Below are 144,179 nucleotides of genomic sequence, written 5' to 3' on the forward strand. Positions count from 1 at the left end.
TTAAAAAGCATAGATATATTTTAGAATCTAGTTTTTTTTCTTAGTTTTACGTTTTACGTTTGTGATGGAATTTAAAATAATGCAATGCGATCTATTGCGATGCATCACAGATCACGCACAGTTTCTGAAGCACAAGTTAGATTTTTTAACCGGGAGAGCTTCTGGTAATATCCCTTTAGAGTAAGTACTTTGGCGGCAAAGTAGGTAACTACTCGCTACGTTTAACGTATGTCACTTCGCCTTAAATCTCTTCTCCTAAATACACCAAAAATATTAAAAAAAAACACTACTTACTACGTAAAGGACCGTACTATAGAGCTGACCAAGCCTTATAGTTTATTAACACATCTACTTTATAATGGCAAGTTTTAATTTGTTGTCGACAAAACTTTGACATTATCCAGATTAGATTTTCGTGTGGCCCATCAGAACCGGAGCGGGTCCGTGTCCTACCTATGCATAACATTGAAGAACTTTCGATTTAGTAGTATACCCACTAGTTGTGGACTTCCCGCTTCTAACAAGAATTAGACATTTAACTTTTAATTGGCCGCTTGTACGGTCTTCAGAAACTTTGTTCGCCGTAAGTGTTTAACTATGTTATAGGTACTCCAAGCTTTTAATAATGACCAAAGTTGCTTTCTGTTCTGAAATAGTTAGGTTTCGGGCCCGAACATTAATGAAATTATTAATATTTAGATAGTGAATTTTGTTTTTACCCGACTGCCAAGAAGGCTTATGTTTTTACAGATTTAAAATGAATTTTATTGTTTGAACAATAATACTAGCATATTCTTAGGCCACACTACCTAGCCCGTTTATTTATTTACTAGCAGTTTCCCGCGGTTTCACCCGTGTCCCGTGGGATCTACTTCCCGTGCCCGGATAAAATATAGTCCACATTTCTCAAGTGTAGTGTAGCTTTCTAACAGTGAAATAATTTTTATAATGGTTTCAATAGTGTCGGTGCCTTTACAAAGTAACAAAAATGTTTCCTCTTTGATATATTAGTGTAGATTGTTTGAATATATTATAGATGTAGAGTTTAGTTGTAGTTAAATTGTAAGTCAGCGAGCAGATTTGAATAAAGGTAGTGTAGGTTTTCAGGGATAGAAAGTACACTTAAATCCTCTCAAGGACATAAAACTAGGTAGGTACCATCACGGCACTAATATTAATGCTTTTTTTACTGTCATGTTGCAAGTTATTTTCAATGCGAGTTCAAATTGCTATGCAACGGCAGTACCGAGGCTATGTGGAAACGATGCAGGCCAAGTCACATGAAATCGGTAAGTATCGCAAACCAGTGTTGCAAGGGACTGCATCTCTGTATTGTATAAGAAGATGCTTTCTCGTAATCTGTCTGTCGAGACACATTTTGAATGCCTGGTTATTGCCATAAAAGTATTGATAAAAAATACTTTCTGTAGAGAATAACTACTATCATCTATGTTTAACACAATTTGAACGAGAACGAAAAATACCTGCAGATATTATTCGATCTTTTGTTATGCAGTGAAAATAACAACGTAATTGCGGTGCGTCACCAGTAAAGTTGTGGCGGGACTGCGGTGAGCTTCTCATTTGTGTATTTGTTAACCGAATGTTTTGTGGCACCAGAGTAAAGCAGAGCGGTTTGGCGGCATTGTGCACAGGAAGCCTTAGATTGCATTACCATTTTTTTATACAGAAATATGCAGTAGTTAGAATTGTTTGTATTTCGTTTGTTGTGCCAATAATATTCAGCTTTTAATAGGAGGAGAAGTTTGTACCTATTCAATAGGTACTTAGGTACCTAATCATGACTCCAGGTACCTACTAATTTAGACTTTATGCGGATTAATTCTATTACAATCCTTAATAGGGTAGGTTTTATAAGAGTTTATTATACACATCATCACCAGCCATTCCATCATCCCACTGATAGGCCTCCTCTAACACACTATTTTGCACAACTGGGAAATAAATAAACAAACAATACGAAACTTATTCGGCCACGATAAAATCCCTGAAAGTTTCTGAAAATATGTCTGTAAAGTTTGTTACTTCTTCAGGGAATTTGAAATGGAATGTTTATTGAAACTTTTGATCAGTTTTAGTGATGAATTGTTGGCCGAAGTGGATGCTGTTGATGTTCAACGCTGGTAAGCAAAGGTCTGCAGAGAAGTACGGCCATGTTGTGGCCGCGGACGGACGGCGAGAAATCGCGGCCGCCCATGGGAGGCGTGCGGCGCCGGGCCAGGTGAGCGGGACGGCTAAATTGTTGCGGAGGAGGCGCGAGTGAGAGGAGTGCGAGGCGGCGCGACGCAGAGGGCGTACGAAGTCGCGGACCGCCACGCACTCCTGTTCCGGTCGCGTCGACGGGCGGCCGGGAACCCGCGCCTCGCCACACTGACTCCGCACACGCTGCTAACACTGACTTTTCTCCTAGTACGTTTTTTGAATGCGCGCCGGTAACAGCGGGCACGTGATACGCCCGCGGCCACAGCTGTTTTTTTCTCTTTCGCTCGACTTTGTGACAGCTGAGTGTCGCGTGCGATCTCGCCCATTTCCCGCCACTTCCAGTAGCTCACGGAAAAGTAAAAAGTAAAACTGAGAAGTTTTTGGCGCGAAATGTGCGATTCGATGTCGCGCTCCGAGGGAAAGCTGGATAATTGTGGTAATCGCTAAGACGACTGCTCTGTTAGTTTGTGAAGATTTTTGAGCTGTGATATCGGTTCGCGTTTTAATATAACTGTTCAGGAGAAGTTTCATAATAATGGATGACTGGGAGCGGCACGTAACCCCGCTCCTGCAAGACATGGGGTGTGCGAATGAAGATGCCCAAGATGACTTCTTTAACCAACAAGACGTAAGTGATGAATGTAAAAAAATACCTAATTAGATGAAAACTAGAATTTTAACGTTATTTGGTCTGCCATGTGACTGGTACTTGGGTAGATAGGTACTTTCTAAGTTAAATTTTACTATTATTTTTTGTCAATGAATAGGTAACCGACCTAAGTTATCAGGTACAATAAGTGTAACAACTTCAGTCTGTGTCAAAAATAGACGTAAAACATCGCCATAGAAGAATGATCACTCCAGGGTTTCACCACATTAATTCAGAAGGCTACGTATCCACCTAGAAAACCTATGTTTCTGTGATATTTGCTCTGGAAAGAAATACTACCTTTCAAACTTGAACATTTTCATGGCCTAGGTACTTACATGGAGATGCCTGTTATTAGATAAATAGGTAATTAAATGTCATTTTCTATTTAAACTGCTTACCTAGGTTGTTGTTTACGTCTTTTATAAACGACAAAATAAAAAGGCTGTGCGTTCGACTCGATTTTGTTATCTATGCAAGAAAATGTTACATTAATACAACAATCAATAGGTCTGTACACTATAAGATAGATGATAGAGGTTTTAATATTACCTAAGCACCTGAATTCACTAAAAACCTGCATGGAGCCTAGGAAACATATGTTAAAAATCAATCTAGCGTAAAAGAAGAAAGCTTTTTTTATCCCATAGGTATATCAATATAAAAACTCTATTGCCCGTTTTCACCAACAATCTCTTAACGTTTCCCTAACTAAGTGTCACCTAGAAGAAGGGTTTCCTCAACATTTAAAAGTTATAAGGGACACTTAAGTTTTGTTCAAAACGAAATTTGTATTAAGTGTTCCCTAAATGCTCTTAGGAGATCCCTAAGGTTAGATATTTGTTGATGAAAATGGGCATAAGATAAATACTTAGGTAACCGTTGTTATCTTATATCACATAATTTGCAAGGGCATAAATCAAGATATTACATCTTTTGTTAAAGAATACAAATACAGGGATTTCTTGGCATTTGGAAACTTTGAACAGTAACAAAATACATATGTCAGGACTCCAAACGAGTCACGCCATATTAAGAAGTACTTAGGTACTCTATCTTGACACATATATACCAATTGCTCTGTTATGTAGGTGCATGCCTCTATTTCTTTTAAATCCCATTAAATACTTTGCCCAGGGCCCGCGATCTTTACACACCTTGGGAGTCCGTTTTTTATCGCAAAGGCAAAGACATTCATAGATTTAAAAAAAAGACCGATTGCTCCTCTCGTCGAGCATTACGGTGTAAGTATCATAAACTTATCAAATTATCAGGCTTATGAAAAGTCGAGTACATCCCATCATTCTAATTCAGAATTCAGTGAAACACTATCAACAATTCTAAATTTAGAGAAGAACGACAAAAAATAACTTCACCCGACCATAATTAAATTATGAATATCTTTAAAAGTTCAAATTCGAAATTAGCTTTAAAGTATTTCTAAAACGTATTTCCTACCACAATTTTTACATATCCATTTAAAATCTGAGAAGGTACTACAAATATAATGACTATATCAACTTGCTGATTATCCAATATCTACAAACCATTAATCGTTCTCGTACTAATATAGGAGTAGCGTATTTCTCCCAACTACCGGAGCTACGCTAGAGATATGTCTAACATCGCGGGTTAGACCAGTTTCAATATAAAACGAGATTGGAGTCTGCTGCCATGTGGCAAGGTGCCCGGGGCCTGGTACTGCTGTTATGCTTAATTGCCCGAGTAAGAGCGCCATTCACCGCAACATTCGCGTCTCTACAGCGATGTCTTCGCTGAAACATGGAACTGTTATTGGTGTTTGAATCGGTTATTGGCCTTGTATTAGAATAAATATTGATGATACCGGAAAATCCCGGTACTTTATGATATGGCTACACTATCAAGAAATTTATACTCCGCTTTAAACTTGTTTTTGGATTTTTAACATTTTTTTTTTTCATTTTCATTTTTGGTGAAGATACGTTAAGTACGTGTAGGTATGTTATGTTATTACGGTATACCTACAAAATACAACAAGCATGGTATCAAAATTCGACTAGATTAATAACTGAAGTGTTAGAAAAAAAAAAACAAAGCAGGTAGGTATCGTAATAATCGTAAAAATGTCGTGTCTTACCAAGATCCATGACCTGTCTATCAAAAATCAAGAGCAACTAGATAGCCTACTAAAATACTCTTTTTCGCGACGTCGCAACGCTGCAACACAAACTATGTTTCAGCCCTAAAGGTGCTGTCGTTAACAAACCTTACCTTATGGATTAAATGATATTAATTAACGATAGATACCTGATAAGTAAATACACTAAAGTTCAAGAAAGCGGTCGTTGTTCGCGATTCCGTAGCCAATCATTTTTTAAAGCAAAAATATCCGAAGTGAAAAACCTCAATCAGTACCTATTATTCACCATGTTAAGCCTTCTATTTTACTTGCTATGGCATACAATATCAAGAGCGGAATGCTCTATTGTTTACAAAAACTGAACAGAGTATAATTTACATTGTATCAATTTTGTATAAAATAAAATACTTATGTAAAATTCACTCGCCTCGTGTTCACACGAGTTTCTGTCACGCAATATTGTCGAGGTGGTTTCACTCTCCCTAACGGACGCGTGATTCAAGGTGATACACTCTAAGTGAAACGCAAGACTTCGACGTGCCTCCGGCTGCTCTGATGCTCCTCTCCGTTTAGCGCCTCATCTACTAAAATATGATCGGTACCGCACAAAATGTGGAAACTGATTTCATTCTTCTATTGTTTTCAAAATGGACGAACACAAAAGGATTTTAAAACCTTGACATGTCAACTTTACATTCTATTTCAAACTGATGGAACCAAAGATAAGTTCTACCCCCCTACAAAGGTAATTATTGAACGTAACTTGTCATTTCAGACCTCGTTAATGATAGGCTGTGTCGTGGCGTTCACATAGTCAACCCTTATTTCAAAGGGATCGTGATTGCTGACTAGAACAACCGATGTAAATATACTTCAGGTGTTTTCAGTATAAATAAATTCTTTGTTTCTTTGATTCATATTTTTATTTTCCACGTAGTTTTAACAATATTTCACATTATTGTCATATTCAATCATTATAATCAGAATTCTTTTCAACGACTATCTATTCTATACCATGAAAGTGTCATTTGACAGCAATTTGAAACTTATTTTCTATCCTAGATCTAGGCTATTGTAGATACACTACAATTGCCTAGATGTAACATAAAGTAAATTCAATATTCTCATTACCATTGTTTCAAATCATCGTGGTCTTAATTCAAATCACAAAAAAAAATTACAAAAGTACAAACACCCATTTTCAGCACTAATATACTAATCTACTTAGTAAGTTTTAGCACAAAACCTTAATTTGTTTCCAACACCTCAAGTCCCATAGGTCAGTCAAATTCAGACAACGGGTAGGGATGCTACTGTTTTTTTTTTCTAAAACTTAAACTAACGATAAACTTGATTTACCTCGAAGTAAGCATCAAAATAGAACTACGACAATGGACGATAATTACATCCCATTATTAGTCTCAATCTTAACAAAAATATCCTGCCTAACATATCGGGTACGTACGTCGTACCTAATCACATTAAATCCTATCATATATACTTTATGAAATTCTATGGCGAATTGTAAAATAATTACCTAATCCATTCAGTGGTGTACCCACAAGAGTCATTTTTCGTTTTCCTAAGTTACATCATCAGTTAAAGCAGGGATAAAGTTAGGAGTATCAAATGTTTTGACCAGTTAACAGCTGTCAGTTTTCAAGTAAGAATTTCCGTTGACTTTTAGGTGTTCTTATTCTAACACATTTATATTGTATTTACCTAGACACTTTGTTTGAAAAAAATCATTTGTTTAATTTTACGTATTTAATTTTTTCTTTGTACTAATCGACATATATTAACCAGTATATTAACGTATTTAATTTAAAGTGATTAGGTACGACACACTTTGTATAGGTACCTACCTAATGCCTGCGAACAAACAAATTGCAAAATTACAACACGCCTATTGAAGAGACAATACCTAATTGTCGCCTTGATGCATAAGTATTACCTAAGTATTTGATTTTCCGATTATAATAGTATAAAATAGATTAAAAAAATACAAGAAACTGATTACAGGACAAATTCGAGAAGTGGTTACTCGAGTCCTGATTGACGGCCGCCCATTTGCTGAATGATATGATTTATATCTTGACATTGTTTTCAAAAACGTAGGCTACAAAACAATCACTTAACCAGATCGTTTTTATTTTACAGCGTTTTCACACTAGTGAAGTTCCGAGCGGAAAAACCGACCGCGAATCAGTTCGACCGTTTCGTCGGTACGTCATCTGTATTCTTATTATAGCATGTCGTAAAAAAACTGCGCGACAGATTTTTCCCGCCCGTTTCTGCTACGCGCAGGAAACCCACCAGTGTAAAAGCACTGTTCATTCAAATTGTAGCTGACTAATTTTTCAAAGGAACTTTTCTGAAAAACAAATTATCATAATTTACCAAAATATCAGGCGCTAAAAAAAACGTTTTTTTATTAGGTATATCGGCATTTTTACTTTTTAGATTTTTTGCATCTTATAACCCTTATAAATATGTACACGTATTTTGAGTAGTTTTTTTGTAAATCATACTTATCTTCGATAATCGAAGCCTCTGTACCTACCGAAGCGAATGAAAATATTCCACTACCAATGTCAAAAATGGGAAGTAGATTCGAGTACCTATAATTTATGTCTTCCATCAAATAAACAGCCCGCCCTCTTTGCTGTCTTTCCGATTATAATGAAGAAACTTACTTGATTTATAAACTGTAGGTGGACAATCCTGTGAACGGTTAACCCTCCCATTTGTGTAGAATTAATTGCATTTCTGTATAAATTAAACGTTGGTAACATTACCGAGTAATTTGAAGTTTCAACAAAGATATTTATATTCACTTGTAGATAGTTTAAGTATTGGAATGATCAAGTAAATTATTATTTATTGCTTAAGCTTCCGTCATTAAGAAGCTCCACGATATGTTATTCAGGACCATTAATTAATGAAATAATTATTATTCAATGCATTATAATATCCCGTAGAATTCCTGTTTGTATATGAGTGCAGTAGTCTATACATGATGTATGTGAAATAAAATTAATTTGATCGATAAATTAATTTATTTTTTATGACATCAGTGATCAAAAAAATACTGTATCGAAAATATATAGGTATTATACCTACTTAGTTTTTTTTAAATATTTTTGATTACAAACTTCTCTAAAATCTCAAACACCTACATAAAAATAAAGCACATACCAGTTATACCTAAATCGTTTAAACCGGGCCTAAAAGTTAGCGTGACTTAAAAATGTCAGTTAATGTTTGTGAACACACTGGCCGCATAATAAGCACATTCAAAAAAACTCGAAGAAAGCAAATTAACGAATGTATTACCACTGGTGTTCCGATATAAATCATTAAACACTAAATTGAAAGTAAAACGTGCAAGAAACACTTGTAGGTACAATGTTCGCAGTAAAATCTCTCCGTAAGATCTTTACATTAATAATGTAAGATATGAAGTGACGTCAAAAATACATGCAATCATTATTTTATTCAATCAAACATTTGAGTACACGAGAGTCCCGCCTTATAGTAATAGCAAGCTCCAGGCTGCATTTAGAGCAAATTTTCGCCAGTAAGGCCATAAAACTTGTGACAAATTCTTTAGTGATCGGGTAATCCCATTCATGTAAATTATAAAATACCTACGCCAATTATTGTGGTGATGCAAAGTTCGTGAATCTAAGGTATTTGTGATCTTTTAAAGTCGTCTAGCTAGTGCTTTCAAATTACCATGTTGTATTTTAAAATCGTAAAGAATAGAGTTAGAAAAAAATCAGAGTTATTTTAAAAAAGCAATTTAAGGACTAGATAAAATAGGAAATTAGACAACGACGACGCTTTCCACAAAATTGCATAAAACAGACACCGAAATATCATAACCGATTTTCAAGGTGCAACTGGATCCAGGTGAAATGATTAAAACACATTTTCCTAACTTATGGCAGTTAATGTCTAGTCTAGATCTTATATTTTGAAAATAATTTATAATTAGTACCACCAAGCTTTTTTTTTGTAATATAATTATTCTTTATAATTATGGTGCATAGGAGGTTATAAGTAAAATGACCACACGATATAACAACTTTGCTATGTCTTTCATGTTCATTAATGCCACGACAACTAGATATGCATGTTTTCCTCGATATCGTGATGGTTTACGTTGAAGTTATACCAGAGAATATTTATTGGTCAGTTTCCTCATGTTTTTTTTCGAATTTTCGCTTTGGTTTTCATTCTTTCTGGCTCAATTTTTCTTAGTTTACCATCAGTTGTAGCCATTAAGTGAAATCATAATATTAATTACTGAATTTGTCCACTGTTTCTCAACAGTCGAAACTTGACACGGGTCACTTGGCCATGTCCAGCTAAGTGCTGTTACTAGTTTTTTCCCATTGTTTTTTAATGCGTTATACCCTTTTACTGCTACACCGTGAGAATATCCACTAGTATTGCGTTCAGGTGGGCTTAGGTAGTACTTCCTTGGACACGTGTGTCCGCCATTTGCCAACGGACCATCTACCCGCATTATTTTACTTAAGAACCGGTAATTTTAATGAAATTCTATACTATAGTGCAGCTGTGCCACACTCGGCTGGACTGTGCAAGCCCGAATAAATTTCATATACGCCAAAACGCATATTGAATTTTAAAATACCTGCAATGTAATGGTATCTGCAAGGTATTTTTTTTAATTATAGGATTTTTATTAATCAATGAAACATACATACCTACTTATATTGTCTCCGGTGAAAACTTTAATCTTGATCTTGATTGTTACGTATTTCATTGATTAGTGCTTCGATTAAAGTGATGAAACAATGTTTGATATTCACGAAACAGAAACATTCAATAACATTCGATATCGAAATGAGATCGTCAAGTTCGACAAACGAGTACAAATTGTAAAAGAATTTATTCGTCGCGTGTAATAATATAAACAACAAGTTGCCGAGTACGGAATTAGCATTCGAGTGCAAGTGCGTCGATCGGTATAAACGAAACACTCATTAAACGCTGACAGTGGACGTTATCTCCTTATCAAAAAATATAACCTTTCTGTGTGAGCGTTATTATAACATTTAATATAATAACCTAAATGATAATAAGGCAGGCCGCTGGTGTATAATAATTACAATATTAAAAGTATAAATAATTCAATGGGCTATCGGCGATGGAAGCACGCGACGGACTTCCGGAGAGTCTAATGAATGCGTGCCTCATTCTCGAGGCGCTTGACGAACTACGAAAATTATATAATTATCGTGTAGTTGAGTGTACACGAGTGGACATGAACTTAGTGATAATGGTCTTTTGAGCTCGTTAGGTCTTCAGGGATCTGTGTGCTAACGGTCTGCTCACATAAGTACCCCGAAGATATATTGGGAGGGAGGGAATTGATTGGGGCACTACGGTGTCTCCAGATTTTGATTGTCTTTATTGGAAATTTTAATCCTTCCCCAGTACGCGAGTATTTGATAAAACTATAGGCATTAGGTATAATTATCATAGTTAAAAATTATGCATAACATATTTTCACATATCTCGTAGTCGGTCATTACGGTACCTATATTTTTCCTGTAGTACAGACGTAGTAAGTTTAGCGATATTAGAAAACCATGCATAAGAGATTATTTAGGAAAACAGGTGGTAATCCTATCTCACTGTGACACCAAACGCGAGTGCTTGTCACCTCGTCGGGAAACCGAGCGTAACCTTTTTAACTTTTTCGTAATGATAAATGAAGTATCTATTGTATTTTACAAAAAAAAAAAAATATATATAAAGAAGATTAAACGAGACGATAAATAAACCAAAAAGCTTAAATAATACAGATCCAGAACATTTAACTATTTTGTGAGGATAACTTTCCGAACTACAGTTTTTTTTTGACAATTGATCCAAGAATGAAAAAGTGCTTAATAATTGTTAGGACACTACGTTTCCTGTTGAATGCGCAAACAACGCATATTACGCCTCGCGCAGAAACTATGGGATCATAAGGGCTAAGCGATCGCCTTTAAACATTAAATAATGACCCGCATAATTTTATCCCCATGGGGCTTGCTTGTAACATTTTTTGTTATTATTATCAAACTGTCATCTCATCACCCTTCTTTTAAGGTAGTATTTATTCACTCATATTCTACTACCCATTTAATACTGTGCGAAATTATGGTCTTCTCAACGACGCCCTTCCTTTTTGATCGCTCTTGCTTTTGGCTCGCTTTTGGTACCCTCGTCATCTTTGGTGTCCTCGGAACCCGATTCCACATGCCTCCTTTTGGTTATAGGACACAAGAGAGAAGCCAATTTCCTCTTGGCTTCTTCAAAAAGCTCTCCCAATTCCGCGTCAGCGAAAGACAGCACGGCATGACTTGACATAATTATGTGCTTATGGCACCCGAAAGTTTTCGCCAAATAATTTTTGACTGTTGACAAAAGCTTTTTTTTTCTTCATCGTAGTTGTGCACTCTTGACGATGTGGTCGTGGTCATAACTCGGTCGAGTCTTGCGAAAACGCTTCTCCCGTGAGGCATGTCATGTAGGTACTTACGTAGTTCTGTTTTTGGAGGCGTAGAAGTTGTCATTGATTACAATATAATACAAATTAGATAGGATCTGCCCATGGTGTTAATAATGAATCACAGGAACATCTTTCCCCGGACTGACCATTACCATGAGTTCTCATCCTGAACTTGAGGATTCGTATTTGCTTAGTATCATATTATTTTAACTAGCCATATGTTATTATCAAGTCGGCATTAAACACTAATGGTTTATCTAACGATTATCCCTTAATAGCGGTCATTCCGTTTAGTTTTTTGTTTTTAAACTAATATCAAAATGCCACAATGAAGTTATAATTAAATGCAAACGTTGGTGTGAATCGTCGGCTAACAAAATTCATATTTTGTTTCGAAGTATCGGGTGCGATAGTTGAGGCGAGATAACGTCCAATTAAAACAATTCCATCAAAACATTTTGTGTCAGGTCATTCCACCTGCCGCCAAGTAATAATTTATTCATAAGAAGCCGCGCGCCATCGTCGGCCTGGCCAGCGCGTATTTTATCATTCTACCAAGTTGCGTTTTTAGAAAAATACTTAATATGTTTTAGTACTCATTAATGTCAGATACCTACTTACTTGATTCTTTTCATAAGTGATTTCTATTATAATTTTTTCTTGATGGTGCACTGATACACACACGTACAAGTATACACAGTTACACCATTTAAATCGATTCAGTTGTATGAGCGTGACAGACAGACAAACAGAGTTAGGTACTTACGCAATTATAATATTAGTACGGATGCAAAATAATGAGAGCAACAGAAGGTTTCTTGGAGGAAATGATTTACTAGTTTTTCGTTCAGATCATACAGTTGTCGAAACACAATTTGTTCAACAAGCATAAAGATATTTTGTTACGTGACTGATCCGTCCGATTCTACCTCTTAAGGGGTTGCATTCAGTAGATTATTTATTCATACATGAACTTGGCCTTTTTTGATTAGGTAAATCGGAAATCATATTCATTTTAGAGATTAAGTGAATAATGAATCTAAAACGTTTTCAGGACATATACCTATGTAGTATTATATTTTGACGGTTTCATTTATGGTTTGGCACTTACAAACAGAGGAGTTAAGATTAGTAAAAACCTCTCTTGAGTGACTGAAAGGTTTATTATAGCTCGGCAAGATCGTTGCTAACACTTCCATGGTCCACCTGTGTAGCTATTACTTCCCGATACCTTCAAAAATAATTTGCAATGTAACCGATGACAAAAATATTATAATTGGTACATAATAAAAATTTTACCATTCTGCTATACGACAACTTTGGTACTATTCTTCTATACCTACGACGAAAACTGTTTGCAAATATTGAATTTCAAAACAAGATTTATGCATAAATATCTTCTTCAAAGAACAAGTTGCACTTTCATTCGGGCCACTACGTGACTTCGTCATACTTATTTTCAAAGTTGCAAGATACCTACATAACCTAATCTTCAATGTGAATGGAATAGGAAATCTAAACTGCCACCAGAATTTGTGCTAACTGCTAATCCTATCAACTGGGCTTTTACCCACTATGTAGTGGCTACCTATGTATGAATCGGTTGGTTGCTAACATTTTATTTTAGATTGTTGTTTGCGCATATATTTAGGACACATAACAAACGTTTGTAAGTGTTTGTTTAGCACATTACCACAAAACACGCGATTCAACAACAAATATCAAGTAAAAAAAACAATAACGCATTACATGACATTGAAAGACAAATAGCGCAATTATGTAGCGCAACAATACTGCTCACCAGTGCAAAAAGCGACAGTAAAAAATGAAAACGAAACTGCTGTATTTTTTAATTTTATTTGCAAACCGCTATTGAATGTTGATTTATTGCTAAAACGTAACAGTTGATAAATTGAAAATTCTAGTGTATCTTGCTACTAAGTATAATTTTTCATTTGTCTTCAAACGCCGTAAAATAAACAAAATGTGGTGATATCTTAGATGTTGTCACATTGAGTAAAGTTTTGGATGAATCATTGTCAAAATGAAACATTTGGGTTTAACTACAATCACATTTGATTATGTTCATCATCCTCTTAGCAGTCGATTATGTTGATCTTCAATACAAAATAAGAACGTTTTGTAGTTTATTACACACTTTGACGTAACACACTTATTTAATCTTATTGGAGCTAATCTAGCTTGCTCAGGTTCAGCGCTTGCTCGAACATAAAGGAACGACTACATTTCCAGGAACAATGCAAGACCCACGTCCGACATCAGTCGGGCGATACTAAACGCCTTTCCTACTCTCAGGAACATTTCCCTGTACAAATCACTCGCTTGCAATTTATTTGCCTCGTAAATGTCACTGTATTATGGCCAATTAATATTGTTAATACTTGGAAAGTTTTAGAAGGCTTAAGTTGATACATTTTTGGATTAGTGTAGATCAATAGTGTCTGTATCATTCCGATTGTCAAATGTTTTTGGAATGTAATAAACTAGGTCGCCGCGATGTTTAATTAGAATAACATCGATAATATTAAAAAAAAATATAGGACCACATTTTAACCCAAGTCACGATCGAATTTGCTTTTATACTCAATAGCCACAGTAACAACAGCTTATTCTTCAAAGGCTTTAGGTGCTGTTTCATTGCATTAGAAGTAGGGTAGTTCGTGTACTAACAGGAATAAATTCCAAATATAGACTATTAAGTATCTGAAATAAGAAAACAGAGAGATCATGCATGGATTTGTCAGAAACAGATAAGCAGAAAATTAGATCCAAGTTTTATTAATTTCATCTTTTTAATTTTCATCAATCAGTCAAGTACCTACTACGCATGCTTTGTCAAAACTCCAAGTAGGTTACTTGTTTTGTCCAGGTTCGGGAAGTGCTCTTTTAGTAAAAGCTTCTTATTAACAGTAAAACATTTATATTAATAAAATCGGGTGTTCACGTGCAACAAGTTCGATTTTTCAGCACGGAAGCTGGACTTATGTCTCCGAGTTGACCCTTACAATAACCGCATACTGCAAAATTTTAGTCGGCCGACAGTTGGTTTGGGCTCATAAATCAGTATAAAGTAACCAGTCGTTATCAGACCGACTAAAAACTTTGATTGAAATTTTGATTTCACATCGGGTCAATTATTGGCCTTCTGGTTATATTGCAGCATGTAGGTACTCTAAAAATCCATGTACTTTATCAATAGATATCAAAGCCTTAGATTTTTTCCTGCTGTCATGCTATTTTTTCCTATTAACTTTTTACTTGGAAACTATTTTTCCATTGGCCATCTCTCTTGTAACTCTAATGTCTAACGGTTTTACCCCATAAGTAGATTGACTTTATTGAAGCCTCCGGCTTCCGTACAGAATAGACTTTTTATTGTGTCTGGGCTTTTCTTAGCACTCGTTTTAGCACGCTGTTTTAACACGCTGTCGGATATAATTTAAGTTTACTTGGTAACGCTTTTCTCCTGTATAAAAATTAGTGTTTGTCACTTGCTCAATACAGCAACCTAACAAGGCAAATTCGTGGAGCGAATGCGGGAAATCACAATATTTCTACTTACCTAGACTTTATACTAGTTCAAATGTTCAATATAGTCAAATTAGGAATTTGTAACTCTTTTTCTCAATGCTTTGAAAATTTAAAATTTTCGAAACACAGATTTAGTGAAGCCAGTTCAAATACGTAGACATCTCAATTAAGTATGTGCCCTAATTCTTGTAGTACCTAATAATGTCTGATTACTGTGATGACAACAGATTAAATCTTCAAAAAACTACCTAAGTATATCTTTTATCGACACTCAGAGAACCCGGGACACAAAGACTCTGAAATACTTTTTTCAGTTTGGCCGTATTTATAATGTGATCTTATTGTGCAACCATAAATAATTGAAGAATTTAAGGAAGTACCTATTGATGACATTTAAATAGAACGCAGAATTGCAAACGGCTAGGTTTGATAAGGTATGCATAACGCTCAATTTTATTTCCGTCTCTTCGACAGAACTCGAAATTTAAATCATTTGCTAATTTTACTCTAGGCTGACTGACTGCGAACATTCTGGATCGAAATACTTATGGAACTAAATAGACACTCAATAGATAGATTAAAATATTCATTTGATCGAATGCAACAATATTTATTTTAAACTTAAGCTAGACACTAACGTTATTAGTTTAATCAGCGTCGATCCCATTAAATATTCAACTCAATAGACGGTGACTTCAATCAGTTACCTTTTAGTATTTATTCGTAGAGCAAATATTTAGTTAAATTATTGTAAAACTAAATCAAACCTCATTGTAAAACCCTCTGTAAATAGACCGATTAATATACTGATCAATTAGGACGGCCGCCTTTAAATGGTGTCTCAATTACCTTAATATATCGGACTAGCTGTTTTAAGCGGTTTCACCCGTGTCCTTTGTGAATTTCTTCCTTTACTCGGATAAAATATGGCATATGACAGTCATTAATAACGTGGCTTTTTATTGATAAGACAATTTTCTAGATACGTTTTGTAGATCCAGATATTTCTCCTTGCAGAGAAAAAAACTAATAAGCTTTACCACTTTATAATATACTAGCTTCCGCCAGCGGCTTCGCCCCCGTGGTGTATCAATGAAAAGTAGCTTATATGTTATTCCAGGATATCACCTGTCTACATACCAAATTTCAACCAAATCCGTTTAGCCGTTTTTGCATGAAAGAATAACAAACACACATCCATAAATAAATTAAATAAAATAAAAAATAAAAATAAAAAAATGGCTGCCTACCTACTGGTTCATCCCAGGATGTCTTAGGCTCATCAGGTTGATTGGGTTGATCAGTTCCTACCAAAAAATCATCATCATCCTCCGAGCCTTTTTCCCAACTATGTTGGGGTCGGCTTCCAGTCTAACCGGATGTAGCTGAATAACAGTGCTTTACAAGCAGCGACTGCCCTATCTGACCCCCTCAACCCAGTTACCCGGGCAACCCAATACCCCTTGGTTAGACTGGTCTCAGACTTACTGGCTTCTGACTACCCGTAACGACACGTAACGACGATCATTGACAGCCAGGACCTATAGTTTACAAACATAGAAAAGTTGCATTGGTACTTGCCTGACCTGGAATCGAACACGCGCCCTCACACTCGAGAGGTTAGTTCCGACCAAAAAATTATGAAATGTTTTTTTTTTGTTGAAACGATATTCAAATACTTCCGCAGATAGTTACAGACTTAGAACAACCTCACGCTCAACATGATGAACTAGCACGACGTGAAAGCATTGATAGCCTGGTATTACTATCACTTAAACTGTAGTACTTATGTCTACCTATTTCAAGTAAAAGGTGCGCTAATACTTTAGTTACACCAGATAAAAAATAACACTACATCTACTAGTGTAATCGTAATACGCAAATAATTTGGCCACGAACTTGCAGAGAAAATATAATCAGTGAAAGAAGAGATGTAAAAAAATTCTTCACTTTGAAACTATTACTGAAAAAGAAAGTACATAAGATTTTTTTATTGCATACTTTTAATAATTGATTGTGGGTAAAAAAATATAGACTACCTACCTACATGATGCACTGACATTTAAGTAATTTGGTAGAAAGCTTTTACCGCCGAAATAGGTGTAAACGACGTTGCATAAATTATTGTTGTCTAAAGAACTACAATAAGTTACCAGTGCATTTTAGAGTTGAAAACAATACAAATATGAAAAATAAATGAGATACTGCGACCTCGTTACCATTGCAGATCTTTCTGTTACACCGATTTATAAATCAGACATGGAAGTTTATAATATAAAACAACAGAGTGCACAAAAATTAGGTTGTGTTGCATAAAGGGTTAACAAGGTCAATTTATTGTTGCGAGGTGTCGATGCTGAAGGCCCGAGAGGCCGGCGACGTGGCTGTCAAGATAAACATCGCAGCCCGGGCCCCGATAACGTGGTAACGAGCCTAACGTCCGTAGTAGCCTCGCGCACAAACCTCTACTCACTTTATTGTTAGATACACTGTTTTGATGTAGGGGGTACAGCTATCGAGTTTTTTTTTTTGTTATTTTATTCCTATTTTGTTTATATAACATACAACTTGTAGGTATGTACACAATCTTAAATGTATGTACGCCGAAAATGTGACATGATATAATTTTCCTAAGGCTTTTTATTGCCCCATCAGGTCTAGTGTATAACTCAAATAATTCAAACATTGTTCACTCACGAAGTGCGTTATAGTGCTCTCAAAATAGATCTTAACGTTCATCTTGATGTACTAAAGCGATATTTTTATAAAATTAATGTATTTCTAATTGAAGTCAATTCCGTGCAATTCAAAACAAAACCTTCAAAAAAAAACAAGTAGGTAACATGATTACACCCTTAATCTCTTTAGCAGTAGGATGTTTAAAAAAAACCTACTAAAGTAAAGGGTGAACAATTTAATGAACTAATACCTACAAAAAATGCAATAGTTCCTAAGATAGTGTCGACAATTCAATATAAAAGGCTTATGTCGGCGTCTGTACCTCCACTTACGGTTGATTGTAAACAGCTTTTAAAAAACTCCGTTGTCCCTCCTTTATCTTTGTAGCAGGTAGATACTAATTATATGTTATTATTTAATACGATGTTATTACCTAGTGTATGCCAGTGTGTTCCCTTTTAAAGTGAGTAAGACACTGATAAACTGTAAAACAGCTTAAATACGTACGTAGTGAAATGATATAATTTAACAAGTGTATCATTTGAAGTCGTTACGAAATTTTTGACGCAAACTGATATTTAAGTTTTCACTGTGGTTTGATTGTTGCGCTGAGAATGCTGTATTCATTATTCATGTATTCTAATTACAAGTATCCAACTGGCGACGGTATAATTATAATTAACTCACCTATTTAAGTATACAATGAAAAAAAAACACGTTTCATTGTTATTCAGATGTGGTATGATATCGTTCGGTTTATTGATCGTTTTCTTGTATTTCTACTTTTATTGTTTAATTAATTTATAGCCAGCGATCCATGTGGCGGTAAAACATCAAGAGGTCTAGACTGAGCTCCATCTATAGGTTTGTTAGTTTAAGGAGAGAGCAATAATTAAACAAGAGCACACGATAGGATACATAAACATTAAATATGAAACCTAATCATAATTTCTATTTATGTTCAGTTTTACTGGTAGTCAATTACTACCCTTGTAAATATTATTCATAGATACTTGTCACTACGTACTAAGAGCAATATGAAAGCTTAACATCTGAAATAAGTATTTGATGCCGTTTCATTTAATGGTCGTTCTGTACGTAACGAGCACTAAGAAAATCATTAAAACGATGCATTCAATTACTGTTATTAAAGTTATCGGCAATACAGAAGCCAATCGAAATAGCGGAGGTATTTCCATTATAGTGTGCCTGAGGCACCGAGCGGTCAAAGACAATCCTTTACTCGAGACCTGGCGGTCGCTGCTGGCAGTTTTTATTTGAGAATATTTTCCTAACTAATTAAAAGCGTTAAAATAAGAAGATAAAAACTGGCTTCGTTATCGAAGGCATCGACCCGCTTTTGTGTAGCGGCCACCAGCGCGGCCGCGGAGGAGCGCCCGGCGCTTAGTCGCACTCTGTAATTAACTAAAACCGAGCGAATCGAGCCCGCCGATGTATCCGACGCACAACAAAGGATGCACAACTCTCGAAAAATGCACGTCCACGCATAAATTGCGCCCGACTTTAGCTTCTGTTACTTACTGTTATTCCTATTTCTTTATTTTTCAGCTAATTTTAGCCTGCCATGCTATCTCGATAGCTTGTTAGCAATCCTTAAACCTTAATTTTGAGATTTTAAGAGATCTGCATTGAATGTGCATAAAATCTTTAAAGTTGATACCTACTTACATAAGTAAGTTGCTTATCACCTGCTATTAAAACACAAGAATCAAGGAGGTACCTTAATTGCTGATTGATTGAAGTATTCACTTCGCTCATTTCGCTCACTGTTATGAACTAACCCATTTCACCGATATCATAATCGCCGGTTTTTTTAAAACATCTTTTTACTTTGACAATTGAACGTGAAAATTCATACTAAACAGTTGCTTTGAGAAAACCAACGCTTATTTTGTCCGTGAACTGGGATCTAAATCTTTCAGTTTAGTCTTATCACGGATGGCAGGATGTCTGATCATCTACTTTGTAGAGATTGTCGAAATAGGTGTATTGATCTCCTTGTTTTTGCATAAATGTATTTATCTATTCAACATTATCGTTATCAACAGGAATTGTAATTAAGTATGATCATAACTGATACAACTTCTATACTTCGTTGTTGCTGAAATTATTCAACCTAGATTATTGATCCGATGGGATGTTTAGGTTGCTATCATGCCCATTTTATAAAAAAAAAAAACACGCATAACTTATTACAAACTTAAATCACCCAGGAATAGTATTGTTATCGGAACCCTTAGAACAATTAAGAAAAAAAAAGGTTTTTTCTAAACTATTCAATAATCACGATGAAGAGTTAATAGATTACAAACTTACATTAGGTATGCGGTACACCGCAGAACATTCGTCCATTCTTTTGTTCTGCAGCTCTGTTGTTTAAATAATATCTATTACATACATGAAACAACACGTGGTCCCCGAGCTCATGTATGATGTATCAAGGCGCTCATTGTCCTGTCAGTCTGCCCGACAATGATATCAATATTATGTACCTATAAGTATTCAAAATAATGAAGCCAATAGTAATTTATCAAATAACTGCTTTCGCACCAACAAATTAACCTAGAACTCTATTGTTGTGTACGGCCTATTGTCTTTATCTAATGTATTTATATAGCACCAACTTTTATATGGTGGGTACAGTTCGTACAACATTCTAGAATTATTTAGTAAAGACGGATATCTTAATGTCGGTCTAATCGAAATAACTGTTCTCAAGCATGCTGTTATGTAAATGTCAATAGACAAAAATTTAGAAACTTATCTAGCTAAGGTAATAAACCTTATCGTTATCTGTTTAACTTAAATTGTGCTACTAAAATAAGACTGCCTCTTTTGAAAGCTTTGTAAGCTCTCCTAACTACTAAGAATGTTCAGAACTCCAATACTTCATATTTGTTACAAATTGTGCTCTAAGGGATATGTAATACTACAAAATGAAATATCCATTTATGTATTTTTTTCAGAAATATTTATTTTATCTCGATACGTCGATGCATCGATTTTATCATGATATAAATCTAGATAATTAAGTGGTGTGACAAAAAATGGAGGCGTGATATGTTTTCGGGCCGTCGACTCTTATAAAACTAGATGGTAATGAATGAACACAGATAAGGCAAGATGAAGAGGATGGGTTCAGAGGACAGGGGACACGTTAGCCCTTTGTGAATGAACATTTTCGATGTCCCTGCGTGCGTGTGTGAGTGAGAGGTACTTGTTTTGCGTGTAGTCAGGCGTGTGTGACAAAGGTCGTTGGAGTAGAATAGGTTTAAGTTTTTTTGCTCCTTGACACTTTAAAAAAAGCCTTTTAAAGCGCTCACATGGGTGTTTAAATTTAAAACCTCTTTAAATTAGTGATCTGTTTTGAACAAGTTTTTTTTTATTCTTTTTGGCTTGCCAGAAGAAATTGTTAGTTAAATAAAGCAAGCAATGAATTCAATAGGAAAATTCAGTTGGTGTAAGAAACTTAGCTTTTTAGATTTGCCAGTGTGATCTTGCAAAACAGCTAGTTTTTTTTTTAATTCTAATTATTCTGAAACAAAAAATCCTTGCACAGAATTAAAGAGGAAATCCAATCTCACGAGTAGTTTGTAAATATGTGAAAGTAACCCTTCTTTCAATATTGTAATTACTTACGTATATGCGAACAAAACAGCAACACAAACTATTTTTCACTTTCGTAATGAGCGGTACTTAGTTAAATTGCATGAAATTGTATGCAACGAGCCATTAAACAAGTTGTATTAGCCTCAAATTAAACATAAAACTCGAACGTCGCTAATTAGTGGACTTTTGCTACATTGTTAAGCCATACGTAATATCCCTTCTATTGCTTGGCGATAATAATTGGCTTCTCGTTATTTTAACTGCAATTTAATAGGTGTATCATCACCTCGTTTGGAAATTAATACGTATTAGCCATTATTAAAAGTAATTGCTAGATACATTTGCAATTGTTGCTTTGTTTGTGAGAAAGTGATGTGTGCTACGATTGAAAAAAAAGGTATCTTTTGTTTAAAAATACTTTTAGGTATACCGTTATATATAACCACAAAGTGGATCCCGGAGGATGGAAGGCGACCGAGAGGGAGACCAAGGAAACGCTGGAGGGAAGACTTGGACAGCTTCCTCTCGGACTGGCCTCAAGCAGCGAGGGATAGAGAAAAGTGGAAGGCTTTGGGGGAGGCCTTTGCCCAGCAGTGGGACTGCATAGGCTAATAAAAAAAAATACCGTTAATAGATAAAAAAAGGCCAACGTTTTTTTTCGTATGTGCTACAGGTTAGGTACAGCTAGGTAGGATAATTTTGCCATAAATGTATTTTTTTGCTTTATAAAGTTTTTCTAGCTTTCGTGTCAAATTTCAAAGTTGTGTTTCACACCTGCTATTGCTGTCATGACTCTCATCAACATCATACTTCACGAGCCATAAACGGCTAAAGAGTTCACTTGGCTGTTCCTACTCTTCTGGACGTCTCCATTACTGGACCTGTGATAGCAAACCAAACTTATTTTGATGTAAAGTTATCATCAATACCTACTACTTTTAGTAAAATAAACCCAACACGATGTAGTAGGTACATACCGTTGAAGAGTCTCCTCGAATCTCTGTTATTTCCATCACCGAAATAGCTTTAAACCATCCATATTTTGAAGTCATTAACCTATTTACACCTGAATTTCAAGTCTTCAACTAATGATGTTTGTCTACAATTCTCAATCGTAGGTAATAAAAATAATGTAGGTAAGTAAAGGTACCAAAATTACGGAGATATTCGCGAGTACCTAAGCATAAAAATACAAATTGAAAACAGTCTTCTTTTTTCGAAAATGGTTAAAAATACAAAACTCGTAGTATTTTTTTGAGTTCCGGACTTGTAAAAGACAGCCCCGGATCTTCAATTTTTATTAGGCGGGGCAAAATCTGAAAAATGCCGCCCCGCCTTCCTACTTATGTTTATTTTCACCTTTATCATCCATATAATATTAGATATCAATATGTAGGCAGGCAGGGCCGTCTCTAGCTCATGTAGCGCCTGGGTGCAACCATGACCCAAGCGTCAACTATGTATTGAAGTACTTACAGTAGTTACAAGGAATATAAATAAGAAGGTTCAAATGAAGTGCACTTTTTTGGTTAAAAAATGTGTCCAATTCATTGTAGGCTCAAACTGTTCGCCAGGTTTAAGTTATGAAACTGGAGACAGACCAAGGCAATTGTAAAAAGTAGCGCGAGCGAAGCGAGCGCGCAAATTTTTCAATTTTGGGACACAAAAAGTTAATACCTATGTTTTAAAAAGCGCTGTAAAGTAACAAGCAGTCGGAAGCGCAAACTTTTTTTGTTTTTGAGGATTCCATAAAAAAATGTTTTCTTCATTTTACTTATAAAAGGTAAGACAGCGTGGACTTGACTTATGAAGTTATAAAGGACGCTGGATGCAGGTCGCCTCCAACAGGTATCTGTGGAGATCTAAGGGGGAGGCCTATGTTCAGCAGTGGACGTCCTAAGGCTGACATGATGTATAATATTTCGCGAAATTTTTTGAGCCTAGGACACAAAATTATCTGATCAAGTACACTGTAAAGCGAACTTTTTAAAATTATTTGTATGAAGACTCACAAATTAAACTGTGAATTATGTACAAAAAACGTGATCCGTGACCGAATCAATGACCCACCACGACCGAGTCCATAAAAATTATAAACAATCAGAAAAACAGTACATACATTGTCATTTAACCGCGAGCGTAGCGAGCGAGAATTTTTTCACTTAGTTGGAGGAGGTTAAAGGTAAAAAATAATGAAAATTATCAATCAAACAAAGCGAAGGCGACTTTTTTAGGAACTTTGCTTGTCAGTATCGTGATACAATGTGGAACTTCCTTATCAAACGGGTGTAATTTCATCGAAATACCTGGTGGAGGGGCGTCCCGCGGCGCCCCTGAGACCGAGGCGCCTGGGTTATTCGCACATCTTGCATGGTTATAGGTTAAGATGGCGCTGTTCAGTGCCGGCTTTAATTCTACTAGCGCCCTGGGTGAGATTTCTAGGGAGACATAAGAAATGTAGTTACCTATTGCGCGAGCGAAGCGAGCGGGATTTTTTTTTTCATAGTTCACAAGTCCAAGCAAAAATTACCTAAAATGTAGCCCAATCGTACATAAGTTATTGCTGGCTGGCTGGAATGCAAAAACACGGAAACACAGGTTCTTATTGCGCGAGCGAAGCGAGCGCGAAATTTTTTGTTATATTTTAGAAAATGACTTAAAATGTTGCCCAAACGTAGATAACTCTTTGTTGGTGTTGGCGCCTATGAATTAAAATTTTGGGACTTAAAGTAGTACCATAAATAGAAACTAGAAGTATACTTTCTAATTAATAAAAGGACTTAAAAACGACGCTACCTTTTTGAGATTTGGATCACTAAAAGTCCTTAACATATACAATGTGTCCCGGGGATAAGAGACCGCCCGAAATTTTTTGAATATTTGTACAAAATTAAGGATAATTTCATTTATATTTTTGAAAAAAATCATTAAAAAAATTTTATTGTCAGGCCTGTTAATAACAGGCTTTGCTCTTTTTTTTCAAATTTCAACTGACTGTATTTTTGCATTTGTTTGAAATAGCAGCAAACATTGCTGTGAGCTATTGTAGGAAATATCATGTAGTTTATTAATAAATTAAAAGAAAGTGATATTAAGGGGGCATTTATTGGACTTATTTTGAAAAAACTGAAAAAAAGGCGTTATTTTCTTTGAATTTTTTTTTTTTTTTCTAATAAATGTTTTATTACATTTTTGTTATGTTTGATAATTTTAATTGATAAACTATGATGTCGGCTAGTCAATAAAGAAAAAAGAATTTAAAAAGATGTAAAAACTTAGGAAATATCTTAAAAAAACTGCAGCACGTCACAGTATTTACTAAAAATCATTAAAAAAAAACCAAAGGTGGTAAGTCCGAAATATAATAAAAGGCGACTGTGAAGTGAAGAAGCCACGAGCGAAGGGAGCGCGAATTTTTTTGAGTATTGGGACATTAAATTCAAAGTAGCTATAATTATGTGACAAAAACGTAAGTGTAAAGAAATCGCGAGCGAAGTGAGCGCGAAAATTTTTGAGTTTTGTGACATAAAAGTAGTGTATCTAACGCGCCCGGCATTGTATGACAATCCATACATTTGGATACAGTTCTTCTAAGCTGCGATCTTTGATGAAAATTAAAACAAAAATAGGAGTAAAATTCTGATCAAGGATTGGTCCGTCCTTACGTCCGGCGCTCTGGGCCGTCGCCCAACCGCGCCCTACCCTAAAGCCGCTACTGGCGCTGTTGGTAACTATTACAGTAATCTGTAATGTAGGATTTAAAATAAAAATAAATATGCGATATTCCTGGCTCATAGATGATCGCAAATAATTTTTAATCAATTTTAGTTTGCTAAAACATCGCCTCGTGAATAATAAATGTTCGTGCAGTCATGCAGCTTGTGTTACTCCGCGCTCAGGGTATCGGTCAAGTTGATATGGCCATGAAATTGCTGTAGGTACTTGTGCTATTTTTATTTAGGCATTCCGTGGTCAAATAAATGATGAGTTATCCATTGGTCTGTGAATTTGGCAGCTGCCTGATTTTGCCGCCCCCTGAATTTGCCGCCCGGGGCACAGGCCCCGGCTTGCCCCCCCCTAGATCCGGGGCTGGTAAAAGAATGAGAAACCTTTATTTATGGGATCAATTTGTTGGCCATCTACGTGTCTCTCAATACTTTTTTTCTTAGGAATGCATAGAGTTATAAAGTTGAAATTGATACTCTTCTTACCTACCTACGGCATGTCCGTGGCGCCTTCGATCTGTAAAAAAAGAAACTTAAGTCTACCCAGTCTAAAATTCCTAAATATTGGCAAAAAGAATCATTTGCTCGTTGACCTAAAATTGTGAAACTTGGTAAGAAGTATTATTAAGTAGTTAATGACTTTCATGATTCTAAACTCTATCTAGTTAAAGTTAGTAAGCTAACCGCTGCCTACATCAATGTACCCCATACATCGACATTTGCAAAGGTTTGAAAAAAGATGTCGTATGTACATTTCTCAGTAGAATTAATATTTTGTACTCATCGTACGTAAAATTCTAAAATTGTCCAACTTGCAGGCGACCTGTAAAAAATCATACATATTATTTAATTTAATTAAATTCGCGGAAGCCTCCAAATTTTCGGCATGCTCTACTTACTTATCAGTTCGTCAATATACGTTCGCTCCTAACGACCGATTAGCTATTTGTAAACACACTTTTGGAGATAGGCGTGGTACAAATCCGATATATGTAGGTACACAATAGTCATTGCGATATTGACGTTATTTTTAGAAAAGGAACGCCAAACGTCAAAACGTCACAGATTTTTTTCCAACGTGGGATGGACATTTTTTATAACCTACGTAGGTACCCGTTTTGTTTTAACGTATGTGGGCAGTAATACGTGATATCTCCAAAATGGGATCTTTGGTTATCTTTAAAATCTGTTCTTTTTTTTAGAATAAAGGTAAGGTTAAGCATTACTCGAGCTGGTTGTCGATACATTTTTTTTTTTCGTTGTTTATGTTGAAAGTAATTCGTAATTTATTTTCTGTACATACTTAACTTTTCTATATTTAATAGCATCGAATTGTAAGTACTACATTTTAATAAAGTAACAGTTTATGTAGCCTATAATTACGAAGCAAACTCTGTTCAATTAGTTAAAGTTTAGGTAGCAACTTGTCGGCACATTGTCGACCTGTTCGTGTTCAACTAAGCTATGTCGGTACATTATCTATATCTGCTAATCTCCAATTATAATTCGTCAGTGTACAGTAACCACGGACGTTTCCACAAATTCCCCGGTCCAAAACTGTGAAACGACGCTGTCTGCCCTCCTTAATATTATAATCTTATTCTAAACACAGAATATATTAAGAAGGAGTCAGCCCGAGTTGTTACTTAGATAACTCAGACCGACTTGAGATGAAATATATTCTGTTACATTTTTAGAAAGATCTCTATATTCAAACGGCGTTTATAGAATTATTGCATAAAGTTACTGTAAAGTTTTATTTACAAACCTACAAATATTTACAATGGTAATAGAAACCATTCTAGTGAAAATCCTACTTATGAGAATGTATGGATGTATGTTTGTTATTCAATCACGCAAAAACGGCTGGACCGATTTGATTGAAATTTGGTATGTAGATAGGTGATACCCTGGATTCACAACGCTATTTTTTATCAACACACCAGGCGGGCGAAGCAGCTGGCGGAAGCTAGTAAAAAATAAAATTAAAAAGCGTCAAAAATAACATACAGTTAACATTTGTGTCTGTTATAGTTGAACCCTATCTGCTTCTAGACATATATAAAAAAATACACATTTTGAATTCTCCCTTTTGAAAAACATGTGTTGTACTAGTGTTATTAATTGAATACAATTAATATTTTTTTAATTTCATATAAGCTATGTAAAATGTTAAATAGAAACACATGTATACAGGTAGGTGACCCTCTTTCTATTAATGATAATAAAATTGCATAAAAGGTCAGTCTCCACTAGGTGACGGTAACTATAAAAATTCTGGATCGAATTGAGTACGGTTTTAATCTATAAAGTTGATAATAAAACAGCTATAAACATTTACAGACCCTTACAAACAGATAAAAAGTTCAACACAGGATGCAATCAAACCATCCGTATTACATACTTCATTATACAGTTAATTATTAGTTGCGTCTCTTGATCTAATCGCATAATGTAATCCTGATTGTTTTAATTTATTTTTATAGAGATTTTTGTGTTGGATATTGCATTCATTAATCTCTGAAGAGTTTTGCTGAGCAATGTCTACAATCACAAAATGTTTACATAACTTGTACCATCAAATAAAAAAAGCTAACAGGAACACGTTCACATATTTTCTTTCTTTTGATTAACCGCAGTTCAGTTAAGTTAGTTGCCAAAATTGTATGACTGGGTGCCAATCAGTTCTGACATATTTATTCTGTCACGGTACAGAAACTAGCTTTATTACAAAGACCACCAACGTTTTAAAAAGTTTTCCCTACATGATAGTTTGAAGTCTCGCATGTTATGTACGCGCAAATGTCTAGCACAATCCAGGATCGCATGGTTTCGATGCTGTGCTCACAATAAACCAGGGAGAGCTTGATAATAAATCGATCCATGCAAACTATGCCCAAAGGCTATGTGCGAGTTGAACTGCGCTCCGACAGTGGGAACTGTACCACCCCTGCCCTGTGGACTCCATCTCTAACATTTACGCTCCCTGTTTGCAATATACTCATGAGTTTATAGTCAAAATTGATGTATCTCGCAAATATACCTAATATTTTGTCGGTTGGCTTTTACAGTTTACACGCTTTTATATGTTCTATAGATTAATTATTAACCTACGACCTATATGCGACATGTTAACATTGAATATTCGTCAAGTCATTAATTTATCCAATAGCAGTTACCTGAGAAGAACCTATGTAAACAGTGACTAGATTGCTTCCGAAATCTGTTACTTCCAAAATCTGTTTGCTTATCCACACCCCGCCAGTGCGAGGAGACTTCGTATTAAACAAATACAAGGCTAATAAACCTCAGCTCATTGGGTGTTGTATCAAACGGGGCCTTTGTTTAGCGGCTTTGTTGATTACTAATGAATCGCAAATCGCGTTTGTAAAGGACAGAAGCTTTGTCATACGAAGATTTGTTACTGTGGAATATAACTCTACCCAGACATAACGTTTCAAAATAACCTACAGTTATTACTTCTTATCTTTTTGTGATATTTTGGACATTACTAGTTGTTCCTCGTGGTTCTACCGGCGTTACGACGTATCTCGTAAAACCATTAATATTTTTATTTGGTCCCAGATAAATAATAAAACAAATAAAGAGCATGGCTCACTTACCCCCTATAGGTGCTGGGTTAGTTTTTACCCACAATGTTAATGGCGTATCGCAATAAATCACCCCCTTCTTAGCCACGCACACAACCGATGTGTAATTGTACATAATACTAAGTATCAACGAGCTAATAACGCGATATCTACTAGGTACATGAGAACAGGGCAGGTACAAGCATACAATCAACGCCACGTGCAGATTTTCCCATAGGATCTCGTGACATGTAAATGCATTTCTGGGGAGTTCGTCTTGGAAAGCTCTTAGTGTTTCCCTAACCTATCTAAGAGTATATGGTGCCTCCGTACACGCAAATCGGGAAACTTGCATTCTCAGTTCTATTTCAGTTTAAAATTCCATTTTAACCCGTTCAATTCGACCCGTTATATTTTTCGCAAGAGGGACCAATTTTTTTAGTGTTTGTTGGGCCAAATCCACTTTGTGTTTTTGTTTCCGTAATATAATGCTGAAAGTTTTGTACAAGGATTATTCTTTAACTCTCAGTATATATATGTAAAATTAGGTTTTATTAAAATCGAAGGATTACTTAAGCTATAAAAGAGTTTTTTTAAGACGAGATAATGTTATATTGGAGCAAATATCTCAAAAAGATTATGCGTGTTGAATTTTGTCCAAAGCTAGACACTCACTGTTCTGGTGTGGAAGACACACACTAGTTTTAGAAAAAATATACAACATAATAAGTTACATAAAAGGTTTTTATCCTAATTTTAAATAAGTCTGACTAAACATGTTAGTGTGTGTAGAATATTGCAGAAGACACAGTTGCGAGTTCAGACGCTGTTGATCTCATTACTGTGAATACTCTCTGCATCCTATTTTAAGATTTATAGAATTTGTTTCGAGTGCTATCGAACCCCAAATTACAGAAGATAGTATGTACTAGGTATATGTTAATATCTGATAAATGCTAAACAGACATATGAAATAACAAATAATTGAGAATTACAAAAGAATATGTGACAAGCAGCGATCTTCTTAAATAATGAAACAGAAATTGTATTAAGGGCTTATTACACTTGACTAAATTCAGTCGTCTAAATGATTCAGTCAAATGTAATCGCATTTAGGAAGGTAGGTTTCATTAAATCATTTAGAAATCTAATAAGACAAACCTAATTAGGCTACTGAATTTAGTCAAGTGTAATAAGCCCTTTAGTATTGTATAGATAAAACTATTTCAAGATAAATCTAGGTACTATATTCTAAAGTTGTCATCTACATACTTTATTGCTGTTAGTCAATCTCTAATTACTTTTACTTGTGATCACCCATACTATCACGATTTAGTTACTTAAAAAAGGGGAAGATTAACCAACGAAAACATCTGTAAGCCTATTTGACGCGTGTATTACAGATACAGGCACAAGTGCGTTGATAACATGTTTCCGCTATATCCGGACCCATTTAAGCAGTTTTTCATTCATACTTAGGGCTCCTTACGCATGTAGTAAAACGGGCCCTATCGCTAGGACATTACTGTCCGCCCCATCTGTCACCGCACCTTACATCATGAACCGTGATAGTTCATCGTCATCATTTCAGCCATAGGACGTCCACTGCTGAACATAGGCCTCCCCCTTAGATCTCCACAGATACCGTGATAGTTAAATACCTAGTTGAAATTCCTGATGATGTATTTTTGCCACTATTTCAGAAATCCATACTTGCAACGTGATCATTATTGGCGATTTAGCAGACATAGGTACGGAACCGAAGTCGTGGTGGCCCAGTGGGCAAAGAACCAACCTGTCGAGTATGAGGGTGTGGGTTTGATCGGCAACTTTTCTAAGTTTGTATGTACTTTCTAAGTATATCTTAGACACCAATGACTGTATTTCGGATGGCACGTTAAACTGTAGGTCCCGGCTGTCATTGAACACTCTTGGCAGTCGTTACGGGTACTCAGAAGCCAGTAAGTCTGACACCAGTCTAACCAAGGGGTATGGAGTTGCCCGGGTAACTGGGTTGAGGGGGTCAGATAGGGCAGTCGCTCCTTGTAAAGCAGTGGTACCTAGCTACATCCGGTTAGACTGGAAGCCGACCCCAACATAGTTGGGAAAAAGGCTCGGAGGATGATGAGGTACGGAACCGATCGCGCTCGCATCCGATTCGCACATGGCCGGTTTTTTACTGATTAGCTTTCAAGTTTTGAGGTGAAACTAGCAGCTTGCAGATGTGTTTTTATTTGTTTACTAGTAACTTATCACGTGATAGGCAAAAAACCTTTTAAGTGATCTTATGTTGTTGTCCCAAAGTGGAACGTGAAAGTTTTTGCCACTCTATCCTTGCCCTCTTACCGCCACTATTAGGTACATACATAAATTTAATTTTAAGAAGGTTTGCATCTTGGTTGCAAAATTAGTTTAACCATTTTATTAATTGATTTGAACACACGGAGTAATAGTGTACCTACAGAATTTGTAACACAAATAAATAAAACCAACAAAGCAAAACTTATACCTTTTAGCGCTGCAATCATGCTATGTTAACTATTAAAAGTACCTAAATGTAAAATTGTAAACTAAAATAATTTAAAGTAAAACTAATGAGCTAATGAAAACTTGTGTACAGCGTTAAGCTGCGTCTACGCTAGGAGAGTCGTGCCCGAGCGAAGCACGAGCCGAATACAATTGGTCTAGTGTGGACCGACTTACGAACCTCGAACGAGCGTGCTGCGAGCATTTGGTTCGTGCTCGGCTGCGTTCCGCCTGTTGTGGATTTTTTAACGAACACAATTTTTTATTGAATTCGAAGATAATCATCGTTATAAGTTCGTTGTACTTACGTCCAAACTTGACGCCGCAAATGACGAAGCCGAGAGCGGCTTTGTGATTCGCTCGTGCAAGGTTCGTCTAGTGTAGCCTTAAAATTATTCTGAATGTAATCAAATATTACGACTAATATAATAATAGCTGAATACAAGAATAATTTAAAAAACGATGGAGATGAACTGATTATATTATTAAAACAAATGTAGGTCGACTGGAGTGCTAAACGTAGTGTGCACCGTGATTAATGACCACAAGGTTTTTAACGACGAAAAAATTGTGTTTTGTTTTAAGATAATGAGCGTTAAGCTGATAAATAATTAATGGACTCCGGTTCAAGTTGTAACAGCCAGCACACTGTTTTTGATAAATTAATAAGAACAGCTTTTATAATTTCGTTAAAACTTAATAGAAGATGCACGCGGCTACGCACGGGATATTGTATAGTAACAAGGTGTAGGGTACAGTTTCATTGATATTAATTAATCATTTGTCTTTTTGGATGATACAACAGATCAGGTAGTGCAAATTGCAGAGAAAAAAAAAACCTTTTGTTCGGTATGCAATGCAGGATCTTACAAAAAATATCCGTTATAGTTCACCTAGACTCATCAGTTTTTTTCGTCTTCAATTTTGATGATAAGTAAAGGGTTACTTTCTACTAGAACTTCTTATTCGTAGTAAAAATATATGACTAACTATTGCCCGCGGTTTTTTGTTGCTGTGTGGGAAACAACAGGAACAAACGTCCACACAATAAGTAACATTGGGATGACTTTTCTATGCAAACTATTACAATTCCAGAAGAATATATTTTTATTTATCACAAGCAAAAACTTGATAAACGCAAATGAGTCTTAAATCAGTCCAAATCTAATATTACTGACAAACGACAAGGTTCATTATCAACGAAAAAATAGCGTCGGTTTGCGTCGGACCACGCACTGGGAAGACACGATAAACGGTCGGCGGGCAATTCAGCTCGTGCCTATTCTACAGGCGAATTCAATTAACTGTACAAGGCACGGGAGTAATAAATTCTCTAAACAATCAGAATTCGAGCCCTGGTAATATGTCCGTCCGGTTGCATACGCATTGCGGCCGTGGATATGTTTAATCAACGAATAAACACGATGTACCAGCGACGGTTCCGAACAGACACATGTATCTATGTGCGCGCACCCTTTTTTTCTGACCGCCCGTAAAAAGGTTTATGTGCCCATTGTTGCTGGAAAGATTACTTTTTGGCATTTATTCAGGGAGAGTTAATTAATGCGAATTACAAATGACTGGGTATAGCTTTTTTTACGAATTACCTATTCCCTGTTGTAGATACGTAGTGGATAGGGGTCGTTATTGATATTTACGGCTTTTTTGTTTCATTGTTTTTTTTTTGTTACTTTGCACACTTTTTAACGTGTATATTGAAGGATCCAATAATTTTATGAAACTTTATTTATTCTATAATGGATACGACACCGACTGTACAGCATGGCAAGCGTATATTAATTAAACTAATAAATACATTATTCTCAATCCTAATAAGTTGGTAAGCACCCGCCTTGTAGGGGAGCCGTGTTTATTTCGAGGGTGGGACTCGAGAGAACATCTTCACAAAAACGGAATATATCTCTGCAACGTTACGAGCAATATCTACATTACCACTACATACAGCCCTTTATCTATATCTCCGTGAATACATTGCATCAAATTGTTACAAAAGGATTATTCACGTAAGCGGATTAAAGCCGCTCTCCTAATTTATATCTGTGACTACGGAACACCAACAAAGCGAGTTTCCTTGTTTTTCTAAGGAAACTAATCCATTTTTAAGTGCTTTCTATGGAAATAAGCATTGTGAAGGATGTTACGAGTGCGGTCGCGGCGGACGTGTAGCGAGCCATTGTTCGTGCGTTGCGGGGTCGCGAACCGCAGCTTCTCGTCACCTCCATTATTTAACGAATCGATCCGCGGAAAAACCTCCTTAGCTGCTAATTCAAGCTTAATTAACCTTTAAACGAGTCGCAGCCGAGACGCCGCCGCCGCGACAAGCGTATCGCTCCACCGATTCCGTTATCTGATCCATCGTAAAAATTAATTACGTACACATGTTCATAAATATCTAAACTGTTAGCATTTACGGCCAACGTTCGCCTCGACGGTTCACGCGAACGCTCACGCACCTACTGTTGCGCCCGCGTAATTAGTGAGCTGGGGCAAAAACTGAACATGTCAACCACTACATTATTATTTAGTGTTACTTTTTGTATTACTTCCTGCCGTGAGAGCGAGACGCCTGGGCGCTCTCCGATATTCTAAAAATGCAAAATTGGCTCAAATTGCTTGTTATTAACGATGACAGATGTCTTGGCGCCAGCCCCCGCTGCGTTTTGATTTGAATTGCAACCTTGTCCTTTAGCTTTAAGGACCTGTTTGGAACACAGCGAGCTCAAAAATCTCGAACGGACTGATCGGATGTGTTGATACTAGAGCTATGGATATGCAATTAGTGACACAAACTTTAGTTTTTTTTTGTTGAAAGCGAGGAAAGTAAGATGTTTAAATGTTTAACGTATTATAATGCAGGACGTTTATGACGCAACATTTCGTGGTAAGATACAAAAAAGTAAAATTAATTCTTATGTTTGCTTTTATTATAACGTGTGATCTTATTATTATTTTGTTAAACACCTAGCTAACTACCTACTTATTATTTATGAGTTTAGTGAGTTCTTTTACATTTCCAGAATATGCCTTTGTATCTACTTAATAATTATTTCGGTCACGCTTCGTTGAATTTAAGATTGATACGTTGTTGAAATGTGTTTTAGTTGTTTGTATCATTTGCACAGTTAGTTTACGTTAAATATAATTACTTAACTTGGTACTTAAACTGCAACATTTTTTCCATTTGTAAATAAGTAGGTATAGGTAGGTAATACTTCATCGTAGGCTTACCTTCTGCGTTTTGCATATAAAGGTGGCTATGCATATTAGGTACCTAGGATGCTTAAAATTCCTGCCACTGGGGCTTATTTTTTGTGATCCTTAAAATACCTGTTAGATAACGTCTCATTAACCACTCCTATGACGATAATTACAAATCGAATTATAACTAAAACTTAGCTTAAGGTTGATATTTTAGCCAATAAAGGCCCAAACAACCATAAAAGAAAGTAGAAAGGTGGTCAAATCTGTTACGCTGCGATAGGACGAGCAAAATGGTCGGAATTCGGGGAAAGTGCTAGAAAATGAATTGTGAAATGCTTACCTGCAAAACATGGGATTGATTGCCCTTTCAGAGTAACTTGGCCATTTGGCCATTTTACCGGATGTTTAAATATCTCCGCCAGATAGAGATTCGAAGTTCCAGAATAGAGAGAGGAAGGGTGGACAATATTATTCCAATGTTGATTTTGAATCAATTAACTCTGAACACAATTCACTAAGTAAAACATTACCAAATGTCTTCGTTTTTACATTCCTAGGTTTTTTTTTATTAAGTAGGTAATAATGATAGAAACTTCTCGAGATAGGGTTGCGGTGCGATAAATACGAGAAGGAACCCATCATATTATGAATGTATTTGCAACTTTGGTTTTGGTTGATCTTACCCAGTTTTAACTTTTAGAATTGTACTTATCCTAAGTTTTTTTCACATTTTACTAAGTGCTAGGTACTCTAGACAAACTTGCTATCCGTCAACCCTCCAAGTTGTTGTAAAATGTTATCAAAACAACAAAATGACAGAATGTAGTGGAAATATTTGTGATTTCCCACACAAACTGATAGAGTAATCGGACAAATCATTTATTTTAACTTGTTTTTCTATGTTCTCGGAAACTGTTTTCGTATTCATTGTGAAAATATAAACATTCAATAAATATATCCATTAAATATATCGGGTGTGTCGTTCACAATCACATTACATAAAATGCGTTAATATACCTACTGGTAAATATAATATGTCGATTAACACAAAGAAAAAAGAAAAATACGTAAAAATTAAAAATCAATTTTTCAAACAAAGTAAATAGAATAAAGATGTGCGAACATTAGAACAATATATAAAAGTCAGTCATTACAAACAACTGAAATTCTCCCTTGAAAACTGACAGCTGTCAACTGATCAAATCATTTGATACTCCTAACTTTATCTCTGCTTTACACATGATGTTGTAAATTATAAAAACGTAAAATGACTCCTGTGGTTAAACCACTGATTGGATTAGGTTATTTTTTTTACAATTCGCCATAGAATATTGTAAAGTATATGCGATAGGATTTAATGCGATTGTGAACGACACACCCTGTATAAAAGGGTTAGGTCCATCGGTAACTGAGTGAATTCTATTTCATACCTCCCTTGGTTACATAGAACTTAGACACTAATAGATAATATATCGTGATCATCCATTTACAATTTCTAAAGATCTTAGGGACCTACCTGTACAGATATAGCATCTGATGTTTTAAAAAACAAAGGGTACATAAATAAAGTCTATGAACAATAGAATAATTATAAACAGTTCTGTCTGAAGGCTAAATCTTAGTATTATAATCTTATTTGAATTCATTTTGCATGTAGTCTCAATCTCTGGCACTATGTCGACATTAATCTTCAAATATTTAACATTAGTTTTCTAAACTTAGGTACTTATTAGTGTATAATATGGACATATTTTTAGAAAGAATAAGAAAAATATACGTTATATTTGAATGCGAGCATATTTCTTAATTTGCAAACATGCAACCGAGCTGTGCCTGCAGCTACTTTATTTTTAAGCTAAACCTCAAAACAAACACTGCTCAAAACCACTGGTGAATTTCTGCGTTTAAAAAACAACGGCGCTATTCAAAGAAAACCCTTTATACTAAACCTTAGAACCTTACCTAGAGAAGCATAATATATGTAGTGTATTTGAAGTCATTAGGGCAAAGCCAGAAAGTGTTTTTTTTTCTAAAGAATAAGACAAAGTATGGTGGTCAGGCTGAAGTTTCCCCGATAGTACAAAGGTACATGTCCTGAGTAAAACGTCTTACTCTAACAGCCATTTGTCTGAACAATTACTGCTTTTTATCCGCTCATGGGAAAGAAAGGGAAAAGACAGTGCAAATAAATTCAGCTACTGATTGGCGTGAATGATCGGGAATTTACCACATGGATGTAAAAACTTTGAAAAGGTCTTTTTGAATGCAACTGGACCCTCAAGACACAGGCTGTAGACTAGTTTGAGGGTCATTGCCAAACTTTTATTGTAATTTTTTTTTATGAATAAATAATTTTGATTATTTTTCCGACCCAAATATCGACCAATAGAATTGCACCATTCGACGTCACGTGGTACAACCTACATGGTATTATACTGAAAATTTTTTGAATATTTTCTCTGGTCGTTGCTACGTCAAACTGACAGGTTGTGGCCGACATTTGGGACGGAAAAATAATCCCGAATACACACGAGCTTCATAATTATCTGGCATTTCCTCAAGGTTCCTGCAAACAAATAAAGTCGTCAAGTTTTCAAATCACTCGCGCTTCGCGCTCGTGATTTTTTAACCTGAAAAACTTGACTCCTTCATTTGTTTGCAACGAACCTATCGGGAAATACCCGATAATTTTGAAGCTCTTGTGGTATTATAAGTGAATATTTGAATGTTTGTTCCATAAATAAGTACATGTGTTAGGATAACTTCCAGCTCGTTGAAACTTAGTACCTACCAGTACACATGTAGGTAGGTACCTACTGCTTTTACTTTAGGAGTAATACAGCGTGAATCTTTTTCTCCCCATAATTTAGTTTCATCGTGATTTAAAAGTTTGGTTTAAATGTTGCACACTGGTATCAAACCTTTTTTTTAATATTTGCTGAAACAAGAACTTGATCTGAGTTTGCAGCTAACTCTTTCAGTACGCAACTTTGCGGCTCATTCGCTCGGCCGCTAAAAGTTCGCCCACTGTGGATACAGTTTAATATTGACGATTGACGTATCGATTGCGTGTGATCCTTAAATAAATCTTGAATAATAGAAAAGTTATTTATGGTTACTAAAAACTTTACTGTGATTATTTTTAATTGAAACCTTATTAGAAATCAACGAATGCACAAAGGGGCTAATTGAAACATAAATGAATCTCACAAAATAAATTGATCAGCAAGTACCTATAACTTACAAGCGAAATTATTTTATTGCAGTTTTTATGGCTTTTCCCGGATATTAATTAAATATTTAATAGTTCTGCGGTTGCTCTTATACCAATAACATATTTCATCGTCTAACTATGTACCTAGCTATTATTTTATAGATGCCTTAAGTGGTTTACAGGGCATCGTTTGTAACTCTTCCTTATATGAATGCAAGCGAGTTTTTTCAACATCTGGAATTAACGCTGCGCTATAATTTATATTATTTATAAAGGTCATAAAAGCGATTGCACACGTAATAAATAGATAACATAGCTGAGCACTAAAAAACTTCCTTATGATATAGGAATGATATCTATCTTAAAGCATGAAAAACGACTATCTATAAATGCAATTATCAGTTATCATTAATAATGTTGTAATTTGTTTGGTAATTAAAGAGGCATTGTATCTAGGTATAGGTAATAAGGCATTGTAGGTTCTCAATACGGATGTTTGTTTTTTGTAATTTTTTTGAAAATCGAGGGAATTCAAGGTTTGGGCTTACTTCATTCGTATAGACGAAATCTAGACACCAAAATATGTTGTGACTTATGGTTTAACTACAGGCAAGTTTCAGACTGGACAATAGACAAAGTGCAATTTAAGGAACCCCTTAGCGGTTGATAGCGGCTTGAGTTTGGGCATATTTTATTCATGTAGATAAGGTATTTCTATCATTAAGTGTTACGACTGCCAATGTGGGTATCACTAGACACTGAAATTGACAAAATAAAACTTTTGTCAATATTTAGATGATGTTAAAATACACTGATTTTTTACCTACAGACACTTATGTCTAAAGCCATGCTAAAAGTAGGTAGTTTTAAGTAAATCTGGAGATTCATAAACATTACTTACCTAATTAACCTTCTACGTACCTATATTGGTGTCATGTGCAAAACGTAGGTACCTATTTGTAAGTCTTACCACATCTCTAAAAATATCTCAAGTAAAAGAATCAGAACTAAAACTATGACTTGCACAATTAATTACCTACACTTTCTTTCTGCATGATTAGGTAATTCTAAAAGAACTGTCGTTTCGTGAAAAAGAAAAATATTAGCTAAGTATGTATTTTTATTTAAGGGGAAGATCGAGCAATTCAGTTTACTAACTTCAGCTTCTACTACAACTAGGTACTTAGGTAACCTATAATTTAAACTTGCTTTATTCAACCATTTCGTATACAGTAAGAACTTACGTATTATTTTCCAAAATTCGGAAACCAACGCAGAATTGTTGACGTCCCTCGTTTCGAAGCATGAATAGCGCCACCTATGTAGCGACCTCTAAATCACTTCTGCAATGTCTCCGCGAAACCTCCCCTATTTCAGTTAGTACCGCAGCCTTCCGAACGAAGGTACAGTCGCTAAATCACGTAGGCAGTTGACGAACCTGTCACTTGATGCGCTCTCGACGTACCTACCTATTGTATGATAAGTGCCTTTTAGTGTTGCTCTACTTAGCTATTAGTTTTATCGATATAGGTACGTAGGTAGGTGTAGTCGGTAGTACAATTTAGGTCAACACAAAATATGTAGCCTAATGTTTCACTATTTTATTCATGTAATTAGGTATTTCAAAAGGTAGGCCTTGGTGCTGGAAATAATAACAGACTCTTAATTGAAAGTCTCTGAATTGGCTTTTTATAATTCTATAGGTACCCACCATGTACATAGGTGCGTATTGAAGTTACATCTTATGTCAAGGCATGGATTATTTTTTCATATTGTACCTCGGTCTCCCAGATTTAATTCCTTGAACATTTATTTAAATCATTACCCTTAACCGTGTCCAGATTATAGGTATTAAGGGTAAGATAAATTGATCAGAGTTAACCTAACTACCTAATCTATTAATACCTTGGTAACTAAAGTTCAGATTCGTATGAAGATTCAACAAAATTATTATTTATGTAACTACTTACCCAGGTTCTTTTAGTTGCGTATGTACCTACCTAATTATCAATTGCTCGAAAATGATGAGACATCGAATGTTGGTTGAATTTTTGATGATGATGACATACCTACGTACCTACCTGTCAATCTTACTTTACGAGAGCATCCAAGTAAACATAAAGCTTTACCCAATATCGACGCAGGTGGTAGTCTATAAAGTCGATTCTTAACTTCGCGTCGCCTTGTTCGTAAATCTGACGAGGTGAAACAACTTGTCCTCGGCCGAGCCATTTTTTGCCACTAGAGATTTGTTTGCCCGCAGTACAGGGCTGGCGGACTGTCTCGACGGAAACCCATAAACATGATCAAGTCAGGCCGACTCTGCCGCTTTTTTCCAGCGCCCCACCCGGACGTGGGCGGCAAAGAACGAGTGGGCGGATTCATGCGTTGGAGGGGATAGCAAACGCCAATGAAAAGCCTCGTTTACGTCCGGTGTTTTGAAAAGGACAGAAAATTGAAGACGTGGTTGGCGGTCGATACGGAGAACCGCCTTCAAGGCGGGGCTTAATTGGCCGTCTCCTACAGCGGAGGGGCGTCAGGCGTCGTACGCGCGCCAGTCGGTGTTTAACCTCGATCGCGTACAGAAGGTATAGGCCGGTCGCACACGAACACGAGGGCCCCGGCATGCGAAGCGCGCGCGCACCGGCCCGCTGACGCGCAGGAATGGCAGCGCGCCGTGCAGTCGCCGCGCACATAACCAACTGTGATACAATTAATTAACTTAATTTCATACTAGCAGTAGTAGAAATATTTATAAGCAACTAATACGTCCGTGCTAAAGACTTCGAGAGACAGTGTTTAGTGTGAAGCCGCCCATATGATCGTCCCGATGGCAGCGTATGCGCAATTTGGCTATTCATACCCGCCCGCCTCGCAGGTTAGTACTAACTGTCACTTTGGTACTGCAACATATTACCATCATGCTCTAGTCCTGTTGAGCCTACCGCCCTTTGCACATATGTCGGGTGTTATTGAAGGTCCATGGTTATTTCTTAAGTGTAAACAATCTAACCTAACCTACCCCGAGTTTATTGAAATATTTATGTCCAGTCAATATAACTACTTCATGAATTAGATTAGCGACAAAAAAATAAGCAGAATAAATTAATGTTAACTCTGGTGCATCCGTCACTTTTTAATAATGTGAACTACAATTATTAAAAGCATTAGTTTACCTGTTTTACCCTGTAAAGTTTAGTAATATAATTAGGGTGTTATTTTAACAAGTACTTATTTACTTATCAAAAGTATATACCTATAGGTATACCTTAACAAATAACTTTTTAATTTTTTGTCTCCGTTAACTGTTATTCCCACTGCGTTATGCCCCTTAAGTGGCGCCTAAGCAGCATGAGTAGATACTTGAAAAAATAATTGGTTTAATTTAACTTTAATAAAGAAAATTAGCAATTCACAAATGCGGAAATCGTTCTGATTCAGTATAATGAAGACTAACATTTTTTAGATTATTTGTATGACGAGCCTTGTTGATGATTGATAAAATATTGTAATCTACTGAGCATGGATAAGATTATTGCTAGGTTAACCTAACTGAAACGACGATTGAAAAATATCAAATTAGAAATACCTACTTATTTAAATAATTTAATTACATATTTTTACATTTCATGTAAGAATCTAACTAATGCGAATCTGTCCGTACCATTAATTTTTTAATAAGGTAGGTTAGATTAGGTTTTTAAAAATAAGGATAAAAAATCTGGTCATCTAAAATACTTGGGTAACATACCTGTTTATTTACTTACCTAATAAGGTATAGGCACAATGTGTTTGCCTCATACAGTGCAGTTATAGTTTAGGCCTACCTATAAACCTAAGAATTAAGTATTACACCACAATTCAGTTTCAAAACTTGCAATTAAGATTGATCTTTTGCTTAAAAGAATAAACCTAGGTACACACAAATTATTTTGTGTACCTAAGTACCTAGGTATCTGTAATGAGTTATACAGCGTGAAACTTCAAATCTGCAAAACCTCAGACACCCCAAAGGATTTTTAATTCAATTGCCCAATTCGGAGAAAAAAAATTAATTTAAGGTTTTTTTAAAGGTTTTATGAACTGTTAGTTCAACTGACAGTTCTGATCATTTCTTGCATCTGTGACGAGTTGAAGCGACGCTTTATGTTCCTTCGCGCTTGACCTATTAATAAATAGACAGGGCAATATTTTTAAAGATTTTTTTTAACCTGTATCTGTATAATTGGTCGAGCTATCCTTAGGTTTTACCGTTACCTACCCATTTACAAGTACTATTGAGGTGCTGATTTTTTGATTGCATTGATATGATTGACAATTTTGAATTTTTTGATGCAATGTATTAGTTTTAAGTTGTACATATAAGTTTATTTTTAATTTTTAAAATTAATTTAAATTTTATGTAAATATTATCCTAACCTATATAAAAACCTGTACAGTAATAAAAAAAAAAATTGAATTACAATATCATTGCAGAACTGGCAAACCAATACTTTTGTTACAAGAACGTACTGAGGTAAGTATGTATAGAAGAAATATTCAAAAAGTTTGCGCATTTTGGTTGTCAGTCCTTACCGACATCTTATCATATCACTTCTCTTTTTAACAACAATAAAACAATAGGTAATACAAACTAGAAATGCTGCATTAGCCCTACCACAATCAACGAAATAGTTAATGTAGGACATACTTAGTTATAAGTAGATAATCAGTGTAATAACTTATAAGGAAAATAAACAATAAAAACGTTTAGTCTAACATCATGTTTACAGAAAACTATTTATTGATCTGATAGCTACCTACACAAAGTAATTTGAGACAACTTACTTAATTCCAACTTAACTAAATGAAACTTTAACCACTTACGTAATCTTGCTTACTTAAAAGAAATTAATGGCCGATTACTTTGTGGACTCCAGTTTTTACCTGTTATTTGTTTTATTGATGATCTATTTCTATGTTAATCTTTACTCGTTCGTCTAGCTCTGTAATCAATATTGTTTGACATATATCTTTACGATTATTTAATTAGAAAAGTACCTATATGCATAAGTGCAGCGGTGTTTTTAATCAATGAAACTTTTTTTTACCAATAGGTTCGGCTTACTTACTTACGTTCTCATTAAAAAAAAATGCCTTGAACTTATTCTTTTGCTATCATCGCATAAACCTATAATGCGTAAATATTCTACAAAGACGTAATTAATCTATATTATCTATTAAAATCACAGTCACCTCATTCATCGACGTCATTGGCGTCATTGGAGCATAATATTAAAAAAAAAGATAAACAAATCAGTATTATTTTAAAACCCACAATGTATAATATTTTGTTAATTCGAGATAATCTCTTGCATCAGGGATATAAACGATGAGCCGCGGTATCAAAACAAAGGCGCGTTGCAAAGGCTTCTATGCTATGTAAAAATAGATACAGCCTTGACCAACTAGGGTTTGACGGGGTCGCTGATGTAAAAAACGCGCTTAACTTGTAAGTAATTTGATATTTATCGAATGTTTTTAAGATCATTTGATTATATCAACGACTGAATAATCATTAGAGCCTTTACGCTCCAATTTGTCATGACGAATGGATGTGGTGAAGAAGAAAGAAAGTTTCCTAATTTAAATGTTTCAATACACTCGTCCATAGATTCCGGCATAATGTTTATCTTGTAAAATACTTATGAAATATAAGTAGGTACCTATGTGCGTTTGGTGCAAAGCGCTCAAAATTTCATGAAAGGCATAAAAAAGTATTTTGCTTAGAAAGAAACTAACCAATAAAAGAGAATATCCACACAAAAAACAATTATCTTGAACAAAAGGAGAAAAAGTTAAATCTAATTCTATAACGGCCAGTTTCTTCATCAAAAGTTAAAGTTAAAGTGATGTCTAAAGTAAAAGTAACGGTCAAATTCGTTTTTTCAAGGCTAAAGTGACATCAAAACTAATAGAAAAATTGAATTTGACCGTTACTTTTACTTTAGACATTACTTTAGCCATAACTTTAACTTTAACTTTTGATGAAGAAACTGGCCGTAAGTGTGCATTTCTTTTTCTTTGAACATCAGGTGGGCAGTGGTTTTTAGTACTGTAAATTAATTTATGGACAATAAACAAATATGTTGCAACTTCATAAAAAACATGCTGCATGAGCACCTACAAGTTATAAAAATAATCACATGCAAATAGTTCGTTTAGTTGTCATTTATGAACGCAGATAGACTATTTCAAAGTCTCCTACATTTTTAAAAGTACCTATAGCCATGCTTTTTCATAGGTATAAAATATTATCGAAACTAAAATGATTAAACAGGTAATTAGTTGTCCTATTAAATGGGGCTTCTTTAATAATATTCCCAGTCAATAAATAACACACGTTCCGTTATTATCTCCTGACATTTTCATCACCTGTTGACGTTGTAAGCCGACGGACGGTAGTACTCGAGTACTTAGCCCGAGTAGGCTCAATTAAAACTATACTTAAAAAGAATATTATCTCTCGAATTAAACAGAGTACGTGTTGATAGTGCTTAAATTTTTGAAGTCAACTTAATGAAAACCGATTATGTTAGGACGTGGTCGCGTAATGTACTTACTTACTATGTAATGTAAGAATATGCCTAGTCAGCCGGTTTGAAGCGCAGAAATATAGTGCAATGCGATCACCATCGAAACTTACAGGCTTACAGCGAGTCATGTTTCATTCAGTATTGGTAAACAAATTCTTTACTTCACCATTGATATTTTTTCAGTTGATATTGTGTACACATTTGTTTTTCACAGAAAAGTACCTACCTATTTGGTATATTATTGATTGATTATATTGCTGTTGAAAGTGTATGCAATTAAAAGAAGTGACATACTTAGTGAAATTGTAGTTGTTAGAGTTATATCGTTTCAAATAGTTATTTTAAAGAGATAAGGATAGATTGAATTCAAAATCATTTTGACATTGGTATGTTGAGTAGGTACTTACTTATTTGTTTAACATTTTAGAGTTGACAATTAGAAATGAATGTTGGTAATGAATAGTGATTTTACAAAAAGGTAACACTTATTAGCATGTACCAATTTGCTATGTGTTTCATAAATAAGTATTTTAATGAAATCTCAATCAATTAATGTATACAATTTTCATGAATGTCACAATCCCACACTTGTAGATACCTAATCTTTTGGTTACATAGAAGTTACATATTTAAATAAATTAAAATATTTATGTTTAAGTACCTACTAGCTGTTTTCCCGCGGTTATACCCGCGTCCCGCGTCTCTTTTCGTACCACCTAGTTAAAAATAGCCTTCCTATTAAATAGCCTAGTTACTCGGGGTTCGTGTAGCTTACCAATAATGTAATATTTTTTCAACTAGGTTCAGTACTTCAGAGCCTTTAGGGTACAAACAGAAATATGTTTCCTCTTGTATAGAAGCATGGCGACGTTCTGTTAACGGACTAGCTGTTTGATTGAATACCTATTTTAACAAATTGGCCAAAACATGCACAATGCGGCACACAATAAAGAGAAAATATTACTTATCTTATTTCTTTATCTCGTAAAATTACCTATCTTAATAAATATGTACCAAATAAATAATTATCAATTTAAGTAGATAAAGCTATCAGTTTTCTGAAAGTTTTAATCGTTTCAGTTGGCATTAAACATTTCCGTCTTAATGCAAGTAAGGCTGAAATGCAGAAAGAATACAATCATGTTGTAAACTGAAAGGAAGAAAAAACTAAACGGGCAACTTCAGATGTAAGAAGTATAAAATATTCTGCGATTAAAGCATAGGGAATGATGAGGGATTTATTTCCTAGCAATTTCCACAGTTTCCACCACGTCCTGAAGGAACGATTTAGGTTGAAATGCAAATTAATAGCCTATATCTTACATAACTCTCATCAGATTTCAGTTTTTTCATAACGGTGCGTGCAAAATTACTATGACACTACAAAAAAAAACTTTCATTTAAGTACAAGGCATTTTTTGTATAAATTGTATCTCATTAAAAAAGTAGCTGTCCTTAAAACAACATAACAAGATAATAATCTTATGCTGTTGGCTCGACAGACATATTGACGTTAATAGAAAATGGTAAATATTAAACTAATAATTAATTACAACAATCCCAAAAAGGTGGTGACTTCGATCGCCTAGATAGATAGGATTAAAAGCTATTAACATCTGGTTCTTTGTGCAAACCAGTCTCGCCTTTAATTCTAAAGCAACACGGCGCACATTGACGTGCACTTCCAACCCTTATATTATTTATAAGATTAGAGAGCAAATGTTTTGCTACGTTCAAGTAATGAAACGTTATATTTGACACCCTACTTATGCACTGATAGAAAAATGGTCAACAAAAGTAGTTCCGACAGGACAGGGTTCTGTATTAATTTATTATAACAGCGTGCCACGGGATGCCTTTCATTTTATCATCCATTTCCCGTCCTCCCGTTTTTATAATGAATATACATAAAACAAGACACTGCTCTCCTTGCTTGACTGCCTCGTTGGTCTAGTTGGCGCAAGCGCGGTTGCTGTGCCCTAGGTCTCGGGTTCGATTCCCGGGTCAGGCCGAAATCGCTTTATGTGTTTTCTTAAACTTTCACAAAGCAACCCGTAGTCTGGAATTTGGTGATTGATTCACCCGTGCATCGGAGAGCACGTTGACGTTACGGTACGTTGTCGGTCCTGCACCTGATCTCTCTCCGGTCGTGTCGGATTGCCGTCCCATCGGGCTATGAGAGTGAAGGAATAGTGAGTGCGGTTGTGTCTACGCAAAATCCTCGTGCACTATATGTCCTGCGTAACTGGCTGATCTCGTTATATGAGAACAGCCGCCGTGGTCGAAATCGGCCGTGGACACCATTAGAATAAAACAAGTTCCCAGTGTTTGAATTATTAGGTATCTATGTAGGCTTATAAAAAGTAGTTTATTAATCATTATCGTTACCAAAATTCACCTTTACCTACTTCGGCTCTGAAGAACTTAGGAATAGGAAATCACAAGTCTGCATATCTTGATAGTTATTAAACTTAACCGTAAAAAACTAAACTAAAAAATAGGCTCAGCAATAAAAAACGTTCCAACCAATTGTAAATAGATGACTCGGTGACAGATGAATGGCCGGACGGGTTGATAAACGAGTAATCCCATACGAGGTTCCGTTGTTACCTTTACGGACTCCAAATAATATCAAGATGGCGCCTCTGTGAACAAATAAGATCTGATAATGTTAAGGTGCAGGTAAAATTGACCATCGGGTTATATTTAGGGTTTTTATTCCTCACACATGTAGAAAAAATTACCCTAATAAAACTTAAATTTTAAGTGCTACGCGTTTAGCGCTTTGGCAACAATTTACATGTACTGGGCACGAAGCAGATCTAAACTCTCGGCGATGGATTAAAAAAGTACTTAATCCGTTTATCTTTGAGGGCGATCGCTGTGCCAGTCAGCTGTTCCGCGCGCTGCCCATCCAGATTTTACGGTAGCCTTTTTGATTTCATTAAACGTCAAAGTATATTTTCATTTTTTTTTCCCCGGATAATCTGGTGAACAGCGACAGAATAGAGAAACAGTCAAAATGTAGAACCATAATTTACCATAACATTCATGGTTAGCTGTTCTATTTTTACAAAATCATAATATAAGCAGACTAAGGTTGGCACTGGAAGCCATATAAGTTAACAAAACAGCAACAAGGTAATACCTATGTAAATCGGAGTCAACACTTCTTATGACTATGCAGTAAGTATTTTTTATTAGCTTTTAGGTAAGGTACACTTTTGCGGTCTAAAGGCTCAGGACTCTTATGTAAAAAAACCATTGTGGTGCTATTAGTACCTACTGTTGTATCGATCTGAAACACCTTATCAAATAAAAATATATCTGGAAAAATATACCTACCTGCATAATTAATGTACAGTTTATTGACTATTCGTGAATTAAAAGCGAATTTGTTCGCAGGTAGAAAGCACCAAGGACCTGTTTGTGTCGCTCGTCACGAGAACAGAAACGCACTACATGTGCATTCCCCACAACAATTTTCCGTCTAATTGACCGAATGCAATTGAGCATTCAAGTTGATTCGATAGCAGTTAATAGTTAATAGCCTCCTGATACGGGTCCCTTACTAGAAAATCAAACAAACCTGAAAGAAAATTGCATTGGGTAACCTGCCGTTTGTAAACACTTTAGCTTTTTAAAAAACGCACGGGTTCTACTTTAGTTTTTTACTTTTTAAGATCCCTTCCTTTTAATTAAAATTGAGTCGTTTCATTTGTTTTAAATCAAAATGTACTGTAGAGAAACGTTTGTTTGTGCCTGCAAGTTATTTAACTTGGAGAGGTTTTTTTTAAAACAATGTATTAGTGAGATAGACATATATTTGCAGCTTTTTGTTGTTTGTAATAAACACAATTCAGACATTTAATTCGTATTATTTCATTGTTTTTCAGTAATGGGTACTCCAATGCTTATCCTTTTAGTAAAACAATTTGCCACTGTTTACTACGGTTTCAGTCACGTTCAGAGGAAACTACTTCCCGTGTGTCTATAAAAAGCCTATAAACGTTTTCAAGCCAAATAACCATCTCAAGTGGTTCAACAATTTTACAGATTAACGAAAAAATTATGTAACTTTTGCATTTGTAATGGAACAATACATCTGAACCAATTTATAAAGCTTAAGAGTTGTTACTTTAAAAGCTAATATCAAAACTATACTTGACTGATTTGAAAAATGATTTCAGTTTTACATTACTCCATTTATTCAGGAAGATTTATAACGCTTTTCACCTAGGTACGCGGAGTAGTTCCCACGGGATGCGGTGAAACTGCTGGCACAAGCTAAGTACCTATTGATATAAAAACCAACTTTGTGTAGTTTGAAACGCACACAGCTCTGTAGATATAATATTATTTTATTTGGAAAAGTCCTGGCCGGAGTGATAGTGATAGCGCGCGATAGAACTCTACGCTAAAATGTTTGCACTAAAACAATGATTGGCTTATTCACTGGACTGCATGGTATTGACAAACTGTGAGTGATCGGCTTTGGCAGTGCAGGTGTGCCCACTGCTGTTAGTTATACAGATGGATGTCACGCCGATAACAAAGACATCATGCGATTTATCAATCGGGAGAATCTGTGACATACGTATAGGTACGCTAAACACACAAAATGTGTGAAAGTATTAAGTTATTTTTTGTTTTAATGTTTTTAATGAAGTACTTGAATACATCTCTCATAAGCAGGTTCTTTAAACTCTTCAAGTTTACTAACCAACCATTCGTCTTTTTTCATACGTTTCTTACACCATCTTAAAGTATAAATAAAACAAATATATGGTAGTCTACTTTGCAATTACACATAGGTGCAAGTCTCCTAGTTTGTTGTGGCCATTATAATGCATGAAAATTTCCATTTTAATAGTTCTCTTAATAAGCATTTTGTCCCATACAGTTACGCAAAATAGCTCTCTACACTTTTTTACTGACTGTGAACGCGGTATTGAATTATTTATGTGTAATTACTGCACACTTCATACATGGAATATACAACATGAGCTACATATTTTTTATTATTTATACTTTAAATACAGATGGAACAAATTGCTAATTGTTTAAGACAGTCCTTGTATACATTCATCTTCATGTGCTAGCAATTAATCATGATACGGGTTCTAATTTATGGAGTTTACTAACAATGGGTTGTTATGGTTCAATAACTAATGTAAACCTGTATAAAATTAACGTTCACATGGTACCTCTCCGTTGATTATCTTCTTGGAAAGTACGATGATGTTAATCTTATGAAATAGATGTGTAGGTTACTAGACTACCTCTCTGTTAGACTACCTCATAGATAGGAAAGTGAATCAAAATCCAGTGCAAGTGTAGAAATATGATGACCTCGGTAACAATACAATCACCAAACAGCATAATATCTACCTATTAAGGGTCACATGCGGGCCGCTTGGTGGTGAAATCATAATCATTAATTCACCGGAATTTTGTGCGAACGCCAACGTTGTGCGTAAAGTGGATCCATTTATTTGGAAATCCGGTGGGAGGTCACTGCAAAAGTCCACAATAAAAGCCGGGTCCGGTAGCACAGTTTAATTGAGTCCTCCGACCTCATAATCCGCGCCTCTCGCCCCACCCGCTAAATGTTATTTATAAGCGAAACTCCAAACAGCCGCCGGCCGCCGCACCTACGCCGTGTATAAATTTTAGCCTATTGCACCCCATACTGGCCGGCAGCCATTGGCGTTTCAGCAACGCGTCATTACTTTTACTGTTTTTCTTCGCGCTCGCTCTAAGCTGGTAATTAATTTGCAGCGATTATTGCTATTGCCTTTACGCTTGTTATTAAACTTGTCGATAATTTAAGATGGAACACGAATCTCAAATTGCTGCGTCGCGGCCGATTGCCCTTTCGCATACGCTTAGATTGTGTTTTGTCGGGAATAATTACTCGAAGCGTTTCCATTCGATTTGTTAGCGATGTACAGTGCGCACAACGAGCACCCGCGCCTCCATATCCGTGTAAGTTGCTCACTTTAAATAAAAACAAAAATGTTAACATTAACTGCTAACGATTTTCCCGATTTGGTAATTAGGTTATTCATTCCATATTTTTATGGTTGACTTCCAAATTACACTAAACATTATTTACTTATAAATAAATGTTCCTACGTTTTTACTATATTCTTATTATAATAATGCTCGCCAGTTACGTTATAAGCCTACCGGTTTGAAGTTATTTCGTAAAGGTTAATTTGTGTAAAATTATTTTGTTCAGTAATTGCTGCCGGCTATAAAATATCTAATAGCAGACCTGATGTTATTATTTATTTTTGTAACAAATTATCTAGGCCTTTTTGTTATTTGGCTATTAATCGTAGTGTTATCGCAATTTCATCAAGTGGACGGGCAATTAAACGAAATACCTACCTAGCAGATGACATTTTTATCCGTTACTTCAAGTTGTAAAATAACATTAACATACTTTTACGCTCTGTCGGCTTCGAACGTTGCAGAATTAATGCCCAATGGACGCCGATTGAACATGTGGCGAGTCCATTGCTCGCATGGCAAGAGCCATAAATGAAGTACCCGCCGAGTATTAACTACTGGGAATTTGGCCATCGGAATTATCGGCGCAATCCGCTTGACGATAATTGAATGGAAGCGCGTTAAATAACCATTAATTGTTGTCGCGAGCGCGATTGATATTTATCGGCGGTGCGATCTGTGGGCCCCAAGGTGCGGCCGGTGCATCTCTAATGGCGGCGCGCACACGTCGCGCGTGTGTCACAGCGACGCGTCATTTCGTCGTGTTCCGATAGCCACGCATGCCGCGAACCCGTTTTTCGTGACAACGTGCGTCACGCACGCACCTCATTTCAATTTTACTACAAGAATCGAGCCATTTTATCGCGCCCTACTCCTATCGTTGTTTTCGCGAGAACGCTCATATTCCAGCTTAGTGTACTTCGCTCGACATTCCGACGCCTAGTGTGACACTAGACATTAATACCCACATGACATATTGTATATTACAATGTAGACACATTATACGACGCTATGCTCCGCACAGCGCACCGAGCTCTAGTACATAATATTATTATGTCAGTGCAGTGTAATGTACTCTCGACGACACATTATCGTGATGTAGAAAGGTGTTTGTGCCTTAAAATAAAGGGGCATTTCTGTGCAACTATTACTTTTAGAGTTTGCTCGGCTTGTAGGTGCTCCATTCTAGCAGAAATACAGCATGAATTTGTGGGTATCATCTCTATTTTGAAAAGAAAGTGAATTTCGTGCTTCAGTACTATAAGGCATACGGACGCTCAGTGTGAGACAATTTTTCCAACGCACCGCTGCAAAGCGCCACATAATATTATTTCCAAGGAATGGTGCTTGAAGATTTATGTTTATGATACGAATAATAGTGGCGTCAATTGAAAGCTGGCGGCGAAGGAGACGACCCCTTTTGTGTTCCGTCTCGATGTGTGGATGTTTTGTGATGTCTCCACCCATTACTGTGATATTTAAATAGCGCTTAAGGGCCATTATGACTGACCGTTTGGAAAAAATATGTTACGAAACGTTATGGTTAAAAGATGCTACTGCGTTTACGCTTTACGAGCGGGATGGGCTTAGGATATTACGGTATCATGTAAGCATATTTAATTATGATGTTAGAAACGTACGAAAGAGAGAAAGCAATTTCTACGAGTAGCGAATGTTGAAGTAAGATTTTTTTGTTATTTAATGGTTCGACCTCGCCGAGTGGTCAGGTGGAGTGAACACGCATGGAGCTTGCGCCCGCGCATCCCGCAGACGCCCCTCGCGCGCCCTCTCCTCTCAAATTAAAATACGACTCCCGTTCGTCAAGCGTCTCAAAAGAAACAAGAGTGGCGTTTACAGCGCAATCATTATAATGATCGGTTATCGATTTGCTGTATGGCGTGTTTTTCTAAAGGACCAAAATTTAGTGCGTCCGATTACGCGCCGCTGCGCCGCCCGCCGGCTATTCCGTAATCTATTCCTACCGTCGTCACGATATCGTCGACTTATCTTCGTCGTTCACTCTTATAATTTTGGAAAATTCATATAATAACATCTGATAACAATCTAATTATTATAATGTCCTCTTTAACATATCCCGTTGGTCGGGCGAAATTGGAACGAGAGACGGACCTTCGGGACGAGATAATGCCTTCGCTAATGTAATGGAAATTATGAGATCATCTTTATGCCTTTCAACTGTGCTTTTAAAATAAACACATTACTTCGACTTAAGCGTCGCTTCGGCGAGTTTATAGCGGGTGATTCCGTGTGAACCACGCTTTATGTTCAAATGCTGAAGTAGCTAAGATATTCAATTAAATTACCCTAATTTGATAAAGGTGTATCGGTAGAGTAAAATCTGCCAGTAGGTGAGAGATACTAGCTGTAGAAAAACTAATGAATTCATGGATACCTACCAACAAACCTAAACATGAATAATTGAACTTTGGGTTGTGTTTGACTGTAACGTACCTATTTTATTTTTATATAGTGTTTGTTTTCGGAGCACTATGCTTCCCTTACGATCTGACATCTAACACTATTTTGTTACGACAGCTCAGAAGTTAGTGCTCCATTAGCCATACATTTCTCTGTTGTATTATTGAATGCTTTTACGTTCACTGGACTTCAATGACCACAGCTCTGAGATTTTTATAGGTAGTTAGGTTCAGTAGACTCGCCTTTTTTATTCTAAGTGTACCTAATCTTTAGTTACGTGTTTAAAAATATATGCACAGAAGCCCTCTGTTTTAAGAAACAGATATTTTTGATTGAATTTTGTTGCTATTTTAGGCTAAAGGCCTTTTGGACTTCGATAAATTTTGGGGACGTGAAATAAAAAGGGAACCGACGAAAATTAGTTACGTCAAAGCAGTAATTAGTTATGTTAAAGTTTCTTTTTCCTGGATAATGTAGACAATGTTGTTGTTGTGCCTTACCCGGAGGGGGGCTAACAAAATATTTACAGAAATAAGAAATTATGCGTATTCGGAATTATCTCCTCCGACCATCATCAATATGTATGAAGGCTGACAGCGAATCTCTATGAAGGACAAGCGGTCGGCACGGACACTGTCGAATTCTCCCTCGTCCGAATCTCATCAAATATTGACGGGAGACTGAAAGCTTCCCATCGGTTGTACCTATGCCTGCCTACTGCTTACGCATAACTATGTACATAGTATCTCCATCTCTATTTCTGTGTATGTACCTACATAACGAGACGCATACAAAATGAGACCACGCCTCATGCCAATTATATTTGTGTATAGGTATCTACCAAAATGTAATCAATATACAAAGTCTGGTCGTAGTGACCGTTTCTATTCGGGGTCAAATGTTGCTAATTTAACCAAACAACTAAATGAAAGGGTCAATTAGCCCATGAATTAACAAAATTTCGAATAGATTTTCCCTCGTCGTAGAGTTTAATTTATTCCAATAGTTGAACTTAGTAAGCCATATTTTGTCTCTTTAGACGGAGATTGAAGTGAAGGGATACCTATGTGTAGACAAGACATGCTACAAAGTTAGTGTCGGTGTGTCGACTGGTCACGCTTTAGCTTTTATGGATAGAGCCAAACTTAGAGCAGCTTTAAGTTACAAACAAATAAAAGGTGCTAACTCACAGCCTTCAATCAAAAAGTAAGATTACCTACCTCATTTCAATTTGCATGGATAGTTTCAATAAAATTGGCAATAACGAAAATGAATATAAAGTCTAAATTGACATTAATGGACGACAAGCGCTATATTCTCTCTAGCGTTTCAAAAAACGATAAAAGTAAATTTAAACATTAAAGTCATATTAATCCGGAAAATCAATAATTTTTCACAACATTAGCGTGCCTACGCATGAAGCCACGTTTCAGTAAATTATATAAGTCTAACGTGCATTAAATCCTAATCACGAACTTCAATTGCTAGAATGCCTAACCAGTTTTATTTTAATAATATGAGATATGAGCCCTTAGAAATTCAATGCTGTGCTTATTAGGCTTATAAAAATTCTTAAGGTATAATTCTCGAAGTTTCCGACAGGCACGCGATGGCTGACGAGTTTGCAATGGGAACTTTAGACTAGTTAGCTATGTCCCAGTGATGCACGCAATCGGTGAGCAGCCTCGACTGTCGTTCCCTTAGACCTCACTCAGCATTTCAAAGACTACGGTTCTCATAAAAATATTGTATCCTCAATTAGTTCAAAATATAAAATCACGAGAACATTTTTGTTTGCTATTCAGTCAACTCCATATATTAGACGACGCTTGTTGCGGTCGGTTCATGAATACCATTCATGTCATAACGATTTCCTACGTGGTTCCTGGCTGTCACTTGCTTATATTCATCTTCCATGGTAACTAGATTGAGGAGGTCAGATGAAATTCTGGCACTTAGCTGCATCCTGTTGAGATTGAAAGCCGAAAACGCCAACAGTTTGCCAAAAACGCATGGCAGATGTATTAATTGAAAACCATTAAGTATGTGTGATTTTTTTATTTAAATGTTAAACCACTGCTTAACTATATATTCAGAGTAAATTATTCCTTTAAGTTATATTTTAATTTAATGAGTTAGTTGACACAGCAACTGTAATAAAAAATTTTGTTAAGCACGACAAGTAGGTATATCATCCTTATAACAAACTTCACACTTGTTATATTAATGTTAAGTGTGAATGTTTTTTTTATACTAAGGTATAAATAAGTACTTGATATTCTGATAGAATAATTTATTCTACTAAGAGCCTACATCACAAGCTAATAAGAATTTTAAAAGTTCGGCAGTCGGCAGAAAAAATGTTTTATTTACATTGCTCTAGCCTATTTGCTACAAATGTTGAGGAGATCTCTGAACTATATTTCACCATACTTACCCATTCCAGTGTAAATTTCTCGATAGGATGAATAAAATAGGTCTAAACACGAGGTAGCTGCACTGGTACTAGCTTTTGCCCGCGACTTCGTTCGCATGGAATAGTGACTTCCGGCATATTTTTGGTTTGACCAATAGATGGCGCTATATGTCTGGAATAAATTTTATTTTTATATTTTTTTTTGAAATAAAAACTATCCTATGTCCTTTCTCAAGTTCCAAACTATGTCTGTACCAAATTTCACACAAATCGGTTCAGTAGTTTAGGCGTGAAGAAAAGACAGACAGACAGACAGAGTTACTTTCACATTTATAATATTAGTTAGGATATGCCATAGCCAAACCTCTTTATCTTTATCTCCATTCAGATTCTGTCTTGGTGGCAATGAAACCACTTCAGATCATGAATTTTATTTTCAATGTGCATAACATTAAAAAGAAAAAAGGGGGAAATCGATTGATATGTACAAAATATATAAGGTATGCCTATTCGCCGACCATAAACCCCTTATTTTTTTGGAAACCGGTTAAAAAGGAGCTTTTTACACTAAGTATCGTGGTAAACGAAAATGTTACTTAGTGAAGCTAGTGTTACACAAAACAACAAATTGATCAGTATTTCATGTTAAATCATGAAATTCAACAAATTATACTCCAAATTAATTTCAATAACAATCTATTAAAATAATAATAATCCAAACAGTCAATACCATTACAGTGTATCATAACGTCACTTTGCTTATAAAGCCCCTTAATTGTTTTTCAGCATGTAACTAGTAGTGTAAAGAGTATAAGATAACCGATGTCAAGCCGGGCCATATTAACAACTGGCTGCGTTACTTTCACCCCCCTCTTCAAAACATCTGATATCGCCCACATAAAACATTAATCCGAAACCCTCTCTTTGCTCAACACTCTTCATTTGACAGATTGGACTAAATTACCAAAGCTTTTTTTATTTAATTTAAGGGTAACAGCAATCGCAGGAGTATTTCTACTTGAAAGCTTGTTTGTTCTGTCTCGCTGAGATCGCTCTCCGTCCAAGTAGTTTTTATTGGAACTTCTGTTGACCGAAGCAGTCAAGCGTCGGCGGAGCTTCGCCCTCTTTGTACACAGTGACATAATATTGCTTATATTTGATTTGATCAGCCCTCCTGACGGCTCAGGAAGCCCTGTTATTACTCTTGCCCTCGCGGTTTTATTAGCTTATAAACGCTCGTTACTTTTCGTAACAAGCGTCTAATTTATTGCTGGATTTAATTAGTGATGCATTGCTCAATGATTTTTGAAAGTTTCCATGTTTCGTTAGTTTTAAAAGAGTGTTTATTGAAAGTCTTAATATACTGAATCCTGAAACAATTTTTTTTGTGAGATTTCATGTTATGTAAATACGAGATTTTTGAAAAAATAAAAGTAATTGCACAAAAACACGTGAAAAATCGTACTATTAACATTGACAGGACATGTACATAATGTAAATTGTACATACAGACAAACTCTCACATACTAATGTTTAATTATGCGCGCTTGTTCCCTGTATCACACCAATAGTTGCATGACTAATAGCTTTGTAATTTATAAAACAACACGGTAAATAACTACAAACAATATACCTACATTTGAATAGTTTATTTCATATTCCATGTACTTACCTATGTATAGTTAATAAATAGAATATGTGTGTACAGCTTAATCGTCCACAGACAATTATGGTAGGTAGGTACAACACCCTGCGATTATTGAGCGGCGCGCGATTGATATCGAAATCACAATTTCATACCTAAATATCGTCGTTATCCATAATGACATAGTGTGTACGTGTGTTATCTTGAACTATTACTAATTACACGTATGCACGCAAGCAGTGATAGCGCTGTTTGTACAAATATGGCGGCCCAATGAGCGGCAGGCTCTTTGTAATTCTGGCTCAGATTAATCGCGACGCGTTCCACCTAACAACTGCTTATTCTAATTTACCTTGTTCATGCAAATGCTCACAAAGTATACTAATATCGAAAAAACAATGAGTGCTACAAAACAAGGCCTGACTATCGACTACGTTTGACTAGACTGAAAACTGTAGAACTGAATAAAGATTATCTGCATAAAGAGATCGTTGATAGGTTTTCAGATTCTTGGATTCACTATTGCGTTACAGCTCGTTTTAAAGACTTCCTCGTTGCCGGGTGTGTTTTAAGCTAAGTTATTGGTTTTTACACGGAATCATAACTGTATACAAAGTCCGGTTAGGTTTTTCAGGATTAGGTAATTAAATAGTAGGGTATCTTTTAAAAGTACAACACTTGTCAGAAAATGATAAAGTCAAAATTTTAGTGAGGAGGAAACAACATTTGGTACTGTACTAAAAATACGTACGTTTTTCAGATGTACTGAAACGTCATCATCATTTATCAGGCATTGCACGTGTCTGTATCTGAGCATATCTTTATTCAAACAACTTTAAACGATAGTTAACAGTTTACACGCATGAGTCAGAGCTTTCAGCTTGCAGTCCACAATTCTCATGTAAAATTAAAGGCCAACAAAGGTACAAGGCTTGTCTCTTTGAAGACCTCGCTCTGTTTAAAGAAAACAAGTTGGTGCACTCAAACGGAGCGTCATAGGTGAAGTGGGGTCCAGTGTGTGCACAGTATCTTATGCTATTATTTCTAAGTCAACCAGACCCCAATGTTTAACCAAATCTGTTTACGTCTCTTTTCCCTTTAGTCTCATACCGCCTAAACTACACTTTTATTTATTAAATAAAGAAATTTTTATTTGTTATATCAAGAAGGTTGAAGTGTGTTGTCTGAACCCACTCTTTCATCTCTATTCAATGGGCCTACGTTGTGTTTGCTCTTTATGTAGGAGGGTCTACACGGCTTGCTTTTGCGTATGGTTCAATCGTAGGGTCCGAACGGTCGAGTCTAATGAAGTCATCATCATCACCATAGCTGAACGTGCCAACGTTCTTTTTATATTTTATTCGGAATGAAAGTTTTTTTTTAAGAATGTACAATTATCTTCATAGGCATTCATACATTTTGATAATACTTTGGTAATTCCAGTGATTAAAAAGTTAGTTAACATACATAAAATCAAATGTAATTTAATAGCCAGAATGAGCGCAGACGAAATGACCGCGACTCGTCTATTCATAATATCAACACAAAATGATGACGAGTTAAACAAGACGTTACGATTAACAAATTGTGCCGATCACGTCGTTACTTTGATCAACGGAGCGTTAACTTGACTCTTCATAATATGTTTACTAATTATTTCCACGAAGTAATTCGAGAGTATCTCCAGTCGGACGGGACGATGGGCGCGTCACAGAGATGCTTAGATTAAGCGGATGCCCCTGATATTATCTTACCGCTCTGCCCTAGAAATGGAATTAATTTGCATTCGTTTAAAAATAAACGCACAAGAGAACACTGCACTTGTTAGGTGTGCTCTTAAATCGGCCGAGTAAATATCTTTTTAACTGGTAATTATTTTGTGGTTGTATTCAGTTCTCATAAATCGAGAGGTTTTCAAGATTTAATATAAGAAATAATATTAATAACCTATTTGGATGGCTTATTAATGTGACGAATATTTTTTTTTAAGAAAATCTGTTATCCAAGGTTCTCGCCAAACTTTTTGTCGTCATAGTATTTTGAAGGTGTTCAGTGCGTTACGAAAGTTCAGTGCCTACTTGTGCTCGAAATTTGTTTTCGAAGTGTCATTGAGTTTGGCGATGAGTAAATGAGGCTATGTTGTTGCAGTTGCTCGTGGGCAGCAGCGGGGCGGGCACCGGCGGCGCAGCCACCTCGCCGGACGGGGGCTCGAGCTCGGCGCCGCCGCTGTCGCCGGGCGGCTCGGCCGTGGCGGGCGGCGCGCTGTCGCCGGGCGCCGGCAGCCACGCCAGCACCCCCGCCGCCTCCTGCTGCGACACGCCGCGCCCCATCATCACAGACCCCGTCTCCGGCCAGACCGTCTGCTCGTGCCAGTACGACGGCGCAAGACTCGCCCTCACCTCCTACCCGCGCCTCTCCAGCGCTGCTGTCGGCGTCTACGGAACACCCTACCCATCGACAGATCAGAACCCCTACCCCAGCATCGGTGTCGACAGCTCAGCGTTCTACTCACCATTGGTAAGTATTTGCACAGACTTCATGAAAACAACTAAGACTTCATAAAGAACCTTGTTATAAAATAAATTTATGACTGACACAGAACATAACGTTCTAGGATGTTATAGATGATCGTAGGTAATTGAATCTTAAGTCTTGTCACGCACAGAACAGCAAGTATTAAGATTCAATATTTGATGTTATTTTATCTAACGAACAAATTGCCGTCGATGTTTATCTTAACTAATTGAGAAATATAAGGCGCTGTCCCTCTTGGTACAGCCGCTTGAAACGTCGCAAAGGGGTATATCAGTAATTATGATACAGTTTATTTCATAGTCGCTATTAGCCCAGTCAAACGCTTTACCTCCTAAAACAGAATGAACAGACTGCAAATTGGTACGAATAGGTCGTTTGCCGTTTGCCCGTATACGAAGCAAGGTTTATCGCTCTCGACTGCGATACAACGTGTTTGGCTTTTCTGGCGTGGCGTGCGAGCCACCGGCGAACCGGTCCGGGCGCGCTGGGCCAGAAAACCACCGACACCTCGCAGACCCCGCCGCCGCCACTGCCCTGTCACGAAACATTAATATTTAAACTCAAAAATAAATTCAAAAAACGACCGCCATTATTATACCAATTACACTCTATCTCAGTTCAGACTGAAGGCTACTTTTACGTTACTTGAAATGACACGAAGTTTCTCGTTATGTGTATTCCTTCTGCCCCTTGAAAATTATGACAGTTGGCGAATGCGTTTTTCATAAATTGCAATAAGTATCCAATTTGTGGTCAGTCGAAGAATGGTTAGAGCTGCTGCTCGGTTAACACCTTGTCTGAGCAAAGAGGACAAATGGGCGGTCGGTTTATGCGGCACCCATACCCTTATATGGTTCTATAGTCGCCAAAGAATCGTCTGTACCCGAGCTACCGCATGCTTGGAACAGGCTCAGTAGCGTAAAGCTTTCAGAATCATGACTAAATGTTACTTAATCGTTCATTTGATTCCTGCACGTATTTAGCTTTTTACTTGTGAAATGTAAAAGTTTCATTGTAATCTGTTGGGTATTTTAGTAACTCTCGTGAAGCACATGTGAAATCCTTTAAGCCCAGAAAATCCTATTGAACGAATCGTCCTTTATTTTTTTCGTATTTGGAAAGGAAGCTTGAAGCGCTTTATCACGAACCGCTGAAACAGTCATAGCGGAAGTTATTACCAAGACATGAGTGACGCTTGCCAAGATTATGACATTATAATAAAGTCTTTGACTGTATTTCGTCACGGCTATTTAGCTAACATATTATATAGTGTAAATTGTGGTAGAAGACAGTAAGATTAAAAATGTTCATAAATTAGGTCAATCTTTACTATTCTTAGTAAAATGCGATCATCAAAGCTGTTTTTCAGTGCGCGGTGCTAATTTATTAAGCTATGGTATGTAAAGCAATATGATGTTTGTATGTATTAAGTTCACCGCACTTCTCACTCAATTCGTTTAGAACCCAATAAGAAAAGTTGATAAATAGGCTGTTAAAGTTTTAAGAAATCGTCCCTAATCACGAGTAAAAGATTATCAGGACGTTGATAAAAAAACTACTTATACCTAAAACATTTTTAAGGTTCATTCAACCACTATTGTTAGACGTATGTACGTATGTGGTAACTTTGTTGTTTGTTGGTAATAATTATTGTGGCTGCATCCTAAACCGCCGGCAGTGAGATCTCTATCTGTCATTTATATTTTAACGAAGCTCGTACGTAGGTACGCTCTGTGACCCTGCATGTTTAATAACAGGTGTTTAAATGTATGTATACTGTCATTGTGTGTCCCTGTTCATACCTAACTCACGACAAGCCCGGCCGGTTCCGTGCAAGCGACGATTTAGCGAACAATGACGACGCTCCACCGCAAATACACTTGTGTCTGTTTCTGGCTATGTAAGTCTTCACTTCTCTACATTCTAAACAGAGTCGTAAGCTCAACTCTACAGAGTGTAATATCGTCTGGCACTCTTTTAAACCGTTGCGGGGGAAAATATTCAACTGCCATTTTTGTACACGAGCAACTCCGGTGGCGGCGTCTGTTCGACTTGCGACTTACAATACAAGCAGCGCCATCTATTGTATGCGTTTGATAATCAATAAAAGGGGTTTGTTTGTGTGCCCGCTTTAATGATTATAGCTTGATGACTATTTATTATGTAGGTAGAGTGATGAATTAGGTTTAGCACTTGCTGTTATTGTAGTTGTTGTCAGAATATTAGCCGATTATTAGTATTTAAGAACTTACCTACCTAGGCTATGCATACCTATTTAGTTCAGTTCCTTCAAATATTTTTTTGTATTTTCTGCAAACTGTACACCCAGATTTCAAGAATTAACAAAAAACCTTACGATGACATCAATCGGATCAAAGCACTATTCTAACTAATGTCTGCTTCACCCTCGGATTCGGTTTTTCAATATAATGGTGTGAAAATAATTTTATATGAAATAAAATAAACTTTTTTAACGTAGCTACGGTTTACGCATTTTCCGTACGTTGAAAATGACGTGCTATATACAAGAGGCTAACTAAAACATAGAGCCTTGTATACGGACGGCAACGTTAGTTACCGGTAGAGACTATAGGCAATTGTGGCTCAGTTCAGATATTTCTACGTTTTTAAAATCGTGCCGTGCGTAAATACGGCGCTCCGTAGCTACGTACGGTGCCGTGTCCAAGTTCTGCTGTGTGTATGTACAAGCTCATCTCATAGTGACCCACACGACACTGAACGCCTACGGACGCCGAATTTACCGTAGATTTTTCGGCGGCAAAAAGTGTGGGGACCAAAGGTCAATAATACGTATTTGATATAGTCCGATAATTTGTCATTTAAATCTTGATCATCCAGTTATTTTTAGAGAGGTTTAAATAAATGTTGTTTAATGACAAGATTATAAGCATCGGGCGCTACGCAATTAATTTTTATGTGTTCACAATAAAATGTATAGTGAATTCCTTTGAAGATGAAGGCATAAATACTTCATAAAACTTGATAAAAATGTTAATTAATATTTAAGAAGCTGATGGCGAATCGTGAAGGCGGGTAATAAAATCTGTCGTCAGTAGTTCGGGAGCATGTGCAGCAGCATGTGTCCTGCTACATATTATACGTTTATCACTCGTTTATTGCAAACGGAAACCTCAGACTAACCCTTCTACCATACAGCATTATTGCCCATTGATAGACATATGACGCGACGTCCCAAATTAACGAGCGGAGAACGAACAAACCGCGTCATATCTCTCACATCAAAAAGAATCATATCAACCATTCACGCCTTGGAGTTTCTTTGCTTAAAAATCAAATTAAAAAATCAATAAGACAATGAACAAAATATAAAACGATGAGGCTCGCCTTCTCCCTGCTTGATTATAAAAACGTAACAAAATGCCAATTTAAATACATCACTAATCTTAAGTCAAAGAGAATAAGTTTAGGAAAAAAGAGACCAGAAATTCAATTAAACGAGGGTATCGGAGCGAGATGCAACATGCACAAGAGCCACGCTGAACAGAGAAGGAAAAAATAAATAAAAGTCAAGAGAAATCAGGCGAATTGAGAATAGCCATTAAGGTGTTAATGAGGGTCTTATTAAGCCGTCTCCTCCCCGTGGGTGGTCTGCCTGTAGTGCTCGCTTTGTTCATTAATCACTGCAGATTAAATTTCGACTTAATTATCAAATGTGTATCACGAGCAACAATGGACGATGAAGTTTTGATAATGTCATCTTTTTGTTGTTTGTTGGGAGTTTGTTGGCGACACTATGCAGGCTGTGTCACATTTATACAATAACCTATATAAGAAAGTCCTCTTGAAGTTTAACTAAACTGTGTTCCACATGCTGAACCAAAGTTAACATTTAAAGATTTTTAATTTCCGCTATAAAAATTAACTCGAAACAGATCCAAAGGAATTATAGATTGTTGTGTACGTTTTGAGATTTTTCAAGAGCTATATAAGTTTGTAAGTTTATATATTCAGGCGGCTATATTGAATTAGAAGAATTTTGTTCTTAATTAAAACAAAAAACAAAAAAAAAATACACAAGCATAGTTGGTAGTTCAATTATAATACAACTAAAGGTATCATACGCATTTAATATTAAATCAGATACGATGGTATTACAGTCACTTCATCAATAAAAATAGATTTATTTGAAAATTATTAAATTTTGTACTCAATCAAGTGAAATGTTGTTGAAAAGTCCCTAGGTTACGTAGTGTTGCGCTGCAAGATCCTTACAGATAAATGTTTATAAACATAAATTAACTATAAAATTCTCATTATGGTACCTATTTGTAGACTAATTTGAAAGAATTTTATTTAATTTTTTAACGAGTAGGTACCATTAAATCAATGTAAACAAAAAGTGCAATCATGAAGAGCCAATCAGGCGTGAACTACGCCTATAAACTAAATCTGAATAAATAATATCAGATATAAGTTCATTTTCGTCATTTTTATCGATTACTGATTTTAATCTACATATTTTAGATGATGTGAATGTTAATTTAATGGATTTTATAAGCATGGCATTGGGACATAAATTTTAATAATTGAATAGTGAGTTTTCACCTTCCGATCACACTGCGGAATTGTGGTTCTGCAGTTACAAAAAAAAATTAAAGCAATTTTCAAAATGACTGAAAAATGAAAAAAAATCCCTTTGACATAGCTCTGGAAATAACTGATGTGTTTAGTATATCAAAATCTACTAGAAATTCCTGGTCTTGAAATAAGTCAGTAGCGATCTCTTGGTCTAACGAGGAAGATCTGACCTGAATTATAGCGACGACTTAGGGATGAGCTAGAAAAGTTCCTCAGGATCTTTATACCACGACCATTCACAATTCATGCCTTAAAATAGGCTCTTATTTAGGTATGAGAGAAGAAGTCAGGAAGTGTTGATTCGCGTCAAGACGACGAACGTAATTTTTGGTAAGCCTAAGGAAGGTATATAGAGGCAACACAAGATACTGAAGTATAAAAGTGCTATTTGGAACCTAGCTGCCATCTGTACCCACGGATTTGTATGCAGTCCTTGCAAGTTTTGTCTGCAGCTCCTTTCCAAAGAGCACCTTTAGGTAACCGCGTCTATTCATGAAACTGACAAGAAGTTAATTATTTTACTTCGACGATGTTTTTCAATTTACGTTTTCATTGAATGTTCTAATTAGGTAATGGTTATTTTGAATCTTACTGTGGTTTATTTGTGTATTTTTTCTAGCTGCATATTAATTGTTTAAATTATAGCTATATAAATTTACTAGCTTCCGCTCCCGGCTACGCCCGCGTAGTGTATTAATAGAAAGTGGCCTATGTGTTAGTCCAGGGTCCGGTATCACCTATCTACATACCAAATTTCAACCAATTCGGTCCAGCGGTTTTTGCATTATAGAATAACTAATATATATTCTCACAAACTTTCACATTTATAATATTAGTAGGATTAGTAGGATTTAAACAATCAATCAAAGTTCAAGTCAATTAGTTAAGGTCTAATTTATATTTCCCTATAAAAGCCTCACAAATGGTCATAAATCTAAAAACCTTGCCTATTTAGTTCATTGTTTATCTATTATACGGAGAAAGAAATGCAAACAGCGTCATAACTGGTAGGAACAATTCATTATAAATCTAGCACTCAACGAATAAAAATTGTATTTATACAGAACAGATTGAGCTTAGCTTCTGTCGAGCATGTTGTCCATTAGCTTATTCTCAGAACTAGTAATGTCGGATTAATGTGACGTGCAACAATAAAACGCGCCTGAAAATGGCCACTTAATATGAATGTGGGTGCTTATTCTGTATCTCGTTCGAATAATTGAGTTTTCACCTTTGATCAGTGTTAGTTGCCGACGTGGATGACCAATGTCATAACTGAGACTTGAACTATAAAATATTGTCATTTCCCACATGAGCGTCAACCATTTCCCGGAAGTCAAATTCAATCCAACCAAATAGTTTCAAATCTTTAATGACTTATTCTCGTAAATAGATAATCATTGAGAAGAAGTACAATACAACTTTTTGTGCAGTTGTTACTACTTCAAAATTGCTTCGATGCGCTTCATTAAGTGCAATTCTACATTTAATTATTATTTATGCAGCTATGTGATAGTTTAGGTATATCATAAATATTAAGTCGACGTCTATTACCACCATTACTCTTTCGTCAATTAATTAGTCACAAGCGACCTTGCTTCTGAGTAATGACCACACTTCATTTTATTTTCTTTTTAATTAGCTTCAGCGGGAAAACAGAATTGGTCATAGTCCAAATAAAATTTCACTGTACAGCATTGCAATAAGGCTCCAATTCATTTGAACGCCAACATCCAACATATGTGATTTTGTAAACATGTGTGCGTCGATCTGTACACTAGTAGGAGTATTCTGTAAATGGATAAGCTATCTTTAGATTGGGCGGTGTACTTAGATAGATAATATTTATGTAGCATAATGGCTGTTTTATATTGATAGAAGAGCAATATACCTTCATATTATCGTTCGAACTTCCATGTTACTTATTAATATTTTTTTAATTTACTGTCGGTACCTACTACCTATAGGTATTATTTACAGTCCCTGAAAATTATCAAATACTGAATAGAGTCTGTATTTTTTTCATACACAGAAAAATGAAAATACGTTTATAGTTTTTATCAATATTAGTTTCCAAATATGAATTAGCAATGACCAAGTAAATCGATAAAGAATCGAGTTCGATAGTTTCAACTGAAAAGCTCTTGGGATTCAATAGACTTAGCTGTAGTTGGTAGGGTTATAACAGTTACCAGAACTCTTGTTCCTATAATATAAGTAAATCGTGTAAAAATAATTATTAATTTCTAGATTAACGGAAATAAACTGTTGACAAGTCTCAATGAAGTTTGTATGGAGATAATACCATACATGCTCCTTAGTGATACAATAAATAGGCAGGTATTATAAGGAAAATGGGTTTAAAGAGTGAAAAAGTAAGTTTATTGATGTTTCACAATGCCATAATTTAGCGATATTGCAGACTACTAAAATTGACAGTCATCGCAGGCCGTAGACTCATAAATTATCTACAAAAACAGTTAGTGTCAACTTAAATAACTGCAGCAACAAGTTCTACGAGCAAATTAGAAATTTAAACATTTTCTTCACCTGTAAGTATATATCGGCGACATGAATTCATGCAGGCGCGATAACTTACATGTGTTATTTTTTGTATTGGTAATGACGACGTGTCTGTTGTATTACTGTACATAATATCAACCGCCATTGCTTTAATGATGCAATAGAGAGCCGGCGAAACGTGGGTGGGCTTATCAATAGGTACATCGGCGATTTGACATAAATGCGTTATACTTAGATTACCTATGTGACAACTGATAAAATGTTGTAAAGCGCCGCCTAGCAGTGATTGACACCGCGCATGTTTACACTGCGATATCCTGACGTAGATACACCTTCTGTATCAGCCGCCTTATCTAGCAGACACATAAGCGTTTTAACGATACCGTACACATGAAAGATGGTCACAGCAACGGCAACTAAAATACATAATATTTGAATATGATTTGATAAAGTGTGACGGGCTGAACCGTGCCTATTAGTCCGTTTAAAATAATTCACAAACAATGACCGTTAAGCAACCCCGCAACCCTCGTCTCACCTCAAACGCGTTAATTGCTCCGCAAATATACTCATCTTCGCACTAAGCGTTTACTTGCCGACTTAAATGACTGGTCAAACAGAGCGAGCGCGCGGTCGCGCGGTCAGCCGCGCTGCGGCTCTACGCTAATAAATCTTCGGATTTTCCCCGATTTCCCGGCGTCCCGCGGCGAACGGCGCCCTACGTCCACTCTCGTGCCACTCTTATAAATTACCTACACGCTTTCGCTATAAATCACACAATGGTCGGGCTAAATGCATTTACTATTGTTTGAATACACCTCGAACACTACTATCGTGACCGATGTCCGTGTGTGTTGATGCATATTTCATTCGACGATCATTTTCGGTTTGCGTTGCCTACGTGTGGCAGACGTTAGTCAGCAATCTTGGACAGCACAGGAAATTTGTTATATCCCTTTGTTAGCTCCGGAACTGAAGGATATTATGACCGTTCCGTTTGAAGGCGCCCGCGATTAATCTTGAGCGAAAAGTTTGGCCGGTCGCTTGACCTAAGGAAACCGTCTAATGCGCGATAATTGAAAGTTATACGACGAATCGACGAGGGTCGGGATTAGCTTGAATATAAACAATTATATTGTGTGTGCCGTTTACTAAGCGATCTGTGACCACTTAACAATATAAAGGTGCTTATTTCGACCGTTATCTCGGCCGGAAGTAGAAAAAACGTGAACCAAGCGTAATTTTTGTCCGCGCCGCTTGCCTCGCCCAACGCGCTAAGCATTAGTCGAATAAAAAACAAGGTGTCGATTAAACTTGAGATAGCTTTTAACTACGTTATTATTTAATTTTAAGTTTGTTTTAGGATTCTGAGGCTTCGTGTTTTTGAAGTCATTTGCATAATAAAAAAGTTTATAAAAGCAAATTATACATGACGTTTAAGTAAAATATAGAATTAAAAGTAAAAAGGTAATTCCTTAAAAATGTTGTTTGATAAATAATAATTTGAGCAACGAAATATGCCATCTAATATATCAATGAATAGGATGAACAATTTCCTCTGATATTGTTCCATAAAAACTTACAATTTATTGTGATGTCACTCTACGTAATACGATTATCTAGTAATTCAACTAAAGATTTTGACACTTCAATTCTATTGTAACACGCTTGCAAAAACTGACAATGTAATGAAAAGGCAAAATTTTACGCTATTTATAATATTGTGACACCATAGTATATCCTACTTTTGATCGATTTAGGACCACCGAAGTAGTAGGGGCACTTATTCAAAACGGAATAAATGATACATCACCGACAACAATGGCTCAATGAAGACATCTCGGCGTGCAAGCGAAGCTCTACGAAAGGTACATTGTATATCCAGTGGAAAATAATCGCAGAGAAGCGCTTTACAGTTGGTAAATTTGGAGTGAGTTTTTTGCGAGTTATTGTAGCGATTCGGACAGATGTCACGGGCAGGGAATCCGCGACAACAAAAGCGCCCCGGGGGCGCATTGTCCTCTCCTCCCCGACCTCCGCGAGTCAGCCATTACCGCTGACACCTCTAACATTTATTCCTGTATCAAAATAATACATTTAATTTATTCACTTTATTTATAGCTATATTCGGTGTATAATAGTTATTGCTCTAAATGGTTTTTAATGTCCTTATTTTATAAGTAATTTATACGTACAGTCGGTCCTTTACAGCTGCGTTGCACCCTTCATTGATGGCTATTAGCAAGACATCAGATAAATACGATAAACTCGGGGCCCCGGAAACTCTTATGAGCTTCGTAGTCCATGTTTCATTGTTATTTAATGCTCACTCAGTTATCATTGAATTTTATGTTTGGAGTTTTAATTTAGTTTTTTATTGAGTAATTTTGTTTTAACGTCTGAAATTAGTTATAGCAGTAAGTAAAGTTAGCTAACAAGTAACTACATGTTCCGGTTTGTTAAAATTTTCCGTGGATTGAAACCGAGCACAAGTTTGGCATTGTGTTTGCGGCTTAGACGAGACCCGTAATGGAGACAGTTTTAGAGGAGTTACAATTTGAGGCTAACAAGGATTAAGAGTAGCGCGGTGTCGCGCGGAGGTGTGCGGCGGACCGCGGCCGCGGCAGCTCGGCGTGCCCGAATCAATCACGGAGGCTCAATAATTGATCGCCCTCGGCGGCACCGCACCGAGTCTCCCCCGACCTAATTACCTCTCTCGCCCTCCACACGCGCACGGCTCATTAAGAACCGTCTGTTGTTTGTTCTCCTAATTAAAGTGGAGCTTTATCGGTCTCGGGGCCCCGTCTAATTGATATCATTGCGAGCGTTTACGATCATTGAATTACGCCGGCCGCGATCGGTTACCGTCGGGTTCGGCAGTTAAACGTGACCGCACATTGTCTGTGTCTGAGCTCCAATTGACTTGTTTAATCCCAGTTTATTGTTTATTTATTTATGGTCACATTTTTCAAGCGGCTTTGCATCATTCTTGTGGGTTTACTTAGCTAGGTATCATGTGCTCGGTGATTAACGAAGTATCAAGCCAAGTTTCATAAATTGTCTAATTAAAAGTAAAAATGAAAACATGATTTACTAACCTGACCCAGCCTTAAGCCTCATTAATAAAGCTTGCAAACCTCCATCAACGAGGTTTTAATAACGGCGTACAACTCAATTCAAATTACGAGCGTTTGCTCAATTTTCAATAATAAAGTGTTGTAAAAAGAAATGTTTCTGATTAAGAACACAATATCATGCATAATAAAATAATATTAACTCGATACCGAGAGAAATAACTTTCAGTTCTCGAAGTGGAAAATAACCAATTTCGTTTAAATCACAATCTAGCAATTCTTTGATACCCGTGAAATTGCCGTAACGAAATAAATGTTAAATAAAACGTAAAATAAAATGATTGTGCCTCCACAAACAAATAATTGGAACGGGAACGTAGCTAAAACGCCCGCGCCCGTCGCCGCTCGTTTTATGGCTTATTTGGGGGAAAGCTTTATTGAAGTTAGCCACGTTGTCTGCGCGAATAACAAATACAGCCTTTAACTCGCTAGGACAGGACTCATAGTGCCCTGCCGCGTGCTCTTACGTCACTGCCGTGCGCCATCAAATGACTTTTTCGTTTGTATTCGCTCTTTATCCACTTAGAGTCATTCTTTTTTCCACTCGCTACAATTCACTTTTAGATTCTGCTAGTAGTGTTTCCTACCAGTATTATTTTATAGCATGAATAATTTTATTTCTTTTTGCAGTTACGGTTGAAGGACTTGCTATATTAAACCATCGATGATACATATTGAAATTCCGATTCGAAAGTTATGTTTTGCTTAGACGCACGCACTTGCTGTGGTCTAAGACGTTTTATAATACTGTTTATGATCCAGAAAATGTTATCGCCGTACACGATACCAAAGTAAAATCATGCCTTTAACTGGCGCACAGTAGCCAGAAAGCTGAGTCGCGGTATGATGGAGTGTCGACGATTTGGCAAGGCGGCGGGTCGGCGCGGCGCCTCGGGCGGTGCCGGGGCGCGCGCTAGCTCAATAAGCGGCTCCAACCACCGATGGGGTACGAATTTATGAACCGTCAAATAACTTATCACCAGTTTAATGCAATGAAATAAACGAGCCTTATTTATGAACCGCACAGATCAGTCGAACGTGAACTTTGTCTTTTTTTGTTCTAGGGTCGCGGCCGTAGTTGGCTCTTATTTATGGATCTAGCGGCGCGTGTGAATAACGTTAATAGTGGGGCCGGCCCCTTTTCGCTACTGTTTATATTTATTTGGGGTTGGTGTAATGAGTCTATCTGGCGCGCTGACTCGCGGAGTCTGTGGAGAATTGATTAAAATGTTGTTAGACCCAGTCTTACGGAAAAGGGGGATGAATTGGTGCGGATAAGATTTTTCGAGAGTTAATAAATGAGCTTTATCACCCCAGTTAAAATAAACATGTTTGAGATTTACGAACTGAAATTTTCTCATGCAACACTTTGGGGTTTAGAAAGGATACTTTGCAAATGTGTGGAAAATGCGTCATATAGGTAATTTGATTGCGCAGACCTAGACGTTTAATGGTGTACCTAAGCACTGAAATAATCCGCGTTTCCAAGAAAAAAGGTGTTGAGAGGTAGATAGACAGACGGAAAATAAAATTATACTTACCTGACTGAGCCTAAAAATATCGAATTTAATATCATCGGGGCTCCCTAGTCACTACAAAAAAAGTTGATAAATCCCTAACACGAAGTCGGATATGCATAGTCGTATAAGTAATAATAGCATAATCATTAATGTTCGGGCAGGCACGTGCGTCCTCGAGTCTCGCCGCTAATGTCGGGGGCGAGACAATCATCACTCATAGTTAGCGAGCCCCGACCTCAGAGGGAACCACGCTACCCTGTCACCGCCAGGAAAAGGAGCAATTTTTATCACAGTCCCACAAAAGAGTTGCGGTCGCGAATTTGTCACTGGCTTATTTGCTGGGGAACCTCGAAAAAGTGTAATGTTTACTTATACAATGATAGATATTAATGATGTGGTAATCATTTACAGTTGCTCTCTGGCTTCTTGACTCTCCCCATTGGCTTTGGAGCTTTAACCTTAATGTATATTCTTGTGTATGAGCCTCTATTTTCATTTAAGGAATTAGAAGGGAAACAATAGCTGGGTATTAGGTATAGGGTATCCAAATATAATCTTTTTAATTAGATCCCTTTCACCGGGAAAGAACATATAACTAAAATTGCTTTTTATTCATTGCGATACTGATAATGTTTCACTGAAACCGGAAAATCGAACTTAGGTACTAGAAGCTTCTTGCAGTCATGTTAAAAAAAGAAGTTAAAAATATAGCCTAACACTACGATAATACAAATTTTATTAGGTATTTTTTCACTAGATAATTATATACCAATCATAAAATATACGGAAACCTATGTACGGGATTTCAAGATAGTGTTTGTGTCCCAAACGAATTAATATGATTTTTACTCCTATAATGGAAAAGCTATAATGTAATTACTATGATGTTGTTATTTCCTATTCTGACAAAAAATTGCTATCGTGACGATAACTATCAAAAATATAATAATACCTATAACAGGTAGATAACGGTTTAAAAAGGAAACTTATCTTTTCATCAAAATTCACAGAATTTCGTTGGATTGGACAAACCAGATCGTTAATGTCCATACTACACCGAGATTGATAAGCGATTGAACGTGTATTGCCAATTATAATTATCAGGTTCAATTAAGGTATCAGTTTTGATCTTGTACCAAAAACAATTTTTCGCGCGATATCATGTTCAAATTAAAATTGACATTCACTAGATACATAATAATTAGTACAATAACGATGATGAACGTGTATCGGAAATATGTATATCAGATATTGACATAAATTGCGTGTAAACAACAATGTGTTGGCTAGTTTGTATGTCGCAATTTCTGTTTACTTACCTAATCCTAATCATTTATCCTATAAATACGAATGTAACTCTGTCAGTCTATCTGTCGCGCTTTGAAGCCAAAATTGCTGAACTCATTTAAATAAAATTTGGTATTTAATTACCTGAATGTGATGATCTGAGAAAGGATAGTCTATTTCTTTATAGGTAATAGTTCCTTCGGGCGTGATCCACAGGAAGACAGCTAGAATCATATAAATCCTTTTGTTTATTTCGTCCTGCTGACAATGAGGTACTTAGAAACTGGAGCCTCCAGTTCGAGTGACTTTCCCAAAGTAGGCCGAAGTCAGTTCGTGATTGATAGGTACACCCGTACGTCTGAGAGCATCGGAGAGCTCTATTCATGTCACATTAACGTCTCATCGGAGATTAAGGGAATAGGGAGTGTGCACCTGTGTCCGCGTAAATGCCTGTGCATTATACCCAGTGTATCCTCCGCAGCTGGTTCATCTCCTTCGAGAGAATAGTTGCCGTGTCTGACAACTGGTCTGGATGCCATCATTATAAATTATGATGAAATAACGATGTTAGCTAATGTGATCCGAAATGATTTTAAATTATGTACCTATAATTTAGCTTTCCTTATAATTCAGTGGGATTTCTAGCTTTTATAGCATAAAATGACAGGTAGGTAGGCTGATATTAAACTATTCGCAAAGTACTTATAGCCTGTTTTTCAAAATCCCATAAAATGAAATAGTGGGAGGTAGCCAATGTTCTCCGCGATATTTGACTACCACATATTCTGGAGTGGTCTGCTAGGTTTGATTTTCTTCTTTATATTTCTTTAACTTTATTTACAGGATTTTTAGGCAGTCACTATCAAAACATCGCATAGCAAGGCGGATTTGTAAATAAACATGTTCTCGCCCAAATTTGACAAAATTCAAAAGATCGTTATAAAAAAAATACATCGAGACCTTTGGCTTCGGGTTTTTGGGCGCTTTGGCTTTCAGTGTCAACAAGTTAGGCGCGGATTTATCGCCTTGATTAAACCATTCCTGAATGTAAATACACACACACACTTCATAGGAAGACCAATTGGAATACATGTCTATCCTGTATCGTATATCCCGCGTTCCGAACTTCTTTAGGCATCCTTATTAAATGTAGCCTGTATCACGGAAAGTTTTATTAATTTAGTGTAAACGCTTAAATATACATACGCACATAGTGGCCGAAAAATATTACGTAGGCTTGTAAATAAAATAAATTTTGTATATTTGCACCGTCCAAATTCCATAGATCTCTTTGTGTCGACACGATCGAGTGTGACGCTGACGAGAAACGTGACATTCAACATGCAATAAAGATTTCCGAGTCGTACTGTCGTGTTGAACATAAATCTGATGACGTCAGCAATGACAATAATTACTAATGCAAACTGTTAACTAAGCCGAACAATTTGTCTGCGCAATGAGCAAACGAGCTGTTTACTTAGTACAACTATTTAGCTCAGCTCTTGAACAATAATTATGCTATTATCTCACAAATACTCGTTACCATTCTAATAAGGTATGGTACAAAGCGGTTTTTTGTCATTATTTTTTCTCTGTAATTGCTTGTGTTACTTTTTATTGCTTATGTTACAGTCGCCTAGGTACATCATTTTTCTTATCTTTTTAAGTACTTCATACATTTTTAGTCTTATTTTATGTCGTTTTTTTATGCTGGAGGTACCTACATTATATTTCATTATAGAATCCTACGGCTAGGTAGAACCTATTACATTTCTCAATTGTTATTTTTAGTGTACCCTTATAAAGCGTTTAGAAGAACACTCCAAGCCTCTCATAGATGCTACAAATAAGCATGGAAGTAATAATAAGAACCTTAATTGGAAAGTTGCGAACCCTGAAAAATGAAATAACTTATTAAACAATACTACGTACATTATCGCTTAGTGGCACAGGTTCCTATGGTTGTGCGCTCCTTTGTTTTCTACGTACAACAGATGTAGATTTTCTCCCCACGGCAGTAGATAGAGTGCCATTTGTCATCAGGCGCCTGTCTCGACGACGCAGTGACGAACGCTCCGGAACTGCCTCCCTCCTGTCGTACTGTTCTCGAGCCCGCCGTTGGCGGTTAGCTATAAAATTAACTCAACTACCTATAAGGTTTTAGAGACGTAAGGTTTTAGGACTATAGTTCTTCGTTTAAGATGCAATGATCTTAGGAGTGTTAGAAAAAGCTAAAATACATTTAAACTAACGAACTTAAGGTGTTCACAAATAATTATAGAAATAAAACGAGTTACTTTTCAGTATTACTTTTTCAGAAGAATACAAGGAAACTGAGGAATATTTACCTATGCAGCAAAACACACTTGTTAGCGTTGTCGTAAAATGAAAACAAATTACTAAACACAACGACACACACATTTCTTACTTAAAGTAGAGGGGGAAATAAGCTTGCTCTTTTTATACAGTTATCGCGTCACAACCAGTGCCATACGTATCATAATGCTTTTCATTTTATTATCAGAAGCGAGAGCTAGGGAGAGACAAGGGACAGGCTCCCGAGGCGCGCTCGAATCGTTCACACTTTTAATTTAGTTGCTCCTAATGTATGCGAATAACTGAGTAAGGAGGGTAGCATCCCCGCTCACTACCTCACTGTTAAACAACTATCACGCGTAGGGTGCGTTAGGCCTTAATAGTTTTCCCCTCTGCTTCCATACATTATGCAAATACGCCAGTGATATGTCAGCCAGTACACTTGGGACTTTTATTGTTGTTCGTGAGTTTATTCCCTTTTATTAAGTTAACTTTAATTAAATTCAAGCAGACGTATTTGTAAGGCCGATTGACTGAAAGGTATTTATGCGTCGAGATTTATCCGCTTACATGTTGGCTTAACGATGTGGAGTGCTCGCGTTAATGGCTAACGGATTTGAAATAATTGGATAACGATAGCGCTCGCATCGCACTCTAACACCGTGTGAATTGTACCGATCGAAGGAATTTACTTTGATATTCGTTCTAAGGATTTTGGGCATAGGTAAGGAGATTGTGCTGATTGACTGTATAAAGACAGACACGCAGTCTACATACAACTGTGATTTGGGCAAAGTCTTATCAAAGTACCTAACTTATTCGTTCATACCTATTAATAAAGCGAATCCTAAACCTAAAATAATGCATACTATTGAATATTGACGTGTGGCAACAATGTGTCGACTGAAATAAACTGTATCCAAATCCGACGTTACTACAACATGATCATTTGGCCGAAGGCATGTTTGTTTATTGTGTCGTGCGGTATTTCAGAGCAACCCTTACGCGCTCAAGGAGGGCGGTGGCGAGATGTCTGCGTGGACGTCGGCTGGCCTTCAACCCTCCGGCGGCTACTACCCCTACGACCCCACACTCGCAGCCTACGGGTAAGTCCCCAGGGTCCAAGAGACCCCAGAGGTCCACAGCGCCCGCGCCACTTTAGATAAAGCCCACGCCGCGCCGCACCCGGATTAACATAATACCGCCCTATCGAGACTTATCTCTCTAATAGATTGCAATGCGAAAGGCTCATGTTTGTATTTGGCGACTCGTTTTGACTTTAATAAATTCTGTTATGTTGTGCATATGTACCCCAACGTGTTTTAGTGTTATTGGATTCGGACGCGTTTTACTGAGTGATCGTTTTAAACTTAAATGAATCCCCTACTGAATATATTAACATACACACATGTTGCAGAATTAAAACATTGTCTCTGCAACACAATTAAAACATCGTGTCAGCTTTCTCGTTAACTGAATCTGTTTATTGGGCAGTCATTTGATTAGTTTGTCCCCAATAACAGCTGCTCGTGAAATGGATATAAAATCTTTATCATTACGGTCTATCGTTTGTATTCGCGTAGTTATTGGACCGATATCTGGATGTTACATGCATCTCAAAATCAATGATTTCATGTTACTCATTTGACATTGTCAAAACTCTTGTCATAATTATAACTTGTTGACATTTTATATGCGGTCGTTAAGAGTCGGTTACTATAACCCGTCAAAAGATTTACTCGGATTGGTTAAATATAGATAATGTTCGGCCGATGCCATATTTAGCAGTTAACAATTTGTGTTATACAGGTTCCTTTAATATATGCAGTAAACATGTCCATTAAATACTTAATACATATGTTGTTTGTGGAACATAGGAATGTGGATAATAATTAGTTGAGGTATATACCTATCTCTCTCTCCGTAAGCGCACCTACTCATGTATTTGTAATAAGACACTCAATTAACAAATGGCATTATGTTGCAAAGCATTCAACACGTGTCTTTGAGACGTCGTCTTAGAGTCGACTATTCTCCCAGCATTCTTTCGATAAAACATCATCAATAACATGACAAAGAGTGGAATATGTGACTCCTTAAATGTATTGAGAGGTGGTATTTAAGTTAAAAAACTTTCAAGTGCAACGATACAGGAATACACATGCGTAGTAGTGCGCTAGGCAGTGCGTGTCGGCCGCAAGGGACAAATGACCGAGTAACCACTCCCGGTTGTTCGCTGTCCCGTTTCGACACGTACACACCAGCGCCTCTGACAGAGACAGATGACACCACCATTCGCACTAGTACTTGATTAATTCACAGTTTTTCTTTGAAACGCGAACGTACGACGCGTTGCGTTGACGTTTTCGGCAAACTTATCAACCCGTCAGACTTGTCGAGGAGCAAGGGAGGCCTCTTATTTGATTTTATTTGTAGTAGATCGTCTACATAAACTTGTCGCCTATAAGTCGTCTGTAGTCATCATAACAGTGTCATAACAATGTATTATATAGACACATCAATTAAATATACGTTTCACGGCGCACTTGAAATTTATCCGTCCATGAATCACATTGAAACTGTCTGAAAATAAAAACAAATCATGATACATCAAAGCGGAGTTATGCTGACAATTCGGCTGCGCTCGACTTAATATATAGCAGGCGGTGCGTTATAATCTAAAAATAATTAGAGGCGACATTAGTTTTTATGCGTAAAAAAGACGCGACGTTACGGTATCGTGGCGGGACGAGCACGGAAATACACCGTGATATATAGCGCCCCCGATGTTCCAACACAATTGTTCACTACTGCGGCGCACGCATAGGATGATCACTTTATTTCCATTACCTACCTATAACAATGTTTTTTAAAGACTTAATAGAATAGACCATCATCAAAAATGTTTAAATAAATTATTTTTGTATTACATCGCAGTTGTAAGCTCAATTTGCAAACGTAATTACATTTTGTTGCCAACGAAATTGTTGTTTTCATTTCAAAAGAAAAACTTCATAAGAGACTCATAAAACGTTCCGGGGGTCGCAATAAGTTAGCCGGACCGAATAAATAGCCGCACAAAGAAACAACTACGATGAAAAGCGTACATAAGCAACAAAACTTGGCCGCGAGTGTAGGCGCTCTCGAGTTAAGTACCGTTGGCGTATTATTTGGAACAGCCTGTAATCTGCCACGCCCGCCGCGCGCCGAAATGAAAAATTACTCAGCTATTTTTAACAAAAGTCTCGAGCACAGAAAACGTACAAAAATTAGAGAAAAGAGACGAGGGAGCACTTGTACCGCACCATTGAGATCAAAATGCGCAGGAAATTACCGCGCCCCGAGCACGGAGCTTTGAGGGAATTATTTGTGTGCCAACGATTTGGGTTGTTACTTTTTAAATAACCCAAGTAAGGGTGCTTGTTAACGAGACACGCAGCTCGAGCGACATTTATGAGCGTTTAGCACAAGCTCGGTAACTGCTTAGAAACTATCATAATGATAGGTAAAGCGGGATTCGCTATCTTCTTTTCTTCTTCTTATGGAATGAGTTGCAGGTTTTACTATAGTTGTTTTCAAGATAAATTTAATAAAAAATATATGAACATACTACCTAGCAGGCTATATAGAAAAATACGCATTGTCTGTTTGCTGACTTAACTTTTATTGTCTGGTTCAGCAAGTTACTAGTTCAGAAAATAAAAGTATAACTGCCTCGTAATATGTGCAGCTGCAGTTTATAAGAATTTCTCATTACCGGTCGGTGTTAAGCTAGAATTATTAATTATTTTGTCGCTGTCAAAACCTACAAAAACCGTATGTTATCGGAAGACAATTACCGGTGCGTGTATTGATCATAATTAATACATCATACGGCGCGTTCCAATCAGGTGTAAGTTAATAATAAATGTATCAGATAATTGTGTAGCCAGCCTGGGTAGGAGGAAGCCCGCGTTATTAACTAATTACTGCAGAATTACAATATGATTGACACGAGAAAATCCTCTCTCAAATTCTTATACTCGAGGTGTTGAACTCTCAAGCAAAGGTTTTTATTTGTACACAGTTTTATTATTGAATAAAAACTAAATTTAACATATTTTTTTTTTACTAAAACCTATTTTTTTATGTGCGCAGTACCCTACTGGAACTTGATTATACTTATAGACAACAAGTTTCGTAATATCTTTGAGTAAGTATTAAAAATAAAAGAAGTAGGTAGATATAGTAGAATAAAGCCCTCTGAAATTGTATAAAAAAATTTCGGTATTCTACAAAACAAAGATTTATTTAATGGCTATAGAAAAAACTACAACGTTGGACTTAAAAATCTGACTAGACTACAATATGGTATAAGATAAATATTACAAGTGTGATTGTCATATACAAAATGGCGATCACTAATTATGAAAGGTATTCAACAAATCCTGAAAAGTCTTACGGCTTCAAGTTCGTGCTTACGGCTAACATGTTATTTAAACAAAACGTTACAAAAAAACAGAAGGTAAGGCAGTCAACGAATCAGTCTTACAAAAATAATAAAAGTAACAGCAAACACAGGCTGCAAACAGTTTCTAAAATGCCTACTCGCACTTGAGTTGTGAATCCTAATTCTGCCAGCCAAACCTTCCCCACAGCGGGGGATTACTTATGTACTCGTACATTCGTTTTCGTATATAGTTGTACGTTTACGGGGGAGGGCACGTAGAGGCCGCAATTCCCCCAAGCGGGTAGATCGTAAACCTTCGATACCGCGAATTGAATACTCTGCGAGCGCAAATATGTAGCAACGGTTGTAAGCGCCCGCCCAACAACGCGCCGCTCTGCGTCAGGCCTCACACTGACCTGACATACTAAATACGTAGGTACAGCTTTATTCAAAATTTTATTTTCCCTCCAGTCCCTTTATTTATCTTGGTAGCAATAATTCTACCATAATTCTCTAATATCTCACTCACAGTCATTAATCATGATCTAAGATTTACACTTGACTATTTTACAATTAAACATATGTGGACAACATAATCCTAAACGATTAAGAATCTTTGATCGTCAAAGAAATTAATTGATGCTTTTCCATTGCAACTATGCTATTAAAATAATTTTAAAACCGAACCCAGGAAATGTCACTGAAAATTAATCCAGACATTTGTTGGTGCACAAAATGGAACATTACTCAAAGCTCACTTTTAGGTTTTATGTTTTTGTCTCAAAATTAACAAAGAAACAAAGTATTTCCGCTCCTTAAAGTATTAACATTCTTAGAGCCACGCATGTGTTCTCATAGGGCGGGCGCGCCGAGTAAGTGGACTGTCTAAATTAATTAACAAAGCTTAAAGCATTTAACCCTCGCAGCAGCTTCAGGGCTGTACACCATTCTAGGCGAGGTTGAATCAATAAAACGTTAAGCATTAAAGCGCTCTTTTTCTAACACCCGCTGTCGTCACTAACCACTGTAGATCTCTGAAGAGCTTATTCGTGTTCAAACTAATGCGGTTCGGTTTCAGAGGCTTTGTATAGATGCGCGTTTGTCACGTGTATTAATATGGCACGACGAGTGTTTCATACGGGAATACGTACATACCAATATGGCGAGTTGGTACTCTACGACAGCATGAATTTTCACAAAAAATATCGAATTAGAATTTCAAAGTATGGGGTTCTCGTCCGATGTTTTTGTAATAAAACTGGCGACTTGGTTGGCGCGTGAGGCCTGTGTCGCCGGCCGGCGGTCGTTCGGCGACTAGCAATTCCGGTGATGTCCGGTAAGCAAGATGGCGGCGCGATCGATTGGTGGTAGTACGCCCACGCTGCCCACGCCTGCGCTGCACCGCCCTGCAATTGCAACCGCGATGCAACGATCCGCCCTTTACTTCGGCAACGACTTTCCTACTAGAAACAAGTCTAAGCAACAATGCAAAACAAACTTTAAATAAATAAATAAAAAGGATTTATGGAACAATACAAAGAAATAATTTCAGGCTGTTTTTGTTTCAGACGTAAAAAGCTGTTTCATACGCGTTGCAAATATTCAGTATTCTGTGACTTTTGTCTTAAGCTACTACCCCTCTACAATTTCCTGAAGTTTCCCTCGAAAGCACGCGAGACCAACATTCTCTTCGCATTAGAGATTTACGTACGGGGTGTCTTATATAAATAATAGTATTTGTAGGCCAGTTTTCACTCTTATTACGCAGTGAGTACCTGCATAGAACGCTGCCTCCCATACAACTAACCTACCCGATCAAATCAAGAGACGACAGCGTTAAAAAAGAACAAATGCTGTCAATTTTGCAAATCTTATTCGTATCATGCACAACACGTACCTATGTGGAAATTTAGTGAATCTTCTCAAAAGTAGACCCTAAGAGCGTCGCTTAACATTGCTATTTGAGTGAATACCGATCGACTCGGGACCATTTTTTAACTATTTTCACGCGCAAAACCTATATATTGGGCCCCTTAGACCGCGCCTTTGTCATGTCGGCGAGAAAATCGAAGTCAGGTACGAATACTGGCAGCGTCGGGGGAAGCCACAATTACGCTCTGAATGCGGATGCAAATGGGACCGTAGGCTCTAAAAAGTGTACCGAATGTCGCTCCGTGCCGCGATAGCTTTATTTTTGCTGCCGTTACGAGAAATCTATTGCCTCAAATAAAACGCCTATCTGCTACGAATTTAAAAGCCACTTTATTGCTCGCTGTAAACGATTCGACGCATGGACGATGTTACTAACTGAAATATGTTATACCTACTGAAACATCACGTTATATTAAAGATGTATTTCTATTGAAATTAAGTTCTAAGTATGAAGTGAATAGTCACTTCACTATTATTAACTCTTCATTTATTATTCTCCCTTGATAGAGCTATACCATTCATTTTTTTAACGTGTCACTCAAGAAGCCGTAGTCCGAATCCACTCCTCAGTGTGCGCTCTGTGCGAAAGTTTGTAGCTCTGCTAAGGCCGGAAGCGTAAATTATTCACTAGGCATATGTAAGTATAAACATGTTTGTCGACAGATATGGAGCCGGGTACGATTTAGCTGCCAGGCGGAAAAATGCAACACGAGAGTCGACGGCAACGCTCAAGGCGTGGCTGAACGAGCACAAGAAAAATCCTTACCCGACAAAGGGCGAAAAAATAATGTTGGCTATCATCACCAAGATGACGCTGACGCAGGTGTCGACGTGGTTCGCGAACGCGCGCCGCCGCCTCAAGAAGGAAAATAAGATGACGTGGGAACCTAAGAATAAGACGGACGACGATGACGATACGATGCTCTCAGACGAGGAAAAAGATAAAGATGAACAGGAGGAGAAAATTAAACCTCACAAAGGTTTGTAGAGTTTCGTAAAGCATAACGTCCGATAGTCAACCGTAGTCATTAAACATGAAAATCATGACGCAGTTTTCCAATTGAAAATTTTAAAGTGAAAACAATCGTTGACTGTCGGATGTTGATTCAATTTTTAAAGCTTTAACCATCTATCCATGTTGCAATAAAATTTCCCATTTCCGATTGCGATGCGAACTGTTGTACGTTGATGTATTATGTTGTGTTTGTTCTTGATATGCGCGAATGCGATTGTTTAAATTTCCAATAGTGCATTTAATTGCCCTTGACCTGTGAGTACTGCGTGTTCTTTTATTTTCAAACTGTGCCAGTGTTATTATCCATTTAAAACAGCTTTAATTTAGTCGGTGTATAAATCGTCGAGTGAATTGGCATAACGCGGCTGCGGGCCGGAGGGTGTTCGGGTCTGTGAGGAGGTGAGGGGTCGGAGGGGCGTGCGGCCGGGGGGAGGTCTCAGGCGTGTAACTGTGCGTAACCGCTCCTCGCTACCGGATTTCCTATTCGTAGTAAAGTGGGCGGCGCCCGGGCCCAAATTTCATATAACGCGTCTTCCGTTCGTCGCTACAACGGGCCGACGCGACGCTCGGAGGTCGCGTTCAGCTTGTCTGACGATCTGCCCTACTTCATGTTCTTGCCAAAGGATTTGTCGAGATCGTGGATCGTTTCTTTTATGAGGATATTCCGCTCTAACGTGAGTAAGTACGGTTTTGGGGATTTATAATGTGTACCTACTAATAGAATGAAGGTAACGTAGGCATCTTCATCCTTCTCGTGCTCACTTTTGTGTTTTATAGGCGTTTGTGTTTTATTCTTAAAAAGACAGTCAAATGGTAAATGTTCATTTATTTTGAAAAGAAACAAGTAAGGCTCAAAAGATCTAGCTAGATTAACAATAAGTTACTTAAAAACACAAACTTCCAAAGTGCTTAAAAGCTCTCATACAATAATAAAATCCAGATACGAATTGGTCACGCTACGTGAGAACTGCTAGGGCGGCTGTTAGCCTGTTGTCAACAACATAAATTATAAGTAGGCATTGTTACAATAAAGATGGCTTCTAACAGAGTGTTTTCATAGCGAAGTTCGCGACTCTAATGGAGGCGCGAGGGCGTCACGCATAACGCCCGGCATACGCTCGTGTAATGAAGCCCACTATTGTTGCGACAGAAGTGTACTTAATTCGCGGTGTATTATGACGCTCCGTGAATAGGCCACTCGCTGCCATAGCACTCGATTCATAAAAAGGAAGATGTATGGACGGAGTGTGTTTGAATCTCCAAATGATGGAACGAATTTCAAATTTGTGGTTTATTATGAAAATGCCACTTTATTTACGACCATAAATACAGAAATACGCCTTCATTAAGCCTACGCTGATTATCAAAAGACTTAATTCTATCAGCAGGTAATGCTTACAGTGGTCACTTTTAAGTTTTAGTTGTGGCACCTAATCATAAAAAAGTCAAGGCCCTAGTGTGTTGCAACCTTTTATACCAAATCTTCTGAGTCGATGGCAATCAAAAAATGTTGTAGTCTTAGTAATTCACCACGCCCGGTACTAAACGTTTGTCATTTACCTGTTCCATATAGAATATTGTGTCGTATTTCGTCGACTTAGGCACCGTCGTCAGGCCGTCGTCTCGGCAAGTCATCGATGTAATCTAACATCCCTCTCGGTTGAGAGTGCGAGAAAAAACGCAAGACGCCACGCATTGTCTTCAGGATTATGGACACGCGCCCCCAGCGACGCCAAGCACTGGGGTGACGCGATTGTTGTCATATTTTATTTAATATTATTAGTCTTGCGACACAACATAATTGAATGTCGACAGTATAAAAACGGATGGAACATTAATAAAATAAATAAGTATGGCAGTCGATTTTAGATTTTAAAGTTAAAGTATGATATAAGTCTTTTCCTATACTTATCGCAAAATAACAAAAATAGTTTCTAATTTGTATTTTTTAAATTGTTTCCTACAAAAACAAATAGCTAATCGGAACACTACCTACCATTAAGAGGCTTTTTCGTGAGAATGAATATGTAATCTAAAAACGAGTAACACCGGATTAAGCTTAGTCAAACAACTTTCCGATTAAAGCAACCCTAGAGCCAGATTGCAAACAAACCATAACATTTCTCACTAACGTTCATAACCATTCTTTTACAAAAACGTCAATGTTAGCGACGTGTAATATATCATTTTAAGTCACGGCAAACAAAGCCAATATAAAAGCTTTCACACGCGATCCCTAGACCGTCGTTGGCAAACAAACACACAGAACTATCCGGAGCTAAGCCACTCATGAATAAAAGCTTCATTTTCGGACCCTACCAATAAATGTTAATTTTTGTCGTGAGCGCACGCATTGCAAACAAAATATTAATCCGGCGCGCGTTAATGGAAAACGAGTAGAAGAAACACAAACAAGTGAGCGTCGTCCGCCCGCGCCCGCCATTCGCCCCGGGGAGAACGCGACGAGCAATAAATTGCACTGACCTCAGCTGTTAAGTGCAGGGCTGCAGCGTGGGGGTGCAACCACTTAGCGCCAACCGCTCTTACACACTTCATATGATACACTGCATACTTTTATAATGCATCATCCATGTCATTTGCATAAAACTCCAAGTTGGCACTAGGGGCTCAACTCTTACGTAGGCATCTCAAAGGAAAATCCCTCCCTAGCCATTTTCTTTTGTATACGTGTAATTCAATATTCAAACAGAAACAAATCCTAGACGAACGATTGTACCCCCAAAACAAGGAGTTTAGTAAAATGGAGACAGTGTGGGGTGCCCAGAGTGACTGAGACGGCTTTTTATTATGTCTCACTTTGGCGCGGCTTGTGACTAAAACATACTGAAGGGAAAACCACTCAGTGCGAAGTGTACACAATGACACTTTCCTTGCGATCCGACCGCTACGTGTCGACTAGCGCGAGACAACGAGCGCAACTCAACCTGGTACTGAGTTTAATACATTCTCTACCTGCGCTTAATTTACAATCTGTTAGCTTCTTGTGTCTACAGAAAATTTGAGTATTTTAGTATTAGTATACTTATATATTAATTTAATTTGAAACGGACACTTGAAAAGCTGAGTAAACCGAATAACTCAACGGTTTCAAAAATTACTTTCCAAAAATATGTAAATCTTACTTTTTTAACCATAACACTTTTGTTGTAAAACTCCAGTCATTTTCAATGCCTAATCAAATATCTCTGAGTTTCTTCTTTGACAAGACGTTGTTCTACATTAGAGTAGTGCTACTCACTATTAATCCTTATAAACACATGCCTCTTGCAATAACTTTAAGTGGCGGATTTCCTTCGGTACACTAATTAAATTACTCCTTGTTTATGGTTTAGTTATTTTATTAATTAAAACCAGTAACCGCATTCAATTGAGAAGTCACGTAAAATGGTTGAATTCATATCTTCTACCAATATGTATATTCAGACCACTCTTATATTTCTGCCAACGTGTCAAAATCCATAAACATTTGTTCCGCAAATTATGACTGGATAGTAAAAGACTTCTGATCTGATTTTATTAAACAATTTGAAATAATTTGAAATTATCCTGCGTACCTACCATCAACTATTTTCAATTTAATTTGTTTACAAATTAACTTGAATGTATTGCCAAAATAAAACATTATTAAATCGTCTATGGCACGCTTATCTCCCGCTGTTGTGGGCCTTTATTAGATTAATACAATGAAAATTAAAACAATTTGCCGGATAAATATCTTCGCGCGGAGTATCAGTGGCGTCCCTATTTATCCCTAGTGAAGGGCAACGCGGATAACCCCTCTTAAAAGCTAGGAGCAGTCAGCATTAAATGGAATAAAGAGAATGAAGTCGAGCGGTCGCGCCACCCCGCTCCGCGTGCAGCCCCGCGCTCACCCGCGCGCTAGCGGGGCCTCTGAATTTCATTAGCGGCCCCGGGCCCGCCTCCGCACCCGCCAAAAGCCACTTTACAACGGAAAATGGCATTATGATAATACTTAGAGCCTTATAAAATTCGCTGAATAAACATTTTTGTGTAATTGTACAATAACATCAAATTTTTTCAAGCGAGATACACTTTAGTGTTTATTTCATAGCACTTTTACCATCGCAATATTTTTTGATGGAATATAAAATTGTGGGTTATTCAATAGTCAATAGAAGTTATACTTGACTACGCATTGATAATAACTAAGTTTATTTTTTAAGATATGTAGTTCGGAAAAAGTTAAGAAAAATGGTCACAATGTTAGAGCTGAAATAGTATCGGTCGCGCATTCCGCGGTGGAGAGTGCGGTGCCGCGGGGCGCGCCGGGAAATGCGAAATAAATGCTCGGCTTAATACGAAAGGGATCGGTAGCGGCGCTCGCGGCGCGGCGGGGGAATCGCGCCCCAAAGTGGTATTTTCACTTCGCTAATCGGATAACCACTTAACGAATGGGTCACTGCACGCCTAACGTATTTTCACACGACTTTTCTAGAGGGGTCCGCGAAATCCTGCTTCTTACTAGCTAAAACTTACGTTCTGCTTGTAACGGTCACGTCAACGATTGAATCCGCAGCGTATCGATTTTTAGGAACATTTTAAGCCCTCTTTATTGTTGTCGCGTTAGTTATGGCCTCGGCTATTGCGACTAATCTGATAGCAATAACGTGCGCTCACGCGTTTATTGCCAGTCGGACGTAAAATATGATCGATGAATATGATTATCTTTACAGATGAGGAGCGAAAAGGGGACGAGATGCTGCAGGGCATGCATCACCAAATGTTGGGCTACGGAATTAAAGAAGAGGCGAAGCGTGGCTCGTCCGACTGCGGCGTACCGATTCCCGCCTCGAAACCGAAAATATGGTCTTTGGCTGACACTGCGGCATGTAAAACTCCACCACCAGCAGCTCAGCCGTGGCCGCAGCATGCATATGGCCAACCAGAGCGAGCGGCACCTTCGGATGGTGGCTCTAACGGGTTTGCGTTGCCGGCGACAGCAGCTGCAAGTCCAGCCAGTGGCTCATATGGCCGATACGGTGGTTTCGCCGGCGGGCAGTATGGTGGGCAACACCCTTGCGTGCACCCAGCTTCGTTCCCTGATGTGCAGACAGACACCCCTCCGCAAACACCTCCTAACATGAAGGTGCCCAGCGTAGCTAATCCACTCGGCAGCGGTGGGGGCTCCGGCTACTGCTTCCCTCGACATCAGCAGTCCCCTCAACGTGATCCCTACCACAACCCTCACCACGCCGCTAACAGTCATCAGCCCAATCAACCACACCACAACGAAGGATCTGCGGCCTTCAAGCCTTTCTATAAAAGGTAACTATTAATTCATTTATTGGAACTAAATATATTACACTACATCATTATAGGAACGCACAAATCCTGCTCGTGAACAACTTTTCGGTGTAGGCTATTTCGTGTCAGATGTTGGTAACGTCACGTGAAAAGAGTGAATGTTTCCTATTCCAGCTCACTCCAACACCCCAACGGTTTCGCGTCGGCCGTCTGAAAGTGCACCGTGCGCCAATAGCGGTGAGTTACAGATTGATTCAGATTGAAGAACTTGAGCATATAATCGCGACGTGCATATGTAAATGAGAGCCGCGCACGTAATGGACGATCGTGGTGGAGATATCGGAGGACCATAAACTGAGTTGCGGTTTAGTAGCGGAGCTCGCGCCGGGGTGTCATGTCGGTAATTGAAAACAATGGAGTTGAGTCGAGGCGGAAGGGCGACGCGCGACTCGAGGGCGGCGAGATTGCAATCTTGTGTCATTTGTCATTGTCAGAGCGACGCGTTCCTTGCGCCTACACTCGTATAACGTTGACCTGTCTAAATTAGCTCTTTCTACATGAATGTAAACTCCTTTCAAATTACTTATGCTATATTCGGCTTAAAGGTTGGCTAAAATATCTATTAATTGGAAAAAGCGTAAAGTATATATCAGATTATGTAAAGATATTGCTTGCAGTTTCTCGTGGCACATATTTCTAAGAGTCGTCAAAGATTTTCTAAGAAGAAGTAGCGGCATCCGCGTCTCATTACAATAAATCGCATCACCGCAGTCGCCTCACAGGACGGCAACGCTAAGAATTTTGTTTTAACCAAACGCTCACAAATTCACTTCTATAAACCTTTTGTATTATTTTGGTTTTCACGCCTTTTTGTCCCTCGAATGCCTTGACGCGAAAATAACTCCTTATCGCGGCATTCCTTTAAAGTAGCCCCAAAAAGAACGGATTTAAATTGTCAGTTTTTGTTTTCGCCTTAAATAACATTCCTACATCGTTTTAACTTATTATTTGTCTAAACGATATCGCTACTAAATCAGGGCATAATCCAATTTAAAATTATTTTATTGTTCGGCATTTGGAGTCACGTAGTGATATTAACATGGATAGGTACTATAAGTTTTCAACATTCACCAAGACTAATTTAAATAACTCGTCGGGATTGTTAAGACAAACATCGTAGTACAGTGCTGTACAATGCGTATTGTTCTTTGGAGAGGGTGGTGGTGGCGCGGACGCACGGCAGCCGGGCGGTCCAGCGCGCCCCGATAACGCGCGTACCACGAGCGTGCGTGGGCGCGGAATCTCAATGGATCCTCTTCATTCACAACACTACCTCCGCATTAAAAGCGGCTTTACTTTTTTTCGACGCCCTAATCTTTTCTCTTATCTCTCGATCCTGACTTGGGTCCTTCTCGGTTTCATTCAGTCGCAGTCGCAGGTCGCCCGGACAACCTGTTTGACTTCTTTTTTCATTGACGCCGTACAAACTTTAGATGACCGCGGCCGAGGTCGAGTTTTTATTTCTTTCACATTTTGGTTTTCCGGTCCAAACGATTCGTTAATAAATTCTCAGATAATGAGACTGAACGTTTCGTCACCTCATCTCGATTGGTTTAGATTTTTTCTTTTTCGGTTATATGTGTGAACGCGACGGCGGGCTCGCACCGTCGACGCCGCGATAGAATCAGAACAGCTATCGGAATGAACCTCTTTTTTGTTCATTTAAATACCGCTATAGATTCTTTTTTAAGGGATATTTTTATTGTTTTAAAATCATTCTAAATGATGCAGTCGTTAAGAATGAAACACTTTGATTTTAACTTGAGCCAGTTTGCAGGTTACATGATTCTTATATTTAATGTTGTTATCTTTTGTTCCAGGTAAAGCACGTGAAACCTGGGTCGCTGCACTACCCATCAACTACTAGGGACTGTCAGAATATCACAGTGGCACAGTGTTTCAGTTTTACATTAAGATCAACGACACGAATATAGGTACCTTAGTAAAATGGCCTAGGGCTGATTAAACAACTAGGTCTATAGACCCTTTGTAAAGTTTATATAATTTGATACATACATTTATTTGTACATCACATAGTGTAATTTTAAATTTCTGAACTGCACAGATCATAACGATGTATAAAATGTTCCGTTAAGTATGAACTTAAGTTTGGTTTGATGTGGTTATTCTACGGTTGTCACTTGTCACTAAGTACTTATCGAATGAATCATTGTATGAAATTGACGTTGCTCAGTATTTTTATAGACTTAAGAATATTATGGAAATAATAATCCAAATTATTTATAGATACACGAAAAGCGCAATTAAGTGTAATAAAATTTAAACTAGCCTGTATTGGTTTTAGTGAATTATTGTAAATTTATTACAAATTCCACGACTGGAATATTCTACATACGATAAGAAATCTTATACATAGTATGTTTTCTCTAAGTTCTTCCAATTTTATGTTTATGATTTAAAATGACTTGTGGAGCAATAAGTTATTCGTTAGTGCAGGTGCCAGACTTAACTTTGATTAGATGTAAGTGTAATTGTACATTGAGGAAGAAGACAATGCAAGGTGGTTAGGTTTGGTATCACCCCCTACTACACAAACTATTGTTTAATTTTGTTAATTACTAGCTAAATAGTCGATAAACAATCATCGATTTGGTTATTGTTGTTGTCCTTGTACATATAAAATGTTTTGTAGATTTTCTATTTTAGTTTGTCAAGATGTGTACAAAGTAATTAAGTATGATTTCACCACGATCGATGTTTTCGACAAATATTTCGATGATGAAACTTATAAATATTGTTTAAAAGTATTATTAGTATACATATGTACATGTACATAAAAATATTCTGAATATTTTTTATTATTATAACGGTCACAGTCACTTTACTGATGTAAAATTTTTATTACTTTTTTGAAAATTTTCCATGTCAAATTAATAGTGTGGGTAAAGCATCAAAATGTGTATGATACAAAGTGGATATCTTTGTTAATGCCTTCCGACTAAGCTGAAATATTGGTCAAATGAGGTGTTTGCGTAGAAAACTATGTCAAAAATAGATAGCATATTGGATTTGACGTTTGGTGTATATTTTCTTTAACCTATTAGCGCTGAGTGCAGACAGAGAACACGTCTAGAGGCCCACTCGTGGCCACAGTCGGAACCTTATTGGTCGTCTGCACACAGCGTTAATTGATCGGAGCTGTGAATATCGAAGACGTGTTTCTAAAGATTTTGTAACGAAGGCATACATACATCGATCAGTAATATAAGATAATTTATTAAGTATTTTACATAGATATAAAAGTTAATTTCCCACATTAACAGAAGATTACGATTTTTTCTCAGGTCACAAGATTTCAAACAATAGTTTTGAGGCTTGTTATTATAAAAGTTCATCTAATGTAAAAACATAGAAGAAGAAAATTTCAATGTGACCAAATCGAATACATTCGCTTAATATTAAATGTTCTATATAGATATTTATAGAATATATACCTATTAATTATTATTATGAGTAAAATTATGTAACGATTGTAATTAAATCTTTATTTCAACGGTATAAGTTTTATTTTACGACATAATCCTTAATCCTGAATAAAATCGTCATGAAATGGTACCATAGTACCTTAAAATTCTGATAAACACAATACTTAAGAGCCAATATCAAAGTTTTACATTTTTGCAATTAGATTCTGTTTTTATAAGACGTAGGTTCAAAAATGTCAAGATTTCACTGATGCAAAAATTCGTTGTAACGACGCTTCTAAAAAGATTTACAAGACGATAAAGGCTACCCGAGGATTTTTAAACTTAAAAAGAGTAAATTATAGTATCGGGATCGTTTCATTAAAATTCAACCCGGCCCGAACCTTTTCCATTTGCCCACAATTAATCTTAAATCAGCGGAAGCAGCTATTGATAGTCTACCCTTTTCTTGAGTACTTAATCGGAACTAAATTAAAAGAATCCGACTTTCAAATGGTTCAATCTTGAGGTGGGTACCAACATACTTACAAATAAAATGGGAAAGTCCTTAATGAGCCGCTAAAAGTCGTTGGGTAGTCGCCGAGGGGTCTCTCCCTTACTCCCGACACTTAAACAATGCTTAAAAGCTACTAAAACGAAGCTTTTTTAACTTTCTCAGACAAAATTACGGCCCTTTTTTAGGTTAGCGAAGATTATATTAATTAATGGCTTTGTTTTATAAATACTTTATCTGCATAATGAAATTACCGCTTCGGTCTAGTAAAACTATTATTCTTATTTAGGGCTTACTTTGCACTATGAGGCCTTGTTGAAAGTGTTTTTGCAGTTTTTGGAAGGAGCTGTTCGGGCATATGGTGAAGCGAGAAAGCTGCAGAGTAACGGACAATAAAATTTGATTGCTGACTGAGAACAGAAAAAAGAGAACTTACTGAAAGACAATAGGGTAATTTATTATTTGGCCATCACGGAAACTATTATTCCCAATAAGGAATCAATTTAGCAAAATAACTAACAGGGCATACAGATAAATATTGATCATAAAACGTAGATAGATTTAGTAACAATCAAAACGCAACGATTGCTTTACTTAATCAAATCCGTTGCTATAACAATTGAATCTGCAATAAAACCGCCATCGCTAATAAAACGGTCATAAACATTGACAACACAAATAGCGGCTAATAACCTGCGGAACCAATCAGATCGTACGCGTGTGACACCAATATATTTTATACGTACGGTACCTTTACAGAGATCGAACCTTGCCGATGATTGCCGCAATAAAATTGTTTGCTGTCCCCGCTTTTAATTAATTAGGTTTGCAGTAAAGTTGGAAAACGTAGATTACGTAAATTCAAATAGGTACTTTTATCCAGTAAGAATATTATTAAAATCCTATAACAATCGTTTTTCTAAGACCCTAATTGATACTCCGAGTGACTGAAGACATACCTACCATTTATGTTCAGGTTACCTAAATCACAATGTTTTTCATTTAAATTGAGTGTCATAGACCAGCTGTAGAGAACGATGGAATAAGGAACGTTTACAGAAATGATCGAGCTTTTAAAAGATTAACAAAATCTTATTGCACCAAAGCTAAAACTCCAGATAACATCCATTAAGCAGATCGAAAAAAAATTGACATCCTAATGATTACGCAGGAACTAATAGTCTCGATTTAACTCATACAAACTAGAGTCCCGTAACCAGGAAGCCGGGTTATCGTTTAACGAGCTTCCAGCGTTGTGCGACAGATGGCACGCCTGGTAGCACTGCGTTCTACCTTGGCGACTTTACCAGAACAACACAGGTAAAGCTTAGTACGGGCGAAAGGTGATATCGAACTGAGAGCGTTTTGGGAGTTCTACTATTGATATTCATAATTTTATTAGATCTTTATTAGTATAATTAGATCATAGATGCATCTACATCATCGATCAAACATGTTGTATTTAATTTCCTAACGCCAATGAGACTTTTGTTTTAGAATCTTGGTCACTATTACCTAGAGATTGCTAACCTAACTAACCGAAGGAAAACTTTGAAAGTTCCCAAGTTACCGATAATATAAATTAGGTCTGTGGCTTTAAACAGTAATGTTAGTTAACACTAGGGATTGTCAGTCACTGTTATGGCATGATGTTTGTTGCCAATAAAGTACCAGCAAGAAGCACAGCGGAGGGCTGTCAGCGCAATTCTCTCGGCGTCGCACATATCCCTATAAGAAAACTTTTAACACACAATCGCGTTTACGTTTGGTATCTTTATAAATATTTTAGTCTCGTCTTGGGTTAACCCCGAGTGTGCAACGCAGTCCAGTTTGCGGTCCGCGGTTGGAACTAAGCGTCGGCGGCGCGGCCATCAACCGCACCCCGTGCCGCCCGCTCACAGTAGGTAATTCAAATAAATATTTAGATTTCCAACGTCGTTTACTGCTTCGTGAATGTTATCCTGCTATTGTTTGCCGAGAATGGCTCTTATTGTGAACGAGACCCGAGTTAGCTTTTTTGAGCTTGTAAAATTTATTAGGTGTACAAATGGAATTGGAGAACAATAAAAAACAAACAGAAGCATAACTATTGCATCACGTGAGGTCTGCGATCGAATGCTATGAGTCTTCATTACATTCGCAATTGCAGTCATAATTGTAAAACACAGGTGGCCCCAGTCCACCTGCCTCACGTCGAAAGTGTCGAATCTAATCACTTCAGATTTGGTTGCGAAGGGGCAAATTTATTCATAACCTCACATTTATCACCGCGGGCCGCTCCGAATAGTTTTTCGCATGTATGAGAAAATTGCCGAGGCGAAATTCTATCACGCCGCAGCCCAAGGAGGGCGCGAGCCGTTAGAATTTTGTGCACCTTGCCGAAACCAATAAATCAAACTATTGCGTAATACTGCCCCTATATGCATGGAGATCAGTGCGGACCTTCAGCTTTATTTATTGCACCTAAACAGATTTTTATGAACGATTTATGAGATTTGGGAGTCGTTTAGCTTGTTTAGGATTTTAATCTTGATTCAATCTTTTAGAAAAAAGTTGAATGACCTGTAAACATATCTTGTGTGGTTCAGTTGTTATATTGATCAGACATGTTATTTTAGACTTCAGTGTCAATTTCGGAATTGTCTTTATTTGTTTTAATGTGTACCTAGTACGTAGGTACCTGCATGCACTAAACCATTCTGCAGAGCAGGTAAAATAACATGAGCCTTACATTTATAAATTACTGTTGTTGGCCGACCAAGATAAATCTAATTATTTATTGTGACATAATGTGTTAGACGTCATGTTATTAACTAAAATAGCTATCAATAAATCTCTATGACTTCGATAAATAGGTTTGGCCGACGGTTCACGCCGATAACAAACTAGTGGCTACCAGATGTGTGCCGGGCGCGTATCGTGGCATCGATCGCTCCCTACGTCCGAGATGTGATCGTCGGCATTCCACCATCCCGACATCGGAGATAACTGAAAACATTACGTTTAATAATTTATCTACAGCAATTCGTCTGCGCTCGAGTCCCTATGTCTTGTATCGGATGCGCTGGCCGGCCGCGCGGTGCCTTCCTATGTCGAGCCGCTAGATACTACCTTCACTAATATTAATGCCGTTACAGATAAGCCAGATAATATAACTTAAATTTACTGCAGATACTTAACTGATTAAAAAGGATAATTTTCTCATATCAGTTAAAAGGTCTACCTACCCATCAAAGGACAATGGGCAGATTGGTATACCCCACCAATAGCAATGTCATATATATCATTGGATAGGCCTTTTTATGTAGAACAACATTTACTATGACAGCTTTGCTGAAATGTTTGTCCGTTCTGAGATATAGATCAAAAACTGTGCAAAAGTTAGAACTAAGTAATCTATTGATAACTCAAGTTTTTAAAGGAAAATCTAAGTACTACCAAGTGTAAGTCTTGTAAGTGCTGCCTGCTGTGCCCGTTAGGGTCCATAATTGTTACTATTATGTAGCATTTCAACCTTTTATTGTATCAACTGGATTTTGGGCGTAATGAGAAACCGCACCAATAGCAAAGTCATATATATCGTTGGATAGGTCTTTTTAATTGGAACAATATTTACTATGACAGCTTTGTTCTATTGTTTGTCCGTTATAAAAGGTTGAAATGCTACATACCTAATAGTAACAATTATGGACCCTAACGGGCACAGCAGGTAGCACTTACAAGACTTACACTTGGTAGTACTTAGATTTTCCTTTAAAAACTTGAGTTATCAATAGATTATTTAGTTCTAACTTTTGCACAGTTTTTGATCTATATCTCAGAACGGACAAACATTTCGACAAAGCTGTCATAGTAAATATTGTTCTACATAAAAAGACCTATCCAATGGTATATATGACATTCCTATTGGTGGGGTATACCAGGTCCCATATATTTGTGCCCATTGTCCTTTAATGGAGTTGCTCCGTACTCAACGACACTATAAGCAAGAAAAAAATATCCAAGATGTTAGGAATATAAATACTTTCGTATTTATCGGTTGGTTGAATAAGAAAAAATACAGACGTGAAAAGATTTTTATCAGAAGCAATTTTTACTGATAAATACTTTAGTAAGTCAATCCAAAAATAAGTTCTTAAACAGAGAAAAGTGAAAGATTTACCCACTTCATTATTATTTGTGCCGAAATCAAATACCTGACTATCTTACCCAACTTGAAAATACTTTCACGACGCAGTCGACGCATAATCCAAGGGAAAATCAATGAGACATTCCTACACGACGGACGAAGATTCGCGATTGAGAGGAACTTTGGAGTTTAATTGAGTTCACCTTTAGGCGTGATTGTGCCACGGTGTACCCACGTACAAATGCTGATTATGCATGCCGATTCGATGATTACTGAGATTGAAATGCTTGCATAAACAGGTAAACGTAAAACCAAAGTATTACGCTAAGAACCCTCGGTGCGCCGTGTCGAAAAGAAAACACAATTTTGTAGAAAAGAATTTATAACTCAAATTGACGTCAGGATTAGCGGCGATGAAGCGCAATCGAATAAGCAAATGATATTACAAAAAACACACGCTGATTTAGTTTTTACATTAACAAAAGCGGACAAGACGTTATAAAACAACATAAATCGGACCCCGCCGCGTGAACTGCGGACTTGGCTTCACTCATGCGCCGAGAACATGAACAAATACTTTATTGCGCTCATCGAAACATCCCTGGGAACACGTTGCGCGATCGATGAGTTACGGTACAGCGTGCCTGTCAATTTCGCGGTATAAAATTCCTCTTCGGACACGACAAAGGCAGCTGTCATCGTAGCTTGAAGGGTCGCGGTATCCCTCGAGGCTAAGCCCCTGCCGTCCGGCGGAGACACGCACGGCGTCCGAAACTCGCCTAATCCGCACCTACTCCACACATAAACCCACCTAATTGTTAATAAAAGGAGGAATTCGGAAGCGTGCGGTTACATCACTCGGATAGACTCTCTAATTGATTTTTACTGCCCTTCTAATTTAATGCGAGTTTATGGAGGTAATCGCCGCTAAATATTGTTTAGCGCTAATTATGTGCAGCCTGCTTTTGCGATCGTTAAGGGAGTCTGCGGGGGAGGCAATTTTGTAAAGGCTTTGTTTGAGCTGCTATCGAGAATCTGAACAACCCTAGCAATGTTTGAACTACGGATTTGCTCTTTTAAAATTCGCAATCAAAATAATAATTGGTAAGCTTTCATGCCATTATTCAACAGTTTGCTAAATACTCATTCACACATTATGTAACGAATTATTAAGCTAATATTCTGTAATGTTTATTAATGTTGCCGAATAGATATTGATCGCACCACAGTTTTAGTAATAAATTATTGTCCTATGAATAAGACATATTATTTAACAGTATTATTACGTTATTTGCAGATTAAATAGTATTTCATTTGATAAGTGAATGTTGAGTATTTCACTTAAAATTACACCTCCTAACAAACTGGACAAAGGTGACAACTTATGCAAAAATTGCACTTTTGTGCACATACAGTGAAGTGGTTAAATCTCTTACTTAATCGTAGACATAGGTACTAAGGTAGTCACGTGGGCAATAAACAACAAAAATACATTATACGCTGTTCAACAGCGGGGTGACATATAGAAAAATTCCAACATTTTATTCTATTTCGAACTCATCTTAATAATTCGGACAATATTTTTTGTGGAACGTCTTATTTTCTAGTGAATAAGAATTTGTTGGGACTCCTTGAACGTGTACAACATAATGTTATTATAATTTATGTCATACTAAGCAGGTGAAGATATACGAGCGGGTCATTCATTTTATTAAACATGTTTGCTAAGTCGATTTTGTTATTTTTTTGTCGCTCGCTCATGGGCATCTATCACGCAGCGTGCGGGCGCTTTCTCGCGCAGCTCTTTATTACAGCACCAATGATTTCCGGAGGTCGCGCTGGCCACTCGCGCACTCCTCGCGCCCTCCTCGCTGCCACACTACACCACATGATGCTGCATTTGCATAAAAACAGATAAACTACCATGTTGTTTTTATGGTACTGAAGGTACGCGCACTTGTCTTGGGTAGGTAATCATTTTGCATGTGGACTTAAACGTAAAGAAACAAAAGTTTTATCTAAGTTCGATAAAAAATGAACCCTGTATAGTATTGGAACAGAGATTGAGTTTATATCTTTACGTATTTTCGAATCCTTGTTTGTATTTTACCTTCATTTTAAATAAAACTGGAAAACCTACACTCACAAGTTTTAATTCTATAGAAAGACCTGTGGCGAACTGGCTCGAGACGGTCTTAGAGCAAACAACGAAAGAGACAACAAAAGCATCGATTCCACTCACCAAGATATATTTTGTGATATTATGAGAGAAACATTTGCGCAAAATGCGAACATCGGGACCATCCATTATGCGATGTCGCCGACAGACCGACCACCTCTCGCAAAAGCACTTTGTATTAAGTCAACAAATCCAAAAACCATTCAAAGGACATTTGTTTCCATGAATAATAATATGTAAATACATTATTATGTACACGTCTGCAGAGCCCTCGCGACTACTTCGTGATACAGTGTGCAGTGCTGAGCTAAACTGTGCAATTAAACTGTTGCACTTACCATCTTTCATACTATTCGTTTTATTAGTAAAGTCCAAATATCTGCGTATTTTTTTCAATGTTAACGTAAAATACTATTAGTTTTTAAATTTGTGAGAAATTCCTCAATAGGTACTTGTTTTTGAAGAAATGCTGGAAATTCCGCCTTTTGGTTTGTACACTTAACGCCTGAAATAAAAGGAGTAAGCATGCAATTTGTTGCTTAACCTAACTTCGGAACTATGGAATTAATCCTTTACAACATCACATTTAATAACATACGGATATCACGTACGGACTTTATTTTGAGCTCAACAGTGATCTACATATCGAAAAATAACATTTCTATTAAATATTTTCGCCCAACTTGAACAAGTTGCGAACAAGATTCAATTACCCAAATAATTTGGAGTGTATCTGGATGTCAGTGTAAGGTACAAGAACGCGAGGTCCGTCCCGCGAGTTTTACAGATTTTAATTTTCCTTTTGTCTTTATGGATCACGAAATGTTTTGTGTAGTGGTGCCCCGGGAGGCCGAGCTGGGACCCCCCGCCGCGGCTTCCTTCCTACATCGCCTCACTACAAAAACTCTTGTTATAAAAATGCACGAGGAACAAAAACGCTTACGTCGGGTGACAAGTGGCCTTTGTTTATAATATTTGTTGATTTGTTCAACTTGTTTATGAATGTCCATAACACCTGATGACTATGCTCTTTTTCAGCTTAAAGAAGAACGTTTATGGTAGTAGATTTGTAAATAGTACCTAAGATTTATCCTGACTTGTAATCACCGGTCTCGGGAAGAAGAGATTTGTCATCAGGTCGTAAATAATCAGACCACAACTGCATAGTTAACCAAACAGTGGTATCAGGGAAGTGGTATATGGTACTTATTACGTAGGTAGTACTAACTATGCATGAGTTAATGACAGTAAAGGAAAATGTAATATCGTTTTGAGTAAACTTTTAATTAATTTATGAGCTTTTATCCTCCGAATTGATAATTTCCTTGTAAGTATTGCAATAAAGCGTTCCTATACAATAAAAGATAATCCTAATTCTTGATGTCTATTGAAAATACCAGCTAAAAAGTTTAAATATTCTTAGATTAATAAAATTCTTTGAGGTAAGGTACTGTAAAAAATACCGTTTTGATTACTAGGCCGACCATGCTAAATATACCTACATGTACTTACGTTGATAAAAAATCGTATTTTAACGGAATCGTAAATCAAAATTATTAGCTACGAAACTATTTGGAACGCGAGTAAAAAAATATTGTAAAGCGCTCATTAATAAGTTTGTTGCTTGACATTTCTTATGAACAAACATTTTTAACTTTTGCAAATATTGCCCATTAATTAAATTGAATTATATTCGCAAGTAAATAAAAACTATGTTGTGTAAAATATAGACAGTGTTATAACACGCGTGCAAACAAGTTGTAAAACACCTACATTCGGCGTGCGACCGAAACCCGAGAACTTTATTAGCTGACACCTCTGTATAAAACGGCGTCATTATCGAGATATCATACTAATATAGAATGTTAAATTTATCAAATATACGGTATTTGGATGAAAACATACAAGTTGACAACACGTGTAGTCGCTATCTACGCGGACGGATCGGACGCCCCGGGGCGCGGGCCCGGCTTGCCTGCATTACTCACCGTGACCTAATGGGCGGGGATAAATCATGTGTATATGTAAAAAAAACATACAAAACAAACCCAGAAACGGACCAATGTTGAATAAACAAAATTCATGGAAATGAGGACAAATCTGACAATACCGAGTCCGGTGGTCCGCGGATTCACCTTGTGATCCATTTGCGAATCCCGGAATAATGACGTCATAAGTCGCGCGACCTCGTAGCTATACGTTCACATGATGAAGAATACTTCCGATGTCCATCTGACAGATTTTGACGACATTTAACTACCTGCTATAAAAGTTTAACCTTTCTACACCTCATCTCCTGAAAAAAAACGTTGGATGAAATTATGTTACGTACTCGCACCATCTTTCTTAGCACTGTTATAAGTATTGTGTCAAATGCGCGTTCGTCCTCCTCTTTTGACTTTTAGGGTTCTGTAATCGGATCCCCTAATTTTACCGAATATTAAATCGCAGTGTCATTCAACGCCTATGCAAAGCAATGATAAGGAATTGTTGATTCGACAAAATAAAGATATGAATACCCTCTAATGCGATTAAACGAAAAGTGCAACAAATTAAATTCTCCCACGCGAAACGTCCCTCGTATAAAGAAAGACATTACGTCGAGCCCAAATAGAAGCAATTCATAAAAGTGAGCGAGCCCTTTGATATGAAAATACAGCTAATCCGGGGCACGCGCTCCGAACTCCGGGAGGTGACCTGTGTTTGTTTGTTTGTTCCACGATATCATGTTGTTATTTATTTATCATAACTCCGGACTTTTCAATACTCTCGTCCAAATTTATTAATGCTTGGCCTGTACGCCATTATAAATTATAATTTATATCGAGATTAATGAATATAAGTGTGTTATAATCATTAAGTGGTATTTCTTTAAATATCCCTTGAATTTCTGGAATGCTTGTTCGTATTCAGTTTTATTGGTATCGAATTATGACAACGATTCATAAAAGAAGTTTGTGAAGTCAGAGTTGTGATTTGTTACCGATTTATTATTTTTGTGGTTTTGTCTGTACAGCAGACTGATAAAAGCTTGGACATTCTTTAAGTTGGTCTTACATTAATTGGTAATTAAGGACCCATATACAAATGTATTGGAATTACTAGACGGATTATTATGTTATGGTTTCCTTTACAGCAAACCCTTTTGTGAAATAAGCAAGGCGGTCAAATGGATAAATGTAAAGTAGGTACACGAGGTACATGACAATTTATAGCCTTCGTTAGGCACAACAATAATAATCGTAACATATATTATTATAACAGTGAAAAGGTCGGGTTATTCTTTTAAAGGGTATTATTAAAAGTCATTTAAAACACAGTATTACGAGAAATAATAAACACCATAACGAGTGTTTGTTCTTTTTCAATGTTTTGATATACATAAGCACCAGATGATTGAGCGTTGCGGTCGCCCTGAACGGTTTTATTAATTTTAAATTGATTTCGATTGTAAAACCCTTTTTTGTGTTCCGTTGGAGATCGACAAAGGATGAATGAAGTTATTATTGCTACCGCCGAACATTTTTTTATGGCTGTTTCTCGGCACGAATCGTAAAAACTATTTTTGTTTACAATTACTATAATTTACTTTCGTGATATTGTGATTGCTGTTTTGAAATGAATTGTTCTTTTTGAGTCGGTTCTTAGTTTTATTCGTTTTGAATGACTTTGGGGAGTTGAAAGTGGAGAAATACTTATGACTTCTCAATTAAAGCGGGTATGTTTTAAACGATACGACGTGCTATGACAGAAAAAATTATATTACCTAATAATTTGTCTGGTCTGCGTAACCTTTGAAATGAATATTCGAGCTAGACCATCTAATGCACAGCTGAATATCTTTGCATTTAACAGTATATCAGTGGTTTATTACATAAACGTATAGTTAAAAACGAGGTTCAGTTTCAGAACGCTAATCTGGGGCCCGATTCTGCTGAGTTAAGAATAACAAAATTGAATCGCAATAGCAGTTTTAACCTTAGCGGGCATTCTGCTACTAATATAAGACCAATCGTATTCCAATGACATTCGATTGGTTTGCAATTGGTCTGTATGGTAGTTGGCTCTACAATCATATTGCAATTGTTAATAATTTGCAGACAATATAATTAATTATTGAATCACAGAAACGGATAAAAAAAGTTTTTAAATAAATGAAATAGCGGATAGCCACATACGCTTCAATCGTAATTGAGTTGTGATTGGATCTCAGTCGGATGTGAATCGTAGTGAAATTAGTAGAATCGCGCCCCTGGTTGAGAAATCCAAATACGAGTTTTCATATTTCTCACCTTGTGTTTAAGATTGTGCCAGTGTGTTGAAATCTTCAAAAATGTCTGTAACTGTATATTATTTCGGGAATTCATGTCAATAAATAAATTGATGAATCGTCAAAAAAATGTTTTTTTTTATTGTTGAATAAGTGTTTTAGATTGTCCTAGTCAAAAAATTTGCCATTCCCAAAATTTGAATTTTGTGAAACCACAGCAAAGGTTCGTACGACAATCATCATTAATTCTGGTAATGAGAGTTGAAACTACACGGGGCGTTCATGTCAGATCTAGTAAACATGACGTGGGCATTGCTATCGCGCCACGATCAATGATGTATCGATATGTGTATTTCATTAAGCACGTATGCCGAACAACGATACTTCGTTTATAGATGCGCTAGTTAGACACACATTTTATTAAAACTGACGTTTAGATTCAGTAGAATACTTATATGTATATACCTATATAAAACAAACCTAACTACAGTTTGACAAAGTTTCTGGACAATCATGCGGCGATTTTCATTTTCTTTAATATTCAATTTTTTTTTCTTTAAATTGTAACTCCACATTATGATAATGGTCATAATTAAATTTGCATGTCGGTTAAATGGCGAGAAATGTGAAACACATACCTATTGTAACATCTTGTAATACCATACTTACCATGTTTCTAGCAAATAAAATTTCTGATTTCTGATTTCCAGCACCGATACACCATAAAGAGCAGGATTCCTATTTGAACTGTTTTTATCTACAGGCACTTACTTCTTACTGGTCAATGTAACAGATTTACTAATTGTTGACATTGTTCTAATTAAATATATGCCATTACGTGCCAAAGGTTATCGTCAAAACGAGTTATCAATGTATTTAATGATACTGATTACATGCATGATGTAATCGTCACAAAATTAAACTAATTGATATCAAGTAATATGCCATACCTATATTATATATTTTCAAGCTGAAGATATTTACGGAATGACAAGCCAAATATGAAGTCACGATGGAAAGTTACTACAAAATAGGAGGCATGGCTTAAAATAATTCCTACACATATGTATCTTAACTACGAAATCTTTTTACATTTCGATTATCTGTAACAGGAATACATAAAACGTCAGATTTGCAATATTTTTTTGACACTTGATCAGTTACTAATCACTGGTCACAGTCATCACGGAATCTAATTACTGAAAGTTTTACAGGAATCATACTAGATTGCAAAACCATTTTACCGATATTCCACAAGGATTCTCAATAGGTTTAATACAGTTTGTGTTCTTACTGCGCATTTGATGTGATGTCAAATCGGGTAAGTAACGTAGAGCAAATAGCATAGAAAATGTTGCTATGAGATGCAACTGGGCCTGTGAGAGCCGAGTTGATTAATTTATTATTAGATTTTATAAAATTTCTTGTGATTAGAATGGTATTGGTTATCACCTATTGCAACAAAACAGACTCTATTACCTATAGCAAAAATACAGGTTATCGTTGAAAACACTTCTAGTACAGCTTTATATCTGTACGGGGACGCATGGGTGGGTGTCCTTGACTCCTCCAGTCATCGATCATATCTGAGCCGCGCTCAGTATAGATGCTCACTAAACATAACGCTGCATATTATGTTCATAATGGTGGTTTATAAAACATTATTAATATAATTGTTATGAGAGGAACTTCGTACAGAAAGATTGTGTATTAACCTCATATAACTATAAAAATTCTATTACTGTCTATTACCTAAACTATGCCAATAAAGAACATGACAAGGTATTTTTTTTCCATATAATTAATAACTATGGGTATTTTTTTTTTTTTTTTTTCCTCATCTAATTTCTTTATTTACCTACATACTTTACAGTTGACATTTTTATTTGTAAGTGTCTAAATGTGCATAATTAGTCAAGATTAAGTATTTGATGGCACGCTCAAAAGGAAGAGGTTTTATGCCTCTACATTAGGCGACCAAGAAACAAATAAGAATATAGGTAGGTACCTAACTTGTAACAGACCTACGACAAGATCCCTGTTATTTTGATAGGCAGGGCAGCTGATAACACATTATTAAGTTCCAAAGCCAAAATACTGACTCCAGTTTCAATTGAAAACATATGGAAAATAAAGATGTTGATAATGATAAAGATGTTAGCAACAAGTCTTCTTTTTATTAATTGCATTTAATCATAATTAAAGAGAGGTTTAAAATCATAATTAAAGAGGGATTTAGTACGTACCAAAGGCAAAATATAACAAGATACAGCTTACAAAATACGCATACCTACATGATACAGTAACTTTCTTCTTTTTTTTCAGTATTTTTTCGTAAGCGAAACTCCTAAAGTTCACATACCTCTATAACTATAGGTGCCTAAATTGTCTACTGTTTTTCCATTACAAAATACTCCCTCCAAGAAAGAAAATAATTTAAATAAATATTGTTTTTACTTTTCAAAAGAGTTTTACTTTTGTAACCATATAAATTAATAATATATAAATAAACGAATATAAATTTAATAAATAATATTAAGTAAAATGTAAATAAATCTACACAGAAATAATACCTACTCAAATATCTAAATATAATAAGATTTTCTACATTTAATTCAACATTAATATGTTTAAAAAGCGCTCTTCGTCCTCTCCTCTAAAAACTAACTTTGCTGTGCCCGACAGGGTCCATAATTGTTTCTTTTAATTTTACCCACCAGCCTGTACACATTATGGAATGCAATAAAGTTATTGAGTATTGAGTATTGAGTATTGAGTAATATCGGTGTTAAATTAATGTTCTAAAAGTGTGGAGCTTCGAAGTGCCTGCACACATGTTAACCGCAACAGTGAATCGATGTAGGAACCACTTTACGTTTTCTATAAGGCGTTGTGAGAATCGATTACGTGTAAAGAAAACTAAGGACGTAAATATTAAGCTTTTTTTTATGTTAATTGTTGATTTAAGTTTATATGAAGAATAAAAACTTGAATGTATTTTAACTTTGTCACAAAGAACTTCACACTTGGATACGATTTTCACGCGATGCCACTAAGATAATTATGATTAGTTTCAGTTTTATAAAACAGTTCCATAGTAGCTTTGGAGTTTTTTTTAAGATTTAAAAAAGCTAAGCATTTATTTGTTTAACCTTTTACTAATTTGGCGTAGTAAGTAGCTATGATAAACAGGCGTTTCGATTTTGTTCTCCACTGTTCTTGCAAAAGTCAAGTTATTAAAAAAATCTTCAAGTTTCATAACAAATAAATAAGTAAATTGCTTTTTGGAATAGTAAAAAAATCGTATACTACACTCACTGTAAATGACATTTTGAATACTTACAGACATGGAAAGCCAAACACATAAACAGGAACATAAATAACATACCTGAGCCCCTACAATAAGTCATCTAGTACTCTTATATTTTATTTCAACAATGTATAATGTAACATCGTAAATTCTTTGTGCAAATAGAAGCTCAATTCAAAATTGATATCTTACTTTTACTGCCATCCTTTTGTCCAAGATGGTTATCTGGTGGTATGAAAGGACGTCCCAGTTGTGCAGATATCCCAACAGAATGACTAAACTGCATTTGTAGTTATACATATTCTCAGCAGTGGCCTTGACACCTACCGCGTGGGGAACTTGCAACGCAACACAGTAAACTGCTATTTTACCTCGCTGCGTCATCCCATACATCTTCACTGACAATATTTTACCACCGACCCTTATTTCACGGAATCGGACCATATTACGGCAGACAACATTCGGACATGTAAGCAAACATCTTAATGTTTACTAATGAAACATTTCTAAATACATTGATTGATGATGTTCGCATCGCACGGGTTTTGTGTAGGCTCGCATTATTCTATTCATAAGTCGCGCTGCGGGATGCTGGACGTCAGCGTTGGTGGCTTCGCTATTGTTCACTGCGGACACAATTCGGCAAACATTCTCGTGCTATTTTTTTCACCGTTTACCTTTCGAGTGGGTCATTTAAATTTTATGCGCATATTAGCGAGATAGAAGTCGCTGATGGGTTTCCATTAGGAGTGAATGATTAAGAGTGCGAGACTTGAAGCGGTGAGGGAGTGACAACGTCGTGAGAGGCCCTAAACTCTCAAGGGAGTGTGTGGAACCCCCGACACCAGAGTGTGTGAGTGTGGTGCTGTGCTTACAATTAACTCCTCGGGCGGGGCGCATTATCTCGGCATTAGAGCATCGCCGAACACCCTAGAGGCAGAACACCCTCCCCGAGACATTTGTATCAATATTGGAAGACACGTCAACCCAGGCAACAGCAATAATGCTCGCTTGATACCTATCAAGTGCAGTTAATACTTCTAACTTTGCCCGCAACTACAGTAACTGTCTAACTGTTGGTTCGGTTCCTGCGATTCAAAGCAAAACAAAATTTAGGAATGTGAAACATGTGTTAAAAACTAACTTTGAACGTGCGATTTAATCAACAAATTATAACTCCTGCGCGATACTAAACTTTTTGTGCTCGTGTGAAAGCCAACAAATTATAACACATTGTCGTAGTGGCGTTTGTAGAGAACAAAACCCCGAAACGTCAACGGTTGTGATTGCCAATATAAAAGTTAATCATGTTAGTGCGCCGGGGTGGGCCGGGTGTCGCGATATCATTGTCCCAGGTTCGAACCCGGCCACCCCCCGCAAGGATTCGTTGCTTATTTAATGCAACGATGCACACGTAAACATCTAAATAACTTTTGTGTGACACTTCTCCCCTACCCTCTAATTTTACTAAGTAGCCGTATCTTTACAAATGTATTGGGGAAGAAACATTCAAACCAAATGTGTTTTAGGAGCAGATTTCTTGTATTCTCTTAATTGAAGTGAGCAGATGATAAAAAATATTTTTTTAACTAATCAAGTTGGTGCTTCTTCACACTGCTTCCTTCTCGTCTTTTCCTTCTCGTTATTGTCAAAGCTAATGTATTTTGAAATTATTTTCTTTTAATTGTCTACTTCTGCTTGGTCTTTAAATTAAATACTGCTACTTGGACTTGGTGAACCAAACGCTTTATCTTTTCAAAATCTACTGTTTTCAGGGTTGTTGTAAGGCTGAACAATTTCTATATTTTGTTAAGTTTGTAATTGTGAGGAACATATATGTAGGTAGATATACTTCAGATACTAAGGATTATACAATAATTTTAAAACGTGAAACTTTCTATTTTCCTTCTCTAATGAATGATAAGGTATCTTCCTACTTAATATGTGCTCAATCAATGTAATATTTATATATGTATGTGAATATTAAATGGTGATAAAGGGTGCATCCGCTGATTCTTCAACAGCAAACTTTAGAACCCTAGCTATTTAAATGTAACCTATGTTCTGACAATCCGGCGTGGGCTAGCAGGCTTAGTTTGGTATTGCAGATGTCTTTGTTTCTTTAAAAGTGTGTGAAACGCTGGTAGTGTAGCATTGCGTACAGTAAGCTGCTAGATAACGCTATCGGACGGGCACACGCAGGAGCGCGTCGCGCACTCTGCGCTGGGTGCCCTAAGCTCGCACCCCACGGCTGCTGCCACTCTCCTGTCACAGCTTACGCAAACCGACTGACAGCCTCCCAATAATTCGTTACGAAAATGTGTTAATCGCGCACCGAACACTTTCACGGTTCGCGACACCGAATTAGATTAGTGCGATGACAATAACTACATCTGTAGTTGAATAAGACTCGTCATATTTTGACAGGTATCGTCACATGTCCCTACCCTCGTCTGCCCACATACACGTGTTCGTCCGTCCCACGCGGACTCGTAACGTTCGATGTCAGACTTTTTTCCTCACAAAAGTCGTGATTTCACGCGGCGCAAACATTCATCCGATTGTCGTGAATTTCGTTATCTTGTATTAGCGAGCGTGTGAGGTGATATTGAAAAAATAATACGTTTGGGATTTGACGGCTCCCCATGTGCGCACGGCAGCTTCCTTTTCACTGCAATGCTCCTATAAATGAAACGGGATGATAAATTTATTTAATGTATACAAATGTTTGGACATTTTTATTTTGCTGTCGTTTAGACGTAGGTAACATAATTTAGTTCACCATATGTTAAGTCGTTACAACGTTTTGAGTAGGAAGTGGAAAAAATGTTTTACGACTTGTGAGAGATAGTATGACAAACCTTCTTTTTTCATTACAACATCCTAGTCCTATCGATAAACAAACTTTTTTTTCTAATAGACTCAAAATAGATGAGTCTATTGAAATGACATGGCACAGGAATTAAGTAAATTACGAAATAAAGGTATCATTATATGAGGGATGTGTCACATCCCTGGTTTACTCAGGATGAGAGAATGAGTAAGTATTTGATTGTTACGTTGATCATTTTACGACTGACGCACTTAGTCTTTAGTCGATTAAAGTTCTGATTTAGCTGAAATAAAAATTTGCCGGTTCATTAACGAGGGGTTTAATTCGAGGTTTCCGTCTAATTGATCTCTGGCCGGGGTAATTATTCACAGGGGGTATATAAAGTAATTATTGCTGGGTAGCCCTTTTTCCTTGTCGCCATGGTGCCCCCAGCCCCCCCTCAGCTAATCACCGCCCGCGCCCGGTGTCAATGACGGCTCGCAACTGTATCTTGGATCGCGATGACAGAATTTTAATATATTTTGTTGTCGTATGTAAATGGCGGTGCAGATGGCGCCACATCGAGTGGCGGATGATACTCATAACTCCCCACATCGTTTGTAAACTTTACACCCAGCAGAGAAATCGTCTTGCCTACCTACTTGGCACACTTAATATATGATGTGTTAAACTGTTTTACATTGGAATTACAATGAAGTACTCGAGCCTACTTAAGTTAACCAAAATATTAAATATACCTAAACAAACCACTCGAAAACATTATCAGAAGGTACTCAACCAAGGAGGTTAATAGCAAACAATTACAAACCATAAATTAACATTACCCTTAACTGCCTCAAAAAACCTACCAGGATGAAAAGGAGATTTATATTTGTTAAGGCGAAGTTGTTCGTCTTCATAAGGCTTGACGTTTCATTTCTGTCTAGGCAGGCCGACAAGTGCTAACCCTCCTTCGCGCCCCTGGCCCACCCCGTCTCGAAGGGCTCCCGTTGTTATGCATAAAATTTTGTCTTATTACTTCCAACTTTGCTATTATATTTGACGAGACGGAGTTGGCAAGTTATTTTGTTATTAAAATTTTTGGCCGAAGACGGCGGCGAGATGAATCTAGTTCGAATGTAAATGCGAATGCTTAAATTATAAAGCAAGAACTTATTTGATTTAACAAACCTTACGATCTGGGGATTAATGTCGGAAATTGGAGGAGGAGGCGGGCGTTGTGATTCGCGCGTTGTCGTACCAAGCAGTAGGCACGACGCGCCGCGGTGCGACCGACCGGATAAAGGACGAGAAAATGGGATTGACGAACATCGCTACACCAACTTTGAGAGTATTGGTTGCTCTTCAAACTTATCAGAGCTTTGTTTTACATTTGTATCCTCCCCATATTTATACGGGTAGGTAAATGCTTGTAGTTTAGATACCTATGAACTGAAAATCTACGAGTTTCAGTTCATGTCGTCATCTGTACGAGTACCAATTTTGTTTTATCGCGAAATTCATTGGAAACCAAATAAAAACTTAACGAGTTTGAAACATATACTTAAGTAGTACACTACTTACCTTGACGCATTAAACTTAATTTTTCACCATGTTTTAAGTTAATGCTGCTATTTAAAATTATTTCATTTTGGTCATAAGGTACCAAGCAATTTGGAAGGTAACTTTGGAAAATATTTTATTTCATTATCAATAAAAAATCGTGAGTTTCTCCACAGTTTACACCTAAAAAACTGAAATGTAAGTAATGTTTGTTTATTTGCATGGTTTGTTTACCTAAACGCTAGCAACGTTATACGCGAGCTTTTGGTAGAAGTGTAACTCTCGTCTCATGCATTTGCATAGCCTGAGGAATGGAGCCAGCACTGCGAGGATTAGAGTGTGATGGGCGCAGCACGCGACACGGCGCGGCGGTGAGCGCAGCGCGGAGACGCTGTACGTAACATCTGTTCCTTTTGTAGCGACAAATTAACACCGACTCGAGCAAACTGAGGCAATGCTACGACCCATTCCCAGCTCGGAACGAGCCCTAAAGCTTCCCTTAAGCGAGACGCCAGCTGCTCGCAGCACTAAATTCCACGTTACAATGCTTTGTTTTAAAATTTGTAATCATTCTCACATTTTACGACGGTGAACGGTCCGTTTCGGAAAATTTGATACGACTATAAAGCCTGTAATTGTGTTAGCATTCCAGTTAATTAAAAGTTATGAATTTAAAGTCGCACAGCTTTAGTGCTCTTTGACGCTCGCCGTCTGAATAAAACGGTCATATAAAACGTGATGAATTTCTTTTTACTGCTCAAAAGAGAGTTTAGACAGCATTTAGCTACTGTTAATGAGCAAACAAAAAACATTATGAATCTTTTGTCTATCAGTTTATATCTTCAATTGTTATGGCACGCTATTTAACGTACAATGAACGCGTTTTAGTCACTGTTTAAATGAGCATCGTAATGTAAATTGTGTGTGTTAAGTTACTAAAGAAATATAAAGCTTTCCCTCGTAAGCATCTGCTTACGTCATAAAAGTGTATTATGTCAATAAATTAAAAAAAATGCAAAGTCAAAACATCAGTTTCCCACAGCGATTAAACGGCAACGAATAAAGGGCAAACTGAAACACTATAGAGCAGTGAGTTATGAAAACAAATACACATTACGAGTACGTACGAAATCTCGTACAACTAATGACGTTAAAAGCGAGGGGTAAGAGTAACAATGTTAACAGTCATAGTTCGGGTGTGTGTGCGCCAAAACTTGGGTACTGCGGCCATAAATACCGCGGCGGGGGGCGGCGCGCCGGGCGGCGGTAACAATAACCACGACGTATGCCGTGTTAACATTAGCTCCGTACTTAATTCCTTGTAGCCCTAAACTCGCTTAAGAGGGTAAGACTCAGTGACACGGTGTTAATTAAATAATTACTTTAAATAATAACTCCTTGGCCCGAGCCCCAGCCCGACCGAGCCTCGTTATGTTACACGCGGTCCCTTGCTTAGCCATGTTGACTCTTGCAGTATTAGATGTATAACCTTGTGTAATGATCATATATTAGACATTCTGGTTCAAAAGGTTTCCCAAAGTTTTCCAATTTACTTGACTTAATTCCGTATGAAATTTCTTTCTTACGTTAAAATAAAATAAATAGCGACATCTTTATATTAAAACGATTTACTTAAATAATCTGCTCCAGCTAAATAATTAAGAAATAAATAAATACGTTATGATTAGAACTCATTTCCTACAACAGTACATCACCGGCATAATGTAGCTACTACATTTGAAGTTTACATACTAAAAGTTTATTTCAAAAGAACAACTAAACAAAAGGGGAACACAAGTTTACAGAATGTAATGTTCCCGCTGATATCAAAGGCAGAATTTAATAGGAGCCGTTATTGCCCAGAGGTCGGCTGTCTAAACTCATAATAAAAACCCCAGGCCACGTTCGAGTGTCTCTTGTCAAGTTATAGAATGTTTTCACGAACCGCTTCAGGCGTATTTTTATTTGTAATAATAATGTTCTTGTTTCTCTATCATGGCCAGTTCAGTGTGGGGTAGAACAATAGATGCAAAGTTCTGCTGTAAATGTTTATAGGGTAAGTTATGCAACTTGACGAGAACTTTTTACACGTGTATATGTCCGTTAGGTTGACAATTAAATCAACCTGGATATGTCAACCCATTTTGCAGCATTAATCTCATGCATTATTGATATAGTCCAAAATAAAAATAGCTCCTGCCTGACATACTTACATACTTGGCGGCTATTATACAGCATTTCGTTCAGTCATGTTAGCAGACCGATGAGCTTTGAGCTCTTTTCCACAACAGTTATCATTCGCGCACGTATCATCACACACGCTTGTAATTAAGTGTAGTTGTATTAGTAGTATTTGAATTTTCATAGAGACATAAAAATGTAGTCAGTAATGTACCTACATGTAAACAATCTACTGAAAATATATTGTCGTACTAGTGCATTTATTTAACTTTCAACATATTATTTATATTTTTAAATATTAGATTATAAAAAATAAATAAAAAAACATTTAAAAATATACGTTGTCTATGGATTGGCAGTTATATACTTTTGACGACACCGCACAGCCGTAATACTTGGAGAGGGAACTTGTTCAGTCAACATTTACAGGTTGATGTATCCTCACGTTTCATTGCTATAAAAAGATGGTCCAAATAATATACCTATCATCATGTGGTTTCATAACGCCTGTAAGCTTTTCAATAAGACATTAATTACGCCACCATGTACCTACCTAAAGGAAAATTAAACATTTTACTCAGCTGTTGAGATATGTTTTGAATTAAATCTGTTTCAGTGATTACTATGGCATGATCTTGATAATTTAGTAACTTATATAATTATAATCATTATGTAGAAAACGTATGTACCTACTACGAAATCCACAATAATCAAAGAAAAATCTTACTTATTATGTTGTATAAAGTTAGCTGGATTATTACCTTTTAAGAGTGCAGTTTAATCGATTGTGGACGTTTAAAAAACGCGTAATAACACTTTATTTTTATAAAAACAGAGAATAATTTGAATGGTCTCGAAGTCGCGACGTGCACAGTCGGCTGTTATTTGTTCATTAAGGCGGGGCGAGCGAGCGCCAGCGATGTCTAAAGCCTACCCTCAAGCACCTACTCTATTGACTTTCTTCCGTCACTTTCTTATCGAGTTATGATAAATGGTACCAAGTTCGATACGAACGCGACCTTGTTTTCAACGCCCGAGCGTGCATTTTCCTGTGGCTCCGTCTAGTGAGCATAATTCGTTTCACCGCATCGACGTTACTTCTTAAATAATAAAAGCTCTTTGTAAAACTTTCCCTCCTTGAGCGTTCTAAAGCTTTTCGGTATCCAGTAATTAATATTCATGGAGGCTCGTGCCGGAGGGGCCGTGTAATTAATAAACTTATATGATACTTTTGTTTACAGTGTCATTCCTGAAACGCAGGGGAGCTTTGGGAACGCCTGTTTGTCTCAATGTTCAGTCGAATTGTGCCCCCCCTCTCTTTATGTAAGTATTTTTGCTTCAGTCCGCCGCACACTGAAGGAAATTCAACTTCAGAAAGTCAGTGAAAATGTAAGCACATCGCTTGCATTAACATCGACCTATCGAAGAGGACGGTATAAAACGAGGCCCTAAAATAAATTAATGCTTCATATCAACAAGAGACAAGTATCGTTTAATTTAATTTGAAGGCTCAAGTAATTCGACAAAACTTCTGTAATAAAATTATCGAGCATTGACCGTAGAGGTGATAACGCGGTGAGTGGGTGTGGAGGCGAGACGTGCGACCGGACACAGCTCCGCATGTTAATACACGTAAACCAAGATAATCCATAAAACTCACAAAAGGTGCCGGGTTCTCTTCACGATCCAGTGCCCGGCTGCACCGTGCTACTCAACCTAAACTTAATCCACGTTTATTAAGAGATTTTATGTAAGGCAACTGATCTATCGTTAAAAATCGAACTTGTTATTGATGTTTAAAAATACATAATAACGAAACAATGCAAATTATGTGCAATTGTGTAAGAATATGCAACGAATTGAGATATTCACCAAATGTTAAATAGCATTCATTGCTTATTCATCAGTGAAACGCAATCCCCTCAAAGCACTTAAGCACTTAGCGCAAACATATCGATTCTCAATATGCGACGCTAACGCCCCGGGGACACTGTGACAATGTAAAAATGCGCAGCGCTCCGCGTGATTCACTTATTTGTCCTCTTGTGCGGCGAGTGAGCACTGAACATTACCAAAACGAGAGTTAAACTAGGGTTAAAAGTATGGAGGGTCCACCCCGATCTCATAATATTATAACGTGTAAGGAGTAAAAGAGTCGGCGTTATCTTCTACACAGGCCCGATTCCTGACCACTTTAATGGGAAAAGCATGTTAGAATTTAACTAAACAAAGACGACGCATCAATTAGGGGCTCTTCTTGTTTTTTCCCCTTTTTTGAAAAAGGGCTTAACTTTTTAAACTTGTACGGTGACCAGCCGGCGCTCGATGTTGTTCGTTATTTTTTACTGACTTATTTGATTAGATCAATCTCAATGATTCTTGTATGGATTTCAGTTGAGGAGATAAAGAGATAAGTGGGTGCAAACATTACCTTTCGTTTATGCTTCAGTTAACTAGAACAGAAACTGTAATGATAAAAATTGTTACTTAGGAAGAGAACTGGAGCCTGTAGGCAACTTCTTTGAAATGTCTTAGTTTAACGTCTAGCTTATCTAATGCATTTAAGTACCCTAGGCCCTAGAAGATCAGATGCCGTTGTGATTTATTAAATCACCTATTACAACAACAAAAGCCTATTTATCCGATGCTATAAATTAATATTTCTTTATAATACTAAATTGTATAAAATACAGTTCACATCGTGATATTGACTTAATTTGATTATATTAACAGCACTCTTAAACCGTATATTGCAGAGCAAACATAAAGGTTATCGTGGTACTACACTAAACAGGACTTTGATTATACTAAAAATGAAGTGCAATAAAACTGAGAGGATAACTCCACAGTAATTAAGACGAGGTAAATATATGGAACGCATTGACGGATCGTAAAGCTAAAGGATTCAAAACAACAAACTGCAAGCCAGTGTTTACGACGACGACCGAACCGCTTTTATTGTTGTTGTAAAATTCACGATCCATTATTAATTATTACAGACATCATTAATCTACTAATCTATTTAAGGGCGTGCGATAAGAATCTCATTTAAAGTATTGAATGAAGAGTGTCCGTAGTGGACTTGAGATAGGCTTAAATTAGCTCTCGGGGTGGAAACACAAGTCATTGGTTTTCTCCATTCAGAACAGGTTCTTATTACAATGCTGTTACAGTTTTATTTTGTAGCACCATGGTATTGAGTTAATTCGTTTGATAGTATTTGATATGCTGGCTGATTTATTACAGGTCGGTGTTTAAACGACAAATGCATCGAAACAGATAGGAGCGACATGTCCGACATTGGAGGACCGATGTTGACCACTATACACAGAACATACACGGCGTTATTGTTCGAAGACACGTCACGAGATATTCACTAACCGCGCTTTGTTTAACTTTCATTTTTCATTTACCTACTGATTAAGAAAAAACAGTAAGAATATTAGTTAATGAACTATGTAGTTGATATCACATGCCTTAGTTATATGCTAAGTGATTTAGTTTTATTATAATTCTATTAAGTATTTAGCAATGCGAATAAAATTTGCAATATTGCAATGTCGACATTTTATTGACATTTAGTGTTCCTATAAAATGAACGGACAAGCCATTGGATACTCAATGCAAGCTATTGCTAAAAGATAGCCAAATAAAAGGTGTCACTTTTTTCGTCCTGTTTTATTTTTATCTAATCTTTTTGTAGAATTCTTTTACATAATGGCTGCTTTTTTATTATACTAAGCATCTTGACAAGTTAAATCAAGATATCTAACAAAAATCAAACACGCTACGATATTCTTACAAAATAATACGTGAATCTTATGAAAAAATTATTACGAGGATACTTTTTCATCTCCTGTGTAGCAGACTAACCCAAAGACCGGATGAGAGTTTCTTTAAGACATAATCTTTACAACAAACTGTGATCGAATCACATACTAACGAAGCACCACGAACACAAGAGATAGATTTAAGTAGCACTGATTGTAATAGAATGGATCTCCAAATGCACTATCAGCATTTTAAACAGGGCTTTTGTTAAGAACTGTACAATTTAAGGTTCATTTGATTTCACGGGTTTCATCTAACTATTTATTTATGTCAATATAAAATTAAGGTGAGAAATGGGTTCATAATTTCTGTCTATGTATTTTCAATATTATTTTTAGTTTATGCTACCTATTTTTAAATAAGCTCGGTTACGTTTTGAAACCCATAGTGGCTTGAAAGAGCCTCGAAACATGATCCATTTTGTCATTTTGTGATTTAAGGAAGTTTTCACCGAACTAATTAAAAACAATGAGACAGGTTCAGAAAAGTAGATCTGGTAAATAAATTGTACCTATGTATATCGGTTTTTTTTAATTGTTGTAAAGAACTGCATGTAAGAGACAATAGTCCTGGACTGTGTATTTAGACATAATATTACATACTTGTACAAAGGGATTCTCAACAAATACGTCTATAGACATTCTTAAATTGAGTACGAAATGTAAATAGGGTCCGTGGACAAAAACGCAAGGCGCTTACTGTTTAATAAATAAAAAGTTAATTCTCACGTTCGAACGTAACCGCTCACCTACAAGCGAGGCGAGTTGGCGAGACTCGCAGAAACTATTGTGTTGTGAACTATCTACAGAGTATTGTACGGACGAGATTGCTGTTCACCTCTGTGTGTACCTGGGGAGGCGGCGGTGGCTGTGGAGAGGGCGGGAGGGGGGGCGGCTGCATTGCTTGCTTCGCTATTCCGCGCCACCACATAGTTTTGTTCGCAAGCTCTCATCGGCCTCGAGCTCGTGCTTAAGGCTCAGCCCTTGCTAATTGGACATTTTCAAGTATCTGTTGCCGGTACTAGAGCTAACAATAGAACGAAACACGCTTGTTACAATACTGGCCGAAATCTTTGAATAATATGCGCACACTGCATGTAACTAATGATTTCCATTGAGATTCGTTAGTCACTAATTATTTTGCCCGAAGCGGTTCAAATGTTATGAATTTAGGGGTAGGTATTTAGTACAAAAGCATTTATCAAGCAAATAATTTTAATAAATCATATCTGAAGGGTGGTCGGTTGGTACTGAGGCACTTAAATTTCTAATGAGCTAGAACTCATAGGTAAGTAGCAATTACCAAAATTGTGAAAATCATTAATCCATTTTTCTAAGTAATTAAATAACTGAACAAAACGACTTCAGAAGTTTTTACAGCTGTGTTAAAAAAAGTATAATTAAGTCTGAGTACAGAACTAACTCAATTAAATTCCGTGCAATAAAATTTTTGACTTGCCTTGTTGGTTCAGTCTGTCAGGTATAAAAACATTGGTACAGCAGTAATCTAAATCTAACCATCACCATCAAATGATTGAAAGATTTCAAATATAGATTAATTTCATGAAAAACATTCAATAATTGTCTCAACTACCCAAGTTATTTTATTTTGTCAAAATAATAAAAAAAAAACATAGTTATGTACTTTTTATCAATGAAATAATATGCTAAGTAAGACATTGATAAGAAAGACTACAGTTGCTTGGGTGCATTTGTGAAGGTAAGAAAGCACTGCTTTCGCAAACTCGATGGCGGTCCGTGACTGACTTCCTAGCACGAGTTTCTGCACAACGCCTCGCTCAATGTACCGCGACGACAAAAAGTTTGGCGACACATACATGTCTAGTTATCAGGGAAATAGGGCGGAAAATCAAAAGTGCTTCAATAAAATAAAGGACTTATTTTGCTATTCCTTGGTCATGTAAAGTAGTATTATGAGTAAATGAAAAACTATAAATTCTTAATTAAAACGAGGCCCATTAGTTTGTTTACTGGCTAGTGATAATTATTCAAGTCATAACATTAAATTATATGTACAAGTCTGCTATGTGCACTCATTTAGAAAATAAAACTTAATGCATGCACCTATTCAAATACAATACACTTGATGTGTTTAAAGTTTTTTAGCTGTTGGGCTGTCATGTTAGATTTTAAATAAATCAGTTGAAGAACATCGGTGCTTGGCCTTAAAGCGGAACTCGGCGGAACTTCGTCCGCGCAGGTTCTTGTTAAACGCCGCCGCCCTGCAGCTTAAAGCAATTTGCAAGAGTTCATACCATAGCGGAGCTGTTTGTTCCACGGTTTTATTAAAAGCTCTCGCAGTTTGCGCAAATGCAAATTGTTTGTGATATTAAAGTTGCCAACTGTTAATATTAAAACGGCCAGTACTATACTAATTAACTAATGTAACTGACCGAAATTGTCGCCGACGTACTACAAAGGTTTCGCTGATCAACACTTACCGTTTGTTTCTTATTTACACATACATATATGTATATTAAAGAAAAGCAATCTAACACTTTTCGCTTCTTATTTATTAGGTACATCTTTAATCTAACTTAATAACACATGCACCTACTTATCACCTACTTAGTAATATTTTGTCTGAAAAGCGATATAGGATTAGCAGATTAACACAATAATGTAAAATTCTTATTATAATCTAAACAGGTAAATAGGTCGCACCATAAATATTTTTCCATACAGCAAAATATGTGTTTCAGCTCTACAGACATACCTCTAAAAAGTAAGCACGTAAGTTCAAAAACTTGAACAAAGAACACGTTTATAGTTAAGAACTAATCCGCAGTGAGCTGAAGCGGGAGACATGAGTGTGAACCGATAGTTCATGCTTGACAGAGTGGTGATAAAAGTCACAAGTCATAATACACCTTACGCCAAGGGATTTATAAGCTATATTCGTTTAGGAAGTTCTTGTTGGCGCCACATGCGGGGTTCAAGACAAGCCAGACTGGAACTTTTCAGATTCGCAATCACGCCGCGTGAAAGTTTCAAGTAAGTATTAAGTTTAACGTGAACCGTGGTAAGGTAGTTCCACATTGTACATTCTGTAGTGAACAATTGTGTCTGGTTTTGTTCATGTATAAATTACTGTACGGCTCTATGTCATGAGCGATAGGGATTTTTTGGAAAAAGGCTAATTTTGTATTCGATGCATTTTATCAAAACAACTGTCAGTTAATAGATTGTGTTTTGTATCAAGTAGATGTATTCTGTTACGATTACAGTAATGAAAACTTAATTATAACTTAACAGGTTGACCAGCTAACTGCAAAGTTTACTTTATGGATCATCAAAGAGATCATTAGAAATAGTTTGTCCGAAAGTATATCTCTCACATATTAAATAAATAAACTGTAAAAAAATATATAACAAGTCATCATCTGCCTAGCCTTTTCATCACCAACTGTATTGAAGTTTGCTCCCAGTCTAACCGGATACAGCGGAGTACCAGTATTTTAAATGGAGCAACTGCCTATCTGACCGCCTTAATTCAATAACCCTTTGGAAAGACTGGTTGTCAGACTTTATGACTATCCGGGACGACAACCAAAGATGTTCAAATGATAGGACCCACCAATTTATTGTGCCTTTCAAAACACGGAAGAACTCGTCATGACAAGATATACCCCGGACCGCCCGCACCAAGCATTGCTTTACCTTATGATCGATCGATCGACTTGAGTTTGACTTAGCTACGAGCTCCTCTATTTGGTACTTTCCTACCACAATTTGTGTTTTCATAAGTTGGTAAGCTTATATTTTTACATTGAAAGTACCTAATAACTAGGACACTTTCGCGTATTTCAGTTCCGCAGCTTTGCAGGTTTATTTAGAGTCGATTAACTTAGCAGTTGTACACGGCCCGCCACCGCTATTTACCCGAACTTTAGGATTGTTCACCAACGATGCATTATGAACTTATGACTCTTCACCTGTCTCTTTGTATTTAAACTTCGGTCAATATGAAAGACGTTGATAAAACCATGGAATGATAACACCTTAGTTTTTAGTTTAGTAACTTTGAAACACCTGTGTAGCTGCTTAACTGAAAATGAAAGATGATCCTAAGCAAATACTTCTGAGCCTTTTGACCATGTTTTGTTTTTTTTTATTCCAAACACTTTTCTTAGCGGCCTTTTTATCAGTAAAGGTTCACTTTGTATTATCTACGGGCATTCTAATATTTCTATAATCTATTGGTCTTTAAAATGAAATGATAAACAGCGCCTTTTTAATGATTACTAAACATATTTCAAAGGAATGTTGGGTAAACACAATTCCTTAGGATAAGGCTTTTCTAATATTTATTTGAGAGTTGAAATCTCCTGACTTACCTACCTATAAGTAGTTCATTGGTGAATTTAGGTCCGCCGAGGTTCACTGGACAATACGGCTTGTATTCCAAAGTTAAATTAAATTCAATCAATTAATTCAGAGACAATGACAGTCTTATAATAACAGTAATGTCACAAGCGATAGGTAGGTATAGGTGACTGCTGCGGTTTGAATATTCCCGATATCCGCAAATGTATTCAGTAAAGTCGGATATACAGACTGTAGATAGACACAACAGGAGACCTATATTTACCGTACAAAATTTCCATATATAATTGTTACCGATTAAACGATCAACCGTTACATGGGGTAGTTGGAATTATTTACGTGAAAGCCGGACAATACCTCATGCTATACCGCCAATTACGCCGTAACACAACGATGCAAATTTAAAGACGGCGGCGTAATCTACTAGACGATGATTAGGGGACCGCACCCTGCTGTTAGGCGTTGATTAAACAGCACTTACCTCTTCATTCGATGTGTTTTTAATTTAATGGCGTTACAATTTTAATAATAAAGCGTCAAGATTCCCAGATAATTATATTTTATGAATTCTACTTTAATTGCGTATAATTCCAGTCAATTCCAGCGATAGTTAATATGAATATCGATTTCACAGTAATAGCAGTGCAGTACTTATGTATATTTTACCTCATTGTGAAGGTATTCCAATAGCGTTATGTATCATTGTAACATTTTTAGAAAAAGCTTTAAAATGTTAGTGCTAACTGTTCAAAAGGACCTCGCAAAAGGAAACTCGTTAAATATTGATTGTCTAGCCTCGATATGAAAAGTGCATCGGGTATTTACCCCCTTTCAACCCTTCACTGCAAGTGCAAGCTCTAGATGTCAAAGTCGCCAGTGTTGCCACTTTTCATTCCATTCCAAATAGCAATAAAAATCCAATTTTAAAAAATTAAACTTCCATTTGACGGCGTGTGTGTGACGAATGGAAATCGGGCAAAAGGGGTCGTCAACCCCTTCCTTTAAACTTAACGCATTAGTGCAACAATCTGTGTCCAAAATTATGGTGACAGACACTTTTTATAGCGGCCTCGTAATATTATATTATGAAAGTAAATTAATTTATTGCCACGTTAATAAAGAGAGACATAATTTTTAAATTGGTTAGTTACGTGTTGAGTTCCGTCAATAAAGTGTGACGCGGCTAAAAATGTCTATTAGAGGCAATAAGACGACTAGGATTGATGGCATGATTTATATTTAGACACGCGTTTTCTTATTAGTAGGCAATGGAATCTCTAAGGATACATGTGTGATGACTGACTTGAGTTATAACTATAGTATTGCATGATGGAAAATTATTATAATGAAGTTCGTTTTTAATAATACCATGAACGCTGTTTATAACATTCAAGTAAATAAAGCTTAGTTAACTAGTTATTATAATTATTATCATCATAACATATCTTTAGAGGAACAATAGCATGTTTCCACGTCGAATAGTTAAAATTATTTTCTGTAGTCAGTGTAAACCATTCATTTGGTTAAGGTTATTTAAATCTACATAATATTTAATTCATTATTATTCCATATTTACTTAAGGAAACAATAAGTCGTAATGTTTATCTAACCTGTAAATCAAACTGCAGTAAATGTATACACAGTACGATTACGTATAACTGTAAGCGGGCGCCCTCCGCCGCTATAAACAACCGCATTGGCAAATAAAACTTCTCTCCTAATTCTCACACGAGCGTAAAGCAATTGGATCGAAGTAATTTACGAGTTAAATCTAAAAATATGTCTTTTCTATGGCGTCCCGGCCTCGTCACAGATGGCTACACAATAATATCGGCAGTGAGACCCCTTCAGAGGGGAGCACCACTTATTTTATAAAGTTTGAATAAGATTTTAAAAAGCTGACTGAGGCTTATACAAAGATTTGGGTGGAAAACGTTGGGGATATTGTTTCGGGAAGTTTGTGAAAATTCTGTTACCGTCGCCCCTTGACTTCGCTCGACATAATATAACTAGCTCTACGGGGCTTTAGTTTTGTGTTGTTCCAATATAAAGTACTTTTCAGGGGCAATTTAGAAAATTGCCACTTTTATATACGCGGGGTTTTTGAGTATAAAACATATTTCATCATGATACCTAAACTTGATGGATTTTTAACTTGTAACATAGGTCATGACGGAACAGTATTGATCAATTGATTCCATCCCATTCAATCAGAAAAATCATTTTTCCCCATCCTGCACATAGCAATCCAAAAGCCTATTGATACAAGCTGGTATCATATCAATCCTCTTAAAGCCCTTTCCAAAAAATATTCGTACCATAAGCCGTCGCATTGGGGACCTGACTAGTGGATACGTATGTAAGTACGCTATTAACTATCCCACCGGACTGTCCACTCTTATAGCCAATGATCACAGTTCTGGGGGATCAGTGCAGCTTCGTACCATGACGCAATAAAACTTTATTTGTTAGACGGAGGTACTCGTACCTACTTTTTATTTCCTTACCGCATATTTCCCTGGGTACGCCAAAGATCAGTTTGCGAGCGAGTAATTCGGTATCGTTACGTTACGTGACTCTGGTACTATGTTCGCGACGTGTTCCTACTATTGCCTTAGGCCTCCCCTCTTCACCGTGCCACTAAGAAGTATCACTACGATTTTATATAATAAAGGCTTAAGTACTGCTAGATGTTCCCTAATTATTTATTATGTTTTTTTTTGTGACTCAATAGCTAATGAAAGCATTCGATAGAATTTACAGATTAAGGTAAACAAATATTGTCAATTGGACGGTAAGAACCTAATACTTCACTGTTCAAGTACAAGTGGTAATCATTAAATCACATTAGCGTAACGCAAAATATTAGCTACATACTAATTTTTAATTTATTTTTTACAGCAGCGACAGCTATCTTTTTATAGCCATACTCAGTAAAATTTAAACAACTAATCTCCGTGAACTGTCATACTATGAATATTCTATAAGCGGAATCGCAGACAGACGGATGCCTAGAAATATCCAAAATCGGAATCGATGATTCAATGTAGCTTCCCCGCTTTAATATCTAAAGCTGACGATGTTTTAGAAGGGCCTGTCTGCAAGTTCCGCCGTCTATGAGTGGAACATTTATTATTCTCGGCGCGTTCGTTGGCGGGGCTTCATCCCGCGCCCTTTGCGCCGATGGTCTCTGTCATTATCATCGCTTTTTGCCTCACATAACTGGCCGCAACCTCGAGAGATGTCCGTATTGTGCTGGCCGCACCTACGCACCAATCGTATGTACTAACACAGACGTATATGAGTAAAAATGAGCTTTTTAGAACCGAGCCGATGCCCATTCTGGGATAATGAAGCTAGTAGATGTCAGCGATAAAAGTTTTTCTGGTCTTATAATTAAATATATGGTTTTTATTCACCTACCTTCTCAGTTGTTAGTATTATTAAATAACCTCCTTTTTTGATGACAGAAAAAAAAACATTTAAAGAAAGACACTGAGAAACCATTGACCGATGAAAACACTGCTGCTGATAAAGTGTGAGCTTTGGTATTTCCCTTGTGGTTATTGCCGTTTGTCGTACATTTCATACTTCAAAGTGGAATTGATAAAAATACAGCGATTATTACGCCGGCGGGGCAGGGTATTAGTAGGAATGTATATCTATTTTTTTTAAGTTTAGAAATAATTCTTAAGTAAAATGTCCTGACATACATCCTTACATATCCTAATTCCTATGTTTGTTGATTTGGTTGGTCAAATACAAACAACGGCGTTTAATGTCATAGAACAAACAAAAATACCTGCAATTTGCGAAAAGATGTTATCTTTATTACATCTTTACTCAACCTTAAATGCTAAAAACAGTTTCTGAATATAGAGTTTATTAACACAATGAGAATTAAGTTTTACAATTTTTATGTGGATGTTGTCATATTTGATATATTTTACAATGACCACATATCATAACTCAATATATTTACTAGGCACTAAACGATGAATCGAGCTTACACGTGAAAAGATAATATAATTTTTATGTTTCCTCAACTTTTAGTGTGCGTAATGATAATATTTTATAGCAAACTGTAACTATAAATTAGACTTTTGATTTATTTGTAGTTACCGTTACTAAAAATAAAATTATCGCATGAAGAAATATGCACTCGCTACGTGTTCTCATTTCTTACTTACCTATGTTAGATTAAATCCTTTAGATGTGTAAGACATGATAGAATCTTGCCTAATGTAATAACGGTGAATGTGTAGGTATTTTAATATACAGGTTCGTCAAAATCAGGAACATTGGAAGCCATAAATACCATAAACATTTCCATTCCCATACCGAAAACAAAGCTGTCCAACTACAACAGAGCTCTTGGCGTCCGTTCAGTTAATCAGCAGTCAAGAGAATCCTCAAAGGTGCGAATCTAAACTCAATCGTGTTATTATTTATTCAACAAATAACGTAAATGTTAGTCCCAATTTAATAATGAATATGAGAGGAACCATACATCACTGTCAGCGGTGGGACCGTAACCGATACAGTTTATAGTCACACGACCACTATTCATGTAAAGCGTATTCCCAATAGTGTGACATGTTTATTTTCCGGCACTGAAAGCCTTGCCGGGGAAAGGAGTAAAATGAAAAGTAGACACGGGTCCGATAAATAATTGAAGGCTTTGATAGAGCATCGGGAATTCCAGGTCGGAGTACGCTGGCTGGATCTAGAGGGAGCCATCCTTCAAACCACCCTCCGTCGCTACTGAATTATTCCGCAATAACACACTTGTTATAGACATTTCTCGAGGAGTGATACTTTTATGATTTACTCCAACTTTTATTGGCACTTAAAGGAAGTATACGATTTATTTTCCGTTCAATATAAGGTATGGAGTATATCATTTTTTGAGTCGGCACCGAATCTCTGAGGGCGTTTGGAACGTTTGGGCGTCACACACCATTTATATTTGGGGTGTACTATGTTTCGGCAAGTTTTACAGCCATGAATTATGTCGCACTTTAAAATAGGTAATGAAATCAATTATGACTGTTTTCTAATGATTTTATGTATTCACATAACATTTTATTCATTATGCAAAGTAAAGTAAAGTGATTCAGCTCTGAACTCAAATAAGACATGATTTACCACGATGTACTTACCTTCTTCATTAGCTTTTTATTGAGTAAATAAAAGCTTTTGAATGATGAATGATTTTCAAAAGTCAATATTTTCTTGTTCTGGTTAAGGAGAACTATTTAAATATGCGCCCATCTATCTTATTTTACATTTTTGTTAAAGCGGCCTAAATTAATTAATTCAATTATTCTAGGAATACCTACTGCAGTATGGAAGTAGTACCTGAGTGAAGTGTTTGTACGTTATTTTGAGTCGAGAGGTTGCCTAACATTAAAAGTAGGCAAGTATTTAGAGATTTTAAGAACAAAATCTTGTACTTTACAAGTGCGGCAGACGTCACCGCCACTAAGTATTCCACGGTATGCCACTTATACTTATGATGTTTGTTAACGGGCACGTGTGCCTCGTTCCGTGTCAGAGCGTGATGCATATCGTGAACGGAGCCGATCAAAAATTATTATACGAGAACATTAAACTGCTGTACATTGTGCTTTATTGACGTCACTTCCGTGGCAATAAAATCGGCTTGTCTCGAAAATGCATAATTTGTACGACAGTCACGCGCATTACGCTACTAAACGGTGTCTTTGAGAACACATTTCACACTAAACTCTCTGGGGGCTGTATTTCGATCATAGATAAAGCATTGTTTTATGCGTTCGTATTATTATCGTCAAACGCTTGTTTATGGCCGTAAGAATATTAATATTTCTTTATATTGAACACGCACGCACCTCCACAGCCCCGCCAAAATGCGGCGAATAATTCTAATGAGGCAGTTTCCTTCTCTTCGTATGCTTCACATTGTGACATAAACAACACATGCTCTAAAAACCGAAAAAGGGTTATTGTTATATATCTGAATACAAAAACGATTCGAGATGTTTTTTGTGCGACTAAGCGGTATCTTTTGTGACAAAAACATTTCTAGCGAATCCATTAATTAGTGAGATATACGACACACCCGCAGCCTTTGGCGCTCAATTATAGCCAGACCTTTGACGCTTGATTAATTCCGACACAAAACTGACCTATTACAGTTTATTGATTACGATCTCTAAATCGATTCAAAGGACCGCGCTTCCCATATGCTGGTTTGAATAAAAGCTTAAAATTCCTCAAATGCCGATCAAGAAAAACAATAACCGAGGAGTATAAGGAAGGAACGGGGACAGTGTCACGTAATAGGTCCAGCTTCCGGTGCGTTTATCAAAAAATTTATTTGGACATTCCTAGCGCGCCTCCGCTGCGCTTGCCCGGCTGGATGTGTTGGCATTTAATTTATCTATAACGCTGAAAATGCCGGAGACGGCCGCGCAACCGTTATTGCTGGGGTTCTCTCACCACTGGCAGGCTACGCACTTCCGCTATGTCAATGATTTATAGCCGCTTACGGCATTTGCGGCGTTTAACTGTGTGTTGTCCGACCCATTGTCCGAGGATCGTCGAATATGGACGAGAATCATTCTTGAATTATGAGCGGAGCTCGGCTGCCCTATCATTTTTGATTTCGCGTCCTAATGCAAAGGGTCAATGCGTGCTTTGTCCAAGTTTAATCTGTTTGCGTCGCCTAAAGGTGACGTTGATTTGTTTGCGTTTCGATTCGTCGCGCTATTGTCATGGGCGTTTTAAAAAACATATGAATGGATTTATATTCGATTGTTGGTACCGGAAGTTTTTAGAGATAAATTTTAACAACGTTCTTTGTTGCGTTGACCTTGGGTAAATAACCGGATATTAGTAGCTACATTGTCAATTTTATTGGCATACGATTTGTTATAAATATCCTATTATAAATATGGCTTTGTCCAATAAGAAACTTTCAAAATAATTAATGTTGTTATTCAATAGAAGATTTTATGGCCTAACAATTAAAATATATTGCGTTTCAGATTTAGATACTAAATCTATATGCGGTAATGTTACTTGTTAACTACCTGCCTATATCAAAATAATGTTCCCAGGATATTCTTTCAACTGGTTATACTTTATTAGAATTTGAATAAGTGGTTTGTGAACTCTTGGAATTCTTGATAGTTACAAGCGGTATGACTTACGACATACTTGCGTGATGACCCTTCACGCGGTTCTCACGCTGAGCTCGAACTCCATCATCAACGCACTCAGTCTATCAACACGAAACTTGATTAAACATTTGTACGTATCAAGTGCACGTTTCTTAGTTCATAAAATAATATCTACATACGGTTACAAATCTGTAAAGTGTTAGTACAAAATTATAACTAAAATATGAACATACTTTTTTGACTAAAACCCTTCTATTTATTATAGATATCGGTTTGAGCATTAGGGCCGCGGTAAATCTTTCGAGCAATCCCATAGCCATAGGTAGCAATATCTTTAGTATACACTCTATCTGATCCACTTTCAATAGAAAAAACCTTCAGATCTTTTAGCATCAATTAATCGAGTGTTCTCTTGTTTCTTTTTAGACATGCTTACAGCAAAGAGAAGAACGGTTTCTAATTGAATTCTCTGGTGTTTACCTGTGCTCATTTCGCAAAATAATTAAGTTCTTTAAGTAAGTATCTACATATAAAACAAGGTATTTTAGAATCTGTAAAATGTGCAAATCACATTCTTATTTAACCATTAATGTTTAGATAAGCCACGATAAAATTGGTTCGATGAGTTTTGCCTTTCATGACACAAGTTAAACGAAACCGCAAAGAGACACTAGTTTTGAAGGCGGCAAAGTTAAAAGCTTTGTTCTACGCGCCAAATGACTAATAATAACTTAGCGTTAAACTTGTGGTACCGATTGAGATTAGTCAGAGCTTACAGAGACGCCGCCATAGAAAAATATTATAACGGAAACTGGGTGCTACCCGCGATTTCGGACACATCTTGAGGCACACTACCCCCTAAGATACCTACAGACTAAAGCTTCATAAATAACAATCTATATATATAAAAATGAAACCCGCTTTCCGTTGTTACGACATAACATGAAAACGGCTTGACCTTTTTGGCTGAAAATTAGAGGGGAGGTAACTTAGACCCTGGAGAAGGTTTAAGGATAGTAGGACGCGGGTGAAACCTTGGGCGAAAGCTAGTATGAATATAAATATGAAATCTGAATCAGCAAAGCCTGTTTAATGGGCAGGTGAAAACATTTCACGTTATTATTCTTATTTAATGAAATACACAACAGTGTATCTGACAAACTGAAAACGAAGTAAGAATGTACAAAATATTGTATAGTCTGAGAGTAATGTACCTATAGGTAGTATATTTCTTCATACATATATAAAAATTTTGACTTAGGTTTATAAAATAGATCTTTAAAATAATCGGTTGTTGTTGGAGATAAACAGTTTATATAGGAAGCAACATACTTAGATTAAATAGAAATATGGTTGCCTACGGTATTGGTGGAAAATCTGTGGCCATTGATGGTATCCACACGCACTTGCTTCATAGGCATAATGGTGGCCTATTCGTAGCCACGTAGCACCACGTAGCATCACATCAATGACCACGTAGCTACGAATAGGCTTAGTTTACTTCTTTTTAGCTAAAACTTGCACTAGATAGTGGTTTTAATTAAATATAATAAGCTGTTGCACAATCGACTTTAATAGGTAGAAGTAATCTGCAACTTTAATAACTTCTATTAGGGATTTGAGAAAAGCAGTGATCATTGAATGGCGTGAAAGAAAAACTCAGGATTTTGAATATTAATGACATATTAAGTAAATGTAATTAAAGATAATTTTGCAAAAGAAAATATATTAAAAATAGCTTGGGTATAAAAAGAGAAGTGTGCAATCACAAGTATATTCTATGCTGAAACACAAATATAAAATATAGATGTTATTAGCTACAATATTTCTTTTATTAGGAGTACACAAGATCACATATGAAGATCGACAGAGGATAGAGATTATTTCATAGATCACAGTTCTACTTAGTAGTTATAATAAAGCGTTCAGAGCACACGATACGAGTATTTCAACCTGAAACATTTGAAAAAGCGTATTAGCGAAAAGCCATTTTTGATGGCAATGTGGCTGTACACAGAGGTAAACACAGAAAGATTTTCGAAATCTATCCATAATAAAAGAACGCTGGTGAATGATATGGTTCAAAATGAAAAAAATCATTCATATAAGTGCATATGAATGATTTTTTTCAGGTTAGTTCAGGTTAATCTATACTTAACATAAGTATAAAGTGGAAGGAATTGATTTTTTGTTTGTTTGTATGTAAGCTTGTTTGTTTGTTTGTTTGAATCCGGAACTACTGAATCGATTTGAATAATTCTGTCACTGTTAGGAAGCTACGCTTTCTGAGCTGAACTTGGGCCATGATTTATCTGGGTAGAGGAAGAAGTTTGCCCAGTACGCGGGTGAAACCGCGTGGAACAGCTAGTGCATATTAAAAGGTTAACATAGAAGCTCTTTAAAAACTCACCATTAAATGTTTTATAATATTTCAGCCCAACAGCAGCCTGTGTTATGTATGTATATTACAAGGCATATGAGTTTTGAAAATTTTCGTGTACATTACGCCTCTTGTTGCTTCAAAGACTCATTATGAGCTTTCTCGGTGATTGACTAACCATGAAGGTAGGCATCAAGAGAAAAATCTGGACTTCGAAATCTAAAATTGCTCCCGTGCCTGGAACTTTAGCAATCGATGTTATAATTCTGCGTCAGAGGCCGTCAAGCGGATTCGAGAAAGCTCTGAATGAAATAAGAATACGAAGAAGTGCTCTACTTTCTTGTTTAAGTAGAGGCCTCTGACCAGTGGTTTGTCAGGTAATCCTATATAGGTATGCATAGGTTTAGGATGGTTTAATAGCTAAAAATATTAATATGAAATATTTAAAAATGGAACAAAGATGAAACAACGCCATTTTTTTCGTCAAGATAGACCAGGTCATGAAGAAGATAAATAATTATTTGGTGAAGCAACGAATCTTTCTCAGGATGAAAGGAAAATCACGGAGAACGGGTCAATCATTTTCAATATTTAGATATTTCCCTTCATATATTTTTTATCAACTTTTCTAAGTTCATACGTGCTCACTACGTATATCTTGGACACCATTGATGGTGTTTCGGAGGGCACGTTAAACTGTAGGTCCCGGCTGCCACTGCACATCCATGGCAGTCGTTACGGGTAGTCAGCAGGCAGTAAGCCAAGTTTTCTCAGGCAGTCTACCAAGGCGTATTTTGTGCCCTGGATAACTGGGTTAAGGAGGTCAGATATGCAGTCGCACATTATAAAACATTGGTACTCAGCTGCATCCGGTTAGACTGGAAGCCGACCCTAATAAAAATGGGAAGGCTAGGGAGATGGAGATGATGAGAATAGTATGAGTACTGTATCCTGACGCTCTTGTCCCTCTTCGAGAGCTCATGGCTAAGGTAAAGCCGCGGGGATCGATCGATCATATCATGAAGAATTCTTTCGTGTTATGGAAGTCAAGATCGATACATTGATGGGTCTCGACTGTCATTTGAACATCTATGGGAGTCGTTCAAGGTAGTTAAAAACCAGAAAGACTTACCTAGTGGTACCAGGTTGGCTGGGCAACTGGGCTGAGGACTCGTGGTTGAGGAGGTCTGATATGCAGGCAAAACACTAGAGCTGCATCCGGTTAGACTAAAGCCGATCTCAATTTGCTTGGGAAAAGGATAGTCTTTTGCATAGCCTAGTCAGACAATGGTGTTAATAATGAAATTTATTTAATTTTGATCTTCCTTCATTTTATACTCATTGCCGCAAAAACGCATTTTATAACTGTTTGGATCGCATTTATGAAATCTTGGATACTACACGATATTTTATACTATCCTAATCCTTATATCAATCAATATCATATAAGTACGTAGAATCAATAGTATTCGAGTTTTATGAATTTTCAAGAGGTCAAAAAACATCTCCAAAGAGTTTTTTACTTTGGCTTGACATTCGTATGTCAAAATATTTCTATAAGTATGTCATAATATTTTTCTAAAGTCAGGAATATTTTTCGATCTCTCAACGCGTCTAGATTATTATTATCTACTAACTGCTTTTTTCCTACGCCCCCAACAAAAAAAAAATAAGCTTCTACAAATTCAAATTATTACTCAATTCACAAAAAAAAACCGTATAACAATAATGAGCAATTAAACATAAAAAAATGACTTCTCATTTGAAGTCATTACAAGTATTATAATATTTTTTTAGCTTATTTAAAGAAACGTCGGTACAGAAGGTTATTTGTATAGCATGAAAAATAATCAAACAAAGCTTAATTGAAGCCACATGCGAAGCGACGATATTTTTATGGAACGTGACATATTATTACGAACACAGTCCTAGATAGGCCACTCATCAGCAGTCGAGTCATGCAAGGGGCAGTATATTGCACATAACTATGTTCATTTCTCGTTAGCCAGCAATAAAAGGCATGCGCAAAAACGTCGAAGCATTTCGAGTGCCAATTAAATCGCCACAAACATCCTGTAAGCCGAGATTATCGTATCGTAACAAGCATCGGAAACCTGCCCACTTCTCTCACACTGAATAAATTAAATAAAAACCCAATATAAAATAAATTAGAAATTGTTACACCAACGGTTGAGCACTGTTCTGTCTTTGGTTGGCTCATTAACTTTGCGCATAAGCGGAACTTAACGAGACGAAACCGAGTGAGGAAATATTTATATTTTATTCATATTTCATGTCTTCGAGATAACTTTAAGGCGCACACTTTAGTTTCCACGGCACTTATTTGTCAAGTTTAATTATGTAGTTTTCCAATAGATGGCACTGTGTGGCGCCTAATTACTACGCCACGCACGTGCGCTTGCCGTCCATATGGATGTTTTATGTCCATTCGATTCCGTTTCCTTATCCTTTCTGCGTATTTACGTACCTACCTTTATAATACGTACCCGTATTACATTTTCAGTAAGTACTATAACTTGTGTTATTGCTTTTTTTACTTTAAGGAAATTAATAACAACTAGGCAAACGACCAATCTGGTCAAAAACCTTAATGATTGATCGATAGATAATGCTGTTTTACTTTTGATTAGGGTTCTATTTGCCTGTTTATTTTCATGAAGCAATTTTTTGCTTAATAGGTTATAAACACATTTACTCCGATTTCAATCCCTATTTTCCACTCCATAGATATATTCGCAGGTTTTTACATATTATTTTGTAATGTACAAGTGATGCGTTTTCATTTGATACCTCGTTGAGTAAATTTGCAGCTATTCGGTTATTTTAGTTAGCTATGTAGTTAGGTTAGCTATTTTCCACAGAACTTTTAAACGGCTCAACCGATTTTCATTTAACATATGTATTTATGTAAGGACACTCGCACGTAAATCACTTTTAATACAAAAACAAATAGAAATCGTTCATCCTTTCGGGAATTATGATGCCACAAATTTCTTCGCCGAGGGTAGTTTATTCTAATAAAAGTTATTACCAGAACCTATTAGTATACTCTTCACTCATTCAAGTGCCAACAAATTATATTCCCGTTCATGACTACTATTTTAGGTATCACAAATGATTGAGTATAGTGTGGATTTCTTTTCATTGCATTTTTTTACCAGCGAACTCTTGGCCAAAGCTCATAATTATCTACCTTATTTGTGCCTAATCCCAGCAGTTCGACAGCAAGAAGACTAACATCTTTTTACCTGCTACGATACAATTTCAACTTTTCTCGTTGTCGCTTCCGTTTTCAGTAGTTATCCATGTTTATATTCGTCACCCGTGCTCTATTCAATTAAAAAACGTATATCATTTTATTTGCTGGTTGTTCAAAAGCTTACAAAAGTATTTGCATAAAAAGGTGCCTATGATTTCGGGTAGTAGAATTAAATTAAAATATAACTGTAAACTGTAGGCCTCCATTAACAAGTACGTATAATTGAAGTTATATTAATTTGAATAGCATTTGTACGTAAAGGCAGGACATTGTAGCTGGCAGTTTGTGTGTGTTCCAGTTTGTTTTGATGGCGCGAGGATGCAGGGTAAGACAATGATCGAACAAATAGGGGTTTGTCACGCGACGCACGCCTAATCAGGGATCGACGATGTACCAGAGCGCTACCCGACAACGCTTATTTATGCCTTGCTGATATCGAATGACAGTTTTTATTACCAGACGATGCCCGTTATAATTCATACTACACAGTGCTTACGCTTAACGAGTGCCTTTAAATAAAATATGTTATTGTTCATACCAATTAGAATATCTGATAGATTTGTTGTAAGGGTGCAAAACAAAAAGTAATAAAGTTATAGATAAGTTATGCATCGTTTTTTAAAACAAAAATAAGGCTCATAAAACAAAGAATTTTGAAGGGTAAAAAATCTTTTATTTTAAGAACGTTTTCTTAGTAGGATACTTCAATATAATAGAAGTATAGCAATGATTTTAGTAACCAGTTAGTTTGTGAGATAATTTTAACTCCTTTACATATCAACATGTTAATTGGCATATTACAAAATAAACTACTTACAAAGCATAAAACATCATTAAAATTATGGTCGTTTCGTTGAATTGACTCTACTAGAAAATTAAATGATAATTAAGATTAACGATAACTGGGTATGAATTTTAATTTAGAGTTCCTTGTGTCCATTTTACGCTTTTAAATGTTTACTTTTTGGAACAGAAAATTTAATTTAATGTTTGTAAAAGTAGAAAATTACCTGCACCTGGTGTAAGTGAAATTTCCAATAGGAGGGTTCTATTTCAGGCCTAATTGTTCTAGTCAAAATCGAAGTCCATTGAAGATTTGAAATACATTTTCGTCATCAAACATTGGCCAGTCCAACGAAAGCTACTGCTATTGTGTATGAGTTTTAGGGCATTTACACATGACACTGCACATCGTACATATGACACCTACTGCTGCCTCGATGCCGATACTGAGTGGAAAATCCAAGTGGACTAGTGGCAACGGCTCGGCGTCGCGTCGGAAACACTGTTGTCGTTGTGGCATAATGTGTAAACGCCCTTACCTATTCTGATATCTGAAGAAGCTATGAAATATGAGCATAACATACCTACAACAGTTTGAAAACCATTTTCTCTAGATAGGTATGTTAAACTGAGAAACATTCAATCCTGTAAAATAAAAATAGAAAGGAATATTGCTAGTTTTTTTTTTTTGTATTTTATGAAGGTAATGTCAAAGTTAAAGGGATACGGAAGACTATCTTTTGATTTTGAGCTAATGAAGTGCTGTTACAAGAAGATGCAGGAAGATAAAGGATTCAAATAAATGGTAGGTACCTACATATTTTAAATGTTGCGCTATCGAAAACAAAATTACGAAATAAAAATTTCCTATCTGGACCTAATTATGTTTTTAAACTAACAGTAGCAATGCTGGTTGCTTTTACTTATGAATAATTAAATACGAAAAACTTTATTTAAATGGATGCAATAAAAATTAAAACTTAAAAAGATCATAGAAGCGTTACCTATGGTCGATAAGGTAGACTTTCGGGCAATTCTTTGCATAATTTGAACAGTAAACAACATTTTAAGATACCAGTGAAGATAGTAGGAGATAGTGATTATTTAAATTTTCAAGTTTTGAAGCCATCTTCTTTTTTTTGAATAATAATGCAAAAATTACTAAAGAATTGATAACCCTGACATGTGGTTAGCGTTAAATATGACTGCTAGCGTATTCAGACACGTATGTATAGGCAGATTACTACATAGTGCCTACGTAATCGATACTTCAATTACAAAGTCAATTGATATGTTTTTACTGGGTATAATCTAAGTAGGTACATGCCACATTTTCTTTTTTAATTTCATGCACAGTAAATAAAAAACCTGAGTATCACCCAAAAAATGGCTCTGGAAACTCCACTAATAGGTATCTACTTTTAGATATAATGGACATTCGTTACTCGTGACTCATATTTGCACGCTAACTTTCTTAGCTTATATCCTGTTTGCAAAACATCACCGGCTAAGATCCAGCAATATGAAAACTAAGTATATTGTGCAAATTGCCTGGAAGGCGTCTCGATGATTCTTACGCAAAACTTGATTATAAAAACAAAATTCTGCCGACGTTGGTTTGAAAAGTAACTTTTATTTAATATTGTGTATGTTTCGCAAACTTCATATGAAAACTGAAAGGAAGAACTCTTGACTTAGTAAAAGAAGCACACAGGTCGAACCTAAGGTTAAGCTGTAACTTAAGCGGGTCGTCCGTGGATGATTAACCACTACCAATCAAGTTTCTGTACGCCCTGAAAAGCAGGATCAGAGCTATAATTCGGACATAGGAGGCAGACATACATTTTCGGCAGGCAGCAATATAATAGGCAGATTTTACAGAAGGCTATCGGCTTACTCGGTACCTCGGTCAAACATGCTGTCTGTCCATTGACGTTTGGCCAATATTCGTGCTCGGCTGCCGCCTGCCGACCCCGATGATAGTTAGGAAAGGGCTATTGAAATGACAATAATTAAAGATTCGCTGACCTAAAATTAATATTCGCATTGTTTTTTTTTTGAAGTAACATTATTTTATTAAACTTTTGTAACGGAAATTAAAAAGAAGCCATTCACTAGAGGTTGTATATTAATTTAAGTATCATCACTGCAAAAGGCGTTATGTATAAACATATTTTAGAGCTTATAGCGTGTACTAAAACTGTATTCTATGAAGATCGCATGGCAAGGCAACAAAAATAAAATACGGGTTCAAAAATAGGATAACAGATAGGCTTAAGAAAGGAAATCCCATTTGTACTCAAAACTGGAAAGTCTCAGTTTGACACGAAGATATCATATTTCATTCATGCATCTCTCACGAGCCGCGTCTAGCCTTCTTAACTGTGTCATACGACAGTTTATTTTTACTCTGTACCAATAATAAAACTAGAAAAATGCATTCACATATGGAAATAAATCTGCATGAATAAGATGTGCCTAAAAAAAACAATTAAGGACTTAAAAAGGACTTATTTAATTTAGAGATTATTTTCAATTTTAACGAAAGAATTTTCACTCGAAGGAACTGTACGCTGGCAAGCGGGCTATTTATACGTCATTATTTATGTCTAATCAATAAGGCAAGGTTTGCCAAGGAATGCAAGTACCTAATTGAGTTTACCACTAGCAGTGTGCTTATTCAGATCTTTTATCTACCTGCTGACAAATTTTACTAGAGAAACAATAAAGTGAATAATTGCCAATATAACGTTTGCTAAAATTTTACCATTAGGAGACTGGAGAAACTAAAGATTATTCTTTTTGAGATTAATTCATTTTTATCATCAAATTATGTTTGTTCGGAATGTTTCGCGAGTCGCTGAAACCCATATTAGGTACGATCCACGTGCGCGTTCTTGTGCTCGGAATTTACTTGCGAGCCGCCATTAAGTTTGGCGAGAAGCGTACGGTTCTTTTGTTCTAGTAGCTAGCTGTATCATCTGATCTTCCCGGCATTTTCCCAACAATACTGGGATCGGCTTCTAGACTACCAGGATACAGCTGATAGTCTCCCGAAACGAAAGTCCACTATAAGTATAGATGTAAAATTGAATATGGCATAAGTAAACTATTACGTACGTTACTTCGGCCAACATCATACCTACCTCAATAATTAAAACTGTATCCAAATATACTAGTATCACTGTCTTTGTGAAATTCGACCGACATTAAACTATTATGTGTTAATTTTGTAAAGCGTAGTTTCGTAGTGTGACTTAATTCTGGCAAAATGGAATAGACATCCGATGTGTGATTTCATTACCGATTCATCGAATTAATCGTCTTTATTTTTGTACACATACATATATAATATGTACATGTATATGTAAAACAGCATTATCGAATCCACAAGGTAATAATTTATTTTATAATCAATTTACTTATGTCTGTTCGAAGTAACTTGCACTTAATGTCTCTATAAAGCTTCGCCGGAACACTACAAAAACCATATCTACCCACTGGAAACAAGTGCGATAAGTTGAACAACACAGCAAAATGCATACAAAGTGGATAGCACTTTGAATGTAATATCATAAATATACATTTTTAAATTTCATGCAATGGTTATAATAATAATATACGAAGGTAAAGTATTCATGTCGATACATTGACGTTTGGATTTTGTACCTCCCTATGTTTTTATATTTGCCCTTCTTTAACCACAAGATGTCTACTTTGAGGGAACTTAATTCTTTGTTAGTAAGTAAATAATGGTTTTAAAAAAAGTAATATTTTTACATCTCTTAATCACCCCTTTTAAATTTTACTGTTTAAATACTCCGGTGGTCGTGAAGGCTACGGTTATCCAGTTACAAGTTCGAGTATTTATTACAAAAATATGATGCTCTGCTGCCCTGGTTATGTTTAACTAGGAGCTAGACTTGTGTCTAAAAAGTGACTATGGCTAAAACGAACTTTCATCAAAACGCGTCTACCTATTTAATCGAATTATCTACCATATGTAGGTACCATATTGTGTAATGGCCAAATGTAAGTACAACGTATGTAATTAGGTAGGTATTCAATTATTTTAAATTCACGATTCTTTTCTAAAAATAATTTGCCGTTAAAATGTCACTCATCATACACAGCAGCTTATGATTTATTTATATTGCTTACTTTATTAATAAGCAAGTCTACCTATTTAAATAGGTATGTGTGGAAATCCATAGATAATCCAAAACCTAGAAATTGTAATTGATACATGACAAATAAAGAAACTACGTTTTCAAACCATATACGTAACAGATTTTGTATCATTTTGGAAATATTATCTACCCTTAGATATAACGCTGATGATGAAAACATAATCCAGATAAGAGAGCTAATTACGCCTCCATTACCGGACTGGTTTCTTTGCTTGTCATTCACAAAATGAAGGGTTCTTTGAAGATTCTTAATAAACAAAGTAATACAAAATATCTATAATGAATCGTAAAGCTGTTACCGCGAGGTGAATCTCCTCGACGTCGCTCGTGGTAGTCTTAATGCATGATTACTCGTTCCTCCCACCGCGCCGAGCGGCTATCATTGGCTCTCACCGACCAGACACCGCCTCCACTCCTGCGCACACTCTACTTCAAAACAACTCCATCCACTCAATAAACAAGTCTTGAAGTCCATTGTCTCCGCACCATTATGCCGTCACATCGACATGTTATGCAGCCCCGTCATAGATCTGTTAGAAATAAATAACAAAAAACATGCGCGACTCGGGCTTTGCTACTCATTAGTTTCATTTCTCTAAGAGAGGTAGGGTAACTACCTCTGTATTAGAGGATTTTTTAAATAAACTATTATACCTAATCGCATGTGATTCCGTGACTAATAAACTACTAATTTATCTAATTATATTGCAACCTATTATAATACTCAGGTTATGACAAGAAATATACTTTTATAGAGCTCAGTTGAAAGTTGATGCACTTAGTTAGTGGGACGATGGCGCAGTGTGAAGCATCAAGGGCATGTACAAGTTCAGCACGGCAGGCATCAAGAGCGTGAAATGTGGCGCCGGCGAATGGAAGTTGCAGGGGAGTTGCAAACAAGATAGCGGGGGAGGGGGACGGAATAGCGCCTCCGCAGGAATAAAACCACCGTTTGCCTCTGACGCCCGCGCTTCCTTTATAGCAAAAAGTCGAAGACGGAACGAGGCGACAACCACAGAGGCTCGCCTCCACGCTGCCGCGGATAAAATCGACATAGAATTAAAGAAAAATACAAAAATCACTCATTGTTCTCATAAAATGAATGTGCTGGGAGTTGAATGTGAGGCTTTTTGTGAAAATATTCTCATACTTTTAAATGGGATCTCGTGTGGCGCCTCCTAATGATTCGTCCTTTTTGCGGCGGCAATGCGCGCGCCGCCCGGACGCTCGCAACATCTCTAGGCTTTTGGTGTGTCGGCGCATGTCACCACTTTAACTTTTTTGTTTTACTGTTTCGGATGTAAATTAAACAGTTTAGGCGGCATTGTTCTCAAAAACGGCAGAGATAAAAAAGGAAAATTGTCATTATTGATTTAATGTTTTATTGCAATTAGTGTTTTCTTTCCTATTACCTAATATCATTTTATGGGTCCATTTAGTAGATCTCTCTTTAAACGCCGCGCAAAAAATACAGTTTAGTTCCAAAATCATAAAACATTACAAAGCACATTGTTAGTAATTGCTTACACTTATTTTAAGTTTTAACAGTTTTGAAAAAATATTTTTATAGCTTTCCGTATTTATTTGTGGTCCAACTAATTCATTCGATCCCATTGACATTTTCCGACCACAGTAGATATTATACTAAGCTACCAGCCCTAATGGACAGCGTAAATTATGTATAACTACTTACCGTATGCTTCTTTATAAATGAGTCATTGAATTTCTTAAAACCTGCGGAAAAGGTCGCAACACATCTGTCCCATAAATAAAATATATAGCAGCTTCTACATTTTCATCCACAAAACCTGCAGTGGTTTCAGTGTAATCGCCGTGGGTCGTCACAAAATTCCAGCCCGCCAGTTTATTCATTGTGCATAAACGTTCATTTGTTTGTGTACAGGCCGATGGCGTGGCGGTGCGGTTACGAAACTGGGAATAAATAATAAAAGCCGTGCGAGCCCGAGTCGTGACACCAACTCTTTCACTAATGGAGCGTCGACGCTAAGTTCGTATTGTGTATCCCAATCAAGATGCTTCGTTAGCTTTTCCTCCGCCTTTTTATACTGATCATAATGATGTACACAAATATCACATTTATTAGAAATACTCCGCGTTTGTATAGATAATTGACAGAGAAACTCTGACTTGTGGTACCAGTTGTCCAATTTCAGCGTGCTTAAAATGAACGTTAGAGCAAATATCACAATTTACTTCAATAAAAGGAAATACTAATAGAGCTTGCAGTACTAATATAACCATTAACTTTAAATAACTTAAAATTTTCTGAAGGAAGTAGTTTGACTACTTTTTCATTTTGGTAGGCCACACAAGAGAACAGTAGGCGCAGTTATCTCGAATTGATGGGGTTAATCTTAAAGCGATGCTTTGTCGTTTGTCTCTGGACACCGGCTTAAGTTGAGCAAGATAGTAGATACAGAAAGCTATTACATGTCTTTGAGATGCTGGTTGGATGGTAACTGTTCATTTTTTTTAAGAATGGTACCCAGTGCTATATGAGGCAATACGGCATATTTCCTTTAATTGTCGTTGCATGTTAGTTTCGTATTGTAACCACAAAAACAATATTTACTCAAGTTTTTAACTACCCTGTTTGGGTCTTACATTATGTTTCGATGTCATTTTCCGTTGCGTGACACGGTAAAGTAAGTCAAGCAAAAGTTTGACTTGTTGCCCTAATTTCATTTCACTAGTATATTTTTTTATTTGAAGTTTTATGTGGATTGAGCTTTTGATTTATTTTGTTCTCCCCACTTCCCCTTCCATAAATTACAGCGCAACGACAATGGCATGGTACCTAATAGGTGAAAGTGATTTCAACATTGTCTAATGCCGAATCGGTAGTCATCGGTAGACCTTCATTGAAACAAGACCATAGTAGCGTCACTATAGATTAGTATATGGATACTGGTTCTGGATGTCAAAATTAAATCATTAGGCTCCAAATATTCTAAAAAAATGGTTCTGCTATGAAACTGTTAGTACACTTTGCTGTAGCCTGTACACTTATTTCTGTACTTTCTGTCTCTTATCTTTGTAGTTTTTAAGCAATTTTATTTAAACCTTTGTAGTATTTAAGCAATTTTATGAAAACAGATTGGTTTCCAAGAATTCATCATCACTTTGTTTGTGTCATATTGTTCAAATGCTTTCTTATATTTATTTACATGTGTACACTGTACAAAGACTGAATTAAGTGTGTTTAATTTTATTAAAAAATCATGGATAGCCTTTTAAATCCAGGGAACTTCTATCGCTTAAACAGAGGGGCATTAATGTAGTAATAAAGTAGACGGCTCTGCCGAAAGTGGCTGTTAAATTTCTTACAGTTGCCATTTTATTACACTGCCAACTCTTGGTTTAATATGCGTCCAAAAAATGTTAGCAAAAAATAGGCGCCACCAAGAGGAATCCCGACTCGATGTGCAGCAACCAGCTCCTTATAATATTGTGTAGTGTATTTTTTACATGTACCTTTTGGAGGCTCGGATTTTGTGTTAAAATACACACCTAAGTATCATTAGCTATAAACACAGTTCTTTGTGTCTACCTTTGAAAGAAATAAGGGCAATAAAATTGGGAGATTGAGGTGCCGAACGGATATAGGCCAAGTGTGGAAAAGGCTCCTATTGTTGATTAAACAGGACGTTAGTATAGATACTACTACAAGTGTATCATGTATCTATTTTTAAAAATCAAACTCATTAGTTTATTCAGAAAATTGCTGATAACGGTTAATATGAATATAATATATTTACGTGTTTATTTAACTTGACGCCATTTTGTTTTCGTATCTGTTCTTATCTAAACAACTGATAACTTTAATCAGGATGCCGACCGTATCGATAAAACGGTGTACATAGATAATATAGGTAATAGCCGATTCCTCATAATGTTAGCTTATAAATCCTTTGAGCGACAAAGGAGTAGCGCCTACGCAACTCGCCAGTGCCAGTGACCCCCCTCCCCGCCGCGCCGCGGACCATCCGCAGCCCGCGCCCTCGCGCCCCGTCACCACCCGAGTTCACTGTGGCGCCTTATTATGTTACCTTTGTTTTCAAATTTAATTGGCTTCTCAAAGATAACTTATCTTGATAATAAACGACGACCAATAAACCGGGGGTCGGGAACAACTGACTGTTCTTCAAGATAAGATTATGCCTTGAATGACGTCTAATAGTTAGCTAACGCCATATATTATTCAAAGATATTATGTTGGTACCTAAGCGTAGAACTATTGAGATTTATTTCCGGTGTCAATGCTTTGAATTAGGCTTTCTATATTCGGTCACAGGCTGATCCTGAAGATAGCGTAATAGGTTATATTATAAGTTTTCCAGCACTATAACACAAAACGAGATCTCGTTCATAGGTATGACGCAAGACAGTTAATTGAACATTGTGTTTTTAAAAGGACATGGTTTTCAAATCAAGACGTTTATTTTGAGATATTATTATTATTCATATAAATTACACCGAGAGAGAATTTAGCAAAACTTAAACGCGTTGCTTTAGTTAAGTTTCATCGGGAGTTTTTCATATTTTTCTTCTTGAGCATATCTTGTAACTTCGAGTGATTCTTCTTACTTAATTTACCATTCATTAATTATGTACCTGGTTAATAAGGTAATAAACATGTATAATGACATGAGAACAGTGCTAACTACTTATAAAAAAAAAAAACTGTAAACCCCTTCAACAGCCTCCACAACTGTCGACATTTTCCATTATCTATTTTAAATTTTGCAAAACTGTACGAGCAGATTTAAACAAGTCATCAATGTAACAAAATACATTAACTTCGGTTCTATTTTTTGTTTTTGTGACAAGAAAAATTAACCTTCCAAATGTTAATCAGAATTAGTAGTCATTACTTTTTACTCCAAAGTTCAAATACAATGGAATACTAAGTGCACATTGACTAACAAATACATTATTACGGATTACAAGGAGGAGGTCAAGTAACTTTAGCACGAAGAATATTTAACATAAGTTGCCTGTACAGTATCATGTTATTATCATAAGGCAAATGTATGTACTCACCCAGTGTGTACTAGTGTGAGACTTTATACAAGGACCGTTTAATTACCAAGGCTTACATTGTTTGGAAACGCGTACCTGACTAAATGGCAATTTATTATGTTAAAACCAGCTAGCTATATTTATAACATTATGTGATGACAGAAAAATAAAAATTGTTAGTTGCTTATTTTTTGCTATATTTTAGTATTGTTGGTCATGGTTGGGTGGATAGTCAAAGCTTTGTTTACACTGTATAGCCCCAATGGCTCAAATTACTCGGTTAATCTTTTTCAGTTACCTGGAAATACAAGAAGTACACACGGCTTTTCAGAAAAAAAAAAAACATATAAATTATTTAATATTTTTTCTTTACTGTTATGTATGTGTTGGCCTCGCAGTTCAACACGATGACCGTTTTACGCAACATAATTATTCCTCAAGTAAGTAATGATATTAATCAGATATTTTATCACTTGAAAAACAAAATATCAATAAATGGTACGATTGTAGAACAGTAACTGATATTTAGATACGGTAGAATTCTAATTAACATTAATGTATCCAGGTCATATCTTTACCTAGTATTATGATTTTTAAGTGCAAAACTTTGTTTGTACATCAAGATTATGTGAAAGATATTGACGTAGATTGAAATCAAACAAACTGGTGTCTACGTTTGATTCAATGATAAGCTGAACATTAAAAGTAGCCTTTGACTGTAATTTTGCGTTTTTGTTTTGCGCGTATCTTTTAGGCCGCTGCCTCGAATTTTGCGGGCAGCGGGGCGGCAGCGGCGGCGGCGCGGGCGGTCACCGTTTTGAATGGAGCTCACCGCTCGTTGCCCGCTCCCGCGCCGCTGTATTCGAGGGCCGGTCCATTTGATTATAGGCGTAAGATCCTGCCGCTCCCGCGCCGCCGCCGCTGCCGCCCCGCTGCCCGCAAAATTCGAGGCAGCGGCCTTACCTATGTTTGTTCAAAAAAAATCCAGGCGGTGGAATAGAATGCAAAAATCAATGTATCATCGGATTTAAGTCGATTGTTTAAATGTTTTAAAGTATCTGGTTTAAAAATAATATTTAATTTTGGTTTACAATAGAACTAATGAAAGTCATGAAATAGTCTTCATCCAAAAAATATATAAATGAACGATAGGTTCGTATGATAACATAAGCATTACATAATTAATTTTCTGTTTTTGTTCCTTCTACATCCTTTAGTGAAAATTCCAAGAACAGCCAAATTTTCAGTTGTTGCGCACTACAAACAATTACCGAGTCTCCATAAGCTTAAAAACTATGACCACTGCTTTGGTAACAATATTTTTTGTAACAACGTGTAATTTCGATATAGCCTTGTCTTGAGC

At 36.7% G+C, this 144,179-nt stretch overlaps 1 protein-coding gene across 4 annotated transcripts; it reads left to right on the top strand.

Moving 5' to 3' along the window:
* Positions 1–2,336: 2,336 nt before the first annotated feature.
* On the top strand, positions 2,337–90,928 carry LOC110378127 (homeobox protein araucan). Of its 4 annotated transcripts, none has more exons than XM_049840052.2 (7): positions 2,337–2,851; positions 58,906–59,274; positions 75,686–75,798; positions 81,717–82,033; positions 86,784–87,375; positions 87,529–87,591; positions 89,235–90,928. In XM_049840052.2, the coding sequence occupies exons 1-6, from the start codon at positions 2,759–2,761 to the stop codon at positions 87,566–87,568; spliced, it is 1,524 nt and encodes a 507-aa protein (XP_049696009.1). In that variant the 5' UTR covers positions 2,337–2,758; the 3' UTR covers positions 87,569–87,591; positions 89,235–90,928. The 4 variants fall into 4 exon arrangements, with proteins under 4 accessions (XP_049696009.1, XP_049696146.1, XP_021192922.2 ...); XM_021337247.3 differs by lacking the exon at positions 2,337–2,851 and adding an exon at positions 40,203–40,542; XM_021337248.3 differs by lacking the exon at positions 2,337–2,851 and adding an exon at positions 50,165–50,227.
* The last annotated feature ends 53,251 nt before the right edge of the window (positions 90,929–144,179 follow it).

Source organism: Helicoverpa armigera, chromosome 1, assembly GCF_030705265.1.
Source record: "Helicoverpa armigera isolate CAAS_96S chromosome 1, ASM3070526v1, whole genome shotgun sequence".
NCBI classification, from domain to species: Eukaryota; Metazoa; Arthropoda; class Insecta; order Lepidoptera; family Noctuidae; genus Helicoverpa; species Helicoverpa armigera.

Coding starts and splice junctions, on each gene's coding strand:
- LOC110378127 (XM_049840052.2), top strand. CDS start 2,759: ATGGATGACTGGGAGCGGCACGTAACCCCGCTCCTGCAAGACATGGGG. Junction 2,852..58,905: donor ACTTCTTTAACCAACAAGAC/GTAAGTGATGAA, acceptor ATGTTGTTGCAG/TTGCTCGTGGGCAGCAGCGG. Junction 82,034..86,783: donor GAAAATTAAACCTCACAAAG/GTTTGTAGAGTT, acceptor TTATCTTTACAG/ATGAGGAGCGAAAAGGGGAC.